The sequence below is a fragment of the Corylus avellana genome, chromosome 1 (genome assembly GCF_965113065.1).
Source record: "Corylus avellana chromosome 1, dhCorAvel1.hap1.2, whole genome shotgun sequence".
Taxonomy (NCBI): Eukaryota; Viridiplantae; Streptophyta; class Magnoliopsida; order Fagales; family Betulaceae; genus Corylus; species Corylus avellana.
Window position 1 is genome coordinate 35,524,839 of NC_142490.1, and position 144,179 is coordinate 35,669,017.

At 36.1% G+C, this 144,179-nt stretch overlaps 6 protein-coding genes and 3 pseudogenes across 12 annotated transcripts in view; 3 read left to right on the forward strand and 6 right to left on the reverse strand.

The window, feature by feature from the left end:
• Positions 1–16,762: 16,762 nt before the first annotated feature.
• On the forward strand, positions 16,763–21,528 carry LOC132168456 (uncharacterized). The gene is made up of 3 exons (XM_059579442.2): positions 16,763–17,026; positions 18,026–18,293; positions 21,100–21,528. Exons 1-3 carry the CDS (start codon positions 16,943–16,945, stop codon positions 21,246–21,248), a joined length of 501 nt encoding a protein of 166 aa, XP_059435425.2. The 5' UTR covers positions 16,763–16,942; the 3' UTR covers positions 21,249–21,528.
• A 10,020-nt stretch (positions 21,529–31,548) lies between these two features.
• LOC132170328 (protein NARROW LEAF 1) lies at positions 31,549–41,613 on the reverse strand. Of its 3 annotated transcripts, none has more exons than XM_059581266.2 (7): positions 41,360–41,613; positions 40,834–40,901; positions 40,015–40,521; positions 39,105–39,248; positions 34,085–34,325; positions 32,883–33,383; positions 31,549–32,378 (listed from the first exon to the last, which is right to left on the reverse strand). In XM_059581266.2, exons 3-7 carry the CDS (start codon positions 40,507–40,509, stop codon positions 31,942–31,944), a joined length of 1,818 nt encoding a protein of 605 aa, XP_059437249.2. In that variant the 5' UTR covers positions 40,510–40,521; positions 40,834–40,901; positions 41,360–41,613; the 3' UTR covers positions 31,549–31,941. The 3 variants fall into 3 exon arrangements, with proteins under 3 accessions (XP_059437249.2, XP_059437247.2, XP_059437248.2); XM_059581264.2 differs by having other exon boundaries at positions 40,834–40,937; XM_059581265.2 differs by lacking the exon at positions 40,834–40,901.
• Positions 41,614–49,255: 7,642 nt separating this feature from the next.
• On the reverse strand, positions 49,256–53,800 carry LOC132170606 (Glutathione S-transferase family protein). Its single transcript, XM_059581636.1, has 6 exons — positions 53,693–53,800; positions 52,729–52,953; positions 52,466–52,642; positions 52,125–52,349; positions 51,893–52,021; positions 49,256–49,786 (listed from the first exon to the last, which is right to left on the reverse strand). Exons 1-6 carry the CDS (start codon positions 53,765–53,767, stop codon positions 49,553–49,555), a joined length of 1,065 nt encoding a protein of 354 aa, XP_059437619.1. The 5' UTR covers positions 53,768–53,800; the 3' UTR covers positions 49,256–49,552.
• Positions 53,801–55,081: 1,281 nt separating this feature from the next.
• LOC132169655 (uncharacterized) lies at positions 55,082–73,751 on the forward strand (annotated as a pseudogene).
• Positions 73,752–82,090: 8,339 nt separating this feature from the next.
• LOC132171531 (uncharacterized) lies at positions 82,091–87,705 on the reverse strand (annotated as a pseudogene). Its single transcript, XR_015909069.1, has 3 exons — positions 87,608–87,705; positions 86,300–86,801; positions 82,091–84,192 (listed from the first exon to the last, which is right to left on the reverse strand). The product of XR_015909069.1 is annotated as an uncharacterized LOC132171531 (transcript).
• Positions 87,706–104,813: 17,108 nt separating this feature from the next.
• Positions 104,814–112,210, reverse strand: LOC132171341 (uncharacterized). The gene is made up of 5 exons (XM_088510327.1): positions 112,118–112,210; positions 110,981–111,484; positions 107,300–109,726; positions 106,536–106,607; positions 104,814–105,013 (listed from the first exon to the last, which is right to left on the reverse strand). Exons 2-3 carry the CDS (start codon positions 111,269–111,271, stop codon positions 107,627–107,629), a joined length of 2,391 nt encoding a protein of 796 aa, XP_088366453.1. The 5' UTR covers positions 111,272–111,484; positions 112,118–112,210; the 3' UTR covers positions 104,814–105,013; positions 106,536–106,607; positions 107,300–107,626.
• A 484-nt stretch (positions 112,211–112,694) lies between these two features.
• LOC132169656 (uncharacterized) lies at positions 112,695–118,317 on the forward strand. The gene is made up of 15 exons (XM_088514940.1): positions 112,695–112,795; positions 113,080–113,146; positions 113,791–113,912; positions 114,013–114,069; positions 114,332–114,454; positions 114,552–114,671; positions 114,768–115,074; positions 115,379–115,534; positions 115,612–115,718; positions 115,956–116,046; positions 116,144–116,285; positions 116,809–116,962; positions 117,049–117,165; positions 117,292–117,418; positions 117,680–118,317. Exons 1-15 carry the CDS (start codon positions 112,695–112,697, stop codon positions 117,917–117,919), a joined length of 2,031 nt encoding a protein of 676 aa, XP_088371066.1. The 3' UTR covers positions 117,920–118,317.
• Positions 118,318–122,831: 4,514 nt separating this feature from the next.
• LOC132170594 (exonuclease 1) lies at positions 122,832–126,884 on the reverse strand. Of its 3 annotated transcripts, none has more exons than XR_015909068.1 (7): positions 126,629–126,884; positions 125,849–125,968; positions 124,668–124,791; positions 124,364–124,501; positions 124,004–124,213; positions 123,411–123,757; positions 122,832–122,892 (listed from the first exon to the last, which is right to left on the reverse strand). XR_015909068.1 is itself a non-coding variant. In XM_088510330.1 (7 exons), exons 1-7 carry the CDS (start codon positions 126,787–126,789, stop codon positions 123,348–123,350), a joined length of 1,065 nt encoding a protein of 354 aa, XP_088366456.1. In that variant the 5' UTR covers positions 126,790–126,884; the 3' UTR covers positions 122,940–123,347. The 3 variants fall into 3 exon arrangements, 1 of the variants encoding a protein (XP_088366456.1); XR_015909067.1 differs by lacking the exon at positions 122,832–122,892 and adding an exon at positions 122,940–123,313; XM_088510330.1 differs by lacking the exon at positions 122,832–122,892 and having other exon boundaries at positions 122,940–123,481; positions 123,580–123,757.
• A 13,007-nt stretch (positions 126,885–139,891) lies between these two features.
• Positions 139,892–144,179, reverse strand: part of LOC132171691 (uncharacterized) — a 4,794-nt pseudogene continuing 506 nt past the window's right edge. The window contains exons 2-4 of the transcript XR_015911781.1: positions 143,262–143,783; positions 140,962–142,018; positions 139,892–140,914 (exon numbers count right to left, since the gene is read on the reverse strand). The product of XR_015911781.1 is annotated as an uncharacterized LOC132171691 (transcript). The remainder of the gene's footprint in view (positions 140,915–140,961; positions 142,019–143,261; positions 143,784–144,179) is intronic.

Sequence of the window (144,179 nt, forward strand, 5' to 3'; positions counted from 1 at the left end):
CTTTGGTAGGTAAAGTGTACTTTTCCCAAGACTTTAAATTCAACATACATATAACTAACGTTTTCTCTCTAGGTCTCTAAAACCCTAGAGGAGAAAGGATTCTTCAAGTCTATAGTAGGCTATGAAGGTATTTGGATTACTTGGCGAGTTGGCGGTGGGATCTGGTGGTAACTCTTGGAATGATGGCCGAAGACATTACAAAACTTTGGATGAACTTCTCTTTGTCAGAAGAAGAGGGCGCAAAGGTAGAGATCCAAAACCATGACCTTGAAGAGACGAAGACCAGGGGACAATCCTGCCTAGCGGGTAAACTAATAGCAGATAGATATGTCAGTAAGGAGACCATAAAATCCACTTTGATAAGAGGTTGGAAGCCGTCAGGGACAATCTTGTTCAAAGTACTGGGGGCCAATTTATTTCTGATCGAGTTTGAACATTTTTGGGACAAATCAAGAGTAATGGAGGGACGTCCTTGGATTTTTTTAAGGTAATCTTTCCTCGGTGGAGGAGTTTGATGGACTAACACTACAATCAAAAATTGAGTTCGTGAAGGCATCTTTTTGGATTCGAATGTTCAACCTACCTTTCGCTTGTGTTGTGCCAAATACTCACCTAAATTAATAGGCAAATACTTGGTACATTTTACTCGCAAGTGCACAAGATCAAATGATAGTATAGTAGGCAAATACGAGATCATTCCCACGAGGATTGGTAAATTATGTTTAAAAGTAATTTCCTATTTAATTAACAGATAAAATTCAATTGTCATGATTGACTTAAAATAAAGAAATAAAATAAAAGATAAATTAAAACTAAAAAGGATTAGGTTTTTGATATCCATCACTAATCAGACTAATTAAGATAACAATATGTCAATGCGCCAATTATACCGGTATATTTAATGTTTGCCAACCTAAGGGTATGAGTGTCTACTCCTTAAGCTATTGATTTCCTTAAGCAACGAATTAAGTATGAGTGTCTACTCTAATTCTTTTCTTTCTTAAAGGATTTAACATGGGTGTATACTAAGTCGTTATTTAAGAAAGCATAAATCTGTGAAAATCAACAAACACATGAGGCCTAGGGCATGGGTGTCTACTCCTGGTTTCCCATGCTGATTAACCCAAGAACCCTGTGTGGATTTCTTTTGTTACTCTTATTAAATCTAGGACTCTGTCATTCAAATTGATTTAATTAACTAGTCCATACCACATGCATATGTTGATCAGACAAACACATATAAGGAATTTAAGATAACAGGAATTAATCAAGTTAAATATACCAAAATATAATTGTAGCAAAGACGCCAATATTGCAATCCTAAAAAGACATAATTAGGGCTTCAATCTAGCCCCAATTAAAATATAAACTTCATAACAATATAAAAGGTGGAAGAGAAGAAAAACCAAAACTCCTCTTGATCTAACCTTCAGTTCATTTATAGAGCTTGTGCCTCTTTCTCCACACTTTTTCCTAGAAGCTAAGAGGTCTATTTATAGGCCTTTAGAAGTCCTTGTTACATTATAAACCTAGAAAATTCATAGGGTTTAGTCATATTACAAATGGGACTTGGAATATCCTAATATGGAAGGAAAGGTCATTCTGGCCACAGCTCATTATTCTCCAACGCACGGGTGTGATTGATCGCAACTCGTGTGCACTCGATCGTACGTCTTCAATCGAGTCTCCTTGTGTGCGCACGAGCGCACGCCTTGCGCTCGTCTGGTCCTTTTGCTTGTAGTGCGCTCGATTGCAGGTCTCATGCGATCGATCGCACTACCAGAGCCTCCAACTTTTCCCGAATTTGTTCTTTAAGCTCAATACTTCCAGGTTTTATTCATTTTCTTCCAAAGGCCTACAAAGACACAGAAAATGAATAAAATGGCATAAACTAACAACATTAAAGAATTAACACATATAAGTTTAAGGGCTAAAATATGAATATTTTGACACTTAACACACCCCCCAAGCTTACATATTGCTAGTCCCTTAGCAATACGATATTAAAAGCTAAATGGAAAAACAGAAAATAAAAAGATAAATCCAGCTTTCGTGGGATATACGATTGCATTTAGCATATGTAACAAGCGTTTTAAACCCCTAGGAATTTCCTAGAGGACTAGTGAAGTCTCGTGAGGGTTTTCCAGAAATGTTACCCACAAACATCATGCAAGAGTTCATGTTATTCAAAAATTAAGGTATCACTCAAAACCATGATTCTCATTCATTGGTAAGCTTAAAATGATAAACCCCATCTTCACAATGAATTAGAATTTTAAAATTTAATCACTTACAAAAGACATGCTAAGGTATCACAAGTTCGAAACAGTGTAAAGTAAACTAGCACATAAATATGAAGGTTCCAATTATTTCCAACGTGCAATGTCTCAATATCTCAAAGTTCACTGAAATCCCTATTAGAATGAACAACAATGGCATTTTTTTTTTTTTCCAGTCTTCATCAGGTTGCGCAATGTTTGGTTCCTTAAGCTTTCTAATTGACCTATGTAACGAGTGTTAAGTCAATGACTTCCAAACCAGATGGTTTTAGGGCATTAGGTGCAGAGACACCCCTAGGACTTACTAACTCAAGTCAAAAAGGCTACGAAACCAAACTAACCATGACACTAACCAAATCAAAATTCTTCACCTTTTGACATCGACACTCAATGCTTTGAGGCAAGGGTTCTAGTTACTTAGTAAAAAGCTTATCAACGATATATATATATATATATTTTATTTTATTTTTTTTTCTTTTTATCACATATATATATGCCAAAATATCCATCTAATAGATCATCCAATTTTACCCAAGACAAAGAAACACACACATCAGAATTTATGTCATACCCCATAAATTATGAGCTAATATGCTTGTGTAAGATCAGATCAAACATATGAATTCTCAACTGCCTAAAGCAAGTAACCAAACTGAAAAATTTTTATCATCGGATCATGTGCTCAAAATTTTAAGCTCACCAATGAAATCAAATCACAATTCTTAAGATCAACCAAAATTTTAAGACAAACATGAACATGCATATAAAGTGTCTCTCATACTTCAAAACATAAATTACACATTGTCCCCAATGTGTCTATAACATGGAAAGAATTTACCCAGAAAATGTACGAAATTGTTTGGAATAACATGGCTCATAGCACACCCCCAAACTTGAACTGCAGCACACTTGTCCAGGCAAAATAAAACACTAAAACAAATAAAAGGAAACAAAAACAAAACTAAAGATAAAAATTGAAAAACAAATAGAAAAAATGATAGGATAAACTATGGGGTACCTCCCATGAGCGCTAAGTTTAACGTCTTCAGCCAGACTGTACAGCAGCTTCAGTACTGCTAGATGGAGGTGCGCTCGATCGCACTACCGCATAGTAGCTCAAAGTTATGGACAGAAAACAGAGAAAAATTAAAACCACAAAAAAATAATAATAATAATAATAAAAACTAACAGACTTTAAAAACATAAACATAAAACAAAAGGCAAAATAAAAGAAAATAGAAAACAAAAACAAATAAAAATGAAAAATAAAAGCAAAATTGAAATTAGCAGCTTCAGTACTGCTGTCTTGCTGTGCGCTCGATCGCAGTGCACTTGCGCTCCTTCACACAGCTGCGCTCGATCTCCCTGAAATGGGCGCTCGAGCGTACTGTTGCAAAACTTAAGCATATAGGGTTCACAGGCAGCAGTGCGTTCGATCGCAGTGAGACTACGCTCGATCGCACTGCCGCAAATTAAAACAGATTTGCGGACAAAAACATAAACAAAAAACAAAACATAAAAATTAAACAAAAATAAATAGAAACATAAAACAAACAAAATAAAACAAAAATAAACAAAACAGATAAAACAAAGCAAAATAAAAAATAAATAAAAGAAACTAAATTAAACTAAAGGAAAAAAATTTCTAGACATAATTTAACACAATCCCCGGCAACGGTGCCAAAAAACTTGTGCCAAATACCCACCTAAATTAATAGGCAAATACTTGATACGTTTTACTCGCAAGTGCACAAATCAAATGATACTATAGCAGGCAAATACGAGATCATTCCCATGAGGATTGGTAAATTATGTTTAGAATTAATTTCCTATTTAATTAACAGATAAAATTCAATTGTCATGATTGAATTAAAATAAAGAAATAAAATAAAAGATAAACTAAAACTAAAAAGGATTAGGGTTTTGATATCCACCAATGCGCCAATTATACCGGTATATTTAATATTTGCCAACATAAGGGTATGGGTGTTTACTCCTTAAGCTATTGATCTCCCTAAGCAACAAATTAGGCATGGGTGCCTACTCTAATTCTTTTCTTTCTTAAAGGATTTAGCATGGGTGTATACTAAGTCGTTCTTTAAGAAAGCATAAATCTGTGGAAATTGACAAACACATGAGGCCTAGGGCATGGGTGTCTGCTCCCAGTTCCCCATGTTGATTAATCCAAGAACCCGGTGTGGATTTCTTTTGTTACTCTTATTAAACCCAGGATTCGGTCATCCAAATTGATTTAATTAACTAGTCTATACCACATGCATATGTTGATCAGGCAAACACATATGAGGAATCCAAGATAACAGGAATTAATCAAGTTAAATACACCAAAATATAATTGTAGCAAATGTGCCAATATTGCAATCCTAAAAAGACATGATTAGGGCTTCAATCTAGCTTCAATTAAAATATAAACTACATAACAAAATAAAAGGTGGAAGAGAAGAAAAACCCAAACTCCTCTTGATCTAACCTTCAGTTCTTTTCCAGAGCTTGTGCCTCTTTCTCCACACTTTTTCCTAGAAGCTAAAGGTCTATTTATAGGCCTTTAGAAGTCCTTGTTACATTAGTAAACCTAGAAAATTCGTAGGGTTTAGTGCTATTACAAGTGGGACTTGGAATACCCTAATATGGAAGGAAAGGTCATTCTGGCCGCAGCTCATTGTTCTCCAGCGCACGGGTGTGATCGATCACAGCCCGTGTGCACTCGATCGCACATCTGCGATCGAGTCTCCTTGTGTGCGCACGAGCGTACACCTTGCGCTCATCTGGTCCTTTTGCTTGTAATGTGCTCGATCGCAGGACCTCTGTGATCGATCGTACTACCAGAGCCTCCAGCTTTTCCCGAATTTGCTCTTTAAGCTCAATACTTCCAAGTTTTTTTCATTTTCTTCCAAAGGCCTACAAAGACACAAAAAATACAGAAAATGAATAAAATTGCATAAATTAACAATAGTAAGAAATTAACACGTATAAGTTTAAAGGCTAAAATATTAATATTTTGGCACTTAACAGCTTGCATGAGCCAAACAGTTTGGCACTAAAATATGAATATGTTTTCTTTACTATATATATGTATACAGCTTCACATCACATATTATGGAGTAGTAAAACAGTTCGTAACATGATAATGGAAACAACAATTTAAATCATAACCAATAGGGATCATGTCTCATGCATACCTAGTTAGTATGAAAATAGCTCTAAAGCTCTATTATATAACAATCTCAAAATAATAATACTATCACTTGCATGGTTATCACAATGTCGCCAATGTACCTATAGTATAACTGTACATACATAATATATAACATTCTATGAGCATCATAATGACGCTATAATGATTGTAACATATCACTTACAAAAACAAATTATTGTAACATATTCACGTATGAATTCATATGGGGCATTACTATGACATTATAACGACATTTAAATGTCATGTATATTTCTATCTAGGTATTACAACTGGCCATCAAATAACTTTAACCAAATGAAATACTAGAGTTTAGTTATTATACCTTAAAAACCCTGCTCATCTAAAAACTTCCAACTTCTGCACCGAGAATCTACTTTCGCCTAGCTTTGTTACTCAAGAACCCTTCCCTCACATCACATTCAAACGTGATATTACATATCACTAAAAAAATCCAAATTTTCACTATCGACACACTTCCATTTGAATAGGAACCTTTTCTTAGCCGTCAGGCAAGCCTAACACGTATTTCATTCGAATGCAATCAACTCATTTGAATGAAAAGGTCAATTCTACATATAAATCAATAAATCAGTCATAACTTTTGCTATAATTGTCATAATTGCACATATGATCCCAAGTTGTCTCCGTCAGCATCAATAGAACATGGAGTAAATTGCTTCAAGTTGAACACATCGGAGGTCTTTAAATGACTTGGAAGACTTAGCCTGTGTGCATTACGATTTATCTTCTACATAATCTCATAAGGCCAAATCTTCCCCTCTTGTAGCTCGTTATACTCACCGATAGGGGAACAATCATGTGTGAGTACAACCTAAACCAAATCACCAACCTCAAATGTTACCATGCATCTATGGTTGTTGGATCGTGCTTTATACATGACATTGCTATCTTCTATCATTTTCTTGACCTGGTTATGAAATCCTTGGAGGTAATCTCCCATCTCATCGGCCTTAATACTCAATTGACCAATACAGGGAATGGGTGCCAAAACAACCACTCCCGATGGCTTTTGTCCATACACGATCTCTAAATGGCTGAACTAAGTCATTCTATTCTTTGACAAGTTGTAAGCAAAATCTGCCTGTGATAAAGCTAGGTCCCACTGCTTCAGCTTATTTCTACTATCTAAACTCCTCAAAAGATTTTCCAAGCTTCAATTCACCACCTTAGTCTAATCATTGGGGGTGGTAGGCACTGCTAAAATTAAGCTTGGTCTCAATCTTTTCCCATAAACTCGTCCAAAAATGACTCATTAATTTTGTATCTCAATTTGATGTAATAGATGTTGAAAACTCATGCCTCGTGCATGCAGCTAATTTCCCAAAAATATAGGTGAGCAATTCGGGTGGCATTCATCTTCTTCCGACAAGCTACAAAATGGGCCATCTTCGAAAATCAATCCACCAACACGAGATTAGAATCCATGCTCCTCAAAGTGCGAGGTAACTCCAATACAGAATCCATGCTAACGTTGAGCCATGGGCCATCGAGCACTATAATGAGGTCTATAAACTAGCATTTGTGAGGGCTCATTTGGACCTCTGACAAATAAAACATTGTTCCATGTAACGTGCCACATCACTAGTTAGCTAAGGCCAATAATAGTCTAATGAGACCAAAGCCAAAGTTTTGTCTTTCCCAAAGTGACTTCCATACAACTCTCATATTATCTACTCCCTCAGCGAACTATTTGGAATGCATATATGTAAACCACAAAACATATAACCTTTAAGAATAATATAATCATTTTTTTTTTACCTATAGAGAGCTTAACAAATATCTTCTTGAAGGAAGGATCTTCCGTATACAACTCTCGAAAGGTGTCAAAACTCTGGCATGCAGAGTAGTAAAAAGCCTACCTACTTGAAGCATCATCAACTTGATTCAAGCTCCTTGATTGGTGCCCTAAGGAAAAAGTGAACTCTTGAAGGTAGGCAACCCACTTAGCATGTCTACGGCTAAGGTTCTGTTGGCCATTGATGTACTTAAGGGCCTTGTGATTAGTGATAAGGATGAATTCCTTCTACACTAGGTAATGATGCCAATACTTCAAAGATTGTACAATGGCGTAGAACTCCAAGTCATAGGTGGAATAATTCTTCTTAGACCCCGACAGCTTCTCATTGAAAAAGGCGATAGAATGTACTTATAGCTTAGAACACCACCAATGCCAACGTCAAATGCATTATAGTTGACTTCAAAAATATTCTCAAAGTCTAGAAGAGCAAGAATGGGTGCTTCAGTCATTTGCTACTTTACCAAGTGAATACTTTCGTCAGCTTCTTCAGTCTACTAGAAACTTTGACCCTTTAAGCACTTTGTGCTTGGTGTAATCAATGTACTGAAATTTCGGATGAATTGTCGGTAGAATAACGCCAATATGTAAAAATTCTGGACATCACATAGACTCTTGGGTGTTTACCACTCTATAATTGCTGCCACCTTAGACTGGTCTACTTAAACACCATCAGTAAATAGAAAAAAAAAAAAAAAAAAAAAAAAAAAAAAAGAAAAAAGAAAAAAGAAAAAAAGTAACAATCATAGTAAGAAATGAGAACTTCTTCTGATTGACATATAAACACTCATCTCTTAGTGTTTCAAAAACTTCCTTGAGGTGCTCTAGTTGTGTCTGTTGCAAGAGCTATAGATGAAGATATCGTTAAAGTAAACAACAACGAACTTCTCCATATAAGACTGCAACACCAAATGCATGAACCACAAGATGTGTTTGGGTGGGTTGGATAGTCCAAAAGGCATGACCATCCACTTGTACAACCCATGATGCATCTTGAACGTCGTTTTCCACTCATCTCTAGGCCTAATTTTGATTTGGTGATACCCACTCCTAAGGTCAATTTTGGAAAGACCTTAGAACTTGATAAATGTGGACATGTCGTCCAAGCAAGGAATCAAGAGTCTACACTTCACCATGATTCGATTGATGGCTTTGATATCAATACACATGCACCACAATCCATCCTTCGGAACTAAGAGAGACAAAACTGCACATGGACTCATGCTCTATTGGATGTAACCTCTTTCCAATAACTCTATCACTTGGCATTGTAACTCTTCAGATTCCTTCGGGTTTAGGCGATAAGCTGGGCGATTTGGCAAGCTTGACCCCAGCACGAAGTCAATGGGGTGTTGAATATCTCTCATGGGTTGCAAACCAAGGGGTAGATTCTCAGGCATCAAATTAGCAAACTCGGTTAACACCTCTTGTAACTCTAGTGGCACATCATCATCTACACTGACACCCTCTTCACATGGCATCAAGGTGTACATTACACTATCCTCTTTTGCTTCCTCCAAGATTGTTCTGATAGCGTATGATAACATCAGAAGTTAAAAATTGAAGACTATAAAGGGAACTCAAAAAGAGAGGATATAATGAATAGGAAAGAGAAGACCATACTCGCCCCAAAGAAGCAAACAAAGAATAACTTTGAAAAACTGAAATTTTATTGATAATTCAAAACTGAATTGTTTCATTGAGTGTGTATCCCTTATATAGACTAAGATACACTTCTAATTTAACAAGGAAAAGGAAAAAAAAAAAAAAAGTAAACAAATCCTAGTTGGAAAAGAAAAAACCTAAACCTTAATGAAAAAGGAAAAACCCAATCCTTATTGAAAAGGAAAACTAAAACACACATGCATAATTGGAAAAAAAGGAAACCCAATCCTAATGGAAAATGAAAACTAAAACACATATGCATAAATAAAATAAATCAACACTAATATCGGTCTTCACTTGCATCACAATCTTAAACATGTATATATAAGCTCTTAGACACCATCCACTTGCAAGCTGGTTTTCAAAGTGTGAGTTCTACCAAAGGTACAAACCTCAGGTAGAACTTACACTTGAAAACCGGTTTGCAAGGGACAGGTGTCCAAAACTTTATATACACATGCTTAAGATTGTACTTATGCCATGTGGAACACTTAATATAGTAACATACACACAATGAAAATGTGAGCTCAAATGTTTAATGGAACGAAGTGTGGCCATACACTTGAGGATTGATCAACTCTTTTTCAAAGGTCAAGGCTTAGTTTTCTCAGAAGCATAAATTCATGATGAAAGAGAATGTTTATGCTCGGGAAAATGATTTATTTCAACCAAACCATTAATCCACCACACCTCCAAAAAAATCTCAACCAGTGTTAATGAAAACTCTTATTAACTAATGTCTAGGTAAAATTAAAGGTGTAGTGTTTAGCATTGCTCCCACTCGAGGTGAGAATGTTCTTTGTCCAGTGTCCAGGTAAAATTTTCTATTATCTAATGCCTAAGTAAAATTTTCCTGTCTAGTATCTAGTGTCCAAATAACATCCTTTATCCAAGTTCATGTAATAAAATATCATTTGTACAAATTTCCAATTTAATTACATGATCCAACTTTATATGCTTTATTGTCTTGCCATTTAATAAAGAATGAGTTTAACCCATATATAGCTTAAATTATATTGTACAATTATTTATATAAAATTATAGTACCAATAATCCTTTTCCTCCTTTTCTCAAGAGGCCAACAAAAGAAAAAAAAAAAAATAAAAAAATAAAAATCTAAAAACCCCACCAAAGTCACCCTTCATCCAAACATCTAACACCCATTGATTTTTCTTCCATTCAACCGAACATCAACCAAAACTTCACAACCTAAACCAAATTCGATCAACCACAAAAAAAAAAAAAAAAAAAAAAAAAAAAAAAGTTCAAAATCGGCTACCACATAGAATAAATCAAAATACCTAAAATTTAAAATCCAATCATCCCAATTCCAAAACTCTTCCGAATTTGGCCAAAGGGAATAACAAATCAAAATTTGCTAAAAATTTCTATTATGCCAAACCACAATTTATTCTAGAAATCTACTTCAATTTGACTACATTCTCGATAGTAATCAGCATGGAACCTAGTAAATCAATATCAACCAAAAGAAAACACCCAATCAGTCAAGAAATATAAGAGCTGTGAATATGTTGAGGTCTTACCAAATCATGGTTAAGGCCTTTTTATTTATAAACTAATCAGTTAACAAGACATAGATGAATACAGTTTCTATGTTATACAAACACCATACATGAACAAAATGTTATCTACTGTTTTAACTTGATTGAATGATATCCTTATCTGATGGTGTATCTTGAATGTTTGAACTTGACTTGATCTTATCATGAGTGAGATGAGTTGTTGTGGAGATTGATGTGATATTTTTGTGACCAAAAATATCAATTATAAAAGTACCACTCGCAATAGGATGAATCTTTGTAGGGTACGGCTATATTGAGGGTGTCGAACCTCAAGGACTGCAAGGGTTTTATTAACAAAATTTGAAAGATTAAAATTAACTTGATTCAAAAGAGAATGATTTGGTTGTGTCAATTTAAAGTGCATGAAATAAACGGAAATAAAGAGAGTAAATATATGAGAGAGAGAGTAGGGTATTGACTTCACCACTATCCGCACATCAATGGTTAACCATATTTAATTCTAGCAATTCATTCTATGCATGTTATAAATTAAACAAGAAAACACATTATTGAAGATTAAAAATAATTCATCTTCGGTTAGCACGGATCGTCCACCTAACCACTAAGATGTGGTACGACACGTCTTCCCTAAGTATGAATTATTTAATTCTTTAATAAGTTTCATACAATCAATGGAATAGCATAACCCATCTTCGATTGGCACAGATCGTCTACCTAAATTACACTAAACTAGGGTGTAGTACTATCCATCTTTCCTAGGTATGGTCTATCTAACCCTATTGATTGCATGTCAATTAAAAACCATTGTATAACCATCATTCTTATAATCACAGAAAATAAGAAGGATTTGAGTTCAATAATAGTAAAGTACTTTCTAAGACAAGATAAGAATTTTACTAATATTGAGTTGGAAATTAAGAACAATTGCATTTAATATGAAGATCAGAAATCAATTGTGGCAATCCTCAGAGTTATACAATCAAAATGCATAAATTGAAAAACTAAAAATTAAATACAATCAAACCATTGTGCTTGAAAAGGGTTACATCAATACCCCACAATTGGTTTAGATGCTCTAATCTTCTAAGCTCCAAAGACAATTTACTAATATTTAACTCTAGAAAGCTGTGCGTCTGTTTACAATGTTTAGAGCCCTATTTATAGGGATTAGGAGAACCCTAAAAACCCTAGAAACCATGGGAAAACTGGGGGTCAGTCTCCCAGTCCAATTGGGAGACTGAAAACCAAGTCCAAGTTGGAAAAGGATTCCTGCTGTGCACTACACGCCCATGTGCGCTCAATCCGAAGGTTGTGCGCTCGAGCACAGTACGCTCGAGCTTAGCTGATGTGCGCAGGCGTGCGCTCGATCCTGGGCCGCAAACGCTCGAGTGCAGGTGCGCTCGAGCTCAAGAACAGTTGCGCTCGATCCCTAGTCCCTTAGCAATACAAAACAGAAAATAAACAAAAAGATAAATCCATCTTTCATGGAATGTACGGTTGCATTTAGCATATGCAACAAGCCTTTTAAACCCCTAGGAGTTCCCTAGAGGACGAGTGAAGTCTCGTGAGGGTTTTCTAAGAATGATACCCATAAACTTTTTTCAACCATGTTATCCCCAAGAATGCAATATTATGATAATCATGGTTCTCAGTCATTAGCAGGCTTAATAGAACAAACACCAATTTCAAGAAATTACAAATCAGCTCCAAACATGGCATTTATGAGATATTACAAGATTCAACTAGTGTACGTGAACTCAACACATAGTCATGGGATTTCAAAACTGACCTCAATCATGCATGGATCAATACTCAAAATTCATTAGGCTCCCTATAAGATAAACAACCAAGGCAATTTTTTTTATTTTTTTTTATTTATTTATTTTTTTTTTTTTTATAGCACTTAGCTCTCTTAAGCTTTCTGATTGACCCATATATCGTGTGTTAGGCCAATGACTCCCAAACCAGATAGTTTTAGGGCATTAGGTGTAAAGACACCCCTAAAGACTTACTAACTCGGATCAAAAAGGCTACGAAGCTAAGCTAGTTTTTATCAATCAAACCAAACTTCTCATTGTTTGACGCGAACACTCACTGCTTAATGAGACAAGATGTTCGGTTACTTGGTGGAAAGCTCAAAATGATCAATTTTTTTTTTTTTTTTAAAGTTGAATTTATGCCAAGGTTATTTTGCCAATAAGTTATCCAACTACATTCCAAATATTAAAGCCAGACATCACTGATTTTAGATTTTATGCTCCATTGACTACATGCTAGTGTGCTTGTGAAAATAAAATTGAAAACAAGTAATATCTCATGCTACCAATGAAAGTAACACAATTTAAATTCCTTAATCAAGTGATCACGTGTCTATTATATTAAGCCCATCAATGAATTTCAAACCATAACAGGAAAATGAATTGCATGCTCAGAACTAACATGTATGCCCACAACCCCCAATTTAAAATACACAATGTCCTCAGTGTGTGGATAGAGACAATAAAGCAATGCAAGGGAGAGGAGTACCTGACCTGTCACTGTGGCGCGAAAGAAGATGCCCTCGAATCAGGTGGCAACCGTGATAAAATGGAGCGCAACAGTGCTTGTTGTGCTTCAAATCTTTCATCTGCTAGGCGCTTGTCCTCCACCCTTTGGGTAGCAAGCTCAGATCAGAGCTCTATCAGCTCTTTATGGAGGGACTGGTATTGTGGCATGCTCATGGTGACGGTCTCTACCGCTCCCTCTTGCCTTGCTGGCTCAGCTGCAGCCTGCAGGTGGATCATTGTGCATAGGTCCATCAGCATCCCCGACTACCTTAGCTGTTGCGGGCACCCAACGTCGTCTCGACATGTGGGAACAACTCTGGTTCCACTGGATCAGGCCAAACTGAGGGGAAGTAGAAATAGGCCCATGCTCGGGTGTACCCTCAATGCCTTGCGTCTGAAGGAGATGGGTGATGAGAAAAGGGAAGGGAAGTCCCCATGATGATGACCCCTGAGTGCAGCGCACAATGGCCCCGTCCCAAAACTTGTGCATCTGATCCCAAATGAGCTGAGGAATGGAAATCCAAAAACCTCTCTGAAAAGCATACAGGGCCCCAAGAAAGGGACCACGCTACTGAGTTTTGTGTCCAAATTCGCTGCAAAATGAAGTCCACGAACCAAAGTCGGGAAGGCAGCAGAACCTTGCTCGTGCAGTTGCAGAGATCATCAGTGTAACGGCCATGGCAGATGTCATCCACAATGTGCTGAAGTGTAAGCTCGGAAGGTAGGTTGGAGTACCGAAGGGTGCCATCCCGAGCCAAAATATCCGACGGGCACTCATGGGAACATTGCAGAGCAGCAGCAATGTCGGCGGTGGTCAGCTCAATGTCTATGCCAGCCATAGATGAGGATAGGATGCCCGGCCGAGTATAGTCGAATGTGAGATTGTGATAAAATTCTCAAACCAAGCCTTCATAAGCAGTGGGGCTGACTGGCTGGAATAACGCTGTGAGGCCACAGCGTTTGCATTCTTTGACCCCCCACTTGGTCGCTTAGAGGTTTTTGAAAACTGTGTCGATGGCAAAAGAGGTCTCCAAGATGAGCTTTCTTTGCTTTCCACAGCATGGTGAAGGCGGGGCGAGGGCCTCGGAGGTGGTATCCCGAGCTGGGGAAGACCGAGAGGTGGAAGCTCGGACCTTAAGCATGCTGCCGCTTGGTTGGGGCCTTTCGTCGAACATGTGGTGGTGTTGTTCACAATTACCTACCTAAATTAATAGGCAAATAATTGGATATTTTACCCGCAAGTGTACGAGGTCAACATAGTAGAATAATGTGCAAGTACAGGGTCATTCCCATGAGGATTGCTAAATTTTGTCTAAAATTAAATTCCAAAAGTAAAACAAAACAAAATTTGATTTTTGATTTGATGATAATAAAAAGGTAGGGCTTTGATATCTACCATTAATTATATTTAGCTAGTATATCAATATGCCAATGTTTTGATCATGTTATATCTATCTAATGTTTATCACCTTAAGGGCATGGGTATATTCTACTTAAGCTATAAATTTCCATAAGCAAAGAGTTAGGCATGAGTGTATACTCTAACTCTTTTCTTTCCTAAAGGATTTAGCATGGTGTATACTAAGTTGTTCTTTAAGAAAGCATATGTTCTATGGAAATCGACAAACAAATGAGGCCTAGGGCATGGGTGTATACTCCTGGTTCCCCATGTTGATTAACCCAAGAACCCGGTGTGGATTACTTTTGTTACTTATGTTAAACCTAGGACTCGATCATCCAAATTGATTTAACTAACTAGTCTATACCACATGCATATGTTAATCAGGCATACACATATGAGGAATTTATGAAAGCAGGCATTAATCAAGTTAGATATCACAACAAGATCATCACAAGGGCGCCAATATTGAATATCAACTAAATATAACTAGGGCTTTAATCTAGCCCTACCAAATAAATTAGTTACACATAATAAAAATAAAACTAAAAAGAAAAGGGAAAGAAAGAACCGAAAGGTAGCCTACAATTCCTCCTCCCAAAGTTGTGCCTCTTTCCATGATGATTATTCTTTGAGGTTTAAAGGTCTATTTATAGGCTTTTAGAAGTCCTTGACAAACTAGTAAACCTAAGAATTTCATAGGGTTTTAATTCTATTGCAATTGGGAGTTGGAAAACCATAATATGAAAATACTAGCATTCTGGCCACAGCTCTAATGTGTCTCCTGCGCACGGGTGCGATTAATCGCAACCCGTGTGCGCTCAATTGCACGTCTGCGATTGAGCCTCTTCTGTTGTGCGCTCGATCGCTCATGGCTGCTTCATGCTTTGTCTTCTTTGGTAGTACGCTCGATCGCAGGGAACCTGCGATCGATCGCAATGGCAGGATCTCTAATTTTTCTCATTTTCTCTCTTTGAGTCCAAATCTTCCAGATTTACTTACTTTCTTCCAAAAGCCTAGAAAAGCATGGAAAACACAAAAAGGAACTAAAATGGCATGAATTAACTAAAACTAAATGATTAAAACATGTAAGTTAAGGGCTAAAAATATGAATATTTTAATACTTAACACACCCTCAAACTTACATATTGCTAGTCCCTTAGCAATACAAAACTAAAAACAAAAATGAAAAACAGAGAACAGAAAGATAAATTCATCTTTCGTGGGATGTACAATTGCATTTAGCATATGCAATAAACCTTTTAAACCCTTAGGAATTCCCTAAAGGACGAGTGAAGTCTCGTGAGGGTTTTCCAGAAATGTTACCCACAAACATCATGCACAGTTCATGTTATTTTAAAAATTAAAGCATCACTTCAAGATCATGATTTTCATTCATTAACAAGCTTAAAAAGATGAACTCCATCTTCATAATGAATTGGAATCTCAAAGTTTAATTACTTACAGAAGACATGCTAAAACATCACAAGTTTGAAAACAGTGTAAGGTGAATTAGCACAAAATTATGAGACTTCTAAATCTTTCCAATATGTACTGTCCCCATATCTCAAAATTCACTGAAATTCCTATTAGAAGGAATAACCATGGCATATTTCATTTTTTTTCTCTCTCTCTCTCTCTCTTTTTTTTTTCTTTTCCCGTCAGATTGTGCAATGTTTGATTCTCTTAAGCTTTCTAATTGACCAATGTAACGAATGTTAAGTCAATGACTCTTAAACCAGATGGTTTTAGGGCATTAGGTGTAGAGACACCCCTAAGGACCTACTAACTCGAGTCAAAAAGGCTACAAAACCAAACTAACCTTGACATTAATCAAATCAAAATTTTTCACATTTTTACGTGAACACTCAAAGCTTTGAGGCAAGAGGTCCAGTTACTCAGTGAAATGCTCATCAATGATCATGTATTTTAAGTCCCAAAACTTTTGAAATTTCTTCTTTTTCTTCCAATGACCTACAAAATAAAGAGCTGAAATGACTTAATTAACTAAAACTAAATGATTAAAATATGTAAGGTAAGGGCTAAAAATATGAATATTTTAGCACTTAACAATGAGCCAAGCTTGAGCAGCATTTTTAGGCCCGTGCCGAGCTCGAGCTTGAGTCTAAATTAAACGAGTTGAACTTGGACAAGAGAAGCTCGCCCAATTTCGGCTCATTTACACCCCTATGTATTAACATTTTTTTTCTTTGGGTTTTAAACTATCATCATGAAAATACATATTAGAAGATTCTGGATCCCAAGCCCACAAGCCCAATTATTCGAATCCACTCTAGGATTTTCTGATTCCTTGGAGCCTGGAGGTCTCGTTGGAGCTAAAAGACCCGGCTGAAGAGCAGAACGTCTGGCCTCTCACGTCGACCTAACTCAAGGCTCGCTCTCGACTCCTTGCCGTTTTATACTTGTTTGGCTAATCGCATAAAAAAGCATTAATTCTTTTTTGCTCTGTTCATCGGAGATGGATGAGGGTATGATGCGATTCCAGGAGCGCCTCATCGAGCTTGAAACTGACGCTGAGCATCTTCTTTTAGACCGGCAGCAGGTAGATTTATTGATACCCACAAATTTCTACTTTGAGGTTTTTGTTTTGGATTCTAAGAAAGAGCGGGAAAATATAAACAAAAATTGAAATTTGGGTTCTTTAATGCATGTATGAGGAGTGAATGCTGAAGAAATGTGCCACCCAAACAGGAAGTAGATAATACAGTAGGAAAGAAGGAAACAGAAAGTAAATTACGATAACAAACAGACCCAAAGATCTTTTGTTATGTGGTAATTGAGAAACGAAAAATTTTCTGATTCAAATATTTGGCTTGGTTGACTTATTAAGTGAACAATGTCTATTTACATGTTCGTAAATTGTATATATGAAAGTATATATACGGTTAAGTTTTAAGTTACGGTATCTCTTTTTGTAATGTTAATCACTTGATAATTTTTCATATGATCAATATAATGCTGAACCCACCGTTGGGTTTTCAGTATGCTAACCAAATATCAAGACAATCGGAGATGGAGAACTGCCTCATTTAGAACACTGACATTAACTTTTTTTTGTCATACCAGGCATCATGATATACATTCTACAGTTGCACTTCACAAGGACCAAAGCATGGCACAATCAGTGTTGTTGATGTGAATGATTGGGAGCATTGAGTTGTTAGCTGTCACTATGACTCTGCCTCCTTTAAATTCGGACATACTGAATAATTTCTCTTTATCACTGGTCATGTGGTTGGAGCTTCTTAAAAATTCTGTGAAACAAATGAGTTTTAGTTTAGGTAGTAAATGACATCGATTTGGTGTGAAATTTAGCATGTAACGTAAGCATATGGAGACATGTAATATAATGGTAGAGTAGCAAAATATTAATCTGGATTGAAATTTATTGAGTGGTGTAACACAGGAAAGAGTTAAATTAGGTGTACGCTTGAACTCAACCTATATGTGTGTGTACACATATAATAGAGAGAAACACACACATCACAAGGTTTCTTTATGAACATTTGGAGGGTTACTGATTTCTGTGATGAAATTGTAGCTGGTTGAAAACGATAGAGTGAGAAATGGGACCAGGGAAGCACTTACTGCACTCAGGAAGAGGGCTCGAACAACAAAGACTAGTGTGCCGTCTCCATTTGAATCAATTATGAAGGAAATTGGGGGGCCTGGACATCGGCCCTTGGTGAAGGATGTATGTGCCACATGTGGCAACCATGACTTCAATGAGCGTACATGGATGATGTTCCCGGGGACTGATATGTTTTCTAGGATTCCATTTCATGCTGCTCACACCATCTTGGAAACAGGTTTTTCTCTGGTTTTTCTTATTTAATGCAGCTAGGTGGTTAAATTAGTTTTTAATATGATAAATATGAGCAACATAATCTTTTTAACCCATCAAATGAGATGACTTAGTAAGGAATACTTGGGAGTGTCTTGATTTGTTGAGGAAATACAAATTTGTCATGCATTGGAAATGGAGCTTTTGATCTTTCCAATATTTATGTCCTTTTGTGATGAATGTAATTATCAGTGTATGGTTATTTATTCATATATGTAGATGAGTATGCAAATATGTTTTCTGTACGTCTACATATGAAAACTTAAAAAAAAAAAAAAAAAACTCAGAAAAAATTAGGAAAAGGCAGACTAACATGCGCTGTTATCCATGTGTAACAGGATTTGAACATAATATTTTTCAGCTCTACCACCAATATCTCTCAATCTTTAAAACTTTTTGCTTTCCGCTCTTTCCAAATAAACCACATTAAACACAAAGGAGCCAACCTCCAAACTTCTAAAACATTACAACTTTCCCACCTAACCACTCAAACTCGCTAACAACTCTCTCACCCTTCTAGGCATAACCAAACAGATGGGTAGTCATGTTCTTACATACTACTCTATGTAAGCTAAGCTTCTTTCTATGTTATTCAACTCAAGGCAAACAATAGCCTATTACAACTCTTCTAGGTCATATACATAAATTAAATTTTGGATTGAGAAGATTGAAAAATAGCCCTAGATCTTTTGTTGGGTGCTTCTTTTAAAGCCAAATCTATCTGGGACGACATTATTAAGAAGATTGAACATCGTTTAACTAGTTGGAAGTGGTTGTACTTGTCCAAATGGGGTAGGATTACCCTAATCAAGAGCACTCTATCTAACTTGCCTGCCTACCTACCTACTTCATGTCTCTATTTCCCATCTCGGCTTGCCAACCAAATTGAGAAGTGACAACGGGATTTCTTGTGGGAAGGTATGGGTGATGAGGTTAAATTTCATTTGGTAAGCTAGTGCAAGATGTGTTCTCCGATTTCTAAGGGGGGGTTTGGGGATTTGAAAGTTGCTTTTGTTCAACCGAGCTCTTATGGGTAAGTGGTTATGGCATTACCCTTATGAGAGGGAGGCCTTGTGGAAAGTCGTAGTGGAAAATATGGGAGTTAGTGGGGTGGGTAGTGTTCTAGTGGAGTCAATAGTTCTTATGGGGTGGGTCTCTAGAAATTCGTTAGGAGCGTTTGGAAGGATTTTTCTAGATTTAGTAGGTTTGAGGTGGGTGATGGCTCTAAGATTAATTTTTGGAATGATGTGTGATGTTGGTAGTCTTTAAAGCAAAGATGTTAGGAGGATGATTCTGCTTTGCTTGATGTAGTATATTTGGAGAGAAATAAATGATCAAAGCTTCAAAGATAGCAAGAGGATGATGGCGGAGTTGAAGACTGTTTTCTATAATACCCTTTTCCTTTAGAGGGTTGCTAATGATTGCTATAATATTTCTAGTTTTCATGACTTTTTTGTTCGTTTTCCTTTTTCTGGTTAGGTGTTCTTTTATACATCATGTGTACGTGGGTGAGCCCTTTGATTTTAATGAATTTTGATTACTTACAAAAAAATAAATAAATAAATAAAAAATTGTTCTCCTGTAAATGATCACGTCTTAAATTTGATTGTAAAATGCAATAGAAAAAGGGTTGATAATTTGATGTGGTAGAGATTTGTAAATATAGAATAAAACCTATTTTGATGCAGTGATAGACCTGATTGATTGATTGATTGTTTGATTGTTTTAAATTCCTCAACAGCTATGCCTTGGAAGTTGGAAGACCCTTTCAAGAAATAAACTTGTCTGATGATCACCATAACTAATTACAAGTAAAGGAACTAATAGATGATTTATCTATTCAAGTGTTGAACGTCCCTGATAATTTTATTTTATTATTGGCTAGATATGTTGGACTTCATGCCCTCATTTCAATCATTGTAATTGTTGTCAAGGCTACGTATCCCTGGCCTTTGTAGCAGTTTTAATTACCTTAGGATGGTTAGCAATTTGTGCTAGCAAAAGCATTGCGGGTCTTCCTACATGCATGCCACATGATCCTGGTATTGATTGATAATAGTTGGATGAAAGAATGATGTACTTGATCTTTCTTATTTAAAAAGCTGATATCCGAATAAAATTTTATGTCATTCTAATATTTAAAAGGACAGAAATTTTCTCAAAACCAGTATGAAAGAAATATCCTCCAACCCATTTAAAATAGTGCCAAGTGTCTAAACATTTAAAAGACACATTAAATTTAGTCTAAGTTAGTAAACTATTATTAATGACGTTAAGAATTTAATGTGCTACATTTATTTGTTCGTGACAATTTTTTTAGGAAAGTAGATTTTGTTACTACAAAAGCCCTTTGTCATGGATGTGCTACATTTATTTGTTCCAGGTTGGGATTATTTTATAATCTCTAACTCTAGGGGGATTGTTAGAGGATTCTATCCTTACCATTTATCTAGTTGAGTTTTGTAGGTTAGTGGTATACTCGTATTTATACTTATCTTGGTTTGGTAGTAGTTCAGTTTGTATAGATTCATTATATTCATCTCTATCTTGACTTGTATTCCTCTTATAAATAATAAAAATAATGATAAAAACTACATTTTTATCCTACGTGCTACCAACCCTTGTATCAGTCCTTGTTAACACTTTAGCATTGTGAGATAGTTGTGGGATAAAAATGTGATATGTAACATTACTCAAATATCAATAATGTGGGAGAAAATAATATATACCCACTATTTATTTTCTTTAACAGGTTTATCCTTGTAATGCAGATCAAGCACGACTCGACTTTGATGCGAAACAACTACAGAGCCAGATGAAGGAGAAGGCCCTTTTGATTTCAGAAAAGGGTGCCCTTGCTGACAAGATCAGCCCAGGTGTACTCAAATCCCTCTTAAGCCTATCAGACAAACCACAGTAAGCTTTGATGGAGGAAGTTGTATTCCATCTCATGGCTGTAACTTCACCTCAACTTTCATCTCCTCTTTCTAGCTGACGATTTTAGCATTCACATTTTACTGGTGTAAAATAATGTATAGACTAGTGTTGCTACATTTCCTCCTAATATTTTCTGCTCATGGGGTTTCCCATTGCAGCATTTGACTCCATATGAGGGAGGACTAGTTATCATGACAAAGTTATGATGACAAAGCCAGAAGTTGTTCTATGTTTGATCCATCTTAATCTCTGTGGTTATACTTCTTTTTTGAGTCCTACTTTGCAGTTACTCTTTTATTGAGGACACATGGTTCTTAGAGATTGTCACAGACACAAATTGAGATCTACATAAATTATCTGCTCAAATTGCTAGTAATTTGGGCAAATAATATAAGAGTTCATATGAGACTTATTTGTCTAGCCGCCTACCCAGTCACCTTAGGGGTGGGCTTAGTATGTGAATTGGCCCAAATTGTTCATCCACTACTTGCAAGTCTGAGGGACAAGCATATCCCGAGATAGGCAGACGGAGGCGTCTTGGACAAGGAAGGTATATAGGATCTTTATCTTGAAATCCTAAGAAATGTGTTGCTAGGTCTCAATCCTTGATTTTCTGGGACTAGTTCGTATCTCGAAGAATCCGGATTAGATTCCTACTCCCGGTAAGAATCATAATTCAGGTCTAATTAAAACTCTTTGTTATCCGGTCTAACAGTTCTACTCTAAATTTAATTGGAGTAGGAGCCTGGGTCCAATTAAACTCCTTTACACTCTAGATCGAATGGAAGTATGAGACCTAATCCAGGTCTGATTCAAATTCTCTACCTATAAGTAGTCTCATGCATCAGGTATAAACATCAGACTTAAATATCGTGCTTTGTGCATCACATAGCTCTTCTCCAAGAAACTGACTTAGGCATTAGAGTGCAACTCCGCTGGCACACTTGACAAACTCCTTTGTTTAATCTTTATTGTTTTTGCAGGATGAGGGGAGTATCAAGAAATGCGCAAATCACCTCGTTTGGAAACTCTTCTAACACTTCGGAATGAATAAAAAAAATCTTAAGAACAACATATATATCATCAATAACAAAACTTATGGCATATAGGGTACTAAGAAAGATTAAAAGTGATGAATTCCAAAAAAAAAATAACAAAAACAACAACAATAATATATTAACAAGGAAAAATATTTGCCCATTTTGGACTGCTTGAGCCATATAATATACTTATTCAATTAAGTTAGATCACGTGTTGCACATTGAAAAACATGATTATCATGTGAAATCTCTTATGGGTTTGGCGGTTCTACTCCTATTATAGAAGTTTCTTGTCCTCCAACCACTCAAATATAAGCCGAAATCTAAGATGTACCAAAGCATTTGAAGTGATTTTCATGGATGGGTATTGGGTAAGCTGTGCATCATTGTTTTGTGTTTATTACGGAACAAGATTTTCTTCGGTTCATCCAGTTTGTTATATTTGAGGGGTATTTTTGCCCCTTTATTATGAAACAGGATCCTATTCAATTCATCTAATCAATTCATCTAATTAGTTATATTTGAGGAGTATTTTTGCATTTTCACTTTTTTATGAGACAAAAATACCCCTCTAATATAACTAAGTGGAGAGTAATCTGTTTATTACGAGATGAGGTTTTCACCTTTTTGGTCATTAAGGGTCTGTTTGGGATTGTGTTTGAGGGACCTCAAAGTACTTTTAACACTCAAAAAGTCCGATGAAAAAAAAAAGTATTCGTTTGATAAAAAAAAATTAAAAGTGCTTTTAAGGGTTCAAAAAACCTAAAAACTGTCAAAATGCACTTTTGGCAAAAGCTAAAAATGAAGCTTTTGCCTAAAAGCTCTTTTTGACTTAAAATAATCTATTTTTTAAACACAATTTCAAACAAGCTCTAACAACACCGGGAGGCAGCAGTTTTTTGGACACTGATAAGTGCAAAGCTCTTGGACATTGATAACTAGTTGAGCTGAGGTTTAATGGGTGAGAAGGCCTGCTTGCTGATCCATAGGCCCAACACCTAGATTCATCGATATGAGCAAAATTACAAAGAAAACATGTGACCTTATCCACTAAACAAACATTCATAAAAGTTGTGGTCCTTCGGCTTCCATTAGGGTTTTGTCATTTGTTTGTCAACCAAAAAGACAAGAGGAGGCACCCAAAGCTGAAGACAAAAGGAGAAGGAGGCTATTTCATCGCCTTCCCCTTTATATAAAAATTGGAAGCGTATCACCTACCCTTAAAATAATAATGGAACTGTATCGTTGGACTTGTATAGCTGTAGGGACCGAGCCCTCACTCTATGCACATGGTGGCCGCCACCTTTCGCTGCCTGCTTTTTGTAAATGAAGTTAATATCTGTACGTTGGAACCCTAGCTAGCTTTACTTGATTCTTGGCCAAAAATCTGACCTAGATATCAAACAAATATATACTTTCATGAAATTTAGTGATCCCCAGATGAATTTGGTAATTTGTAGGTATATATAGCAGCATCTTTTATTGGTTATAAAAAATAAAATAAATAAAAAATAAATAAAAAATAAAAATAAAATGTTATGTGCTCTTCTGGTGTTCTATTAATCCTACATGTATATTATTTTCTAAAAAGCAAGTGACAGAAATAAGATCAAACAACTTTTTTTGTTTTTTTTTTTTTTTTTTTCAAATAATATATATCCACCTGGGACTAAGAGAACACCAGAAGAGTATTCTATAAAAAGAAAAATGTTATGTGCTCTCCTGGTGTTTTGCTGATCCTATATGGATATTATTTTCTAAAAATCAAGTGAGAGAAATAAGAGCAACTTTTTTTTTTTTTTTAAATAATATATATCCACCTAAGATCATGACACAAGGAGACGTTTTCTGACGTGCTTCTGACGTGCTACTTGACACGTCAGAAAACGTTCGTTAGAAAAAATTTAATTTTTTGGAGAATATTCTTCAAAAAGGAAAATGCTCTCTGCTCTTCTGATATTCTCATGATCCTAGAGCAACTTTATTTTTTTTTAAAAAAAAAAATAAATAATATTCATCTAAAACCAAGAGAACATGGGAAAAGCACCTACGGCTTTTTAATTATTTTTACTATATTTTATGCTTTTGAGATCGATTTAAAAGTATTACCCAATATTCCACTCAATCATCTAAGGAAAAACAAAAAAGACAGCTAATTTCAGTTGTGCAGAGGTTGTCAATTTGCACTGGTCCCCTGTTCATATCATTTATAGTGTTAACAAATTACGTAGAGAGAGAGAGAGAGAAAGAGAGAGAATAGGTCATTGTCAGTAGCTGTAAGGTCCAAAACCCACCATTAAATACTCCATCAATGGCACACTACATGATCAAGAGGGAGATGGAGAGCTGTGCATAAAACATTTATATATATAGATGGATTCACGAGGCTTCCCACCCCACCCCCACAAAGCATGCATATCTCGTGAGCTTCCTTTTGTCAAGACTTCTTGTGATAGTGAAGCTTCTTCTTCTGCTGCTGCTCCGATCCTTAAAAATTGCTTTTTCATCGCTTAGGTTGTTCCATGTCTTATGTCTCAGATGTGTTGTATATATGTTGGTTTGAGAGATTAAAGCTGCCAGCATGATCTGGTAAGAACCTGTGATTCTTCAGCCAAGGGATTATAAAGAATTAGAAATTAAATCTCCACTTCTTCCACTTCAGTCTTCAGCTTCAAAGAATTTCAGGGTTCCATCAGGTCATCTTGCAGCTTCAATCACTCACTTCCAACAAATATTTTAAAGAGACTTTTTTTCATCTTCTTCTAAATCTCCTTCCAGGTATATATTTTCTTCCATACCATATATATATATTTTCTTCTTTTTTCTTTTCTTTTTAATGAAATTTTTCTATGATTTACAAGTACTAATATTAATTCATTCTGTTGTACATGTGGTTTATTTATGCCTTGTTTTCCCTTCAGAAGATATTGATTTGATTGATACATAATTTTTTGTCTTGAAGTTGGTGCAGTAGTACTATCTAGAACCATATATATATATATAGAGCAGTGATCTGCAGTACACTAGCGTGCTGAACAAACAAATTCCAAAATCATGGCAACAGAGAGTTAATATTGTTAATGCATTCAAATCCTATACTTGTACTTTTGGCTAACACTTAACAAATTTCTCTCTGGCCTCTTAATATCTACTAGCAGATCATTCATCTACTTGTGTACAAATTTCTCTCTGATACTTTATGGCCTCTTAATATCTACTACTGATCATTCATCTACTTGTGTACAAATTTTCAGAAAAGGGGGCAGAAGGGTAGGATTAATATGGTTGTATATATTACGTGTGTAGTTTTGTTTTCATTTTATGTACTATTTAATGTGGTTGTGTCTACGTACAGATATCAGGTTAAACCGCTACAATTACCATAACATCAGGCTGATTGAGCATGAATGGAGTTTTACAATGCAGTGCAGTCAAAATAGTCAATAATATTGTGCCCAACCCTTAAATGAATTTCTACTTTTTGTACGGATCTTCTAATTGCACTACTTTTTTAGTGTTCAATCATAAATATTTTGTTAATGAATTTATATACAACACGTGCGCTATTATACGTAGATGAGTATACACATATAAGTGTAGAAACGTTTGAATTACCTGTTGGAAAGATATTATAGAAGTGTGAATGATTAATATATATAATATAGTTGGCCTGAAACTTATAGGTTTAAGCTTTTAGGTTGAGTAATGTCTCAATATGTTCAATTGTGGGCTTATTAAAGAACTTTCAAATTTATCAATCTTCCTAGCAAGTGAGATCAGAGTATGAAGTAGCAACAAATGTGCTTGGTGCTGGGAAACCCACATAACCCATAACCATAAGTCAGATTTTGGAGAGGGCCAATAAGATTGATTGATGATAAAAATCTTCCGTTTGAGAGGGAGTGTAGGAATATATGAGTATGAATATGTTTGAGAGAGAGGGTAGCAGTGTGGTGATGGATTCACACGTGAGCATAAGATTGTTGAGTGTACATGTGTAACAGCGTAAGTGTTAAGGTTTGAGTCCAGCATTGAAAAAAAATTACCATGAGTCGCTATCACTAGTATTGTTGGCAACTTTCCCACTTTCTCCTCTTCCATCTTGAGGATCATCTTTGGAGCTATATATGGAACGGATTGATGTAATAGATAGCTAGTTTATATATATTTGGTTATCGGTAAAAAAAAATTTCCTTTGTCTTGGGTTGCCGTTGTAATCGTTTTTTTTTCTGTACTCGTCTATAAAAAATTAAATAAAAAGTTAATATAGCATATATAGTTGAGCCCAAATCCATAAGCATTTGAAAGATAGCACCCTGATGTGACATATTTTCCAAGTATAATGATCATAATTGCATAAAATTTAGCTTCCTTCGTTTGGTGATTTGGATGTCTGGTCAAATGAGTGTAATTAAGAATGGCGCGCGTCTTTCCTTCACAAGGATCACATGCATGCATGCCTCTAGGAAGAAGAACATTCAACCTTTTTTTCTCAATACGAAAAACAATCTAATTAATTATGTATTGCATGTATTCGCTTTATATGTACCAAAGATTTGCTTTATTTCTTTTTTATGATGCAATATATTCATAATATCAGAGTTCTTTCTGTTAAGTTTTTAGTGTCGGCTTACTTCCGTGATCAAAATATGGGTTGTAATTTAAACACTTAAGGTTTCATTTGGTACACAGAATGATTATTTCTTTAAGAAAATGAACGGCTATTAATTGGAATGCATGAGAGAAAGTAGAATGGACTATCTATTCATATTCCTTAATTCAGTGATAACACATCGGCTCACATTGGAATAAAATTACTAAAATACCTAAGATATATAATAATAATAATAATAATAATATTATTATTATTATTATTTAAAGGAGTGGTCGACCACCATGGCAGAACCACAGGGGTAGTCACATCTCCCCTTGGTGGAACCCTAAGGAGCTCTGAGGGTGGTGCAATGACCACCCCCAACGATGATTAGCTTGTAGCTCTGCGTCGTGTATTAAGTTTGTTATCCATTTTCTGTATGAATAAATTGCTTTGAACACGTACATATATGGTTTATATATGTTATTTTTTGTGTTCTTTCTTTCGGTTAATTAGTGGAGCCTTTGCAAATGGACGTGAGGGACAGCATTCTTCTACTTTGAAAAGAAAAATGTTTTAATGTCAATGTTCTTCTAGTTCCAGTTTTTGCCTAAAAATTAAAATGATTGTTGTTTGAATGTATTAGCTCAACTCATTCTGAAAGGTTTGTTTTGTTTACTATGTATTAGAAATTAAAAAAAGTAAATTTTTTCCAGGGTATTTTTTAGGCTTGCATAAAAACAAATAATAATAATAATAATAATAGGTTTTTTGGATTTTTTTTTTAGTTTATTATGTAATAGAATTTTTTTTTTTAAAAAAAAAAAAACAAATTTCCAGGCGTTTTGTTTTTAGTTTTGCAGAAAAAAATAATAATAATATATTTTTTTGGAAAACTCATTCAATTCCTCAAAGAATAGCTATTCCTCTATTCCTCTCATTGAAGGAGCCCTAAATGAGTTATGATGGGACACTTATGCGTCCTGACGCCATACAATTACATGCACTGTTTTGAGTTGGTTTCACATACAGAAGCTAGGGGTTTTCATCATTTCTCTATATAAGGATGCCTATAGTTGTTTGGAGACTAAGACTAAGCCTTTAGAAAGTGATCTAAGTACTTTGTTTAGCTTCATTCTTGATGTGTGCCAATAGAGTTTTGTACTAGGGTTTATCGTGCAAATCAACTTGAAAGTCTAAAGGTGAGTCGGTAAGGATTCCATATAAAGAAGATTGGCTAGTAAGACGCTGGAGCTGCCGTAGGCATGCATGAGGCAAGCAATGAGTTTGTTTGCATACAGATTGTCTTAGTCGTTACAAGGAATTTTATATAATCATCTTAATTTAGTGGCCAAGGCCCCAAGGATTGGAGCATGATGTCCCTGTTCTTTATGATTTCGGTACTATATATGCCAATGGGTTGATATTTTATTTGCCTTGGCATTAGAGAAGTGTTTGGAATAGACTCACTTGTGTGTCCTCTTGCTTTATTTGGGGTGGCCCGAACTCCCCCACAACGAGGGTTGGCCCTAATATATATATATATATTTTTTTTTAACAATAATAATTTGAATTTGTTTATTTAAAAAAAAAAATTAATTAATTAGATTTTTTTGTTTTATTATTATTTTTTTTTGTTTTATAAATATTTTTTTGGGAAATTGTTTTTATTTATTATTTTTTTTTTAAAAGAAAAAAAAAGTAGTGATGCTTGAATAGTGTAAGCATTACCTTCCAAAAAGGTGACGGTCGCACTGTTAACACATGCATCACCTTCCAAAATGTGACACGTTGTCCTAAATGTCACATTGTAATGATGTTTTCACTATACAAACATCACTATAATAGTACTATTGAATAGTCACTAGGATTACAGTTTTTTGCCAAAAGTCACTGTGCAAAGGTTACTAAATCAATAATAACATTTTTTGAGCTTAAAACGTCATCTTCCAAGAGTTACTATTTGATGGGTTTTTTTTATAGTAACATGGTCATACGTCAAACATTCAGGTGTTCTTGCACATCTGTTGAACCATGCAAAGTACATGATAATAAAACAGGAATTTGTGCAATGTCCATTGCCACATTCTGGTGCTCGAACATCTTTTTGTTTTTATTTTAAGATTGAGGATCCTTATTCAATTAGGTGTGTGGTTAGCATTAGATCATATGGTTTCTGTATCCATAGAAGGGACAGCACTTGCTGTAAGTACTAGGACAAACAATCTAAATGGCCAACATTATCTTTTATCTTTGTTAAGGCCTTTATTATTGTTAAGCTGCATTTGTTGCAAGCTTCTTGTCACACTGACCCACCAAAATCTTTAGAACAACCTTTTTGTTTTTTTGTTCTTTTTTTATTTAAAGTATTTCTTTTTTTTTTTTCCATGACTAATGTTGGTGCCCTCTTAATCTTGATCTTATTTTTCTTGAACAACACATCTATAATGATTTTTCAAATGGTCCATTTAATAGGATCTGGTTTAGATTATGTGATCAATCTAAGGCTATTTAGATGCTTGAAGTGCCTACTTGACCTACTGATCTTTTACTTGACCAATTAGCTTCTAACAAAGGCCGATGTTATGATTTTAAGTATCCCGCATGATTTAAGTACAATTTTAACTATGTGCATGTAAGTTTTTGTATGCTTTCCCCTTGCAAGTCGGTTTTTGAAGAGTGAGTTATACCCAAAGTTTATATTATTAGGTATCAGAAACAGCCACCATGTTGAGTATGTAATCTGACGCAATTTGTTGAGTATGAGATTGAATGGGTTGCAACTTTATGATCATGTCACATAGGGGGCAACATATACAATGGGTTAAAATGTCTTGGTACAATGTATGAGCATAATACGTATTATATAAGTAATTGAATACTGATAGATGAATGAAGCCACTCAAAGAGAAATGGGTTCCATCAAGTCAATGTCAATAGAGTGAGTCACCGTTGCTGTCAGCTACAAAGCATGATGATATATTATGATCCTAAGTATCCCACATAATTATAACTTAAGTGCAATTTTAACAATATATGTCTACATATAGAAGGGCACCCTCCCCTTATAAGTCGGTTTTCAATAGTGAGCTCGACCTAAAGTTTGTATCAGTTGACTCAATAATCAAAAACTCTATTTAATCTTCAACCAAAGTTAGATAGGAAGTTGAAATATATAGGATGGTCAAAATTTCGAGCAGCACGACCGATCCTTATATCCGAAATTTGTCTAATGGCCACTACTTTGGTTGCCAAATCTATATATAGCTGCCATTGTGGCAACAAAATTCTAGCAATTTTTGCCCTTCTTTGACTTAAAATATATATATATGGCTATGCTCACATATTAGTTTAAATAAATGAAAAATTAATTTCACAATTCCAATCCAATCAACAATTTACCTCTACCATCGGTATCTATAGATTAATATCACACTTCTTGTATAAAAATTTTCAGTAATTTTGTTGTTTGAATTACTAACAATTCGAGTTGCTAAGATCAAAGAGCTAACATAGGGCACACCTGTTCGAGAAAATTTTGGCCTACCCACCTACTTGTTTGGATAAGTAAGCCTTATAGAGACTTTTTCTCACAGTTACTATTCAAATTGTTAGCAATCAAGATAGCAAATTAATCCTCATCATTGATATAAGAGCACTAGCAGCAGTTTCCCTTTGATTTTTCCTAAGTTTAGAGCACAAAACTACTTTTTACTTCCCTATGAAAATATATTTCATAATAGCTTCCTTTACCTTTCCCTATACAATTAAAATATTATTTCTTTACAAAATCCCAACGCAATTCCCAATTAAAGACAAAAAAAAAAAATGAAAGAGGAGAGAGGAAAGAGAAATGTTTATATTAAAATAATATGTAGGAAACCAAAAATGGTTCCCTACACATTGAGAAACACTGTAGTTACCCTTGAGGGTTGGTTAAATGTAAGGAATCTGATGTGAGTAAGTTTTTGTAATTTTTTTGAAATTTTTCCTAAACATAAGGAAGATAATGATATATAAGACATCTGTTGCTACTGCTCTCACACAAAAAGTTAACATGTTGAAACAAACAAAAGAGCAATCTTTTAGGGTTTTTTTTTTTTTTTTTTTTTGTTTAACTAATTGAATAAGGAGAAAAGGGTTACAGGGAATAGCAATCTTTTAGTTGATGGAATGAATAGAAGATACACACCAAGGAAAAACTAGTCCATTTCCATCCTTCAACCCTCAACATAGAGGTCATCGTGCACCGGCTTAATGATTAAGCAACATATGCTCAGAAAAACAATAATGAAAATCATTAGGCAACATGTGGTGCTGAAGCAATTGGCAATCTTTTCACTTGTATCCATTCCATCACCACCACTCACCATGTAGTGTGTTTGTGTGTGTGAGAAGAGAGAAGAATGCATAAGTGGAAGAAAGTAGGTATGTCCAATTTTGTCCTCACTATACTTCATAAATTTGTAAAAAAAAATAAAAAAATAAAAAAATTATGGGCCTTCTAGAGAAATCCAGTAAGAACATTCCTCAAGGATAACTATGAGTTTGCTTTATTAAAAACTTAACAGTAGAGATACTGTCTTACAATTGAAAGGAAAAAGAAAAAAGAAAAAACATAAATTTGGAAGTAAATAAACAAAAGCCACTAGCCAAAAATAACATTTTACATTATTATAACTTGCAGTAGCTGTTCATACTCCTCCTTGGGGAGTGCTTATGGTACAATGACTTTACCAAATGATACAGATCCAAGAAAAACTAAACACAAGTACCACCTACACATTTCTCTATGAAAGTATGAACATATATAACCTATTGTTGTAACCTTGACCAAAACATGCTAAAAAGAATGGTAATTGATCCAAAGGATGCATGAACCTCATATTTTTGTAGCAGTTTTGACACTAAACAAAGATAATAGTGAAATTCATAATTTAAAGCCGGCAATTTGATGCCAGAATGGAGGAATAATTATGACTCATTCATTCATCATAAGACTCTTCCTCCAAGGAAAACGAGTCAATTTTCTTGCCCCCGATTCATTTTGGTTCATTGATGTTAAACGGGGAATTAGAATGCTTTCTTCTCTTTGATTCGGGCTCACCTAACTGCAAAGAAACAAAAATCTCTTCACCAGAGCCATTCCTCAATGCTGAGAGACTATTGGATTCTGGTTGATGATTCTCTTGGTTGTTCTGATGAACCGGAGATCTGCCCACAAAACTTGAAATGAACTGGTGCTCCACATTTGGAGCTGTTTCAATCCCATTTTCTATGTGAAACTCCGTACGCAGGAACGGTATATTCTGTTCCTGATAGGACTCGCTTTCGACTGGAACTTGCTCGAGATTCAAACCAAGTGGTTCAAAGATCTCTTCAAGTTTATCTTTTGATTGCACCCGGTCAGCAGGAGATGACTCCCCAACTGTAGAACCCATCCCTGCTGCTGAAGCATTCATATGCTCTTGCAACGCACCTATATTACCATAAAACAATAAAGAAAGTATCACAAGTCAGTAATAAATATGCAGAAGATATTTTGGGCATGCAGAAAATATTTTGCCATCACATACTTCCACCCCTTCTCTCAATCTCTCAGCTGATAAATACCAACCAATCAGGCTTAGCAGTATCTTATCTCGAAATTTTCATCATTAAGCCCATAATGAGTACACTTATGGAAGGAGTAGCATTAGGCAATAAAGGCTATTAATTTCTACCTTTTCAATTGATGGATTTTCATAGTAAGATAACATTGCTAGAATTCAATCTACTTGTAAGAAATAACAATTAGGGCCAAGTCAGAGGGTCAACTGTAATTAAGTAATTAACCAAAACAATGTTTGTGCTTGCTTTGGGTGATATGAGAAGTATTCCCCTTCATTCCGCACAAAAGTGGTCACAGAAGCAACCAGGAAGCTACATACCAAAAAAGATAAAAATAAAAAACAAAGAAGTATGTTGGCTCAGAAGCACAAACCTTGAAGCCCTTCACTGGTTGTGATGAGATCAAGTTCAAGGAGGTCAAGAAGGCGCCCAAGATCAACTCCACTAGTCCAGTTTTCTGGGGGTTGTCCAACTTTTAGTTTTAGTCGACCCCGGTTAGCCGTCCCACCCCAAATGATCCCAACCGGTCGAGGCTTCTCCCTATTCTGACCAGTTAAGAGAATGAGGCTTCCACTATCACCTTCAAGATCAAAGGTCTGCCGATTCTCTCCAACAACAAGAAAATCAGTAAAGAAACAAATCCCTTTTTCATCATTGTATTCTAGGGCATAGGCCAGTATGGTCCCAGTAGTCAACCCAGAACTTCTTCCAACTTTGACCACTTGCCTTCCAATGAGACTGTTAATGGGAGATTGCAAATCTATAATGTTGACATCACCAATCTCACCCACACCTTTAACAGATGTAGTTACGTTGTTCATGTTAAAATCTTCTGTAAAAGGTATGAAGGCCCCATCAGCTCGTACGAATGTTTCTGCAGGGGAACCAAATTGTAATAGGCATGTGTGGGGGTCAAAACGCAATAAGAAACCCATAAGCACATATGTGAAATTATAGAAAATCTTGCTTAGTAAGATATTCAATAGAAAAGGGACAGGTCCAACTAGGAAGGTATCCAAAGTAATCAACAGTTCTCCCAAATTTCAAAGTAAGCTTCACAGGTTAAACCAGCACAAAACCAATAGATCCAAAAGAAAGACAATGATAGAGAGTTCTGCAGGCAAAGCTAAAAGGAGCCCTTTCCCTCATATTGCAGTACATTACAAAAAAATTCAATATATTTATGCCAAAAGTATTTCCTGCCTTGATGATGTTACACCCCAATCTCAGCTTTTACAAGCAATATCATTAAGTATCTACCATCTCTCTGAGAAATCAGCAAGTCATGAAAATCAAAACAAGCATTAGAACACTTGCTAGCCCCAGTCTTCTAATCTAATTTCTTATTCTTTTTTTGTTTTTTCAAAGTCTTCTTCAAGAAGCATTTTCGAATCAATGATCTCAGCTAATTATTTTACAGAGCAAGATAGCACCTTCCTAGACTTTACTGAACCAGGGTTCCACAATGTGAGTCCTAAATTTATAACAAGCCCATAAATGAGAAGATCTCGGTCTTTGCTAATGACCCCATGGGTCCATGTAATTAATGACAACTGCAAATTAGAACTACATTACCTGGGTTTGTTCCAGCAAAGATGCCATACCAAAGATCATCCGTAATAAATGATGTTGCCCTCTCCACAGCACCAAGATACACTCCAGGTCCAAGGCTGGGTGGCAACGGATGAAACATTTTCTGGTTTGGGTAGTCCAAATCAACTGCCACATGGCGATTTGTGAGGAAACCAACCTGCCTATTTCCTGTTCGGCTTTGCACAATAGCACCCAAGGTTCCATATGTCTCTTGGCTTGCAACCTATACAAGTAAAAAGAAATTAGGTAGTTTCTGGAGCAAAACAAGACACACGTCACTACTGAGCAACAGATCTCATTAGCAAAATTGAGATTCAGGGCATCGAAGAGAGTAAAGAACCTGGAAAAAAGATTGTAAACCAGTTTCATTTAAAAAGGGCAATTGAAAAGAATTAGACCAAACATACTACTAAATTAACATTGAATAGAAAAAATAAAACTAAATAATGCCTCCACACATAATTAAAACAAAACATACTACACAATTTGAAGTTAAAAGATATAGCTAAGATAGAGATAGTTGGAAAGATAAACCCCATATTCTAGAGCATAATGACCACATTCACTTATAAGAAGAAACAACCACCAGCGTTTGGTGCAGCACCAGCATTTTGGTGCATTCTTCTTTCTTTCCTTGGTCTTTCATTCCGTCGTATTTCTAATAACTTATTCAATTACATCGAATTAACCTCTAATGCACTTTTCTTTTATCAAATCTCAGGGACATGGCCTAATCATGGAGGTGGTATTTTATCACGGTGTCGGATCCCAAGTTTTTATGGATTCCTTCTTTGTTACTGGGGTCGACCCCAAAGACATAATGTCTCAAAACGAGGAGGCCTAGCTAAGCTAGAGATAGTTGAAAAGATTAACTATATTTAGAACATTATGTAATTCAGAAGTCACAATAATATATGGATGAATCACCAAACAAGGATAAGAAGCTTTACAAATACCAAGCACTAGAGTTTGCCAGCTAAAGGAAGCAGGTAGCAGAATATAAGCAGCCACAAATCCTATTTCATAACCTTCGAAAGACAACCAAGATCATCAATGACTACCAAGTATCTTGGTTTTCTTTTTCTTTTCTCGTTCCAAGATTACTTGTTCACTAAGCTTCTGTCCTACCAATAAGTGATGTCAGCATATTATGGAAAATGAAGTATGGAAGAAAGCATTTGAAATTAATTGCTATATCAGAAAACTCATTTAATTGTTACAATTATGAGATTGCACACAATGGTTGATTTGTATCACATTTTTAAAAATAAATAAATAAAAATAAAAAAAGGAATATAAATATTCCACAAAATATGTTAAATTACCAGTTATCCCAAAAATAAATAGTGAATTTATTCATTTAATTATACCTTAACACACTCCCCCTCATGTGCGCCCCCCCCCCCCCCCCCCCCCCCCCCCCAAAAAAAAAAAAAAAAACTAAAACTAAAACTAAAACAAATGAGGCCCTATACATGAAATATTTAATTGAAATTAGAGGTAAATAAGAGAAAAAGAAAGCTAAAAATGGAATGAAGCTAATGATTCTGTGTAGGTTATTCCTCCTCCATTCATTAAATAGAAAAGCCAAAGTACAAGAATATCCTATATAATAGCTATAGGAGGACACCTCGCTAGGACACCCGGCCTTCTTCTACAAGGTTTATATATCACTCCTTATGCTCTTAGGAAATTACATATTATTCCACGGACATTTATATCTTTGCTCCAACCTAACATTTATCATGTTAAATCACCACTTATTCTAAAAAGCTTAAGCAGATAGAAAATTTTGAATTTAATCATTTAATTAATACTTAATCAAAATCCACCAGTCAATAATAAAAGAATACACGTCAAACTAGGTTGTCACAACTCAATTAGAAAAATTATAGGTTTTCATTTTAATAATATCCCTTGCCACCATCAAATTATTTCCTGATAAGTTGTACCATTTATTAAATGTGCAAGAGATAACTGAGAAATGTTTTGCCTCACTGAATCAACAAGACCATAAAATGATGACAAATCACTACTTGAGATATAATTGCAAAAGGAAATTTAAGAGAGATTCATTATCAAGACTACGTGGAATAAAGAATCTAGAATGAAATCAATTTGATTTGTTCATCTTCCTACCCTTAATTGTCTTGTTCTATGCTACCAAACTGCAAGCTGTGCAAGTTCATATTTTACATCATAAAACAATTTATTTACAACAATGAAGCTAGAATGGAATAGATTTGCATTCAATACTCATAGCCATATCAAAGGGCAAGAGGCAAACACATCTGTTTTCTTCCCACATGGAAAGAGTGCAAGTCTCAATGATGACACTAGAGTTATCCAGTGCAACATTACCATTTGCTAATACAAGCTTCCATACTATACAATCCCTCTCAAAGCATATATTGAGTAAACAATCAGGTCAATTAGAAAATGAAATTTATTCACTCAACTAAATCTCTTTAAAATAGGGCACCTATAAATAACAAACTTGTAACCCATTATGATGAAACAGAAAGAAAGGAAGAAAGATTCATGTCAATTGTTATGTTCATTACACACAAAATTATGATGTGTCGTTAATCACACAAACAGGAAAAAAAAAAAAAAAAAAGATTCATGCCTACCCTAAAGCATAAAATTGTGGTGTTAATCACACAGATATCTGGAATCTAACTGTTGGCCATGCAATTATTCACCATGTAAGATAGCCAGGAGCCAGATTGTATTCAATCAAATGCTGTTGGCATCAACAGCAATGGCAACAGGACCAAGGAAATTCTGGAAGAACCTTTTTTTGTGCTAACTTATTGAAGCAAACATAATATACTGATAAGAGAAAGGAAAAAAAAATGTGAAATTGTTAGAAGTTGAGATCTTCTCATTGCTTCAGGTGAGTAGTTGTTACCTTCCCACTCTAAGGTGGTCCAGATCTGCCATTTAAACCGTGCTGATTTACAAATGGATATATACTGACTAAAAACTAAAAACTTCACTTTTTTCAGCCCAGAAATGAAGGCCACAATATTCCAATTCAGCCAATCACAGATAAAAAAAAAAAAAAAAAAGCAAAAAACTTGAAAAGGAGCTTAGGTTCAATATCATTTCGATTCAGCCAGAAATGAAGGCCACAATATTTCGATTCAGCCAATCACAGATAAAAAAAACAAAAGACTTGAAAAGGAGCTTAGGTTCAATATCATTTCACATTTCACTGGATGGATGAGGATGTATTTGTCAAAGGGTGGGAGGGTGACCTTGATCAAAAGTACTTTATTTAATCAGCCTACGTACTTTATGTCTCTTTCTTCCTTCTCAGTTGGTGTTGCCAACTGCATAGAGAAGTTGCAGCAGGACTTTCTGTAGGGTGGTATTGGTGAAGAGTTCAAATTCCATTTGGATAGCTAGTCTACGGTGTGTTCTCCGATCTCAGAATGAGAGTTAGGGGTCCATAATTTACTTTTGTTCAATTGAACTCTCTTAGGGAAGTGGCTTTGGCGTAATTTTCATGAGAGAGACGTCTTATGGAGAATGGTTGTGGATTCCAAATATGGCAGAGCGTGAGGTGAGTGGTGTTCTAATGATGCACACCTCTAACTTCTATTTAAGCATATAAGGATGGTGTGGCTCCCCAGTGTGTTGTTTTCATAAATTTTAACAATAGGAAACACTCTTGAGAGAGCTTTTCTCCTATTCCCTAAAATTCTTAGAGTTTTCTAGAATTTATAGAAGAGTTGTAAGTTTTTGTGTTTTTAAATTATGCTTCTCACTACGTCACACAGCATCATTACCAGATCCTTGCATCCAGCTGTTCAAAACCAATTCTCACATATACTAGAAGAGAGTATATATAACTTATTTTGGTAGTTACAGGCCCGCTTTTCATAAAAAGAGATACAAAAATTTGATGCACTATCAAAGTGTTCCAAATTTTCACTTAATCTATAAAAAATAAAAATAAAAATTAATAGTAGACAAAACCATCAGTGTTCAAAATTTTCACTTTAATCTATATAAAGAAAAAAGAAAAACAAATCATAGTTGAATAAGCTAAATTTGTAACAGACGCTTAATTAAAAGGTTCTAGAACCTACCATCAATTAGCACAACAAAGGTTGAAATATAAACTTAGTAGTATTGTTTCAAGTTTAACAAATATCTTCATGATTCCTGTTAAAAATAGCACAACACTAGGGATAAAGAATAGTAATGAAAAGATAGTTTGATCAACAAAATGTAGATTTAAGGAAAATTTCCAGAAACTCCTTGTATGCAGCAAAGATTGATCAGTGCTTTGTCATGGTATATTCCAGAATTCTCCAAAACTTGGTAGAGTTGCATACACTATCTTTTGCGGGATGCTGTATTGTGAATAGGGCAGATAATAAAGCACTCAAATCACCCGAACACAAATAAAATTGATAAACAAGTATACCTGCATACAACTTTTGCGCACTCTATTCCAGGATTTCATTTTCAATTGAAAACACTGAAATTACAATCAGATCTGACATTCTCATATTAAGTTCACAAAGAGAACTTTCAAGCAGCGACATAGTTACAAGATTTTATACACACTCATGGGTTGTTAAAGTATGAATATTGCTAATGACCAGAGTTGGCAATGTATAGATTGATTTTTTGAATGGCTATTTAATGACTCCAAAATCCAAATATTCCAAACTTGAATTGCTTCTCTCCACAATTTTACCAGAGTGAGGGGAAAAAATTAAGAACTACCGATAGTCTTTAGACATATACTCATAGTTCAAAGTATCCAAAATTTGTCCATTTTGTTTACTCTCGACTCGTGCATTAACACAAAAAAATTAAAAATACTGAAGCACTGTCTAAAGCACTGATCCAACACCAAATTACCTTGCTTCTCTCAACAAAAACGACCTGTGCTCTACTCACCATCAAGTTGCATTCAAATGTCTTCTCTATAATTTAACAAGCACATAAAACAGGATTTTTGTTAAGAGAAACAAACTACCTGTGAGCCAGAACCAACACATGGATCACTTCCCCTCAAGCCATCTACAAGCTCTGTATATAATTGTTCTTTAGGAGTTGGAGCAGGCGCACCAAAATAGGAGAATTCCACAACATCCACATCACACCATACACCTCCTGGCCCCTGCCACAAATATCAAAAAGACACTTCAACTTTCAAAGTAAAAATATGAGCTCACTCCATATCGTAGCAAGCTTGAAATCTCAACAAAAATTTGATATTCAATCCAGTTTCATTTATAACGCTGGAGATGTGTAACAGGTCATACTTTTTATATTTTTCAACCCCTCTAGATATTTAATGTCTTTCCAAGAGGTTGTTAGCAAAGGAAAAGGTGCCACTTGATTTCCTTGAAAGAGTATATGTGGGTCTAAGTTGGGGGGCTGCATGGGAAGAATTTTGATATCGGACAGTTTTCATAAGAGAGGAAAAATGAATAGCGGATTGATGTTGTATGTGTTGTGGCAACTAGATGAGTTAGTATATCGAGTTTTGATCTATAGTTTGGTAGCTAGAGAGTTGGGTATAATTTCTGATACAATTTGAAAAAGGAAGTATTTCCTTGTTTGCTATTAGTCGGTGTACATGATTTTATAGAGGAGTGATACAGCAGTTAGGGAGAGACTTAGACGATTTATAAAAACGAAGAGAGAATCAAGGCATTTAAATCTATCAGGGAAGTTGACCATAATTCCAACTATCAAGGCCAGCTAATAATTCAGAATGCAATTCCACTATGCCTTGTGCAGATAAAGAAAGGGAGATTTAGACTTCCAAAGGAGTTGAGCTTAATCTGGTTCATTTAAATCTTTATTCAAAAAACATATAACGAGATCATTTAAAGACACCTGAAAACCCAAAGCAAAGCCATAAGTACCAAATTTCCCACCTCAAGGGCGGCAGGTAGACACTGGATGTGGTTGAGCCATTGCCTGTGAACTTTATGGGCAACAAAGACAAGAATAGCAGGGATATTTGTCAGGACACCCTTTCGGATTCGAAACCCAATTGCAGTGCCAAGACTAACTCGACGCAGGATCTTGCTATGAAATGCCCTAATGGTCATCAGCTCAAGCAAGGTGGTAGCTTGCTGCCCTGTTGGCAACCGCCCCAGAATTTCAGGCAGCACCTCCTTTTGAAGGTTTCCAAAGTAGTTTGCCCTATCTTCTGCCGCATCATTTAATCGACTTGAAGTAGGCCATGAGAAGTAGGCAGCACTGCTCTCAGAATGCTGAGGACCTGATGCAAAGGGTTGATGTGGCGATGAACATGAGAAAGGTAGATTAGGATAGTTGCAGTAGTTCCTTTCCAAATCTAGAGCTGATTCCTCGGATTGTGTTGATCCCGAGTGATGAAATCTTAAATCCAGTCTGTTCCTTTCCATCTTTCAGCTCTCCTACATAATATTCAATGCCTTAGAAACTTATAGTCATGAAACACTATGAAATTACGAGGTTCAAATTTTAAATTTAGCAATCAAGTCTATCCGAGGATACTTTTGAATTATGCCAACAAATTATACAGCAAAGAAGCATGATGATTGTTACACACTAAATTAACAAATATAAAACAAATCCATTTAATCCACAAAAAAAACTAATAAAATCGGCAAAAACAAATGCGAACTAATAAAAACTTAATCCAAATGTAAAATCTTAGAAGTTAAAGAAAATAAGGACCCAAATCAAGAGTACATGAGAGAACCTACAAGCTCGTCCTAAACAGTGAAGCTTCATGCTCTCCAACTTCCTCTCTCAGAGACGATACTAATACGAGCTGTGAAGGTCCATAAGTATGTCAATTTTCCACGCACTTAAAAGGAAGCGGGAGACCAACAATATTTGAGGACGCACCCAAGAAAGAAAAAAATAAAATAATCAGCATCTCCACCGTCTCCAAAGCTCAAATAGAAAATAAAATTTGTAAAAAGGTATATGAGAAGTGAGCCCGCAAGAAAAATGGAAATTTAATAACACAAATGCAGACCCAGATAGGAAAACATAAACATTTCATCCAGAAATATAATAGTGAAGCAAAAAGGACAAGTGAGGTAGCCACAAAGCTGGCAAGAGAGAAACACCAAAGGGTCCAATACTGTATATAAAGAGAGAAGAAATATAAAAAAAAAAAAAAACCCAGAAGGCAAAACATACCAAATGCACAGCTATGGCAAAAGCCCAGACAGAATATGCGAAAAAAATTGGAACTTGAAGGCTTGTCCAGACAGAACTCACCGGTCAGCAATGGTGGAGCTGTGACGGAGGACTCAAAGCAAAGCCTCTTGAAGATTCTCATGCCCTAGTACAGATTTCTCGCCACACCCATCATCTATCAGGTAATCATCAAAGAAAGAAATTGACACCCTGCATAGAGATTGGTATTCTATGCCTGCAGGCTGCAGAAATGATAGTGTGAGAGGGAGAAAGAAATACACTTGGAAAGAGAGAGGCTTGAATCTAGAGAGAGAGAGAAATAGCACTATTTTTAGACAGAGAAGCAAAAGAACTATTTTTGTAGTATCTGCTAATTTTGTAGTATAATAATACAAAAAACTATTGAAGCAAACATAAATATTTAATTCACACTTTTCTCCTTTCTTCCTTTTTTGTGGACTTTTATCTTTTCTTTTTGCCTTTTGTATGGATCACAGCAATTCTTGGTGGGAGGATTTTAATGGAGGGGAGAGATGGGCCCATGGATTATATAGAGGAAAAATAATTTTCTTGAATCTCATTGATATTTAGATTGTTGGGGGTATAGGGGCCCATCCACGTTTGCTCCCCAAAAGTAGCACACCCTTCACCCCCAAATAATTCAATAATTCCCACTCCTATGAATGGTGTAGGGTAAGGGAAAAGATTGTACTCTTTTGTTCTTTTCACAATTTTTATTTTTATTTGTTTGTATTAATTTTCTAAATATTTTTTTTACTTTTTATTTGTTTCCACTAATTTTCAAAGATAATATATATATATATATATATATATATATATTATCTTTGAAAATTAGTGGAAACAAATAAAAAGTAAAAAAATATTTAGAAAATTAATACAAACAAATAAAAATAAAATTATATATATATATGATTCAAAGGGTTATATGTTTTGGATTCTATGATGCTTTTTTTTCTAGGTGATGTTTTGAGGGTATAATTAAAAGATTTTTCAAAGATTATGGTGGGAAGAATTTTAGTTGGTGGGGCATAAAGGAAAGACTTGAACAAGTGCCCTTCCTCCTATCCCTTAAATATCATTACCACTTTTACTTATTTCCTCTAATGGGTTTTATCTCAATAGTCAAATTATACACCCTCTTTCTCTCTCTCTCATATAATGGTGGTATGCTCTTTATTTTCCGTGGCGAAGGCTATCTTAATAGTAAACTTGTTAGGAAAAAATTGCCCAATTGTCTTTCTAGAAGAATCTCTCTCTCTCTCCAAGTGTCCCACATTTGTCCCTTACATTATCTTAAACTTTTATCAGTGACATTATCTTCATCCGATCTTTCAATTATTAAATTATGATCATTCTACTCGTATTGAAAATGGGTGTACCTTGTTATATATATAATGCTTATAGTTTATGTGTGTGTGTGTGAATATGATACTTTAATGCAATATGTGATTAGTGATGCAATTTGACGTTTGAATCACTAAGTTGAATTCTTAGGAAATCAATTCTAGCAAGCAAACAATATTTACTGCAAAATATATGAATCTTTTATAGAAATTAAAGATATTCTTTTTTCTCACAAATGGAATTCCTTGTTCCTCTTTCTAAAAATAGGAGATTGAGATTTGATTCATCTCAATTGTCAAGGTTGCTTCATTTGGTGCATAAGATGTTTGTTTAGGATAAGGCCGGCAATTTTTGACACGATCCGCGAACATGAAACGAAATTAAATTGTTGGGAAAAGAAACACCAAGGCGAGTCAAACAAAAATACATTAATATACATATTAGGACACCACTTCTAGCTAAAAAGCTTAAGCTAATGGGCTTGGGTTTACTTAGATATATTAACCATTATTTTTCTTTAAATTTTCTCAATGTGGAATACAAATCTCACAAGTATCATGCGTATTTCAAGAGAAACCAATATTTTTAGTGGAGTCAAACTAAAAGCGTCAAACCGAGACACTCGTATCAGCAGCAACAAAAGCTGACCATGGGCTCTAATACCAATTGTTGGGAAATAAACATCAAAATGAGTCAAACAATAGTAATTTAATATACATATTAGGACACTACTTCTAACCCAAAAGCTTAAACTAATGAACTTGGTCAACTTAGACATATTAACCACTTTTTTCTTTATATTTTCTCGATGTGTGATATAAATCTCACAAGTGCATGCACACTATAAATGATTATGGCTATGAGTCTAACCCATTTAATTAAATATGTAGAGTTAGAGTTGATTTATATACTCTTATATCCATGTTTTGACACGACCTAAACCTGACACGCAACATAATGGCAAACAATTTCTGAAGTAACTTACGAACTCGACACGAACCCAATACAAAATTATTTAGTATGAGATTTGACCCGTTTAATTAAATTTGTCGGATTATGATTGACCTATATATTGCTATACATATACCTCGACATAACAGGAACCCAACATGCGAACATGAATTATCACCCATAAAATAAGATCTTCTAACAAATGATATATTATCATGTGGCTAAAGAATTGATTGTTTTCATAAGGTCCTTCTGTCGAGGTGCAGGTAATCTGTGTATTCATAAACATATTTGTTTCAACAAATCCTTTTCTCAAGTAGTGTGTAAATCGTTACACTTTTTATGAAGATTAGAAATTACCCGACAAGAAATTTTGCTACCTTAGGACCGTTGTTGTCACAATTGTAGAAAGAAAAGAGAGAGGGGTCCAAATTTGATTATATATATACATAAGAATTAATTACTTTACAGAGAATGAATTTTCTTTCTTTATAAAGAATAAAGAGATGAGATCCCATTCTGCATTTCAAAAAGGGAAAATATGATGGAATCCATGTGCTTTACTTGATTTTGACTTTGGACCGTACGTAGTTTTCAATTTTACAAATTTAAAACCGAAATTTTTCGATATTTTAAATCTGAAACTTTTATTTATTTATTTATTTTTGTTAAATAATCAACAAACAAAAAATGAAAATTATTTTTATATTGGGTCATTATATAGCAACAATGGTCGGCACCGGTGGCGGCGGAGGTACTTGAGGCTTTGGGGTGTCACGGCACCCCAAGCTTTTAAATTTTTTTTTTTTTTTTTTACTGTTTTTCTATACAAGTTTCATATGGCATTCCAAAAAAATGATTTTTTTTTTTTTTCTCCTACTTACACAAGTTACCATTCGGTATCCTAAAATTTTTTTAGCGATACCTCCAATATCAATTATTGGCTCTGCCACTTGTTGGCACGACAATCAGCATTGACGTCATCACCTCTACAGCAGCTCCTGGTCGCTGATTTTGCTCCTAAGCATGCTGGGCCTCTTGGTCGACAAGATTGTGCAACCCTTTACCATCACCAACCGTCGTGGTTGGGTCACCCAACCACCATTCCCAGGCATGACCACCTAGCCACCGTGGTTAGCTCATGACCACACATCTTTTTTTTTCTTTTTTCTTTTTCCTTTTTATAGGAAAAAGGTAATTATATTTTTTCATATCATTTTTTGTTATTTATTTGGTTTTTTTTTTAAAAAAAAATGAATGAACATCTCGAATTTTAAATAATTGTAATTTAAAAAAAATAAAAAATAAAAAACTGAATTGTAAATATCAAAATCGGATAAAAGTAAAAGGGTCCCATTATATTTTCCCGGATGATTTCTACATAAAATATATTGATTTTTATTTTTATTTTTTGACATGTCCGCACAATTAAAGGGAAAGATGAAGGGAAATTCAATCTAGTAATTTCTGCTTCATGAGGCGTGGTTTCTGGCCGATTGAACTATTCCTTAAAAACAAATATTCAATATTTAAGATAATAAAATAACTTACATTTCGTTTTACCAAATAACATATACTTGTCCCAAAATAGTAACTCGATCGACTAGAAATCACGCCTCATGAAATTGAGGTTATTAGTTCGAATTATCTTCCCATTTTTCACCCCTTCTAAGGACGAGTACTCTCAAATGTGATATAGTTTTTCAAATCACCAATAGATCGAAATTCAATACTGATCATTCCAAATTCAACAATGATTTTAAGAGTCATATCATATTTGTAGGGACTTTAAAAACACTCTAGTCTTCCTTATATTATTATTCTCTACAAACATATTAAAAAAAAAAGTTCATAAGCATTGTTTATTTTTCATCATATTTATTCTTCAATTTCTACTGAAAAGTGATTAATTACAACTCAATCTTGGTCGATCCACAGAGAGAGAGAGAGAGAGAGAGAGAGAGAGAGAATGAAAAAGGCCACCTCCAACACAAAAGTTATCCTTGGGACAAATTCAAGAATGCAATAATTGGAGGGGTGTGTGCCCATAAATGGGTTCCACCACAGCCTGACCCTTGAAAAAGATGGGTGATTTTGCAAGGGCACTCACCCTGGGTCTTGTCGGGGCCTGAAACTCAATCAATTATACTATGCAAATTAAGCCTTCTCTCTCTCTCTCTCTCTCTCTCTCTACATTTACACCCAAAATACAAAGTGATTCACCTCACCCTTTTCTCTTTGTCTTTCCTACTTTGGTCTTCTTCCTTTCTTCCTCCTCTTCTTCGTAAAGGACTAGGCCTCCCAATTATTCTGTGTCCAAAGAGGAGGAGGCAAAGAGTACTAATAAGGGAGTGAGGGAGGAGCTCTTTGCTCGGGCAGAGTTCCCTTATCCAGAAAGAAGAGCAGTACGGATAAGATGAGGAATACCCAATTATAGAAATTGTTCTATTCATCACACCATCTCTCCTATTCCTCAAAACTGATATCCCAACTAAAAATCGATTTTCATGTACTAAATGTTACGTCACTTTCCATGTCAGCAGCCACTTAAAACACGTTAAATTAACCTATGTGAAACTAGTATGATAAATGAGTGTGAAAAATAAAATTACCCTTTGAAAAATGTTAAGGCCTACACAATTCATTTGCAACTTTTTTTTTTTTTTAATAAGTTGTTGGATACATATCAACATGTGATTGGAGTTGTTAAAAAAAATTAAAGTAGTTGATGTTGTTCCAATTACATTATGGCACGTATCAATAAATTATAAAAGAATTATTAAGATGTAAGTCTAGGTTGTCTAGCATTTCTTTTCTATTTTTAGGTTTAACTAATTTCATAAAAAAATATTTACCAAGAGTTGTGGGGTTCATGTATGCAAAATTAGCGTTTTTTTTAGTAATGTTATAAATCACATTTTTATTCTACAAATATTTCATAACACTTATGTGACAAACTCAATAAACTCTTGATTTTTTATTTATTTGTTTATTTTAAAACAATGGCTAATCTAATAATTGGTTAGCACTATCATATTAACATTGCGAGATAATTATAGAATAAAAATATAATTTTTAGTATTATTATTATTATTGCTATTAAGTTGAGAAAGGTAAGTCTGTCAAAATCACTTTCCACAATCTTTCTTTTGGTCAAAATAATTTTCCATCATCAATGTTTGTAGAGATTAATGAGAAAATAAAAAAATTATAAGAAAAAAAAACCTTGTTAGCTTCCTATTGTTTAAGGGCACAACTCTAACGAAAATTACCTTTGGGTGTAATATATGTACAAAATGGGATTCTAGACTAATTATTTAGGATATGTTTGGCATTGTGATTTCATAAATAAAAAGTACAATTTTAAATCAAAAATAGATTGTTTAGATTGCGTTTTTAAAAAAATTATAATTTAAAAACATAAAAAATTTATGCTTTCAATCACAGGTAAAATGATACTTTAAAGTTTCGTTTCTCAATTGCATGTTGTGAATGTAAAAGGGACAGTGCAATAGTAGGGGTGAAATTTAAAACCGCCTAACCGCAACCGCTAACCGCCTAACCGCTTTGAAAGCGGTTAGTAAAAACCGCTAACCGCCTAGGCGGTTGCGGTTAGCAGTTAGTGGGTTTTGGAAGACCGCTAACCTCTAGCCGCTACCCGCTAACCGCTATATATATATATATATATATATATATATATATTCATATTTCATATAATAAATAACAATATATATTTGGAAATGGGCCTCAAGCTTCAAGTTCAACCATGTTGGTTTCTTTGGTTGCTTGTGAGTTTATGAACTTGTTTGTGTTTTATTTTATTTCTATGTTGTGTATAAGACTACAAGTGAAGTAATAATTTTGTTGTAATTTTATTTGTATATTGTATGATGTGTAGATTTGTAGAAGGTGGCCAACAAGATTTTGGTATATAGCAATTTTTAATGCTAAAACTGGCAATGAAAAGGACAAAAAAAAAAAAAACGTTTAAAATGAGCAAAAAAATGTTTAAAGTGAGCCCAAAATCGGTTTTTTTTTTAAAAAAAAGCCTAAAAAAAGGCCCAAAAAAAGCGGTTATCTCAAAGCAGTTAACCACTACCTGGTTAGCGGAGGCGGTTAGTAAAAATTACTAACCGCCTAGGCGGTTACAGTTAGCGATTTTAGTGACTAACCACTAACCGCAATCGCTATTTCACCCATATGCAATAGGGCTTGAGCACATTGTCTATTTGTTTCATATAATTTGGTATGTAAGATTATATGTTCATAAATAAAGGTGAAAGTAGTTACTGGCATAGGGCTCCACCCCCTTGGGGTGGTCCAACAACTAAGAAGAAGGAAATCAACTCTAAATTAGGTGCTAGGAGAAGCACAAGAAGAACATAAGAGCTAAAGAGCTTATTATTTGCCAACGTGAAAGGAATCCCTCAAAGATAACTAATTTTATCTCTAATCCAAAAAGTAGAATTCCTCAAAGATAACTAATTTTATCTCTAATGCAAAAAATAGAAGAAAATTTTACTTGAGGCTTGTTTGGGTGTACGTTTGAGGAACCTAAAAGTGCGTTTAACACTAAAAAAAATTCGTTTGAAGGAAAAAAGTAGCTATTTGGTAAAAAAAATTAAAAAACACTTTTAAGGGTCTAAAAAGCCTACAAATGACCAAAACGTACTTTCGATAAAAGCTTAAAAATGAAACTTTTACCAAAAAGCGTTTTCTGACTTAAAAACTCTATTCCTCAAACGCAATCTCAAACATGCTCTTACTCTCTCTATAACTTTAAAATGTAACACTATATCCCCTGAAACTACTATTGTGTTGCAAGTTATACCGTATGTTATATTTTGGCATTAAAGGGCTTACATTCTCTCGCTCTAAATGGTTATATGAATATCTTATCAAAAGTAAACCTGAATTACTTGAAATTTATAATGAATTTTTCTGAAATGGTCCAAACTCAAACTTTCTAGGACAACAAAAAATATTTTGTTCAAAAAACCTCACAAAATATAAACAATAGGAATTTCTTAACATGTTGAAACAAAATGGCTCTTGTCCAGCTACCTCTCAGAAAAAGCAATAGAAGTGCAAAAGTCAACACATTAAATACAATATGCACCCTGCCCACCTCTGCATTTGTTTCTGAACAATTCTGGGAGGAAGAAACTTCCACATTTATGTGGCTTATTCAAAACTTTTTTGGCAGACAAAAATGATAGAAGAATTCAATGCTCTTAGAAAAACTGGAATAAATATATGCAAGAAGAAACTAAAAAACCAATCTTGAACCAGTTCATTTTCTATTAGTAGCAAAGAGGGACTTATTACTAGTAAGAGCCTCTCTCTCTCTCTCTCTCTCTATCTCTCTCTTGGGAGGCCTACGCTCATAAAAACTACCTGAGACTATCCTTTGGCGAGTGGGTTTGAATAAAGGAGCACTTATGGGAAGAGAATGAAATATGGGCCCTGAATATATATATATATATATATATACACCATTCCATCCTAAATGGCATTATATAAGAGCATATATCCATACCTGGAGGACGCCTAAACACGTGCGTACATGTGCGTTTAACCCGTAATGGCTGTAAAGATGGTTAAACAAGTCTAAGCCTGCAATGAAGAAACCAAATAGTATCTGCAAAATAACAATGATACTACACAAAGTCAACTACTATTAACTGTTTTTCTGTTTTTCTCCTCTTTTCGAATTAAACTTCAGGGGAGAACATGGTGGCTATCTCCATCTTTATCATACAGGTAACTTTGAAGAATAGTACAGTCACACCACCATCAATTATAACACACATTTGTCTAGGATTATTCATACGCACCTTTTTCGAAGAATCCATTTTTCCTCAAGATGTATGAAGGATTCAGTTGTTTATCCCAAGTAAAAATCTTATAACTTCAAGATACAAACAATTTATCTAATAGTCTGCATTTATGTACAATTTATGCAGAAAACCTCTCTCTGTCATGAGGAGAAGAGTAGTCAATGTCAGGGCCAAGAGGAATGATGCCAAATGGATTAATAGAAGGATGGCTTCCATAGTAATGCCGCCTGATGTGTTCCATGTTGACTGTACTACTGATGCCAGGCATTTGAAAAACGTCTTTGGTGTAATTGAAGAGATTCGAGTACTCCCTTAGCAGTTTCTTGTTACACTTGAAGTGGACAGCATAAACCTGTCATTATATAAACTCAAATTTCTAAGATACTTGAAGAATCGGTTATAGACAAACACCAGAGTTTCAAATAAGACCAAGAAATCAAGAGAAAGCCAATACCTGAATTATCAGATCTAGATTAAAAAGATGCTGTATCTATATGTTTTTGCTAGACCAAGTATAACTAAAAAGGAACATTAACAGGGTTTTATTTTTTTATTTTTTTATTTTCCACTGACCATGTTTGACTCACTTTATCTCAAAATGACCTCAAGTTCCTGATATCATATATGTTCCCAATATGCACAAACAGAATTGTTAAAAGTTTTATCTAAAAGAACAAACAGAGTTGCTCAAACATACTTAATGTTTCTATTCAGTGGACGTGGTTATTGGCAAGAACTTATTGAATTTATCGTTTGGGCTCCCAACAAGCAACAATTGACATTCGACTCACTTTATCTCAAAATGACCTCAAATTCCTTATATCATATATGTTCCCAATATGCAGAAACAGAATTGTTTAAAAATTTTCTCTAAAAGAACAAACAGAGTTGGTCAAACATATCCAATGTTTCTATTCAGCAGACGTAGTTATTGGTAAGAACTTATTGAATCCATCGTTTGGGCTCCCAACAAGCAACAAATTGATGTTCGACTCACTTTATCTCAAAATGACCTCCAATTCCTCATATCATATATGTTCCCAATATGCACAAACAGAATTGTTTAAAATTTGTCTCTAAAAGAACAAACAGAGTTGGTCAAACATATTTAATTGTTTAAAATTTTTCTCTAAAAGAACAAACAGAGTTGGTCAAACATATTTAATGTTTCTATTCAGCAGACGTGGTTATTGGCAAGAACTTACTGAATCCATCATTTGGGCTCCCAACAAGTAACTGATTGATGTTTGACTCACTTTATCTCAAAATGACCTAAAATTCCTCATATCATATATGTTCCCAATATGCACAAATAGAATTGTTTAAAATTTTTCTCTAAAAGAACAAACAGAGTCGGTCAAACATATTTAACGTTTCTATTTAGTGGACATAGATTTTGGCAAGAACTTATTGAATCCATCGTTTGGGCTCACAACAAGCAACAGATTGAGAAAGCTGTTGTGCGTTAGACTAATTAATGGCAGAGCTTCCAGATTGAAGGTTCGGGCTATAGGGTTGATGTCCCGAAGCATGTTCAGCTGCAAGAACCTGATCTGAAGCATTAAAGCACTTATTTTTGGTCTGAAAAAACGTGATAGTTGCTAAGCCATTTTCAGCAAACCATTGCAATGAAAAAGGCTATGTAATTACACTCGAGTAATTTGGTAATTGCATACAGCTCTTTTTGTGAGGTGCCTATGGTAAACTTTAGGCTAAAGTGAACGTCTCCTTAAAATATAAAGTTCCTTAGATTTTAAAAGAGTTCCTATTTCATTCCTAAAAGCTTTAATTATGAGCAATGCAGTCCCTCCATCCAGTACAATGCCATCACATAAATTATTGATGACATGAAAAACATTGTGATGAACCATGTCATCAATTTTTGTGACAGCATTGTCAACCTGATAGTTGGAAGGAACGAACAAAATTGAAACTTTTTAAAAAAAACCTGGGGACTGAATTGGAATTTAACCTATGTTTAAGGGACAAAAGGTAAAATTTAGGCTAAATTTTTTTATTTATGCGCCTTTTAGCTGTCCAGTAGAAAAGACAAAGATTAAGCCAAAAAATAAGTTTGTTATATAAGTTCAAAGGGAGGTAAAAGCCTACAATGTCCTACAATGTCCTATGTAAAAATCTTATAATATTTGAAGTTACTTGGAGACAAACTCTTGGAACAATATAGTGGTTCCTTTGATACAAGAATGCATATTAAAGAAGGAAAAATGAAAGGCACAACTAAGGGACCCCTCTAAAATTACAAACTAAATTATTAAAGTATAAATAATTCAGAAAATCCAAGAAAAAAATGAAATGCTGTCATCAGCAGACTTCCAATGAAATAGAAATATGATGGTTCTCAATAGAAACTACTTTTTGTTCAAATTATTCAGACAACCAGAAGATTAGCTAAAATTTCTGATAGGCTTCATTTTGTTGCTTGAGAGACATAGATTACCTCATCAAATCTTATGAGGGTGACAAACAATCGAATATCTGCTTCAGACAGTGTGTTCCCACATATGTACCGTTGCTTGCCAAGTATCTCCTCACATTTGTCCAAAGCTTCATACAATTGTTTCGCAGCCTGCCGAAAGAAGGATCAATTAAGATACTTAAAAACTAGCATAGTCATTCAGAGAATTCCTTTCGAGAATGTAGATTGACAATGGCATGAAAAAATTGCACACCTCTTCATAAGGCTCTTGCTTCCTTGCAAACCCACATTTATAGACACCATTGTTTATCCCAACGTATACCCATTCATTAGTCTCATTAATTTGGGCTTGCAAGTGAGAAGGATAAAGGTCCAAGGCTGCATTCTCTGCTATATCATTGAACTCAGTATTAAACATGCGGATTATCTCTGAACTCTCATTATTAACAATTGTCTGGAGTTTCTTATCCCATAGTACCTATCATAGAGCAAAAACCTATAGTCTTAGAGATTCAAACATCTATTACCAGCAAAAACAAGAAAAGATAGCAGAGGAGAGAAGAAAAGAGGAACACTTCATGTGGGGTAACATACAGGAACAGTGTACTTTCCAGTGTAATTTGTACTAGCAAGCTCATAAAGTTCTCTAATACTTTTTGCTCCATTGAAAACGTCAGGTTCAGCTCCTGGTTCCTCTGTCTCCGAAGCAGGGAAAACCCACCCCATATGCTCATCAGTTTCCTTTGTTCTTTCCCACATGGGTTTTACTGACTGAGCATAATAAACAAATAGAAAAGATTGATTTGGTGTTAAAACTTGGGTTCAACCTCAGGAAACTTATGATGAAATTCACTGACCGTGAAAGAAATGGCTTTGTCAAGTCCTTTGATCTTCAAGTATGCAAGGCACCTGGAAGCCCATGGGCATGCATATGATATGTACAGATGATACCTTCCAACTTCTGCTGGAAACTGGGATTTTGGATCTCGTGAAATAATATTACGGAATGTTGAAGCAGTTCTCATGAAAGCACCAGAATCTGACATCTCCTCTACTGCAGATCGAGCCATTTGAACAGAGTGCTGAAAAATGCATAATTCAAGAAACTATCATTAATTCCAACATTTTACAAATTAAAAAACTATAGAAGCATATAGCTTGTCACCTTATCGTTGAAGTAGCATAACAAATCAGCAACTTTTATATGATGTGATGGGATATAAGTGCCGTATGAAAAAATAAGCTCAATACATACAAAATTACAAGCTCATGCAATAGTATCCTAATTTTAATCCATTTGCCATCTCTGTCACTATTTTATTAATTTCAAGAGTAAAATCTCATATAAAAGTGAAAAAGACATCCTTTACACATCAAGAGTACTAAGTAGCCAACTGATGGGGATATATTAAGTAAAATCTAACCCACAAACAAACAAAAAAAACCCCTCTTTTCCATGAAAAACAATAAATAGAAATAATTGTACTTGCCAGATTGCCAGAGATCCTGGGGGCAAAAGTCAATAAATATAAAACGATTGAGATACATGGGCCTTAAATCATATTCATGTCAAAGTTACCCACAAGTAATTTTCCACTGGAACAAACGGATCAGACCAAAATCTACCCTTTATCAACTTCCTTCCATGACTACGAGATTTTGAATCCAGCAGACAGAAAACAACCCATAAAATAAAAAGTCAACAGAATCATTCGGAGATACATAATTAATAAAAACTGTCATCACAGTTCTGAAAAAGGGAACCCAATTTAAAGAACTTCATGAAAACAATTCCTTTTTCTTATGAGCAGTTAGTGTTACCTTGGAAGAGAATTGCTGGATGAGCTGCTTGTGTAGAGCAAATGCTGAGAGGGGTTTGTGGAAAGGAGAGATCATGTGATCAAGGAAAGTGGGCTTCTTTTAGCCTTTTCCTTTCTTGTCAGCTAGTGACGCGCGGGAGGCAAATATAAAAATGTAAGGGAAAGGCCACGTAACCCCTCAAACTACTATTCAATTGACAATGTCCCTTTAAATTTTTAATTGTGATAATGTCTTATCCAAACTATCAAAAATTATCAAAATTTTCCCTAATGACAAAATTACCCTTAGTAAAATATAAACAAAAATACTAAAACTTCTAGAAAAAACCTAAAACTAACAAAAAAAAAAAAAAAAAATCCAAACTTGGCCAATTTTTTCTTTTTTAAAATCAATTTTATAAGATAAAAATTAAAAAAATAAAATAAAATTGAAAATTTTCGTTATTTTATTTTTTTTTTATAATTTTATTTAAATAAAAATTTACGTTTAAAAAAATAAAATTTTCGCTTAATAAAATGAAATTTTTTGTTTTTTAAAACTAAATAAAAAAAAATAGTTTTTTTTTTTTAAAAAAATTCCGTTTTAAAAAAATAAAATAAAATTTTTGTTTAAAAAATAGTTTTTTTTTTAAATTAAAATTTTTTGTTTTTTAATTTTTTTTTTTTTAATTTATAGGGATATTTTTGTCTTATTGAGAAATTTATAGGGGCATTTTTGTCTTATTGCTGGCCTTGGGGGGGACATTGACAATGTTTTGGTAGTTTGGAGGACGATGGTCCTTTTACTGGTTTTGATGGTTGATAGACCATCTGTTGCAGAATTTATGCTTACTCTATGGAGCAAGTCTCATTTATATTAATCGCTTTTATTATATATGGTGATGTGTGTAAACTTAATAGATATTACTATGTTAATTTAGGTGCCGTCTGTGGCATATATTTGGTACACCTAGTGTGTACATATGTTGTAATGAAAACCATGTTTCTATTTTATTTAATAATATATCACCTCGAGGTATTTCAGTCACCTCAACTGTGTTGTGTAAGTTATTCCTAGGTCATAGAAAAAGAAAAAAATATACATACTCCGCTGTAAGATTGTATTTTCTAAAGTTGCAGCATCACGACTTCGATATTTGCTAGTTCAAATATCGGGGCGTTACATTATGGTATCAGAGCGGTTTGCTCTATGGGAAAGTTAGTATCACACTAGAACTAGGGTATACAACACAAGAGCTTCATTAAATAAAATACTCATAACCTTTTATAAAAAACTTTTGTTTGAGAATAAAGTATTAGCGATAGAAGCACAACTATGTTATTTACATGTTTGAGTGATTTTGTTGTTTGCTTTAATATAGATAAGTCGTAAATTAATTTGTACAGAATTATGGTACGAAGACGTGATCTCCCTGTCGTTGAGGAAGGCGAAGCACCTCATAATGAAAACAATGAAATACCACCTCCACCTTCGCCTCCAGCATTCCATGATGGTGTACACCCAACATTAGTCCAATTTATAGGAGATATTACTAGGCAATGCACGGAAGCAATTTCACGGATGTCTCAACCTGCTACACCAGTCGAACGTATCGGTTGCTCGATGCGTGACTTTACTGATTAGCAGTTTCGTACTTTCAATGGAACTCAAGGACATACAGTAGCTGAAGCTTGGATTTCAGATATCCAACTGCTGCACGACACACTCAAGTGTACAAATGAGGAAAAGTTGACATACACCGTATTAAGGCTAACTGGTGAAGCCCTTAAGTGGTGGAAGTCCCAGGTAGAGCTGATAGGACCTGGTGTTGTTATCACGTGGGAAAGGTTTGTTGAGGAATTCAACATGCAATATTTCCCAAGGTCACAAAAGCAGTTAAGAGCTATTGAATTTCAGAACTTGGTGCAAGGTACTATGTCAGTGGAACAATATTCAATTAAATTTACTGAGTTAGCCAGGTTTGGTATTAATCTTATTCCTAACGAAGTATCAAAGACAGAACGTTTTGAAAATGGTCTTAACTCACGTATCAAGGAAAGAGTGGTCTGCCATGAGATTAAGAACTATGCTCGATTAGTAAACGTAGCATCCCTTGCTGAGAGGGCAATTCGTGAGACATCTGCAGCTTACGAACATAGGAAACGGTCAATGCCTCAGGCATCCTATCCGTCTAAACGATTTATCGTAGGGACTGGCTCCAAACCAGTGGATCACCATAATTTTTCTCCTCCAGTAGGAAGTCAGAAGGTTGCTTGTCCCAAATGTGGAAGAATGCATTTTGGAGATTGCAGGAGCGAAAGTACCGGCTGTTTTCGATGTGGTCAAAAGGGGCATTTTAAGAAGGATTGTCCGAGGAATACTACGGGGGAAGCTGGAGCACAAAGGAATGACTTCCAACAAAGAAGGCCTGCTCAAGCGAGAGTATATATGTTGATCCCCGTAGATGACGATGAGAATGATGAAGCGAACAATGATATAGTGACAGGTACCATTTCTCTATTTGGTACTCTTGCGTGTACTCTCTTTGATTCTAGAGCTACACATTCATTCATTTCTGCATTATACACTAAGATTTGTCATATAAGTACACGACCATTTGGGCAAGATTGGTCGGTACAAACACCAGGACGAGAAAGGATAAATCAATTACTATCATCATTGAGGGATGAGCATAAGCATAGTCATGTAGAATTAAAATAAGTATATGATTGTTTTTATCTTTGAAGAATTATAGCAGTTGTACCTAAGTAAAGAATTAATCATGGTACCATATAAGGATTGATATCTAGCAATATTTTAAGGAAAATGATAATCATATTAGTGGTACATGATCATGAATACTAAGAGATAGAGATGCTGAAAAAATATTGTTGTCTTATAGCCACTTTGACAAGGCTAAAAATAAAATAAAATAAAATAAAATCGAGGGAACATGGTGAGCTCGAGAAGAAGACTACGACATTTTAAGGTATGAACTAGCAATCGAATAGATGTTTGAAATTGATGTTGTTAGGACTTGATAAGAAAAAAAATAGTGAATGCGATCTAAAAAGGGAAATAATAATGCTATGAAGTATTAGGTGATTGAGAAAATGCTATGAAGTATTAGGTGGATGATTATAGAATTACCTACAATTAATGATATGATAAAATTGCACATAGCACAAATTGCGAGATTGATGAATACTCAAGTATAGGATTAGAATTGGTCTGTCCAAAATAAAGTGCAGGGTAAGTGGATTCATCAAGGAAAGTACTAAGTGGATCCAATATTTACCTGTTGTCGAGTTTGCTTATAACAAAAGTTTCAAGGGTACTATTGGTATGGCACCATACGAAGTACTCTATGGATGCAAATGCACGTCGCCACTTTATTGGGCTGAAGTTGGTGAAAGGCAATTGGTGGGACCGAAGATAAATCCAAGACACCAAGGACAAGGTCGTACTAAATCGAAAAAGGATGCTAACAACTCAAAGCCATCAAAAGAGTTATGCTGACAAGGGACGTCACCTAGTGAATTTTGAAGTTGGCGATCAAGTATTCCTTAAAGTATCACCAATGAAAGGCGTGATGCGTTTTGGTAAAAAGGGAAAGTTAAGTCCAAGGTATGTTGGCCCCTTCTTAATAACCGAAATTGTAGGTCCGGTAGCATACAAAGTTGAGTTACCACCTGAGCTAGCAGAGGTACATGACGTGTTCCATGTATCGACATTAAGAAGATATGTACATGATCCCTTGCACGCTATTGAATTCGAACCACTTCAGATTCAAGCAAATTTAAGGTATGAGGAACTACCGGTACAAATTCTGGATTCAAAGGAACAGAAACTCAGAACGAAAACCATTGCTCTAGTTAAGGTTCTTTGGCGTAATCACGACGTATAAGAAGTTTCTTGGGAACTAGAACGAGAAATGCAAGACAAATATCCACATTTATTCTAACCGGATATATCACTTGGTAAGTGCATATATATATATATATATATATATATATATATTATTACGTGGTAAATGGTATTTTATGATTGCTTATATGGGTATTGTTCAAAACTACAAAAGTTGAGGGATACCTTTGGGATAAGAAGTGATATTATTAAAATGCTTTGGTCGATGTTTTGAGATGGTAGATAAATCATGGTACTGTATAAAAGTGTAGTATCTAAGTGAAAACATTGAAACTTAAGACGTAGTACGTCGGAGCTATAGAGTATATGAATAGAAAATTTGAGGAACATTATTTTCTTACACCCTTTTTCTTAGAATATTACTGTACGATAAAAGCTTAGGGATTAAGTGTAAAATAAGACTAAGGATTAGACGTTAAGATAAAAATCTGAGTCACTCATATTGAGGTTATGTGATAATTTGAATGCCTTAATTTCGGGGATGAAATTCCAATAAGGTGGGTAGAATGTAACGACCTAGATTTTAAAACTCTTATTTAAATAATATTAAATAGATTAGAAATATAATCGATAAATTAGAACAATGATATGTGGATTAATGATATTAAATAACTAGGGAAAAATATAAAAAAGCCCCACAAACTACCAGCCGTTTTCGATTTAGCCCCCTAATGTTTCAAAAGTGATAAAGTAGCCCCCCAAACTACCAAATTATTGCATTTTGGCCACTCCGTTAGTCAAAACCGTCAATTTGGACGGAAATTGCAAAACGACGTCGTTTGTTACGGGTAAGTTACTACAATGCCCTTTTGAGAAAAATATAAAAAAGCCCCCCAAACTACCAGCCGTTTTCATTTTAGCCCCCTAATGTTCAGAAAGTGATAAAGTAGCCCCTAGCTACCAAACAGTTGCAATTTGGCTACTCCGTTAGTCATTACTGTCAAATATGATGGAAAATTCAAAACTACGTCGTTTTGACAATGGTAAGTTACTAAAATGCCCTTTTAGAAAAAAAAAATCATATTAAAACAAGCACGCTAAATGGCGCCGTTTTGCTTGAAATTAGGGTTTCCTTACACTTACCAAAACGGCGCCGTTTTGATAAGTGTTAGGAATAAAAAGAAAAAACCTTAGATACCACGCAGAAAAAACCCCCAACCCCAGTTTATCTCTCTCCCCCAAACCGCCGACCACCACATCGTTCTATCTCCGGCAACCTTCTCCCTCAAGTGAAAAAAACGCAACGCCCCTCTCTCTCTTTCTCTCAAAACGACTTCCCCTGCCACCACCATCCATCACCGCCGGCCACACCATCCACTAGCTACGAAGCGCCACCGAAAAATTCTTACCCATTGTAGAAATCAAACAAAAAAATCACGTTCGTTGATAAACAACACCGATCCGACAGTTATACCATGAAATACAATAAAAAGATTGAGTTATGGGTAAGATTTACAGGCTGTCGGAGATAGACGACGTGGTGGCCGGCGGTTTTGGGGAGAAAGATAAACTGGGGTTGGGGGTTTTTTCGTGGGTCACCTGCGTGGGGTCTAGGGTTTTTTCTTTTAATTCCTAACACTTACCAAAGTGGCATCATTTTGGTAAGTGTAAGGAAACCCTAATTTCAAGCAAAATGGCGCCGTTTTGCTTGCTTGTTTTAATATGATATTTTTTTTTCCAAAAATGGCATTTTGGTAACTTACCATTGCCAAAACGATGTAGTTTTAAATTTTTCATCATATTTGACGGTAATGAATAACGGAGTGGCCAAATTGCAATTGTTTGGTAGTTTGGGGGCTACTTTATCACTTTATGAATATTAGGGGGCTAAAATGAAAACGGCTGGTAGTTTGGGGGGCTTTTTTATATTTTTCCCAAAAGGGCATTGTAGTAACTTACCTGTAACAAACGACGTCGTTTTGCAGTTTCCGTCCAAACTGACGGTTTTGACTAACAGAGTGGCCAAAATGCAATAGTTTGGTAGTTTAGGGGGCTACTTTATCACTTTTGGAACATTAGGGGGCTAAATCGAAAACGGCTGGTAGTTTGGGGGGCTTTTTTATATTTTTCCCAAATAACTATTTAATGTTAAAGGTATATTACATTGAGTTTTGACCTCTTATGTATATTACTTCAATTCTAAAAATTTAGCTTCACTAATATGTTTATGGGCATAATCAAACCCAATCTAGTGAATAAATTATTTATATTGGTGTTTAGCGACGTCATAAATTAATTTGAAGCTTTTCAGTTTTTTAGCCTAAAAAGCAGTGTCTTAATTTTCATACTGTCTAAATGAGATTAAAACTGCTAAAGAAAGATACCAAGGCTAGCCACCTTTGTTGAAAGCTTAAAGTCTTCTAGTAATGATGATTATAGTAAATATCATGATTATAATGATTTAATAAGGCAAGTGGCCAAGTGGGAATGCAAATAGTTAAAGCCTAAGTTAAATTGGAAACTTTGTATAGGCCAAAAATAGACTCAAACGAACTCGGATGAAGTCGAACCAAAAATATAAAATGTTTGTCTCGGAGTCCTCTATCTACTCTCAAAATTTCATGTCAATCGGAGTACGTTTGGACATTGAAAAATGGATCGGGATACACTGCCCTCATTTTGGACGAAAATACTATTTGGTATAAAGCATGAAATATGGACTAGGTTCATTCTTTTGGTTAAATCCATCTCAACCCTTAGATCAAAGGTTTAAAAATAAATCATAACCATTCATTCTCTTATAAATAGAGCCTAAGCTATAGTCACTTTCACTTTCACTTAAGTTTTTACAATCTTAAAACAAGTAAAATTGTTTGCTCCTCCTTTCATTTTATTTCTTAGTTCTAGTCAAATACCATATAGCCTAGATCTTTCTTGTAGTGTTCAAGCGTTTTTCTAAACTAGCTACCTAGAGAAGATTTGGTGGAGTTTTACTTCTAAAGGATTATTGGGTAAGTGTTTCTTGTATAAATATCATGATTTATTGCTTTTATTACTTGTCCTCATTTAATTGTTTAAAGACCCAATAAGCGTATAATGTAAAATAAAGTAATGGATACAAGTGAATTAATAATAAAGAGTTAGTGGACAAAATCAATTAAGGACTTATAATATTATCTATATATTATTTACTTTACAGTATTTACATTCAGTCATTTCTTTTATGTCATTTAAATTTTTGTTCATATTTCTGGCGGTAAGGACCATTTGATCTCATCCCTGAAATATGCATTATTTACATTCAGTTATTTCTTTTATGTCATTTAAATTTCTGTTCATATTTCTGGCGGTAAGGACTATTTGATCTCATCCCCGAAATATGCATTATTTACATTCAGTTATTTCTTTTATGTCATTTAAATTTTAATTCATATTTTTGGCGGTCATCCCCAAAATATGAATTCAGTATTTACATTCAGTCATTTCTTTTATTGTCATTTAAATTTTGATTCATACTTTGGTAGGTACGGACCATTGGTCTCATCTCCAAAATATGAGTCACGTTTTATATATATTATTTATAATACTTGTTTGTATTTAGTGATACTGGCCATAGATTAATATAATAAAATGAGTAAGTAAAGATGAAGTGACGGATAATAAATAAATATAAAAAGATGAGGGTCTTTAAACAATGATATTATTGGATAATGAACTAAGTATTGTTTGTATGTATGTATTATATGCAGAAGTGGAGCAGAATACTACACTAAGGAGAGTAAGTATGGGTATACTTACTGAGTACTAGCTTTGTTTTATTGTTATAGGAATTCTTATTTTGTCTTATTGATATAATTTTGCAATACAACTACTGCATAATGTGTCTAATAAAATGGGCTAATAAGATAGCCACCTTAAGAACAAGCTGGGTGGATTGCCGCGAGGAACTGTCGGTATCTCAGTGGATGGGGGTATATAACTGTCCAACATGCCTAATATATAACTAAGCTGGGGTGGTGTAGTTGCCAGCACCAAACAGGTAAACCTCTAAAGTGTGAGGGACATAACGGATATAAGCGGGCTGAGAGCTCATGAGAAGAAGTCTGAAGAAAGATTATCATAAAACACAAACTAATCTGTCATTACGCTGCATTCACAACTCATTCATTATTATATATTTTAGTCTTTAATCTTATTTGTTCAAACTAGTCTTTTTAGTATTTATATCTAGGAAAATAGATTACTCACTTGTTTGCCTATGTAAATATGATAACGTCATCTTTACATAGATCTTGATGCAGGGATAGAAAGTGAGGACGATGGTCATTTTACTGGTTTTGATGGTTGATAGACCATCTGCTGCAGGATTTATGCTTACTCTATGGAGCAAGTCTCATTTATGTTAATCGTTTTTATTATGTATGGTGATGTGTGTAAACTTAATAGATATTACTATGTTAATTTAGGTGCCGTCTGTGGCATATATTTGGTACACCTAGTGTGTACATATGTTGTAATGAAAACCATGTTTCTATTTTATTTAATAATATATCACCTCGAGGTATTTCAGTCAGCTCAACTGTATTGTGTAAGTTATTCCTAAGTCATAGAAAAAGAAAAAAATATACATACTCCGCTGTAAGATTGTATTTTCTAAAGTTGCAGCGTCACGACTTCGATATTTGCTAGTTCAAATATCGGGGCGTTACAGCTAGTCTCTTACAAACTATGCATTTCGAGGATGCTTAAACCTCCAAGGTTCACGATGAACATTCTACAAATTCTTTAATACCTTTACAATTCTCTCAGGAGTCTTATATAGACTCAACTATAACTACTTGGGCCAACTTCTAGGCCTAACTAACAACTAACCTAATAATAGAAATGGTCTATAATATCTAACTACTTTAACCCATTAGAGATTAAAAGTCAAATTTCTATTCAACAACTCAATCATTATCGAGTATTCAACGGATGTTACACTGAATTCACCAATAGGGTCGTCAAATGCTGCAAAAACTATTGAATAGAAATAAGAGACATTCGAAATATTTGGAAACATTTATTTAGTTGAGTATGGTCTTTAGCATAAATGGGTAGATGGTTAAGGTCAAAAAAAAAAAAAAATTTGTGACAATAATTTTATGAACTCAAAGAAGAAAATAATAGAATAAAAATAACACAATCACATATGACACTAAGATTTAATGTCACAGAAGAGACAAAATGATAAATGTTCCTTGACTGATAAGCCTCTTTGGAATCAATGTATGATTGTCTGTCATCGATGGTATCAAAAAAAGGGTACAACTCATCATAGTCTTGAACTACTTCTTATTGGATAGTTTGTTGTTGGGAGAAGACCAACTGAGACTGAATTGCCATTGAATTGTTATTGTTATTGGCATAATTAGGCTGTTGAACCCAAAAAGAGTTTGCAACGTTAATGTCCATGGCATCCATGTAACTAGAGGTGTAGACACCTATGCTACCATTCGAGTAGGATTGCTGTTGGGGCACAGGCAAAGCTACTGCAGGCACAACATTGGAATGCCGTAGAGTAGTATGATTGAAAAGTGAAAGCCCATTGCTAGATGCCTAATTCCAACTACGACATCACATCATCCAGCATAGACGAAATCTGATGGTGCAGGCGGTACATCTCAAGCTGCGCCTGAAGATGAGGTAATCTAACAAGCATTCAAAATAGAGGTAAGTATTCACCTAAATCGAACCCGACTAATATCAATATGATATTTGGTTTGAACTTCTCATCAATGGAGAGCAACAACTTCTCCCAGACAACCAAAAATTCAGCATCTCCATATTGCATACCCTTAAAAGGAACCTCAAAATGAACATTTACGTTATATCCCTCACCATCTCTCTCACTGATCCAGTTTCTGGACAGATATTTTTTTCATACCTGAAAAAATGAAGTCAACTAACATCATTTCCATACCTCCAAAAATAATAATAATAATAATAATGAAAAGTCTATTTAAAACAAAATTTTTAAAAACTGCTGAAAGAGATATAGTAGAACAAAGGTTGATGTTGGTTCCTGATTAAACTCAAATGAGGCTAGTTGTGGGTTCAAGTCCTACCAGAGGTGTTGTAAGTATTAGAGCTTAAAATTTAGGGAAGAGAAATGAGAACAAGAAAGAGAGACTAAGGGAATTAAGGTGGTTCAGCTTATGGACTATGTCCACACATCAAAGCATTTTTTCATGACTACATTTTTCCTTGATATCTTTAATTGTATACAATACTCTATTTATAGAGAAATAATATGAATGTTACATGTCTCTTTTGCTTATACATTAACAACCATAATTGTAACTCTTGTCATTTGAGATCTTATAACTCTTGTCTCTTGAGCTCTTGTAACTCTGTCTCTTGAGATCTTGTAACTATTGTCTTTTGAGCTCTTGTAACTTTTGTCTTAATAGTTTGGATATGATTTGACTTGAAGAAGTCCCTCAATGTATTGTTAACACTGTCAATTTAGAGCGTTTAGCTCTTGTTTTGTAGAGTTTCGGCTCTGTTTATTCTTTAATGAATGAAAGTAGAATGTTTTTTCAAAAAAAAATTCTTGTCTTAATAGTAAGTTACAAAAAAATAAAAATAAAAAATTACATTTTTATTATAACTCACACCTGTCTTAGTTGCACATATCATATTATAACCTTGTTAATTTTATATAAACATGTAGTTTTGTTTTAATAGAGATTAGAAACTAACAAGAACCAGTAAATAACCCTCTATGTTTCCCTTATCTATATCAGAAAGAAAGAAAAAGAAAAAAAAAAAAAAAAAAAAAAAAAAAAAGGTAAATACATTAGCTAGTGAAATCTAGTAAGATATAGAAGAAAAAAAAAAAAAAAAAAAAAAACAAAAAACAAACTGTGTAAGCTAGCTAAACAATAAGATTATGATTATAGAAAAAAAAAAAAAAAATTGTATTCACATACCCATGAACCAAGAAATATAAAACCCTCCTATCATTCAAAAATATTTTCTGAGTTCCACATGATGGTAGTCCCAGTCAACGATCCTTGTTTATTTCCTACAATGAAATAGATAGTTTAAGAGCAGGTTTTCACCAAAATAAATGACATCTACATATAAAAGATTTTCATATATATATATACACCTTAAACTTCTTAAGGATAAATTTCATAGCAATGACAACATTGTTATATAAGCAAAACCCTATTGCGTTGTTAGATTCAGCATGATGTCCAGGGGATCTCACAATTACAAATATTGAATCTAACTCCCCTGGGCAACCCTCCAGCAAACCTATATGACAATAAATGCAATTAGACTTTATTATTATTCTTTACTTATTAAAAAAAAGTACACATACTCTCCCTTAAACTATTACCACATTGTCAATATCTCTCCCAAACTACCATTTGTGTCAATTTTCTCATAAACTATTAACAAAATGTCAAGAGTCCTCCTAAAGACAAAATAACCCTCCATAAAATTAAAAAACACTTTAAATTACTTACCTCCACCAATGATCCAGCGGCGCATGCAGCAACATCGGAGGAACCTTCATTCATCTAAGCATGAGTGTCCTTCCAAACAGAATTGTTGTCTTCATTTATGAGCTTCGATTCCCTTATCTGGGTTGCATACTCCTTTAAGTGTACATATTCAACTAAATGATCTTTTATCATAACGAACGGACATCGCTTACATCTGAGCCCAAAAATTAATATACTTATTCACAAAATAGTAATATAAACAATTAGAAGATTTTTTTTTTTTTTGAAAGAACCTGTCCAACAAGCCTTCTTTTTCCAATCTTTCCTAGATCCCTTTGATCCTCTTTGGAGTCTTGCGACAATGCGGATTATGTTTCAACATGCACTCATCATATACTACACCTACCTTTTTTTTTTTTTTTTTTTTTTTTTTTTTTATAATTTTTATAATTTTTTAATTTTTAGTTTTTAATCCAATTTCAACCCCCCAAAAAAAAAACCCAACAATTGTCAGTAACAAACATTAATAACTTTAAACAACAATTTTATGGTACTATAAATAGGAACCAAAAAATTTAGATCAGCAGGTATGAATACGGAAATCATTCGCAGAAATCAAAGATATTTACTAACAATAAAAGCAGCTAATAAGCTACCCACTTCCTTTTCAATTGTATAATTACAATTGAAGATCACACACAAAAACAACATAATACAATAGAAACGTACCGCCACCGCTGTGAGTGCGACTATCTTCACCGCCTCGACTCATGCTTGCAATTAATTTTTCCTTTCCCTAACATTCCCAAGAAAACAAGTTCCAATAAATATTTCATCAAAAGAGGAAGCACAAGATGAATGTGTCATTTTTTTTATTGGAGGCTATAAAACATGTATTTTGCATCACATCCTGACTTAAGTTATATTATTACATGGAAAATTTTATGCTAGAATATATTATGATGTATGATTTTATTTTTATTAATTTGATATTTATATTGTTTTGTATTCTATCAAACGCTCTATAAATAGGGACTCTCTGTGTTGTAAATTTATTCATTGAATAAAAGCAAATGTAGCCCTTAGCGTTTTATCATGTTGATGGAGGTCATAGACCGAACTACGTAAAATCTTTTGTCTATTTTATTTTATTTCCCCTATTATCTTATTTTTCCATTTGATTATTCATTTCTTCATGGTATCAGAGCCAAAAGTCCTGGGATCGAATCTTAACTCCATCAATTACCCCAATTTTGTTGTGAGTGCACTTATGAGTGTTGTGTCCCACATTGGAAAAATATAAAAGAAAAGAGTAGTTAATATACTTAAGTGGACCTTAGCCCATTAGCTTAAGCTTTTGGGCTAAAGTTGTTTTCAATTATGTATATTAATGTACTAACTCTATAACTGTTTTATCTCCCAACAAATGGTATCAGAGCCATGCTTACCTTTCTGGGACGGGTGTCTGGATGCGTTGGGTTTAGAGTTGCGTCCGCCTTCTGCAACTCTTTAAGTGAGGGAGAGTTGGGTCAATGAGAGAACTTGTGAGTGTTGTGTCCCACGTTGAGAAAATATAAAAGAAAAGAGTAATTAATATACTTAAGTGGACCTTAGCCCATTAGCTTAGGCTTTTGGGCTAGAGTTGTATTCAATTATGTATATTAATGTACTCTGGGTAAAAACTCCATAACCGCTTTATCTCCCAACAAATTTTAATTAAATATTCCACGTGTTGCGCCTCACTTATTAAAATGCACTTTGAGCCTACGTGACGTGAGGGGCAGTTTTAAAGGGTTGATTAAATAATTAGATTTACCTCTTCCTATCAGCTTAAGATTTTAGGATAACTGAATTTTGAAAATGCTCACATGTCCTTCACATTAGATTCACATAGATTCAAAATTTGAGAGTAGTTTGAGGTGAAAAATGTAAAAGTGTCTAATTTGACATGAGGTGGTAGTATAAGAGACCTTAATGTTACTTTTTAAAGTTTTGAGGTATAAATGTGAAAAAAAAAAAAAAAAATTAATAATTTAGAGGGATAAAATTTATTTTTCCCTTAAAACTTTGTTCTTTAATGTTATGTTACATCGTACTACATGTATCAGTGTAACAATAAATAACCAAAATGCTGTACTAAATGTCGGATTTGGAAAATGCTTGCTTTCCTAGGGGACGACTATATATATATATATATATATATATATATATATATATATATGGTCATCAATAACACTTTGATATGGGAATGTAACAAAAGAAAGTGATAACTCATGATGCTTCTCACGACATCTCGTGTTCTTCTCAAGACAACATGGCCGATCGAAGTCCATGATTTCTGGTTCGTTGTTTTATGCTGCCACATGCATGAAAGGGGCTTGCCTTCCAATTTGAATGAAATTTACATCTACAATTGCGACAAACTCTTTGCAAGCCGGATGGGGTGGGGTTTACAAAAACTCATGTTTCTTAGAAGATTCAAAATATGTGGCAAATCTAAAGATGTGGAGTCCTTTCCAGAGGTGGGTGTGCTGCCTACCAGTCTTACGTATCTTTGCATCGAAGGCTTTCCAAATTTGAATTATTTGGACAAGAAGGGGCTTCAACACCTCACTGTTCTTGAAGAATTGAATATCTGGGACTGTCATCAAGCTCGAGTGCATGCCAGAAGATGAGATACCTACTTCCCTTTCTACTTTAAGGATCTGCGAATGTCCTTTGTTAAAGGAAGAGTGGCAAACGAAAAAAGGAATAGAATGGCGCAAGATTGCTCACATCCTCAACAAATATATTGATTACAAACGGATTGAATGAACCAAGAGTCCAGCAAATGTCTCCGGCAAGAGTCAAGTAATTTCCTTTTTAGCAAGCTAATATTTATCAATATACTTTATCATTTTTTTTTTCTTAGCTAGCTACTACTACCTCTGATGAAACACAATCCTTTGTCCTCTTGTTTATTCTTCCTTTAATTTCGTTTAATAATTTCGTTTTTTTATTTAAAGTCATTTGTCCATTAAAAAAAAAAGAAAAGAAAGTAAAAGCCCAAAAGAGTTCAAATCAATTGGGTTCTAAGGAGGGTAAAAATGCGGTTACAGTTATTGGTTATTGGTTAAAACCATTAAAACCGCTAACTGCTTATGCAGTTAGTAAAATTCGCTAACCGCTAACTGCCTATACAGTTAATAACCCTAATAACGGCTAATAGCTTTTTAAAGAAAAAAATGATTAATTATTTATTATTTATTAAAAAGGCCAACTACAGTGACTAATTATTTATTATTTATTCAATTTTTTTTTATTCGCCAATTGTTTTTCTTGTATTTAAATTTTTTTTTTTACAATTATTTTATTATTTTATTTGTTAAAAGAACGGGGGTATTATAGGAATTTAAAAAAATAAGTGGCCTTTTAAATACAATTCGGTAGTTTGGAGGGCTACTTTAGTACCTTTTGAACATTAGGGGGCTATATTGCAAACGGCTGGTAGTTTGGGGGCTTTTTTAATATTTTTCCCAATTTAAAATCTTAAAAATAAATAGAGGTTTCAGGGGTAGCCGAGCCACCCCTTTTGCCATTTCGGGGTGGTCAAACCACCACCAACAAGCCCGTCAAAGGGGTTGGCCGAACCACCCCCTACAATCTCCTCACTTTTTTTGGTTTTTTGTAGTTTTTTTTTCTTTCTTCTTTTTATCAAATTTTTAAGGGTAATTTTGTCGTATTGAAATATATTAAGGTTATTTTTGTCTTTTTTGTAGGCATTGGAAAGATATTGACAATTTGTGATAATTTGGGAGGAGGGGACTCAATCAATAGTTTGTTGGGAACATTAATAATAAAGAGGTAGTTTGAGAAGGATATGTGTATTTTTGCCTATCGTTAATGTAGTGATCGAACCTTAGTGGTTGATGTATCAAATTCTTTGGTGTTTCTCTTGGGTTATATTTTTGGCATGTGTTATTTTTCATTTTCTTTTTCACTTGATAATTAGAACAATTCAGTTTCCATCTAGTCTGTCAAAGATGGGTGACGTTTCTAGTTATTTTAAGAATATTGCAAAATCATGTGGTAAATTCTCTCTTGAGTATGCTATTTCTACGTGGAAAATGATATAATTTTTTTTTTTTTTTTTTTTTACCTCAATATTTGGTTTTTGTTAATGAATTTTCTGTGTTTGTTGCAGAGAAATAAGCCAAACCTATGGCTATTAAAAATTCTCAAACACAAAGTGGAGCAGCATATGGTGCTGAATAATCCAATTTTTGCTTGGTTTATACCCCTTGGTCACATTATCAGGTGTTTTATTAATTTGTGCATCTATTTTCTATGTAATTATATGTATTGGTTTCAACTACTGATTAAATTGCCAACTTTCTAGCATTTCTCTGAGGATTAATTCTTCAGTGTGTGTTTTCTTCAATTGATGTTCACTTCTGAGGAAACAGAACCATCACACATGCAGCCAACTTTTTATCAGCCATCAAATACATTCCTTTCATGCTAGATGTCTTGTTAGGTCCTTTGTCTAGAAGGGTTCATCTTGCACTACTGACGGTGCATTTGACATTACGATTTTATAAACAAAAATTACGATTTTAAACTAAATCGTAGAAAATGAATTATTTAAAATTGTATTTTTTTTAAATTGCAATTGAGCTTGGGAGGCGATATTCTCACACGGGCTTGTTGGTAGAAAGAGTCACAGACCAATGAATAGACCATTCTGACAAGAGAATTGGATTGTGCTGATAATGATGGCCGTAGTGCAAATTTCTCGCCAAACCAGGTACCAAAGAAAGTAATTGACACGCTACAGAAATGATAGACCGAGAGAGTCGGGGTCCGTTTAGGATTGCGATTTCAATAAGTACGATTTTAAAAATTATGTTTTTTAAATCACTACTTTTTAAAATCGTAAAGGCGTTTAGTAAAACATGTTAAAAAATATTTTTTTTATCAAATATTTGTCATGAGAAATCATGATTTTAGTTTAAATTCGCATTTTTTCAAATAAGCATCCCCTAGCCTACTTAAAGAAATCTCATATTTTTTTCCTATTTTGAATTAAGTGCTTTTTAAATTGTAATGCCAAATACCTTACATTTTGCGATATCTTTTAAAAACGCAGATTATTCTTGCGAAATCGGAATCTCAAACACCCTGAGAGGGAGAAATACAGTTAGGAGAGAGAGGCTAATTAATAAATCTTGGGCTTTCATTTGGACCCCAGACCCGAAAGCCCACTAATATTGAATGTTGGCCTTCAGTGGGTCGGGCCAGTTGGCCCATGGACATTTGTTTGAATAGTCCTAATCAAATGTGTTTATACGATTGAACAGACATCAACTGGCGGCATTAATTGCATTATATATATATATATATATTAACCTTTCTTTTTCTTTCTTTCTTTCTTTTTTTTTTTTAAAAAGAAACCTTTCTTTTACTAATAAGTAATTAAATTGGGGTATATTTTTGTTTGAGAATTTATTATTTATATATAATGCAGGAAATTTCTATTGAACGTCAAAGACCAAGAATTTGGTGGTGTCAAGCTGCATGCCCGCCACGTAAATGCATTAATAACATATTCCTTAAATTAAGGAATTTGGTAATTCAAATCATCTAAATTCCTTAATTTAGAAAAATACAAGATTTTCTATTATACATTTATTTTTATAAAAGCAATAGAATTTACATTTTTTTCTTTCTCAATCCTAAAAGGTTATTATAAATATCTCTAAATTAACATTAATCAATTTTTCAGGGGGTGGGTAATGTGTTGCAAATAGAGTATGATGGTATCACTAATTTACTTGAGGATCATGATAAAAGAGAAAATAGGGGGTATATATATAAATTTGATCACTTAATTAAATATTCTTGCTTTTAGATTTTCCCATCTTATATATTATTCTTTCTTCTATCTAGTTATTGGGATGTAGCTTGGAATCAGCCAGATCAAGGTCCTAAGGGTTCCATTGAGAGGTAAATCAATTATCTAATACTAATATTTTACATTGATCATTTATTACACCTACTTCACATTATAAGCTGATATATTGCATTTTAAGTAGTTGACATATAAAGCTACTTAGAACACGTTACATTAATTACTCGCATGAATTTGTAGGAGCTACATTAAAAATATGCATTTTTCCTAAGCTATATGAATTATTTGCAGAATCACAGGAACAAAATTTAGGATTATAACCAAGAACAAGGACCAAGTAGAACTTTCATTTACTCGGACATGGAATGGTTCATCCAGTAGAAAAGGCAGTGCTCCCTTAAACGTAGACAAAAGGTACGTGTACAATTAAGTGTTTTCATTTCACCAATTTTGGAACTAATTAACAAGTGGTTATTCTAATATGTAATTATAATATGGAATTATATATATATATATATGAGCGCCTTAAAGGATGGCCCAATGTGGATTTGGGTTATATTAGGATTGCTTACAAGCTCAAAAAAGGACAAGTGAGTAAATAAAATATGTTCATTTCATTTTATGCAAAATAAATTGAATATTAAAAAGCGAATAAGTATAATCATTGTATTTGAAAATGAATGGTCAGGTTTCACTACATGGCACTATCAGACGATAAGTAGAGGACCATGCTAACGCAAAAGGACCGAGAAAAGAGTCACGCCCTCTCCTACCCAGAGGCAGTTCTTTTGACGAATGCAACCAATCCTAGAGATAGAGGAGAGGTGGACGGCAAGTACCAGTACTCGTCAGATGTGAAAGACACCAAAGTTCATGGGTGGATATCCCTTGACCCACCCGTTGGATTCTAGATCATAACACCCTCTAAAGAGTTTCGTTCAGGTGGGCCCACCAAGCAAGAACTCACCTCTCATGTTGGCCCCACTGCCCTTTGTGTAAGTTCACCTATCCATACGCCTAATAAGTGCTAATTCAATGACTTATTTTCACTACCACATCGTCAACTTATATGATAGTCATGTAATAATCTACTACATATGATTACTCTTTAAACAAATACTCTTTGAGATGATAAATGGAGATGACGAATGGTGAGATAATGTTTAAAAGGAAAACGCTTGATTACAAATTTTAGTATAATTTCTAAACAAATTCTCATAGTATTTTATATGAGTGTCATGTGACGTACCATAATATGAATAAAAAAAAAAATTAAGTACTAAAATTTAATATATACATTTAATTGTTGAATAGCTGATATGGTAAATAACTAAATATTACGTAGATTGTCACATCAATTTATAAGAGACTTAATGTTAAATATTGTAATACTTCTAACAACATTCAAAATTAAGCATAAACTCGATTCGTAGTCAAAACAGTTTGGTTATTCATATTTAGGTGTTTATGAGCGCATACTATTCGGGAATTGATCTTGAGATGAAATTCAAAGATGGAGAGCCGTGGAAAAAGGTCTTTGGACCTATATTCGTCTATATGAACTTAGTTTCTCATCAAAATGATTACCAAAAGCTTTGGGTAGACGCTAAGGAGAAGGTATGTTTAAATTGAGGAATTATGTTCTATGAATCTCAACTAAATTTTGAAATAACTCACAATTGGATTTTATTTAAATGTTGCTTGAGGTTGACAGCTGGCCATATAATTTCACTAAGTCAAGAGATTTCCCTTCTGTTGATCAACGTGGAACTGTTGCGGGTCAACTGCTAGTTAGTGACCAGTATGTCCCTTCTCTACTTGTACATAAATTTTTTTTTAGAAGGGTTAAGTTTGGATTCAATTCTAACAAATTAGCTATAAATTCAATTAAATCTAGATTCTTTGGGATTGAAACACTTCTTCAAAATAAAGGGGCCACGTGTCTTGTAACAAAACACATGAAACATGTGTTCCAATACCAATAATTTCAATTCCAGCTAGAATTAAACATGAGCTGAATCCTTTTTATACATAAGATAATTTTAATTATCTTGCTTTATTAGGTATATCAGTAAGAGCTTAATTTTGGGGCAATCTACTTATGTTGGTTTGGTAGCTCCTAGAGAGGTAGGGTCATGGCAAAAAGAAAGCAAGGTATTTTTCTCCTGTATAAACCTTGGATACATGACACCACTCACAAGAACCTGTGTATCGATTGAGTGAGGACTTGAACAATCGATCTTGTGATATTAACCAAAACGAGTTGACCATTAAGCTAACCCTAGTGGGCATGCCCTTCTTTATTTTCTTTATCATAATTCTTGGTTCTAATAATGCATTATAGGAATATAAATAATGGGACATGTGAATCAATAACATGGCAGATTAGATTTGAACTTGTTAATGTGATCAAGAACGGAAATTATACATTCCAAGTGGCCTTAGCATCAGCCCATTATGCGATAGTACATGTACAAAACACATGTCAGAGCAAGTTATCTCATTTACTGAGTCCATCAAATGAGATAACTTTTTTTTTTTTTTGGCTAATATTTTGCTTATGATTTGATGATTGGATTGTAGGGCTCGATTCAACGATGCACATGCCAGACCTACTCACTTTTCAACAAGATATATTGGAAGGGACGACGTCATTGCGAGGCATGGAATCCATGGGTTGTATTGGCTTTACAGCATTGATGTAAAAGGCAATCCACTCCATGAAGGAAACAACACAATCTATCTTAGACATACAAAAAGCGAAAACTATTTTCAAGGAGTCATGAACGACTATCTTCGTCTAGAATGGCCTTCAGAAACCTGATCATTAATTTACAAGATTCTAGATCTTGTTTCCCTACTTGGGAACATATAGTCACATATGGTTATTACGTACAATTGTATGTAACTATAAGAACAAATTTATTTGCTGTGTTTTAAGGTTAATTAAGCATCTACCTTGATCTCTTAGTTCAAAAATGAAATGAAATTTTTGTGGTTATACTAGTATTCCACCTTACTTCATATGTCCCCCTCCATCTTTTACACCTTTTAAATACTTAATTTTTTTTACCATTTGTAACGAAATCATAAGAAACCGTGTGATGCGATACAAGACAATTTTACTGGGTCATGTAATTTTATTTGAGTTCTATTAGATAGCAGTATTTAATTTTTAGGGTAAATATATTATACGTCTCTGAGTCAACGCGCCAAAATAAGTTTTTTTTATTTTTTATTTTTTTTGAAAATTTACTCACTGGGTCAATCGAAATACCAAGAAAATCTCTACGGTCAAAATTTTTTAACTGCTATTAGATTGGTTGAAATGCACCGTTTTGTTACGTCAACATATTAATTTTTTATTAATTTAATTTAAAAATTAAATCTAAAATAAAAATAAAAATAAATTTTCTAGAGAGAGGCCATATCTGGATTTGGGGTCTCTGGAGAAAATTTTCACAGAGAGAGCGTCAACGGTGGGTGACAGTGGCCCGTGGGTGGGGGGAGAGGAAAAATGGAGATGGAGAGAGAGATTTTGGGATTTCAATTTTGGGAATTTCTCTCTCCCTTAATAGCTCTCTACTATTACTTCTTTGATTCACATATAGTTGAGTGGGAGGATTTTGTGTAGGAGAAACAAAAAGCAATCTCCTTGTTTTGGTCATGTACGATTTGGGTTTCTTTGAAAGTTATCGAAAACTAAAAAAAAAAACAGAGAGAGAATTATGATCTTGAGTTCTTAGGGAGATCATTGAAGAGAAAGTTCTTGTTTGGGTTCTTGATGGCCCCTGTTTAGATTATCTGGAATCCAACCAAACTTCCCATTCTTAGTGGACCACTGAGAGAGACTTGTTATTCCATCTGTATGATCATGGCCGAAGCAAGTCCTAGAACTTCTGAATTGCCCAGTTGGTCCAATTTAAACTTTTCTGGGTCTGATCCAATTCAACAAAATGGACCAAATTTAACGACTTTCAGCTATGAAGTACCAAGACTCAATTCAACAACTTGGAGCTTCTAATTGAATTTCATCAAATGGATTAAATTCCAAAACTTTTCATCTACAAAGAACCAACTGAACAAAATTTGAGGTACAAAAGAATTTCATATCAGAAAGCAAAGAAAAAGAAGCAACCAATTGGAGAAGAAGAGAAGAGAAGGGAACGGAAAAATTGTTCATCAACAGAATAAGTAGTTTTTCTTAAATTACCATGCCTTCTTCATGATTCTGCTCAAAGAACCTGGAAATTGACACTGTCCATTAGAAGAATTCAATCAAACATTTGAGACCAAATCCAAAGACCCCAAATAGAAAACCCACTTGAGAAGATGGAAAAAATATTAATTTGTTCTCTAGACACCCCAAATCCAGATTTGGCCTCTCTCTGAAAATTTTTCACACCTTACCCACCGTTGACGTTCTCTCTTTGGATTTTTTTTTTTTTTTTAAGATTTAATTTTTAAATTAAATTAATAAAAAATTAATATGCGCAAAACGGTGCGTTTTGATTTGGACTACCGGTGGTTAGAAAATTTTGACGGTAAGAATTTTATAGGCACTTCGATTGATCCAAAGGGTAAATTTTCGAAAAAAAAAAAAAAAAACTTAGGAAGATTTTAATTTTGGCGTGTTGACTCAGAGACTTCTAATATATTTACCAATTTTCTTAAAATATATATATACCCTAATTTTTAAGATTTTTTTTTTTTTGTGTGTAATTCAATAATGGGCTTGGCCCAAAGACAATTAAATTAGAGTTAGATTTAGTCATTGAGTTTATTTAAGTGAACTATCATACTCCAATGGACACATATTAGAATTGATGAAACATTAGATGGAACAACAAAAGATGAGGAACACGGAGGAATGAACACATCCAAACCCACAACTCAAATTTCACACATTTCACAATACATACCGCCACAGTACAAATATTGGCTTTGATGTAGACAGAAACAACATAAACAAGCTCAACAATGGAAACAAATAGAGAGGAAAGCAACCCACCTTCAACCGAGCAATCGAGAGAGAGGAATCGTGGCTTCGGTGGAGACCCCAACTCCACCTTCAATCAAACGCGCCTGAGAGAAGAAGAGAGTTTTATGAGAGACACAGAGGAATGAGCTTGCAAGAGAGAGAGAGAGTGGAAGAGAGTTTCAGACAACAAAAGAGAGATAGTGAGAAGCTATTAAACAAAGGAGAACAGAAGCAACAATGGTAATTCAGATTTGATGAATCACTGTAACTTGTGGATTATTCCAAGCCCAAAAGCTATATGATGAAGTAATAAGTGCACATGCTAGTATGTGGAGAGTTAGGATTCTCCATCTTGACTGAGAAGTTTATAGAGGGCACAAGACAACGAAACATAAATACTTCAGATGGCACATATTGCTAACATTGAAATAACTTGGCCTTCATTCTGATAAGGCACCAATTCTCTCCATCATGGACAGCTCACGTTGGTCTGATAAGGAAGGTCAACAACCTCCTTGATTGGGTCCTTGATTTTATAAAATGATTTGATATTTTATGCCTTACGTAGATTACAATATCCTCCTCTGTTTGTGATTATTTCCATGTAAATATCTCAGAGAGATATTGATCGCATTATCCCTGGTTTGGAAAGATTGTAGCCAAGGGATGTTTACCATGTATAGTCTATTGTACACCTTCTATAAATCGTAATGAAAATACTCTCTATCATCACCTTGAGATAGAGTTTCTCAAACCTTGTTATGGTATCAGAGCTTATGGTATCAGAGCTTTTGGTGAGATAGAGAGTATACACTTCCCTTCTTCCCCTGCAACAATATCAACTCCATATACAGTTTTTTTTTTTCTTTCCAAAATGTCGCCCACCACCAAATCTTCCACCACGACTGAACCATACCCTTACCCAGTGACACAAAATGTCGCTAATTTTGTGTCACTCCGCCTCAATGCCACCAATTTTTTGAGATGGAAAACCCAAATGCTCAATATTCTTGAAAGCTATGACTTACAAGGATTTATCACAGGTGAGACAAAGGCACCTTCCAAGTACCTAACATCAGATACCCAAGATCCAAAAACGTCAGAGGCGTCGGATACCCAAGATCCAAATCCGATGTTTCTTCAATGGCGTCGGACTGATCGCTTGGTTAAAGGATGGCTGATTGCTACGCTATCCGAAGATGTTCTTGGCATTGTAGTGGGACTCGACACCTCGGTAGAAGTTTGGAATGCATTGGTGCATGCTTTTGCCCGAGTCTCAAATGATCGTCGCCTTGAACTTAAGAAGCGGCTCACCACAATTCAACGTGGGTCCGCTCCACTGCAAGACTATCTACAACGGTTTAAAACCGTGTGTGATGATCTTGCTGCAATTGGGAAATCAGTCCCAGATCACAAGAAGACCTTTTGGCTACTTAGTGGCCTTGGCAAGGGGTATGAGATGTTCACTACCACCATGCTCAGGCCACCAATTCCTCCTTATGAAGAAGTTCTTATTCTTTTGGAAGCACATACTGAAAGGTTCAAGCTAGATGATGCCAATGTTTCTACCCATCAGATGGCTTTTGTGGGTCAACGTACTCACACCAACAATTATAAAGGTAAGAAAAGAATGGGTCCCACCCACTTTAATTCAAAAGGAAAAGGCTTTACACAAGGCCAATTTTTTGGGTCAAAATCTCAAAATTCCAACTCTCCGTATGTGGCCAAGAATCCCACATCTGTTGCGCACCCAGGCAACAATAAAGAAGAACAACCCACTTGTCAGATCTGCAACAAGCGAAACCACACAGCCCTCACCTGCTTCAACCGCTTCAATCATGCCTTCACCCCAAATGATATTCCTCAAGCACTTGCAGCCATGAAGCTGGCCGATACTCAAGACTCCACCTGGTTTCCTGACACTGGTGCTACAGACCACATTACGGGTGATCCAGGTAACTTACACTCTCTTACCCCCTATCATGGCATAGATGGAGTAATGGTTGGAAATGGAGATAGTCTTCCTATTACCCATATTGGGCAAGCTACCATCGGTTCTGGTTCCTCATCTCTTAAATTAAAGAATGTCTTACTTGTTCCAGATATTAAGAAAGATTTATTATCTGTTAGTAAGCTTACATCTGATTATCCTCTTCTCTTTGAATTTGATGGGGATGGATTTGTGATTAAGGACAGGACAACCAACAAAATAGTAGCTACGGGCAGTAGACGCGGTGGTCTGTATGCTCTTGATGGAGGCTCAACAGTTTTCTTTTCACATCGGTTTAGGAGAATAAATGGCGAAGGTTGGCATCAGCGACTTGGACATCCCCAACAGCGGATCGTTGATCATTTGCGACAGAGGAAACTTATCTCTTTTGATTCCAAAAATAAAACATCCGAGATCTGTACTAGTTGTCAAATGGGAAAGTCCTGTCGACTACCCTTTCTATCTGTTGATGAATCAATAACATCACCATTTGATAAAGTGCATTGTGATTTGTGGGGTCCTGCTCCCGTGAGATCAAAAGAACAATTTCGGTTCTATGCTGTGTTTATTGATGACTACACTAGATTTTCATGGTTTTATCCTATGCGCCGCAAATCTGATTTCTTTGAATGCTTTGTTCATTTTCAGAAATTTGTTACATGTCAGTTTGATGCTAAAATTCGAATCTTTCAAAGTGATGAAGGTGGGGAATTTAATGACGGTAGCCTTGCAAGTTACTTGGTCAACCTTGGCATCCGCCATCAGTTTGCTTGCCCAAAAACTCCCGAACAAAATGGAACTGCAGAGCGCAAGCATCGACATATTACTGAACTTGGGCTTACTATGATGTTCCATGCACGCTTGCCATCACGTTTTTGGGTAGAATGCTTCTCTACTGCTGCATTCCTAATTAACAGATTGCCCTCACCTCATCTTGGCATGGATTCTCCTTTCTTCCGGCTCTTTGGGAAACATCCAGACTACTCCACATTTCGGGTATTCAGCTGTAAATGCTTCCCGTACCTTGGTGATTATCGGCATGACAAACTTTCTCCAAAATCATTGCCTTGTGTTTTTATTGGCTATAGCACCAGACACAAAGGCTACAAGTGTCTCTATCCTCCTACTGGCCGGATCTATATCTCACGCCACGTTGTTTTTGATGAGAAGGTACTACCCTTTACGAAGCCCAGTTGTCTCTATGATGATGCTCCCATTCAGGGGGAGCTTTGCACCTTTAATGATTGGGTGACTTCACCAACTCCAGCTAGTGAAATTCCCTCCGCAGACACTATTTCTCCAGACACAGCCCCTCAATCCTCTTTTGATATGGATAGTTTGCAATCTGATGTGGGTATCTCAGCCCTTCACAGTGGGCCCAACACTAGCCATGTACCAGCCCATACACCCATTTGTGGGCCCAACACCAGCCATGGTTCATATGATGACTTGAACAATGCTCTAAATGTGGCCAGCCCCAATTTTGACGTTTCTGATAGCCCCAGTCATGCCTCTTGTGATGCTGTGGACCAGTCTTTAGATGTGGCCAGCTCACAACCTACTTTAGGTGAGCCAGCCCACACAAACACGTGTGAACCCCCCCTCAGTCCTAGCCCTTCTGATGATATGGCTCCCTCTACATCTCTCATCGACAAGACCCAACCAGTTGCAGAGGATTCCTCTTCCTCAGAAGTTTCTACATCTGCTACTGATCATACAGTTCCAGGTATCTTTCCTGCGCCTTTGTCCCCACCTACTAATGATCTTCCCAACCTTCATTCTATGCAAACTAGATCCAAACATGGGATTACTCGGCCTAACCCCAAGTACCTTGACTTTCATGCCGCTCGCATCTCCCCTGCTCTACCCACTGAACCACGCACTATCAAATCTGCCTTGCGCCATCCTGGTTGGAAGGCTGCCATGCATGATGAGCTTGAAGCTCTTTCTGCCAATCACACCTGGGATCTCGTACCTCAACAACCCAGTATGAACATTGTGGGTAGCAAATGGGTCTATAAGGTAAAGCTTCGGTCTGATGGGTCTCTTGAACGCTTGAAAGCTCGGCTTGTCGCAAAGGGATTCAATCAAGTTGATGGCATCGACTTTTTCGAAACTTTTTCACCGGTTATCAAACCTGGAAGTATTCGGTTAATCCTCACTGTTGCTATGGTTCAAGGATGGGATATTCGCCAGTTGGATGTGAAGAACGCCTTTCTTCATGGATTTTTGTCTGAACCTGTGTATATGCAGCAACCTCCGGGCTTTGAAGATCCTCATCATCCCCTGCACGTTTGCAAGCTCAATCGAGCTCTTTACAGCCTCAAACAAGCACCGCGTGCGTGGTTTGATAGGCTCAGTACGTTTCTTTTAAGTCTCGGGTTCTTCTCCAGTACTGCTGGCCCAAGTCTGTTCATCCATCACTCCTCTTTTGGCATCTTAATATTGCTCCTCTATGTTGATGATATGGTTGTCACAGGCAACAACCCCGCTCGTATCCAATGGCTGATCACTCACCTTGGTCATGAATTTGCTATTAAGGATTTGGGTTTCTTACATCATTTTTTAGGTATTGAAGTTCGACATTTTGATCATGGTCTGTTTCTCTGTCAAACTCGCTATGCCAAGGATTTGTTGTCCCGTGCCCATTTGGAGGGCTGCAAAGCCCTTGCTACACCTATGGCCCTCCACAGTCGCAAGCTTCCTGCTGGTGGTGAGTTATTCCCTGATCCGACTCACTATCGTAGTCTTGTTGGTGCACTTCAATACCTCACGTTCACCCGTCCTGATATTTCATATAGTGTGAACTTTGTTTGTCAATTCATGCACTCTCCCACAATGGCTCACTTCAAGTTGGTCAAACGTATTTTGCGCTATATTAGTGGCACCACTCACTTCGGTATGCAAATTCTCTCTTCAAGTTCCCTTGATCTCTATGCTTTTTCAGATGCTGATTGGGCTGGTTGTCCCGCTACTCGACGTTCCACGACTGGGTTTTGCACCTTCCTTGGGAGTAATTGCATCTCGTGGAGTGCTAAGAAGCAATCTACCGTGGCCCGCTCTAGTGCAGAGGCTGAGTATCGTTCCATGGCATCTGCTACCGCTGAGTTAACTTGGCTATCATTCCTTCTTCGTGATATTGGACTCTCGCTTCCCAAGCCTCCGGTCCTTCTCTGTGATAATCTTAGTGCCCTTTATATGACAGTTAATCCGGTCTTCCATGGACGGACTAAGCACATTGAGATAGACTATCACTTTGTTCGTGAACGTGTAGCTCTTGGTGCACTTGAAACACGGTTTGTTCCCTCCAACCGTCAACTTGCCGATATTTTTACCAAGCCACTGCCCAAGCTATCTTTTGCCGATTTGCGAATCAAATTGGGCTTATGGCCTGACCCCCAGCCCAATTTGAGGGGGAGTGATAAGGCACCAATTCTCTCCATCATGGACAGCTCACGTTGGTCTGATAAGGAAGGTCAACAACCTCCTTGATTGGGTCCTTGATTTTATAAAATGATTTGATATTTTATGCCTTATGTAGATTACAATATCCTCCTCTGTTTGTGATTATTTCCATGTAAATATCTCAGAGAGATATTGATCGCATTATCCCTGGTTTGGAAAGATTGTAGCCAAGGGATGTTTACCATGTATAGTCTATTGTACACCTTCTATAAATCGTAATGAAAATACTCTCTATCATCACCTTGAGATAGAGTTTCTCAAACCTTGTTACATTCAACATATCATATTCAACCCAAGTAAGATGTAATCCAATTTCTATAAGAGTCAAAAGAACCAGCATATGTACAATTACCAATTAAAAAATCAATAAATACTGGACACTGATTCTGACACTTTCCCAGTTCAGAGCCTTGAACTTTTTTTCTTTTTTTTTTTTTTTTTTTTTTTTGGCTCTGACCTTAATGAAGATCTCCCAGTCATACGTAGAGAAAAGTTGGAGTTCAAACGTGAACTCGTCAAGAGAAGAAAACATGTGTGGCCAATCCCTTCAATTATTCAGAAGTGACTGAAGACGTTATATGGAATGGAACTCTACAAAATACATAATGAGAATCACTGGCTTATCATGCTGCTAGGCACCTTACTCCCTGAGTCTTCAAGTTATCAACAGTAGGAAGAGGAATCAAACTACAAAATTTGCTTCAGCAGCTCTACTTTTCAACACAAATGAATTCACCCACCATGATTAAACAACAACCACTACACAATTCCTTTAGAGATCCCCTCGGACAAGTTAGAAACAAGAGCATAGTTGTTGCTCTCGTAGCATGCAGTCGTGAATGCTGCCAAAGTCACACGATCCGCATTACGGTCCTTATCTAATAATCTATAAAAGAACAATGCCGCTATGCCCACTTTCCCCTCACTACAAAGCTTCCAGACCAAGGTCTTAACTGTCTGGATCCAGAGCCTTTTGTCTAGCCTTTCTAATATGATCATGGCCGTAGCAGATCATCTATTTTACAATACTCATAAGCCAAGGTCTGCCGAGTAACTTCACATGGGGATAGCCCCTTGTCTATCATGGTGTCATATAACCGGTGGGCGTCATCCAACTTAGACCCTTTGCAAAGCCCACTTATAAGAGCACCATATGTAATACTGTCCGGTGTACAGCCATGATCGTTCATCCTATGAAAATACTTTACAGCCGAGTTAACACTTCCAACCCTACAGTACCCACATATCATGGATGTATACGTCCGCTTAGTTGGAACTAGGCCTGGCATTACAACTTCTTCAAAAAGCTTCTCACTATCTTTCAATCTCTTTTGCCTACAAAAGGCAGCAATCAGTGTGGTATATCTATGAATATCAGGTTGAATGCCACCTTTGACCATCTTATTGAAGAACACCAAGGCGTGCACAGTATCTGCCCGTTTACAGTGCTCAGATATGAGGATAGTATACGTGACACTATCCGCTCGCAATCCACAACAAAAACCCTTCTTAAGCAATTTATAAGCCTCATGAACCCTTCCCCTTTTGCAAAGGCCATCAATAATTGCATTATATGTACAGATATTAGGTGTGAAACCTTCATTATTCATTACTTTCATCAACTCATATGCTCTTCCGAAATTACCTGCTTTACAATGCCCATCAATGAGAGTAGTATATGTGTTGGTGTTGGGGACCAATCCCTGTTCTTTCATTCTGGGTAATAACATCTCTGCACGGTTCAACTTGTCCTCTTTGCAATACCCACCAATCATGGCTGTCTATGTATAAACATTTGGCTTGTTATTGTCACTCCGGACAAGTTTCAGAAATAGTCTAAAAGCCTTCTCAGTCCATCCCTTCTTGCAGAGCCCATCAATCAATGCTGTATGAGTATACACATTTGGTTTCCAACCTTTCCTAACCATTTCCTCCAACATTTCAAATGCTTGCTTAATGTTGCCCCTCTTGCACAACCCATGAATCAAAGACGTGAAATTAATCACATTTGGTATCAAACCCATCTCAATCATTTTATCAAAATACCAAGAAGCTCTATTCACAAAACCTTTTTCAGAAAATGCACTGATAACTAAAGTAAAAGTCGCATTATCTAGAACAAAGCCTCTCTTAAGCATTTCACTCAACCACCTATCTGTCTCCAAAATTCTGCCCACCCTACAATAACCATCAACTTATAACTGCAATGATCAGGAGACACCCCTCTCACACACATTTCCTTGAACATGTTCTCGACATATTCAACCAGACCCATTTCACACCCAATGTGAATCACACAATTTAAAGTGCAAGTACTTGGTGCCAAACCTTGATTTTGCATCTAAATAACCATATCAACAGCCTCCCTTAACCTCCCAATCTCAACAAAACTCCTTACCATACACTGCATCACTTCTTGAGCCCTCTCCATATTCCCATTACCAATCAATGATGTGGCACATACTATATAAAGTCGCATAAAATCGCGAAACTTGGCAAATCCAATTGCCCAGTAAAAGAAACTCAATGCCACCATTGACCCTGCCTCAGCGGCTAGTGAAGCAACGACTGTAATGGCCTCTCCTACTGAAGATTGAGCTTGGGAGGCGATATTCTCACATGGAGTTCTTGGTAGAAAGAGTCACAGACCAATGAACAGACTACTTTGACAAGAGAATTGGATTGTGCTGATAATGATGGCGATGAAGAAGTGGGGAGTGCTGGAGTGGTGCCAGGGTCATAATCATGGTGGTAGGAACATAGTGCCCTGAAAGGGGTGTAGAAGAGAGAAATGGGAATTGGTATGGCACACCATACACCTCCAGGCCTCTGCCACAAATATCAAAAAGGTACTTCAACTTCCAAAGTAAAAATAAGAGATCAGTCCACATCATAGCAAGCTCGAAATCTCACAAAAAATTGAATATTTGAGCATCCAGTTTCATTTTTATAAATCTGGTAATGTGAACAAGCAATACTTTTTTAGTAAAGCTACACACACTCCCACTTTCCCATACGCATTTCTACACTTCTTCAGGAGGCTTTTAAAATTACTATTAGATTTGGAATAAATCTTTATTGGATTTAAATCCAATGCTGGTTGTAAAAGCCACCTAAGAGAGTATATAAGTGAAAGTGCGTGTAGCATAACTCATACTTTTTATATTTTTCAACCACTCTAGATATTTAATGTCTTTCAACGATGTCTGTAGAATTTTCAAAAGGTTGTTATTTGGACCTGAATAGTAGGTGACAACCAATCAAGTTTCAAAACATTATAAATAATTCTAAACAAACCTACGAGAAAGATTATAAGCAAAGGAAAAGGTGCCACTGGATTTCCTTGGTAGAGTATACGTTGATCTATGTTGAAGGGCTACATGCGGAAGAATTTTGACTGTGGACAGTTTACGTAAGAGAGGAATATGCATAGTGTATTGCAGTTGTATGTGTTGCAGCTACTAGTTTAGTTCGTAGATGACCTTTTACTCTGTAGGTTGGTAGCTAGAGAGTTGGGTATAATTTGTGAAAGGCCTTTTTTTTTTTTTTTTTTTTTTTTTTTTTTTTTTCAGGGATAAATGTAAAATTGGTTCATGTAGTTGGCCTAATTTACAAATCACTCAATGAGATTTAAAAAATAATTTATAAGTCCTTAGGGTAGGCCAAAATAACATTTTACTCCCCAAACTCATTTTCCTTTAAATGACTTAACGAAAACCGTTACATTGCCATATCACACCCAATAAAAGTAAGACATGTTTTATTTTTTATTTATTTTTTTTAAAAATGATGACAAATAAGCTTTTCCACGTCATTTTGAGGCTCCAGTACACACTCCACATCAAATTAAATAAACCTAATCCCTCTATCCCCACCGTGCGTCTTCATCCTTATATCCCACAGTGTGTCGATAATCTTCCTCACCGATTCACTTTCCCGAGTTGAAATTGCCGCCAGAGAACTGCCGGAAACATCACGACGGTAAGCCGCCTCACTTTCGAGCTAAAGTAAAAAAGCTCCAAAGCAAGGTGGCTTACCGTCGTGACGTTTCCGGCGAATCTCTGGCGGCGATTTCAGTCGTACTATGAAACCCAACAGCTCACCTGGAGATGGACGCAAGAATCGGTGGGGAAGATGAAGACGACGGCAAGAATCGTTGAGGAAGATGAAGTGTGTGTTAGAGCCTCAAAATGACGTGAAAAAGCTTATTTGTCATTTTTTAAAAGCATAAATAAAAAAGAACACGTATCTTAGTTTTATTGAGTGTAATGTGGCAATGTAACGGTTTCCGTTAAGTCATTTAACGGAAAATGAGTTCAGGGAGTAAAATGTTATTTTGGCCTACTCTAGGGACCTATAAATTATTTTTTAAACCATAGGGAGTGATTTGTATATTAGGTCAACCACAGTGACCAATTTCGCATTTATCCCTTTTTTTAATAAAGACTTCAAGGTAGTGACCTTCGCTTCATGAGGCGTAATCCCCAGCCAATTGAGCTACCCCTAATTCTCTCCCTAATAGCTATATCACTCCTCTATAAAATCATGTACACTAATTAATGGCAAACAAGGAAAATACTTCCTCTTCCAAAGTATTTTCCTTGTTTCCTATTAATCGGAGCACTTGATTTTATAGAGGAGTGATATAGCTGTTAGGGAGAGAATTGGGGGATTTTACATAAATAAGGGGGAATCAAAGGGATTTAAATCTATCAAGAAAGTGAACCATAAAATTCAAACTATCAAGGTCAACTCATAATTCGGAATGCAATTCCATTGTCTCTTATACGGATAATGTGCAGAGAAAGGAAGATTTGGGCTTCTGAAGGGGTTGAGCATAATGTAGTTCTATTTAAATCTTTATTTAAAAAATATACAACAAGAATAAAGACATTTAAAAACCCAAAGCAAAGCCAAAAGTACCAAACTTCCCCACCTCAAGGACAGTGGGTAGACATTGGACGTGGTTGAGCCATTGCCTGTGAACTTTGGCGGCAACAAAGACAAGAATAGCAGGAATATATGTTGGTCCACCCTTTCGAATTCGAAACCCAGTGGCAATGCCAAGACTGACTCGGCGCAAGATCTTGCTGTGAAATGCTCTAATGCTCATCAGCTCAAGCAAAGTGGTAGCTTGCTTGCCCTGTTGGCACCCGCCCCAGAGTTTCAGGCAGCACCACCTTCCGAAGGTTTCCAAAGTAGTTTGCCCTATCTTCTGCCGCATCATTTAATTGACTTGAAGTACGCCAGGAGTAGGCAGCACTGCTCTTGGAATGCTGAGCACCTGACACAAAGGGTTGAAATCGGTAATGGACATGATAAAGGTAGATTAGGATAGTTGCAGTAGTTCCTTTCCAAATCTCTGATTCCTCAGATTTTGTTGATCCCGAGTGATGAAATCTTAAATCCAGTCTGGCTCTTTCCATCTTTCAACTCTCCTACATAATATTCAATGACGTCTTAGAAAAAATAACCTTATAGTTATGGAACTCCATCAAATTACGAGGTTCAAATTTAAATTGAGCAATCAAGTCTATAAGAGGATACTTTTGAATTATGCCAACAAATTCAGTAAAGAAACATGATGACTGTTACACACTAAATTAACAAATATAAAACAAATGGACAACAACAATATAGAACTAAAACAAATCCATTTAATCCACAAAAAAACCTAATAAAATCGGCAAAAACAAATACGGACTCATAAAAACTTAATCCAAATGTAAAATCTAAGAAGTTAAAGAAAATAAGAAACCAAATGAAGAGCACATGGGAGAAACTACAAGCTCTTCCTACACAGAAAAGCTTCATGCTCTCAGAGACGACACTAATACGAGCTGTGAAAATGGAAATCATTAAGTAGACACTTAAAAGGAAGCGGGAAGCCAACAACATTTGAGCACGTATGACGTACCCAAGAAAGTAAAACATACAATAATCACCATCTCTACCGTCTTCAAAGCTCAAATAGGAAATAAAATTTGTTAAAAGGTAAATGAGAAGTGAGCCCGCTAGAAAAATGGAAATTTAATAACACAAATGCAAACCCAGATAGGAAAACATATAAATTTCATCCAGAAATGTAATGAAAGACCGAAGGGTCCAATACTGTGTATAAAGAGAGAAGAAATATTAAACCCAGAAAGCAAAACATACCAAATGCGCAGCTATGGCAAAATAACAGATAGAATACGCGAAAAAAAAAAAATGGAAGTTGAAGGCTTATTCAGACAGAACTCACCGGTCAGCAATGGAGGACTCAAAGCAAAGCCTCTTGAAGATTCACGTGCCCATCATCTACCAGGAATCAAAGAAAGCAATTGACACGCTGCAGAAATGATAGACCGAGAGTGAGAGGGAGAAAAACACCTGACAGTTAGGAGAGAAAAAGGCTTAACTATTGGGCTTTGATTTGTACCCATGACCCGAAAGCCGACTAAAATCGTATGTCGGCCTTCCGTTTGGGTCGGGCCCATCGACTTTTTTTGGAATAGTCCTAATCTAATGTGTTTATACGAATGAACAGACATCAACTGGCGGCATTATATATATATATATATATATATATATATATATATAGAGAGAGAGAGAGAGAGAGAGGGGTAATGTGACGTCGTTTCAGTATATATGTACAAAAGGTTAATTTTTTTTTTTTTTTTTTTGACAAACAAAAGGTTAATTATAATGCAAATAAATAAAATTGTAGATTTTTTTTTTTAAATTGTAGATTAGATAATAGAGTTTATGTGTAGTTTGAATTCTTAAACTCTACCATCATGATTAGGAAATAAAGTTCAAGTATAGCTAGTTTAACTACTTCAACTATAGCGATTCTTGAATTCCTCCACTATATATATATATATATATATATATATATATATATATATATATATATATATTCTAAGATCATAAAACAATATCCCTCGTAATGTTTTGTGAAATTAATTGATTTTTAGGAAAAAAAAAGATGGAGTTGGATTGAGTTTGGTGGTTTGCTTCTTCTTCTTCGTTGTAAAGATCCCAATTGATACTTCTATCAAGATCCCACGGTTAATTGAATTCTTCCTCATCGATTCTTAATTTGTTGTCTTCTTTTCATATATATATATATATATATATATTTAATAATATCTTTCTTGATGATACTAATCTCATGCTGCAAATCTAAGATAGTAACTACCTTGGATTTTTGTTTTGAAAATCGTTTCAAGGTATCTTCAAGAGAGATTTTAGTGGCAACAGGTTTTTCAACATCTTTGGTCATGAGTTTCTTAAGTTTTTTAAGATACTCTTCTTTTAAATCAGGATTATCAAATTTTGAAATCAGGGTAAGAAGTAAATCTTCTTGTTCTTCTGATTTGGTCAGAACAGAACAAGTTTTTGGATTGCAGCAAGATTCAGTGCAACCAAAATTGACACAATTTGCAGAAATATTAAAGGTAGAGTGATAATCAGAATCAGAGGAAGATAGAAAATCATTATCAGAAGAATAATCAGAAAAGACATTGTTTTGAAAAATTCTAAAGATTTTTTGCTTATCATCGTCATTGATGTTTAAAGCATTAATGTCTTTTTTAATCTTTTTGTGAGGTTTTGGGCACTTGTCAGCATAGTGTCCTGTTTCTCCACAATTGAAACATTTGTTTTTAGAAAAATATTTTTCAAATTTGGATTCTTTACTCTTTTTAGGACTTCCACATCTTTATCACGACGTCGGAGTCCTTTTGAGGTTGTGGAGCCAGCAAAAGAATTTCTTCGTTCGTTAACCAACAGAGGTCTTTCGATTCTGCTTGAAAGTCCTAAATCAGAAAAATTGATTTTGATAGATCCATCCATGTATTGCTGGATGTAATCAAGATTAGAGGCATCGTTTACTACTCGAGAAGGTTTTGTAACAAGAACCAGCAAAAGAATTCCTTCGTTCGTTAACCAACAGAGGTCTGTCGAACAGAGGTCTTTCGATTCTGCTTGAAAGTCCTAAATCAGAAAAATTGATTTTGACAGATCCATCCATGTATTGCTGGATGTAATCAAGATTAGAGGCATCGTTTATTACTTGAGAAGGTTTTGTAACACCTTCCAAAAGCCACTCGTTGGGGAGGTCAATCTCATCCCAGCGAATCATTTTTGGAGTTTTAATATTAGCATTCTGAGTAGAACTTTGAATTAACAAAGTAGATTCACCTGGATTCTTGATCACAGCTTGTGGATCTAGATTTGTCTTCATCAATTTATAATAAATACAGTAGATAATAGCAAAAGGTCTGCTACCTTCTTCCATATTATAACCAGAAGTCAAAATATTAAGCGTCAAAGCTTTCAAAATATGAATATCATTTAAAGCAAGAGAAATATTGGGAAAAACATCAAAATGGACAGGGCCATTAAATAGAGAAGACTGAATCATGCCAAAAATACTGGTACGAAAATCAACAAATCTTGCATCACGCAAGCATAACAAAATAGAGCATTAATACCAAGTCGAGTCAATTGCTTGACAGCAACTTGAACAGAACCAATATGCAAAAACTTATAACCTTTAGCAAGAGAATCGTTAATGAATTTCTTGTTAAAAAGATTAATGGTTTGATCTTTGCTGGTAATAGCAAAGGTTTGTTCAACAGTTTTGACAGAATATTCAGATTTAAAAGAAGATTTAAACCAAGAAGTAGTATAAACATCCTTAGCGTCAAGCTTAGGGATGTTCCATTTATCAAAACAGAAATTATTATCACTTTTAACAGAATATTGTTCAAAATTAACCACGTCAGGTGGTATATATATATATATATATTAAAACTTATAATTTAAAGAAAATAAATGAGATGATTCGGGTTATAGCTTACGTTTACCTATCAAAGCATTTTCTTAGGTACATATTTGCTTGATAGGTGTACAATACTTTATTTATAGAGAAAAAGTATGAACGTTACAAGCATTTCTACTTCTACATTAATATCAATAAACTTAATGTATCATTTGTAATTTTTGTCAAGATCTTGTAACTTTCTTGACTCTTGAGTTTATTGTTACTTTTGAGACTTTTGACTCTTGAGTTTTTTTTTATCTTTTAAGTTATTGTAACTTGTGTCTCAATAATATATATATATATATATATATATATATATATATACCGGTTGTGATGCCTTCTTTTCATATAATCGTAAGATAAGAGTTTTTAAAATTCTAATAAGTCTATGACAAGAAAACCACTCTCTCTCATGCATACATACTACAGTACTACAACGTACAGCTACATATTATTGAGTTTGTATATATTAACTTTTCTTTTTCTTTTACTACTTACAAAAAAAAAAAAAAAAAAAAACCTTTCTTTTGCTAATTAATTAAATTAGGGTATATATATATATATATATAATGCAGGAAAATTCTATCAGACGTCAAAGACCAAGAATTTAGTGATGTTAAGCTGCATGGGTAAAGATATAGAGCACGCCCGGCGTGCTTCAACAGTGAAGCACGCCGGCCGTGATTTTTTTTTTTATAATTATTATTTTATTATTTTAATTTTTTTGAAAAAAAAAAAAAAAAAAATTTAGCCTGGCGTGCTTCACTGTTGAAGTACGCCGGACGTGCTTTGAATCATGACCCATAACACCCGCCACCATAAGAAAAATGCATTAATGGCTACCACATTCTCTCTCTCTCTCTCTCTCTCTCTCTATATATATATATATATATATATATATAGGAAAAAGTCCACATAACCCCCTCAAATTACCATTCAATTGATAATGTCCCTCCAAACTTTCAATTGTGACAATGTTCCCCCCAACCTACCAAAAATTGTCAATTTTCCCCCTAATGACGAAATTACCCTTAGTAAAATATAAACAAAAATACTAAAACTTCTAGAAAAAACCTAAAACTAACAAAAAAAAAAAAAAATCCAAACTTGGCCAATTTTTTCTTTTTCAAAATCAATTTTATAAGAAAAAAATTTAAAAAATTTCGATTTTTTATTATTTTTTTCATAAAAATTGAAAATTTTCGTTTTTTTTTTTTTTTTAATTTTATTTTTGTTTTATAATTTTATTTAAATAAAAATTTACGTTTAAAAAAATAAAATTTTCGCTTAATAAAATGAAATTTTTTGTTTCTTAAAACTAAATAAAAAAATAAAATAGTTTTTTAAAAAAATAAAAATTTCCGTTTTTAAAAATAAATAAATAAAAATTTTTGTTTAAAAAAATTGTTTTTTTTTTAAATTAAAATTTTTCATTTTTTAAAAAAATCGTTTTTTTTTTTAATTTATTGGAATATTTTTGTCTTATTGAGAAATCTATAGGGGTATTTTTGTCTTATTGCTAGCCTTGGGGGGGACATTGACAATGTTTTGGTAGTTTGGAGGTGACATTGTCACAATTGAAAGTTTGGGGGAACATTGTCAATTGGGTGATAGTTTGTGGGGGGTATATAGATTTTACCTATATATATAGATATATATATGCATGGATGGAACGAGGAAATTTTATGGGAGGGGTCAACCAATTTTTTTTTTTTTTTTTGGTTCTTTAGAATTTTTTTTTATTAAAAAAAATATTTTTGTTGGTTTTTATGAACTAAAGGCTACCGCAAGGCCAAAAAAGTGGGCATTTGAAAGTAAGGGCAAAATAATAATAATAATAATTAATGGGTATGGCCCAACAAAATTAAGAATAGGGCCCAAACTTTTTTATTGGATAAGGCCAAAAAAATTAAAAATAGGACAATTTTTTTTTTTTTTTTTTTTTGTGAGCAAATGACTAAAATTAAAACTTTTTTTTTTTTTTCTACTTATAAATTTTTTTTTTCCTTATTTTTTTGGGGGGCATGGCCTACCCTAGTCCCCCCTCTTAGATCTAAGCTTAAACAGGACTAACGAGATTAAAATTTCGATCATATCATCACGGGCAGTTCCTCCATCCTTCCACATCAACTTCAACCAAACTGGGTCCAAGTCTTCAAAAATGACCCGAATCAAGTCCTGTGTTATTACCCAAGTCGACTCCGACGGCATCTTCTTCTAGGATAACTAAACAACGTAGATATTTGTAATGATAGGGAAAAACATGAACAAAAAGGGGGGTAAGTCTAAGACTTAGTGAATGTTAACGCAAATAATGCCCATGCCAGTTTAGTAATAAACTCTATTTTCATAAAGCAAGAAACAGTTCCATATAATAGTTTTTATCACGAATGTGGTATAGATATATGACACATGCATATGATATAGAGTGACAGTCATAGTTCAATAGTATGGTCTACCCAAGATATTACCCTTTTCCAGAAGAGTTGGTGCTATCCCGAGGGACCTGTAATACACTGCCGGTGCCTCAGCCATTGTACGCTACCGTACATAACACTAGTGGCATGACCGAGTTCGACCTCAGGTGGCCCACACAGTTAATGATGCTCGTCCTGTAGTAACCTAGCTATTTGGGAATGACTGCACCAGGTCACAAAACCATTGGATCCAAAGCCCACATAACACTCATACATTTAACCATAAAGCTAACATGTATAGTAAGCTCATGGCTATTATAGCGCACGTACCGGTGTACTATGTCATACGATACAAATTATCTTGTCTGTATTTTACATGCATACTTTTACAAGTTTCACTTTCTTAATATATTCAGCACAACGTTTTTCTCAAAATGTTAGAGTTCATATACAACAAGTATAAATGGTGAGAGTTACAAATATACATGTTTTTGGTACACAAAATAGTCGTGCAGTGCATGGAAAATAACAATGAGCATTATGTGAGTTAAAACTCACATGGGTCATATAACGTCTCTGAGTATTCCAAATGATCTGCGTTCTCTAAATCTATAGAAATCCTTCTATTAGTCCTATTTCTATCAAAACAACTTTAAAACAAGAAAATAGGAGCTATCGGACGGCTAGTTAAAATAAAGTCCCTTGTCACACTCCGGGCCATACGTCCGAGATCGAGACCGTACGTCCGGTTGCGAGACCGTACATCCGCTTCGAGGTTTTCAGGGAGAACCTCATTTTGTGTACTCATCCTCCTATTCTCCAGAACCAAACTCTAAGGCTATCAAAGGGCTTCATAAGGTCTCCTAACTCAAAATAATGTCTTCAAGCAAACGAAATCATGATAAGTCAAGACAATGCTATTCTAAACAAGATTTAAAGCATAATCTAGGTAAAGCTAGACTATCAACTCAAACAACAACAAAGATAACATTTAAGTAGCATAACGACGTAAAAACGAGCTAGGCTTAAGAGAGTTACCTCCTTGAAGTGAAACTTCAAGAACTTCCCTTCTGTTAGCACCAAACGCTCACAATCTCACAAAAAACTCACAAAAGGGTTTCTAGTAGCTTGGGGTGAGAGAGAGGTGTGAAAAACTGAATGGGGTAGGGGTATTTATAGCTGAGGGGCTCTACCAACTCTCCAGAAAAGCAGTGGACATTCGCCAACCCTACCATATGTGTCACAACAGTGGCATGGCTGTCATGGTGGCTACATGGGTTTGCCAAACACCCTTACTGACCACCATGCCCTGGCATGAGGGAGGCATGCTTTGGGCTAAGATGAAGGGTGGACTTGTTCCAGCTTGCTGGTTGTTTGGTTGGACATTGGCCCATACACTATCAAAGTACTTGGTCTTGGTAGCATGGTTGCTAATTGGGCTGTGCATGGCCCAGCACTTGAAGATCCTGTTGAAAGCTTGTTGCTGGATGGACATGCTGTGGCTTGCTGCACTAGCCACGTGGTGCCTTTGCCTTGCTGAAGAGGACATGTTGTGCCAGAGTTCCATGATTACCTTGCAGGCCTTTGCATGGAGTTGGGATGCTAGAATGACCTTGAGTGTGGTAATGGTTTTGTGTGGGGCGCTGGCCAAGGCCCCTAGATAATGATTGCCTGCTACAGTGGGTAGAGTGGTGTTTTGACATGCCTGCAGGACTTGGACAAGTGGCAGGAAGCTTATTCGGCCTCAATGGAGCAGTTGGACGCTTTCAAGAGAGCCTGTAAGGGATGCCTTGTGGCAACAAGCTAAGCAAGGGCATTGGCTGAATTCAAATGGACATTGGAGCATGGTCCAGGTGGCAGGTTGCTTGCTGAAAGTTACCATGTTGCACCAGGGAGTGGGCTGGAGCCAAGTGGCAGCCCACTACAGCAAAGCTCTCCTCCTGATGGCTATAAAAGGGCTGCTGGTACTCTCATTGAAGCAGGTTGGAAGCTGCATTGAGAGTGAATCTTGTGAGGGAGCTGCTATGAGGAAAACACTGAGTGCATGTGATTTGTATTCTGGTTATCTGTTGTAAGCCTTGGTCGCTGAGTTTATATTGTGGCTAAGGGTTCCATTGTGTTGTAAGGACCTTGGTCAGTATCTTTGTACATTCGGTTTGGTTGAGTGTAAAAGTTGGGAGGTGTTGCTCCTGTAAAATCCTTGTTGTGTTGTGATTATCCTTTCCTAACCTCTATTGGTGTGTTGGCTGCCTTGGCACTGCTTGGTGCTTCGCTAAGGGCCATCACGTGGCTTGTTTGGTGTGAAAAATTTGCCCCGTGACAACTAGTATCAGAGCTCTATTGGGATCATGGCAGGTGGCTCTACACAAGACTTACGAGAAAGAGTAGCCAGGCTTGAAGCTTTGCTTGGTGTTCCTGCGGAGGAGTCTTCCTCCACTACTATTGTTGAGCAGTTGGCTACTGCTTAGAAGGCCATTTCAAACTTGCAGTCGTCCCTTGATGCCCATACTGCAGAGACCTTGCAACGGTTGGAAGATAGAGCTGAAGAGCAGGCCGCCCTTGCAGCTCACCGTTTGGAAGGTATGGGAGAAGAGATCGAATCCATGGAAGAGGATATCAAAGGGTTTTCAGCCCACATTGATGCTGAGCTGGGCATTATTAAAAGGGCTATCCATGGACTACCTACTAGTGTGGAGGTCATGACCAAGCTGAAAGTGCTGAAACCTAAGCCATTTGGGAGTGCTAGAAGTGCTAAGAAGTTGGAAAACTTCCTATGGGATATGGAGCAGTATTTTCAAGCTGCTCGTGTTCTAGAAACATAACGAGTCACCATCACCACCATGTATTTGGATGGCGATGCAAAGTTATGGTGGCGTACCAGGGAGGATGATGATTTTGTTAGGCTAAAGATCACAACTTGGGAAGCACTTCAAAAGGAGTTGAAAGATCAATTCCTTCCCTATAATACCGCATGGGTTGCAAGGGACTCACTCAAGAAATTGAAGTATACCACCTTAGTAAGGGAGTACGTGAAGCAATTTAGTTCTTTGATGTTGGATATCAAAAACATGTCGGAAGCCGACAAATTGTACAATTTCACATGAGGATTACAAGTGTGGGCTCAACTTGAGCTACGAAGGCAGGAGGTGCGTGATCTCCCTTCTGCCATGGCTGTTGCTGATGGGTCAGTTGATTTTTGACAGAGCAAAGAAGATGAGGAGAAACCTAAACCCAAGTTGAAAGACAAGGGTAAGAAGAAGGTAGGCAACGAGAAGCCTAAGTTAAGAGGAAAAGTTAATATGGGCAAGGGCAAGGTTGTTGACAAATAGCAGCCCAACAAAAACAATCTCGGTTGCTTTATATATAATGGTCCCCATAGGGCAAGGGAGTGCCCAAAGAAGGAGAAACTGAATGCTCTGGCCACAGAGGAAGATCGAGAAGCCGGGGGTGGGGAAGCTCAAGCTCGAGTGAACCCTCTCCAGATGCGGTTGAATGCTTTAAAGGCAGAGCCATCTACTGTGCTGATGTATGTTCCTGTGGAGGCCAACTCCTCAAAGTCCATGGCCATGCTGGACACAGGGCTACACACAACTTTGTGGTAGCACGCATGATAACAGGGTTGGGGTTGAAGCTAAGCAAGTGCCCAAGTTGAAGACAGTGAACTCAGAAGCCCAGCTTGTGGTGGGTATTGCTCATGCAGTCTCCTTGAAGGTTGGAGAATGGACAGGGAAGGTAAACTTTCTTGTGGTTCCCCTGGATAATTTTGATATTATTCTTGGAAACGATTCTTTGTGTTAGCGGAGGCAGTACCCACGCCCTTTTTGTGGGGAATGTTGATCATGGATAAGGCACATTCCTGCTTCATGAAGGCCATCAAGGAAGCACCACCTCCCCATGGCAATAGTAAGGATGGTGCACTTTCAGCCATGCAACTCAAACATGGCCTAAGAAGAGGAGATGTTACTTACTTGGCTGCTTTGAGAGAAGTCAATGAGAAGTCAATGAGAAGTCATGTATGGATGCTCCAGAACAGGTGCTGAATTTATTGGAAGAGTTTGAGGATGTCATGTCCCCCTAAGTTGCCCAAAACTCTTCCTCCTAAATGGAATGTTGATCACATAAGTGAGTTGCTGCCTGGTTCGACACCACCTGCTAGTGCACCATACAGAATGTCGCTAAAAGAGTTGACAGAATTGCAGAGGCAACTTACTGAGTTGCTGGAAATAGGTTTCATCCAACCTTCCAAAGCTCCTTATAGTGCTCCAATGTTCTTCCAGAAGAAGAATGATGGATCGCTTCGAATGTGTGTGGATTATAGGGCTTTGTACAAGGTTACGGTGAAGAATAAGTACCCTGTACCCTTGATCTAAGACCTCTTCGATCGATTGAGCAGAGCATCCTACTACACCAAGCTGGACTTATGCGCTAGTTATTGGCAAGTGCGAATTGTAGAGGGGGATGAACCCAAGACAACCTGTGTAACTCGGTATGGTTCTTTCAAATTTTTGATGATGCCCTTTGGCCTCACCAATGCCCCTGCTACCTTTTGCAACCTTATGAATGATGTGTCTTATGATTACATAGATAAATTTGTTATTGTTTATCTAGATGACATTGTAGTGTACAGTGAGTCTTTTGTTGATCATTCAAGCCATCTAAGGTTGGTTCTAACTCGGTTGAGGGAGAACTCTCTTTATGTAAAGAAAGAGAAGTGCGAGTTTGCTTGCAAGGAGATTCTGTTTTTAGGCCACAAAATCAGTGCGGGGAAGATATTGATGGATGAAGGCAAGGTGAAGGCCATCCAAGATTGGTCACCACCCAAGATAGTGTCAGGATTGTGCTCGTTTCTTGGGCTAGCCAACTGTTACATAAAGTTTATTGCTGCCCTCTCTAAGAAGGTAGCTCCCCTCACTAACCTACTGAAGAAAGATGGGAAGTGGCTTTGGACAAATCAGTGTCAAGTTGTCTTTGACAAGTTGAAAGCTGCTGTTGCAAGTAAACCTGTCATGCACCTGCCTAACTTCAAACTACCATTTGAAGTACACACTGATGCCTCAAACAAAGCCATTGGGGGTGTGTTGGTGCAAGAAGGGCATCCAGTTGCCTACGATAGTAGAAAGTTGAACGAGGCAGAGCAGAGATATTCTGCTCATGAGAAAGAAATGCTGGTTGTTGTTCATTGTTTGCTAGTATGGAGAGTATACTTGCTGGGGACTAAGTTTGTGGTTCGCATTGACAATGCTGCCAACACTTTCTTTCAAACTTAGAATAAATTGTCACCAAAACAGGCTTGATGGCAGGAGTTTTTACAAGAGTATGACTTTGTGTGGGTACACAAACCTGGCAAACATAACCAAGTTGCTGATGCATTGAGCCGCAAGCATGCTGATGAGGTAGTTGCTGCTCTATCCAGAATTGAGTCCAACTTCTTGGACAGAATCAGAAATGGGACAAAAATTGATGCTGCTTATGTGAAACTAGTAGAATCAGTTAAGCAAGGTATTGTTCATTGGTATTGGCTGGAAGATGGCTTGTTGTATGCTAAAGGCCATCGATTATATGTTCCTGCTGGTGTAATTCGACGTAAGCTGTTGAAGGAGTCTCATGACTCCAAGTGGGCAGGACATCCTGGGAGGGAAATGACATTTGCCTTTCTGTCCAGATCTTATTACTGGCCTCGCCTGAGGGATGAAGTGGAGTTGTATGTGAGGACTTGTTTGGTGTGCCAACAAGACAAGGGGGAGCAAAGGAAGGAAGCTGGTTTGATGCAACCACTTCCTATTCCAGACAGACCTTGGGCCTCAGTTTCCATGGAAGGGATGAATGCTGTAATGATGGTTGTTGATAGATTTTCAAAATATGCAGTCTTTATTGCAGTGCCAGGAAGTTGCTCTGCTGAATTGGCTGCCCAACTATTCTTTGCCCATGTAGTCAAGATCTTTGGACTACTTGAAGACATTGTGAGTGATAGAGATCCTAGGTTCACTGGGCAATTTTGGATTGCATTGTTCAACATGATGGGGTCAGAATTGAAGTTCTCCACTGGCTATCACCTTCAAACAGATGGGCAGACAGAAAGGGTTAATGCTTTGCTTGAAGACTACTTGAGGCATTATGTTTCAACAAACCAGAAGAATTGGCTGGAGTTGTTAGAAGTTGCCCAGTTTGCATACAACTTGCACAAATCCTCTGCAATTGGGATGAGTCCATCTAAGCTTGTTTTTGGCCATCAACCCTTGGCCCCTCATGAAGTTGCAGCACAGAAAACTGGAGGAAGATGCCCTGCTGCCTTCAGATTTGTTAAAGAAAGGCAGGAGTTGCTGCAACAGGCCAATGACAGTTTGGCCAAAGCTCAGAAACGTATGAAGAAGTTTGCCGATGAGAAGTGGCGACCCTTGGAGTTTTTTGTTGGAGATAAGGTAATGCTGAAGTTACCCCACAAAATTCTGAGGAAATTTCGAAGGGGAGTGATCCACAAGGGGTTGATGCCCAAGTATGATGGTGTGACGTCCCATATCGCTTGGGTATGGAGATGAGGATGTGCTTAAATATATATTACACCCTTAATGACAACAACGCGTTCTCCTAGCCTAGTGGTGGCTAGGGAGGAACAAAGCCTTGAGGGATGCCAGGAGGTGCCAAAGAGGACAATATTGTTGTGGGAAGGGCTTTGCTATGCTGCTGTTGTGTATCTCTGATCCCAAACAACGCGTTTTAAAGCCGTGATGGTCATGATCCCATCAGAACTCTGCAGTTAAGCGTGCTTCTGCTGGAGTAGTACCAGGATGGGTGACCTCCTGGGAAGTCTGGTTCATGGGGAGCCAAAAGCGGACAATATTGTGTGTCATTGGGGTGAGATGTTACAATTGGTATCAGAGCCATTGCTCAGTCTGAGATGGGGGGAGCGTGCACAAGCCCATGAAGGTCGCTAACGGGCGCTCGCTGGGGCGGACGCCAAGAATGGGCTAATCCTATGAGGGTCGCCAGCGAGGACGCTGGGTCCTAAGAGGGGGTGATTATGACGTCCCACATCGCTTGGGTATGGAGATGAGGATGTGCTTAAATGTATACTACACCCTTAATGACAACAACGCATTCTCCTAACCTAGTGGTGGCTAGGGAGGAACAAAGTCCTTGAGGGATGCCAGGAGGTCGTGGGATCGACTCCTAGTAGGCGCCAAAGAGGACAATATTGTTGTGGGAAGGGCTCTGCTATGTTGCTACTGTGTATCTCTGATCCCAAACAACGTGTTTTAAAGCCGTGATGGTCATGATCCCATCAGAACTCCGTAGTTAAGCGTGCTTCTGCTGGAGTAGTACCAAGATGGGTGACCTCCTGGGAAGTCTGGTTCAAGGGGAGCCAAAAGCGGACAATATTGTGTGTCATTGGGGTGGGATGTTACAGATGGCCCCTTTGAAGTAGTAAAGCGGGTAGGCAATGTAGCCTATCGTGTGAAGCTGCCAGGAAGACTGAAGGTACACCCTACCTTCCTTGTGAGTCTCCTCAAGCCATACCATGAAGATGTTGAGGAGTCAAGCCGTGGCAAACCAAAGAGGGCACCACCTAATGTTCAGAAGGAATTTGAGCAGAAAGTGGAGAAAATTTTGGACTACAAGAGGAAAGACCAACACAAGAAAAATTTGAGAATCTATTATCTGGTTCAGTGGAGAGGCTCACCCATCTCAAAAGCAACATGTGAGAGGGAAACTACCCTATGGCAGTTTGAGGACAAGGTCCGAGAGTATTTGGCCACCCAGTCGATGAGGGCGTTGATTTCATCTGGTGGGGGTGGTTTGTCACAGCCGTGACATGGCTATCATGGTGGTTGCATAGGTTTGCCAAACACCCTTACTGACCGCCATGCCCTGGCATGAGGGAGGCATGCTTTGGGCTAAGATGAAGGGTGGACTTGTTCCAGCCTTGCTGGTTGTTTGGGTGGACATTGGCCCATGCACTGTCAAAGTGCTTAGCCTTGGTAGCACGATTGCTGATTGTGCTGTGCATGGCCCAGCCCTTGAAGATCCTATTGAAAGCTTGTTGCTGGATGGACATGTTGTGGCTTGTTGCACTAGCCACATGGTGCCTTTGCCTTGCTGAAGAGGACCTGTTGTGTTAGAGTTCCATGATTGCCTTGCAGGCTCTTGCATGGAGTTGGGAAGCTAGAAGGACCTTGAATGTGGCAGTGGTTTTGTGTGGGGCACTGGCCAAGCCCCCTGGCTAATGATTGCCTGCTACAATGGGCAGAATGGTGCTCTACCATGCCTGCAGGACTTGGACAAATGGCAAGAAGCTTGTTGGGCCTCAATGGAGCAGTTGGATGCTTACAGGACAGCCCACAAGGGCTGCTTTGTGGCACCATGCTAAGCAAGGGCGTTGGCTAAATTCAAATGGACCATGGAGTATGGTCCAGGTGGTAGGTTGCTTGCTGGAAGTTACCATGTTGCACCAGGCAGTGGGCTGGAGCCAGGTGGCAGCCCACTGCAGCAAAGCTCTCCCTCCTGATGGCTATAAAAAGGCTGCTGGTACTCTCATTGAAGCAGGCTGGAAGTTGCATTGAGAGTGAGTCTTGTGAGGGAGCTGTTGTGAGGGAAACACTGAGTGCATGTGATTTGTATTCTGGTTTTCTGTTGTAAGCCTTGGTGGCTGTGTTTATATTGTGGCTTAGGGTTCCATTGTGTTGTAAGGGCCCTGGTCAGTATCTTTGTATATTTGGTTTGGTTGAGTGTAAAAGTTAGGAGGTGTTGCTCCTGTAAAATCTTTGTTGTGCTGTGATTACCCTTCCCTAACCTCTATTGGTATGTTGGCTGCCTTGGCACTGCTTGGTGCTTTGCTATGGGCCATCACGTGGCTTGTTTGGTGTGAAAAATTTGCCTCATGATAGTACGTCCAGTACTATTTCCACAGCGGTCTAAAGGCTGCCTCGTATGTCCAGGTATTATCCAAAGGGTATTCCAAAAAGTAGCGTACGTCCATGTGGTCCCATGTACGTCAGTGTACTATTTGTAGAGCGTATGTATGGTGGTCTCCCCGCGTACGTCCGAACTACAAACAGAAGTGTACGTCCGCTAACCCTAGCGTACGTCTGGTCCGAAAGTCCAAATTATCCTTCTAGTGTCCTTAGTGACTCAAAGCCTAATTTAACCCCCTAACTAAGCGATCTAAGCTTAGTTAATTATTTGGGTCACTATACCTTCGGCTGTCTAGCAAACACAGTGAGCATTTCTCTCCCACCCTTCTCATAAAATTTTGGCAGTAGACAAAGGACTACTTATCACTTTGTACCTATACTCTCAAAACATTTAACTCGAAAACTTAAGTAAAAAATAGCAGATTTTAAAATTATGTAGGGTTAATAACTTTTTTGGTACCTGGGTTTTGAGGTTTTTAAATTTGTAGAATTTTTTAAGTTGGAGGTGGTGATTCGGTCTTTTCCAAAATTTGAGGTACTAGATTTGTCTTTTTTAAAATTTCGCTTGCTTTTTAATAGCAATAACTAAAAAAAAAAAAAAATTACATATTCTTCTCATCTGCTCAAAAAATACATGACATTTTTAGATACTGGTTCGAGAAATTCTTACAATCAAGTTTGTAAGAAATTTATATCCTTTGTAAAATGACCTATGAATTATAGAGGATGGTAATGTCCAATTCAACATTCCAAAATAAAATTTCATAAGTGTCATAATCACACAAAATAATTTAACAAGAAATCAGGAGCTTTGTGCATGTGAACTTTGACATTCCAAAATACATTGCATCTTAAGGTACTAAATGACACATTCTATGTCATCACCTAATTTAACCAAGTTTTAGGATTAGTTAAAAAATGACGATATTCCAACACCTTCTTTATTGCCTACCAAGGTTTAATTTATGAAATTGAATGTGTTACGGTTTTGTGGCTGAGTCATGGGGAGCAACCTATAAGATGGATTAAAATGTCTTGGTACTATGGATGAATATAATATTAACTCATTGAATACTGGTAGATGAAGAGAACCGTCAAAATAGAAAGGCCTACCATCGGATCAGTCTAGATAGAGTGAGTTGTCGTAGACGTTGGTTGCGGAGCGTAATGATATGTTATGATCCTTAAATGTCGTATACAGCTTAAGAATGAATTCTACCTAAGATTTATATCAATCCTCTGTCAAAAAATCTCTAGATTGAATTTATTTTATCTTAATGAGTTGCTATAGACCCCTTTTCATCCATGGGAGGATCTCCTTTGACTGTTAGGCATGTGGGTAGAGTAGGCTTCCTTTTAAGCTTTGTTTAGAATTCATTCATCCTTGTATTTAAGGGAGGGGAATTGACGATGCTTCAGCATTCACATGCACCTCCTTTCCTTTACATAATTGCAAGATATTTTACTCCCTAATATATTAGAAAAAATACTACTATCACCGGTGGGGGCATGCATTTTTTGTGAGTTTTGAGGACATGCAACCTCACATATTAAATAAGTATGAACAAGCTTTATTTCTCTAGCATCTGCATATAATCTAAAAATCTTTTTTTAGCTTTTCTTTTGAGAATTTTCTGGCGTTTAACATGTTATTGTTGTTTGCCCATCCTACTGTAACCAAAATTTTGCACAAATACTTGCCACTAAATGTAGATAATCTAGCGAGTTTTCCTTTTTTTTTTTTTTTTTTTTTTTGATATCCCAAGTTTCCCACATCTCCTGTTACCACTCAACCGCAAGGCTCTTTATTCATGAAAATCGTCTTGTGTTAAAAAATACAGAGCTAATTATATGTTAATGTTGTGATAAAATAAATTTTAAGATCCCATAGAAATAGAAAAGTGAATAGTAAAATAATTCAACCAGACACGATACAAGATTTAACGTAGGAAGTCGTCTTGTGTTGAAAAATACAGAGCTAATTATATGTTAATGTTGTGATAAAATAAATTTTAAGATCCCATAGAAATAGAAAAGTGAATGGTGAAATAATTCAACTAGACACGAAACAAGATTTAACATAGTTTGTGTTAGGTTTTTAGTGTCGGCAAATTTAGTGCCAAAACATGTTTGGGTGTAAGTTTTAAGTTTAGGGTTAAGTTGGTGAAAAAGTTAATCAAAGACATTATTTCTCAAATTTGTGTATGTTGTCAACATTGACCTTACCCGACTAAAATGATCATAACTTTTGATTCCAAGCTCCTTTTGAAGCAAATTTGGTGTCATTGGAAATCTAACTAAAAATTATACAATTTTATATTTCATGAAAAGTTTTCAATTCCAACTTTTTCGGTGTTAAAACGGGACATGGAAAGAATACGAAAAATCTAGTTTGAATTAACGAAAATTGGAAACCGACTTTGTGATTTTAGTGCTACTTTTTCAAGAATATTTTAGGGCCTTTGGAGCATGAATTTTGTAATGATTGGAGGCAATATTTCCAAAGAAAATAGAATTTTTTTCCTCCTTGTGCTAAGAGAGAAAGTTTAGGTTTTTATGCTGTGCATCTCTCTTAGGGAATTTATTGTAAACCATAGTCTTTCATCAACAACAATTGAAGCCTATCGGAATTCTGGTAAAGGAGATCAAGAAGAATTATTTCAAACGTTTTGAGAAGAGCTATTGCGGTAGAAGTCAAGTGGGTCGCTTGTCTTATGTATGAGAATATCAACTTCAAAGGTTTTATAAGTGTGAACTTCTTGTAATCCTTATTTTTTTATAGTTGATTATTTTTTGGATTTGGTTACACCGGAGTGATTTTACTTTTGAAGAGTTCTTTAAAAGGTTTTCACAAAGTCACCAAAATATCTAGGTTGATTGATTTATCGCTTTTCATATATTTTGTGATTGTTTGTGTTGTTAATAATTTTAAATTTCGCATTAATTGGTAAACATCTATTCAACCCCCATTCTAAGTGTGTTTGGAGTCTTGTTTTATATTTTCAATTGGTATTAGAACATGTTCACTCTATGAAGGATTAAGTTCCTAAGTGTGATCTTAGACTCCTCATAAGACGTCTCAAGCTCTTAATTATGTTCCATCTTTTGACGGATCTAATTATGGCTATTGAAAATCTCGTATGAGATTTTTTCTAAAATCCATAGACGCTTGGTCTATCATTGAGTCTAGATGGACACCACCACCAGACAAGCCGATAGCTAAAATGGACAACTCTTGAAAAACAAACTCGAGCTACTTCAAACCCATTGGCGGCATTCTTCCATATTGCCCCATCAAGAAAAGCAGACTAATTCAGCAAAAAGTATAAGGAGTGGGCATTCTTCCATATTGCTATCAATATAAAGTTATTTTGTGTCCTCAATATGTTTCTACAATATACTCTCTCAAACAACCAAAATTGCTTGAAACAGCCAGGAATGATACCATTTCTTTAGTTCATCAGCATTATCCGGTGCAGCTTTGTCTCCATCAAGAAAAGCAGCAGAATTACCTACATGACAATGGAATAATCATCATAAGTCAGAAACTTCTTTATCACTCGGAGAAATTTGTAAAACATTAGATTTCATTGATTCAAGCAACAAGTATTTTTAAACTCTCCTGTATAGCACATTTGAAACCTGCAAAATTAAATATCACTTCAGGAATCCATGTATAAATTCAAACTGGTGAAAAGCAAAATCTGATAAAAAAGAATGATGAAAATGAAATAAAGGCATAAAACCAGATCATTCCTTTTATTAACCTGTAAAGCTGGGCAAAATAAGGCAATATAATCAAGTTTGTTTTATGTCAAACAATAAATAAATAAATTATCATATGAAAGCATTAATCCAAACAAAGCTCTGTTAATTGTGGAGACAACAACAAAAAGATAGGACGCACACCCAGACACAGGAAATGCGGCATTGCATTACTAAACCCCACAAATCGTAGACACTCCAAAGCAGAACAAACACAAACTACAACCAGAGTAAATTCATTACAATCCTACAATCAGCAAATTATGACCAAAACTGATATAGAATAGTTATATTTACATGACAAAATCATATGCAGATGATGAATCCAACTGTTCTAGTAACCCAAAAAATCCCAACTCTTGGGCACTTAAGCCCTTTGCAAGGTCAAAGCAGGTAATGCATGTCCATTGGGAGTCAAACCCACAATATGGACATACTATAAACAAAAATGATCACATTTCTGAAAGTTCATCTTGTTCCATGCAACCTTTCTGCTAAAGAAAAAAAAAATCAGATTTTTAATGCACATCAACATGTCACATTAAATACAAGAACCAAATTCTCTCACTTCAGTATAGCTAAAGAAACTTATGTTAATATAGCCAGGAGCATCTTCTTTGCCAACCACATACGCATCAAATGCCTGATTAATGATGGAAAAAGAAATAAATAACTAAGAAAGGAGTTTATCTAGAAGCCAACAATGCCTAAAACTACCATAGTGCACAATGAAATAAAAGTATGACTATTCAGCTCTATAGCGGACTTTGGGATGGCAAGGAAGCTCCTTAACTTGGGATAATACATCGAGTTGTCACACCTGCTCGATACAGCTATTAGTGTATTATCATTTCTCCAAGCATTTATACATTATAAACATATCCCACAACCCACCAGACCGATAAATATCACACACTCACACCCCACATCAGATAAATCTCCAACAAAGGCGAAGCACTAATCCTAAGTTTTATAAATCTGATTATGGATGAAAGGAAAGGACGATGCTTAAAATTAGCTCCATCCATCTAAGTACTTCTAATCAATCCCCAACCCTTTTATGTCATTCTTTTTGATACCCACACCACACAGAGACTGAAAGACCAAATACTTTATCCACAACCACCATTAGATGGAATAACACGGGTCCTGAAGAGTTCGGAGAGGGAGATCGCTGCGCAGCTGCTGAACAGAGGGGACCCTCCAAAATTTGCTGATCAAAACAAACAAGCTCAACAACGGAAACAAATAGAGAGGAAAGCAACCCACCTTCAACTGAGCAAGCGAGAGAGGAATCCTGGCTTCGATGGAGACCCCAACTCCACCATCAATCAATCGAGCCTGAGAGAGAAGAGAGTTTTATGAGAGACACAGAGGAATGAGCTTGCAAGAGAGAGACAGAGAGTAAGTGAGTTTCAGACAAAAAAAGATGAGGGTCAGAGAGATAGTGAGAAGCTATTAAACAAAGGAGAACAGAAGCAACAATGATAATTCAGATTTGTTGAATCACTGTAGCGAAATGTTGCATTTGGCGAACAGGAAGAGAAGCTGCAGGTAGCAGCCTTATCACAACAATTTTTCACTGTAGCTTGTGGATTATTCCAAGCCCAAAAGCTATATGATGAAGTAATAAGTGCACGCCCTAGTATGTGGAGAGTTTGGATTCCCCATCTTGACTGAGAAGTTTGTAAAAGGGCATAAGACAAAGAAACATAGATACTTCAGATGGCACATATTGCTAACATTGAAATAACTTGGCCTACATTCAACATATTTCATTCAACCCAAGTAAGACGTAATCTAATTTCTATAAGAGATACATCCGATGGCACATATTGCTAACACTGAAATAACTTGGCCTTTATTCAACATATCACATTCAACCCAAGTAAGATGTAATCCAATTTCTATAAGAGACAAAAGAACTAACATATGCACAATTACCAAATAAAAAATCAATAAATATTGAACACTGATTCTGACACTTCCCCAGTTCAGAGCCTTGAATTTTTTTTTTTTCCTTTTGCTCTGACCTTAATGAAGATCTCCCAGTCAAAAGCAGAAAAAAGTTGGGAGTTCAAACGTGAACTTGTCAAGAGAAGAAAACACCTGTGGCCAATCCCTTCAATTATTCAAAGCAGTTGCAACACGTTTTGGTTGTTATCCAGAAATGACTGAAGACGTTATATGGAATGGAACTCTACAAAATACATAATGAGAATCACTGGCTTATCATGCTGCTAGGCAGCTGAGTCTTCAAGTTATCAACAGTAGGAAGAGGAATCAAACTACAATACTTGCTTCAGCAGCTCAGCTTTTCAACACAAATGAATTCACCCACCACAATTAAGCAACAACAACTATGCAATTCCTTTAGTGATCCCCTCGGACAAGTTAGAAACAAGAGCATAGTTGTTGCTCTCGTAGCATGCAGTCGTGAATGCTGCCAAAGTCACACGATCCACATTTCGGTCCTTATCTAATAATCTATAAAAGAACAATGCTGCTATGCCCACTTTCCCCTCACTACAAAGCTTCCTGACCAAGGTCTTAACTGTCTGGATCCAGAGCCTTTTGTCTAGCCTTTCTAATATGATCATGGCAGTAGCAGAATCATCTATTTTACAATACTCATAAGCCAAGGTCAGCCGAGTAACTTCACATGGGGATAGCCCCTTGTCTATCATGGTGTCATATAACCGGTGGGCGTCATCCAACTTAGACCCTTTGCAAAGCCCACTTATAAGAGCACCATATGTAATACTGTCCGGTGTACAGCCATGATCATTCATCCTATGAAAATACTTTACAGCCGAGTTAACATTTCCAACCCTACAGTACCCACATATCATGGATGTATACGTCCGCTTAGTTGGAACTAGGCCTAGCATTACAACTTCATCAAAAAGCTTCTCACTCTCCTTCAATCTCTTTTGCCTACAAAAGGCAGCAATCAGTGTGGTATATGTATGAATATCAGGTTGAATGCCACCTTTGACCATCTTGTTGAAAAACACCAAGGCGTGCATAGTATCCGCCCGTTTACAGTGCTCAGATATGAGGATAGTATATGTGACTCTATCTGCTCGCAATCCACAACGAAAACCCTTCTTAAGCAATTTATAAGCCTCATGAACCCTTCCCCTTTTGCAAAGGCCATCAATAATTGCATTATATGTACAGATATTAGGTGTGAAACCTTCATTATTCATTACTTTCATCAACTCATATGCTCTTCCGAAAGTACCTGCTTTACAGTGCCCATCAATGAGAGTAGTATATGTGTTGGTGTTGGGGACCAATCCCTGTTCTTTCATTCGGGCTAACAACATCTCAGCACGGTTCAACTTGTGCTCTTTGCAATACCCACTAATCATGGCTGTATATGTATGAACATTTGGCTTGTAATTGTCACTCCGGACAAGTTTCAGAAATAGTCTAAAAGCCTTCTCAGTCCATCCCTTCTTGCAGAGCCCATCAATCAATGCTGTATGAGTATACACATTAGGTTTCCAACCTTTCCTAACCATTTCCTCCAACATTTCAAATGCTTGCTTAATGCTGCCCCTCTTGCACAACCCATGAATCAAAGACGTGAAATTAATCACATTTGGTATCAAACCCATCTCAATCATCTTATCAAAATACCAACAAGCTCTATTCACAAAACCCTTCTCAGAAAATGCACTGATAACTAAAGTAAAAGTCGCATTATCTAGAACAAAGCCTCTCTTAAGCATTTCATTCAACCACCTATCTGCCTCCAACATTCTGCCCATCCTACAATAACCAATAACCATCAACTTGTAACTGCAATGATCAGGAGACACCCCTCTCCCACACATTTCCTTGAACATGTTCTCGACATATTCAACCAGACCCATTTCACACCCAATGTGAATCACACAATTTAAAGTGCAGGTACTTGGTGCCAAACCTTGATTTTGCATCTCAATAACCATATCAACAGCCTCACTTAGCCTCCCAATCTCAGCAAAACTCCTTACCATACACTGCATCACTTCATGAGCCCTCTCCATATTCCCATTACCAATCAATGATGCGGCGCATACTATATAAAGCCGCATAAAATGGCGAAACTTGGCAAACCCAATTGCCCAGTAAAAGAAACTCAACGCCACCATTGACCCTACCTCAGCAGCTAGTGAAGCAACGACAGTAATGGCTTGTTCTTGGGTCAACAAATTAGCATCCTGTTGAAGATTGAGCTTGGGAGGCGATATTCTCACATGGGGTTGTTGGTAGAAAGAGTCACAGACCAATGAACAGACTACTCTGACAAGAGAATTGGATTGTGCTGATAATGATGGCGATGAAGAAGTGGGGAGTGCTGGAGTGGTGCCAGGGTCATGAACATGGTGGTAGGAACATAGTGCCCTAAGAGGGGTGTAGAAGAGAGAAATGGGGATTGGTATGGCACACCGTACACCTCTAGGCCCCTGCCACAAATATCAAAAAGGTACTTCAACTTCCAAAGTAAAAATAAGAGATCAGTCCATATCGTAGCAAGCTTGAAATCTCACAAAAAACTGAATATTTGAGCATCCTGTTTCATTTTTATAAATTTCGAAATGCGGACAAGCAATACTTTTTTAGTAATGCCACACACACTCCCACTTTCCCACACTAATTTCCACACTTCCTTAGGTGGCTTTTAAAATCGCTATTCGATTTAGAATAGGTCTTTATTGGATTTAAATCCAATGCTGGTTGTAAAAGCTACCTAAGATAGTGTATAAGTGAAAGTGTGTGTAGCATTACTCATACTTTTTATATTTTTCAACCCCTCTAGATATTTAATGTTTTTCAACGAAGTCTGTAGAATTTCCAAAAGGTTGTTATTTGGACCTAAATAGTAGGTGACAACCAATAAAATTAACCTAGGATCCAAGACATTATAAATAATTCAAAACAAGCCTATGAGAAAGATTATAAGCAAAGGAAAAGGTGCCACTGGATTTCCTTGGTAGAGTATACGTGGATCTATGTTGAAGGGCTGCATGGGGAAGAATTTCAACTGTGGACAGTTTACGTAAGAGAGGAATATGCATAGCGTATTGCAGTTGTATGTGTTGCAGCTACTAGTTTAGTTAGGAGATCACCTTTTACTGTGTAGGTTGGTAGGGTATAATTTGCGAAAGGGTTTTTTTTTTTTTAATCAGAAATTCAAGCTCGTGACCTCCGCTTCATGAAGCGCGGTCCCTAGCCAATTGAGGTACCCCTAATTCTCTCCCTAATAGCTATATCACTCCTCTATAAAATCATGTACACTAATTAATAGCAAACAAGGAAAATACTTCCTCTTCCAAAGTTTTTCCAAAGTGAACAACTTTGAGAGGAAGTATTTCCTTGCTTCCTATTAATTAGTGCACTTGATTTTATAGTGGAGTGATATAGCTGTTAGGGAGAGAATTGGGGGATTTTACATAAATAAGGAGAGAATCAAAGGGATTTAAATCTATCAGGAAAGTGAACCATAAAATTCAAACTATCAAGGTCAACTCATAATTCGGAATGCAATTCCATTGTGTCTTATGCAGATAATGTGCAGAGAAACTTGATTCCATTTGGACTTCTGAAGGGGTTGGGCATAATGTAGTTCTGTTTAAATCTTTATTCAAAAAACATACAACGAGATCATATAAAGACATGTAAAAACCCAAAGCAAAGCCAAAGGTACCAAAGTTTCCCACCTCAAGGACAGCAGGTAGACATTGGACGTGGTTGAGCCATTGCCTGTGAACTTTACCGGCAACAAAGACAAGAATAGCAGGAATATATGTCAGTCCACCCTTTCGAATTCGAAACCCAGTTGCAGTGCCAAGACTGACTCGGCGCAAGATCTTGCTGTGAAATGCTCTAATGGTCATTAGCTCAAGCAAAGTGGTAGCTTGCTTGCCCTGTTGGCAACCGCCCCAGAGTTTCAGGCAGCACCCCCTTTTGAAGGTTTCCAAAGTAGTTTGCCCTATCTTCTGCCGCATCATTTAATCTACTTGAAGTACACCAGGGGTAGGCAGCACTGCTCTCGGAATGCTGAGCACCTGACAAAGGGTTGAAGGCGGTAATGGACATGATAAAGGTAGATTAGGGTGAATGCAGTAGTTCCTTTCCAAATCTAGAGCTGATTCCTCCGATTGTGTTGATCCTGAGTGATGAAATCTTAAATCCAGTCTGGCCCTTTCCATCTTTCAACTCTCCTACATAATATTCAATGACGTCTTAGAAAAAAACAACCTTATAGTTATGGAACTCCATCAAATTACGAGGTTCAAATTTTAAATTGAGCAATCAAGTCTATCAGAGGATACTTTTGAATTATTGCAACAAATTATACAGTAAAGAAACATGATGACTATTACACACTAAATTAACAAATATAAAACAAATGGACAACAACAATATAGAACTAAAACAAATGGACACTAATACGAGCTGTGAAAATGAAAATCATTAAGTAGACACTTAAAAGGAAGCGGGAAGCCAACAACATTTGAACACGTATGACGTACACAAGAAAGTAAAACATACAATAATCAGCATCTCTACCGTCTTCAAACCTCAAATAGGAAATAAAATTTGTTAAAAGGTACATGAGAAGTGAGTCCGCTAGAAAAATGGAAATATAATAACACAAATGCAAACCCAGATAGGAAAACATATAAATTTCATCCAGAAATGTAATGAAAGACCGAAGGGTCCAATACTGTGTATAAAGAGAGAAGAAATATTAAACCCAGAAAGCAAAACATACCAAATGCGCAGCTATGGCAAAAGAACAGATAGAATATGCGAAAACAAATGGAAGTTAAAGGCTTATTGACAGAACTCACCGGTCAGCAATGGTAGAGCTGTGACGGAGGACTCAAAGCACATTTCTCGCCAAACCCATCATCTACCAGGAATCAAAGAAAGAAATCGACACGCTGCAGAAATGATAGACCGAGAGTGAGAGGGAGAAATACACTTTCGTGGGCTTAATGAATATTGAGCTTTAATTTGGACCCCCTGACCCGAAAGCCTACTAAAATGGAACGTGGGCCTCCAGTTTGGGTCGGGCAGGTTGGCCCATGGACATTTGTTTGAATAGTCCTAATCAAATGTGTTTGTACGATTGTACAAAAAAACATGTAAAAAAAACAAAACAAAACATCAACTGGCGGCATTAATTGCATCATTTAATGTGACGTTCAAAAGATTAGATGATAGAGTTTATGTGTTGTTTGAATTCTTAAACTCTTTTACTATTATGATTGGGAAATAAAGTTCTAGTATAGCTAGTTTAACTACTTCAACTATAGCTTGGATTCTTGAATTCCTCCTCTATATATATATATATATTCTAAGATCATAAAACAATATCCCTTGTACGTGTTTTGTGAAATTGATTGATTTTAAGGTAAAGAAAGAATGGAGAATTGGAGACGGATTTCTTCGCTTGTTGGATTGAGTTTGGTCCTTTGCTTCTTCCTTACAAAGATTTCAATTGATGGTTCTATCAAGATCCCACGGTTAATTCTCCCTCATCAATCTTTAATTTGTAGTCTTCTTTTCATATATATATATATATATATCGGTTTTGTTGCCTGCCTAAAGAATTTGTAAAATTCTATGACAAGAAAACCACACATACACTCTCTCATGCATGCATACTACACGTACATATTATTGAGTTATATATTAACCTTTCTCTCTTTTTTTTTTTCTAAAAAAAAAAAAGACCTTTCTTTTACTAATAATTAATTAAATTGAGGGATATTTTTGTTTGAAAATTTATTGTTTATATATAATGCAGGAAAATTCTATTGGATGTCAAAGATCAAGAATTTACGGATGTCAAGTTGCATACCCGCCACCGTCAGGTAAATGTATTAATGGCTCCCACATTTTATATATATATATATATATATATATATATATATATATATATATACACACACGTGTGTGATTTGAATAATTTCACATACAAACAGATTCTTTAAATTAAGAGATTTAAATTTTAATAATTCAAATGGTCAAATGCCTTATTTACACATGTGGTTGATGAAACTAGGGTTTTATTTCGATGGGGGTGGCTCCTTGGGGTGGCCGAGCCACCCCCATCCGGCCGTGGGGTGACAGTAGCACCCCTTGATATATAATTAAATGTTTTTAATTTTTAATTTTTTTAAAAATTAATTACAAGGACACGCGTCAATTTGTGATTGATGCTGACTGGGCGTTCCGTCAAATTTTGGACGGAATTTAGACAGGTACCATCTTCATCTTTATGCAAACCAAACAGTATGATAAAAAAAGTCATACAGGACAAAAAATAAAGAAATTAAACCACATGTGTGAATAAAGTATTTAACCCTAATTCAAATCATCTAAATCTCTTAATTTAGAAAAATACAAGATTTTCTATTGTACATTTATTTTTATAAAAGCAATAGAATTTACATTTTTTTTTTCTCAATCCTAAAATGTTATTATAAATATCTCTAAATATTAATTACTTTCTCAGGTAGTGGTGGATAATGGCATCGTGCGTGTCATATTGTCGAGACCGGACGGTGATGTGTTGCAAATAGAGTATAATGGTATCACTAATTTACTTGAGGATCATAATAAAAAAGAAAATAGGGGGTATGTGTATATATCACTTGCTTTTAAATTTGATTACTTGATTAAATATTCTTGCTTTTAGATTTTCCCATCTTATATATTATTCTTTCTTCTATCCTAGTTATTGGGATGTAGCTTGGAATCAGCCGGATCAAGGTCCTAAGGGTGCCGTTGAGAGGTAAAAATCAATTATCTAATACTGCTATTTATACTCAATCATTTATTACACCTACTTCACATTATAATTAAGTTGATATAATGTATTTTAAGTAGCTGATATGTAAAGTTAATTAAAACACGTCACGTTATATCACACATCAACAGATGTGAGATAAGTGAGATAAAATGGTGCATTAATTACTCGCATGAATTTGTAGGATCTACATAAAAAAAAATATACATTTTTCCCAAGCTAATATATGTATATGAATTATTTGCAGAATAGCAGGAACAAAATTTAGGATTATAACCAACAACAAGGACCAAGTAGAACTTTCATTTACTCGGACATGGAAGGTTTCGTCCCATGAAAGTGGAAGTGTTCCCTTAAACGTAGACAAAAGGTACATATGCAATTAAGTCTTTTCCTTTCATCAATTTTGGAACTAATTAACTAGTGGTAATGCTAATAGGAAATTACATATATATTTAATTTTGTAGGTACATATTTCGCCGCGGCACTTCGGGATATTATACATACGCAATATTTGAGCGCCTTAAAGGATGGCCCAAGGTGGATTTGGGTTATATTAGGGCTGCTTATAAGCTCAAAAAGGACAAGTGAGTAAATAAAAGATGTTCATTTAATTTTATACAAAATAAATTGAATATCAAAGCGAATAATTATAATCATTATATTTGAAAATTAATGATCAGGTTTCACTACATGGCACTATCAGATGATAAGCAGAGGATCATGCCAACGCAAAAGGACCGGGAAAAGAGTCACGTCCTTGCCTATCCAGAGGCAGTTCTTTTGACAAATGCAACCAATCCTACAGTTAGAGGAGAGGTGGATGACAAGTACCAGTACTCGTCGGATGTAAAAGACACCAAAGTTCATGGGTGGATATCCCTTGACCCACCTGTTGGATTCTGGATCATAACACCCTCTGAAGAGTTTCGTTCAGGTGGGCCCACCAAGCAAGAACTCACCTCTCATGTCGGCCCCACTGCCCTCTATGTAAGTCCACCTATCCATACGCCTAATAAGTGATAATTCGATGATTTATTTTCACTAACACATCGTCAAGTTATATGATAGTCATAATAATCTACTAAATATGATTACTCTTTAAAGTTTAAACAAATACTTTCACATCGATTTTTTAACAGACTTATGTTAAATATTGTAATACTCCTAACAACATTCAAAATTAAGCACAAACTCTATTTGCAGTAAAAACAGTTAGGCGTTCACAATTTTTTTTTTTTTTCTTTTATAATTAATAGAATAGTCAACTTTCTAATTTGTTATTCATATTTAGGTGTTTATGAGTGCACACTATTCGGGAATGGACCTTGAGATGAAATTCAAAGATGGAGAGCCGTGGAAAAAGGTCTTTGGACCTATATTCGTCTATATGAATTCTGTTTCTCATCAAAATGATTACCAAAAACTTTGGGTAGACGCCAAGGAGAAGGTATGTTTAAATTAAGGCACTCTTTTCTCTGAATCTTAACTAAATTTTGAAATAATTCACAATTGATTTTTATTTAGATGTTGCTTGAGGTTGATAGCTGGCCATATAATTTCACTGAGTCAAGAGATTTCCCTTCTGTTGATCAACGTGGAACTGTTGCGGGTCAATTGCTAGTTAGTGACCAGTATGTCCCGTCTCTACTTGTACATAATTTTTTATTTTAGACAGCTTAAGCTTGTATTAAGTTCTAGTTGAATCTAGATTCTTTGGTATTGAAACACTTGTTCAAAATAAAAGGACCACGTGTCTTGTAACAAAACACAAGAAACATGTGTTCCAATACCAATAATTTCAATTCCAGCTAAAATTAAACATGAGCTAAATCATTCTTATACATAAGATGATTTTAATTATCTTGCAGGTATATCAACAAGAGCTTAATTCAGGGGCGATCTGCTTATGTTGGTTTGGCAGCTCCTGGAGAGGTAGGGTCGTGGCAAAGAGAAAGCAAGGTATTTTTCTCCTACATAATTACACTTTCATTTAATTATGAATGTTGATCATGCACTAATTAGCTATAAATTTTGTTTCTTTGTTTATTTCTTTTAGGGGTATCAATTCTGGACCCAAGCTGACGATGAGGGACATTTCGTGATTAAAAACATCAGACCCGGGGGCTATAATTTGTATGCATGGGTCCCTGGTGTTATTGGGGATTACAAATATGACACCAAGATTACTATTAAACCAGGTAAGCATATAAATGAGCATGTGTTATATATTGTTTACTTAAAAGACCAAATCATAACCCAATAGACATGTCAACTTTTTTTTACTAAAAGAAAATGAGTCCATAATATTATAGTAAAATTTTAAAGATAATATAGCTTTTACTACAAATTCTTTTCAAGCTAAATTAATAGTCCATACATCATTAAATGGTTAAGCAAAACATGTGTTGTCACATTAGTTTGAAAAGAGATTGTCGTAAAATACATAGAATCCCAAACATTTTACAAGTGCTCAACTAATGACTAATTTTCATTGTCAAATCATCAAGTTGTATGATAGTAATATAATAGTTTATTAAATAAAGTTGCTTTATTTGGGTGGGCCACATCATTAAATCACATGTGGTATATAGTTCATTCTTTAAATATTGTCATAGAATATATTACACCAAATACTAACTAATTTGACTTAATCAAGAGAGAAGTGTACTAGCTTTCCATGCAACTTAGTGATTGATATGGAATTATTGACATCCAATGCAGGTTTGGAAGTCAAATTGGGAGCCATTGTGTATGCGCCTCCAAGACATGGTCCAACCCTATGGGAAATTGGCATCCCTGATCGCACTGCTGCAGAGTTCTATGTACCAGACCCATATCCAACGCTCACTAACCGATTGTACAACCACTCAGAAAAGTTAGTCACATGCATTAATATCACAAATTGTTGCTGCAATCTTAATTAAATTTTATTGCTTAGTTTTGAATAATTTATATTTGCAGGTTCAGGCAGTATGGTTTGTGGGATCGATATACAGATTTATATCATGACCAAGATCTTGTCTACACCATTAATGTTAGCGATTATCGTAAAGATTGGTTCTTTGCTCATCTTAACAGGTATATACATTTGTCAATCGATCTTGTGATATTAACCAAAACGAGTCGACCATTAAGCTAACCCTAGTGGGCATGCCCTTCTTTATTTCCTTTATAATAATTTTTGGTTCTAATAATGCATTACAGGAATATAAATAATGGGACATGTGAATCAACAACATGGCAGATCAAATTTGAACTTGTTAATGTGAACAAGAACGTCAATTATACATTCCAATTAGCCTTGGCATCAGCCCATTATGCAGTAGTACAGGTACAAAACTTCGATCTCGATCTAGTACAATAAGTTTTCCTGTTGCACTATAATATATAAGGCAATCCATGTGAAAGTAGGGAATAGGCTCTACTTGCTTTGACAGGTGATTGAACAACTGTCAGAACGGATTGGGTTTGTTCCTACTTTCATGTGGGGCTATCTTTGTTTTGGATCCGATGGCTTTATTGAGTTCATCAAATGAGATAACTTTTTTTTTTGGTTAATATTTTGCTTATGATTTGATGATTGGATTGTAAGGTTCGATTCAACGACGCACGCGCCAAACCTGCTCACTTTTCAACAGGATTTATTGGAAGGGACAACGCCATCGCAAGGCATGGAATCCATGGGTTGTATTGGCTTTACAGCATTGATGTAAAAGGCAATCTACTCCATGAAGGAAACAACACAATCTATCTTAGACAGGCCAAGAGTGAAAACTATTTTCAAGGAGTCATGTACGACTACCTTCGTCTAGAAGGGCCTTCAGAAGCCTGATCATTAATTTACAAGATTCTAGATCTTTCTTCCCCATTTGAGAACATAGTCACATATGGTTATCACGTACAATTGCATGTAGCTATAAGAACAAATTTATTTGCTGTGTTTTACGGCTAATTAAGCATCAAACTTGATTTCTTAGTTCAAAAATGAAATGAAATTTTTGTGGTTATACTAGTATTCCATGAATTTAGATATGTCCCCATCCTTCTTTTACATTTTTAAATACCTAATTTCCGTATCATTTGTAATGAATTCATAAGAAGCCTTGTGATTTAATATGGGTCTGGTATAAGAAAATTTTATTGGGTCGTGTAATTTCATTTGAATTCTATTAGTTAGTGGTAATTAACTTTTAAGATTTTTTTTTACCTTTTTTTTTTTGTAATTCAATAATGGGCTTGGCCGAAAGACAATTAAATTAGAGTTAGCTTTAGTCATTAAGCTTATTTAAGTGAACTTTTATACTCCAATGGAGACATATTAGAATGAGAAATGCTAGGTGTTCTTTTAGTGTTCTCCTGGTGTCCTCCCAACTGTGATGTGACTTTTAAAATTATCGTTAAATTTGAGATTTTCATTATTTACTTTTAATCTATTGGTGATTTTAAAAGCCACATCACAGTTAGGAGGACACCTAGCATTTCCCTATTATAATTGATGAATACTTAAATAAATTACAGGGGTAATTACCTTTTGCCCCTCATGAACTATAGCGTTTTGGCACTTTCCCTCTATGAACTACCAATTATGACATTTGACCCCATCAAACTACCATCTTATGACAAAAAGTCTCATTTCGTCAGTCAAAAAGGTTAAAATTGACGATCAACGGTCATATGCAAGTCATGCGATATTTTAAATTTTTTTCTTCCACTTTTGCCCTCACTTCAGACCAAGAAAATGACGCTTATACCCTCCTAAACCCTAATCCAACACATGAAATGAATTTAAAATTCAGCCAAAAGTGAAAGAAAAAAAATTTAAAATGGCACATGACTTGCATATGACCGTTGACTGTCAATTTTAACCCATTTGACTGACGGAAGGGAGCTTTTTGTCATAAAATAGTAGTTTGATAGGGTCAAGTGTCATGTTTGGTAGTTCATTGGGGGAAAATGCCAAGGCGCTGTAGTTCTTGGGGGCAAAAGGTAATTACCCCTAGATCTTATTTGAAGTGTGCCTCATCTTTTTCCTCTTCTTTTCTGGGAACAAAATCCTCTCCAATCCAAAATGTACTGGAGAATATCTAGTTAATGGTCACGATCTCTTTAGAAAAATCATGAGGCTATTAATAAGACACAAGTTTATTAACAATATATATATATATATATATAATTTTAAAAAAACTAAGGGGTGACCGATCCACCCCCAAGGGCCATGGGGTGGCTCTGGCCACCCCAGACCAGCCCGTAGAGCCTTTGGGGGTGGCCAAGAGCAAAATAAATTTATTTTTTTTAATTTTTTTTATTTGGCCCTTGGGGTGGCCGATCCACAACCAAGGGCCATGGGGGTGGCTTCGGCCACCCCAGCCCCAACTGGGGTGGCCAGCCACCCCTTAGTTTTTTAATTTTTTTTTTATTTTCTTTTTTAATTATTTTTAAAATATATATTATGTTATTATTATTTTTTTTTATAAATTGGACATGTGTCCCATTTATGACCTTAGGATCTCTCTAAAGAAATCATAACCATTAACTGGATATTCTCCGATCCAAAATAGATTGGAGAGGATTCTATTCCTCTTTTTAGTGGGTGTGACTCCACATTGGTAGTGAGATTCTTCCTCTTCTTTTTCTAGTTTTAACTACATATGTTTTTCGAAAAGGTGAAATAGATTCTTCGTTAAAATTTGAAATGTCTGGTAGTTTCACCTCAACTCTTTTGATACATCAAATTAAAATAATAATTTTTTAAAAAATATATCTTTTTATTTTTGTAAAAAAAAAAAAAAGAAAAAGAAAAAGTGAAACCCTTGGAGGCACCACCGGCCAGCTCTTGGCTAAAGGGGGAGGCACCATCAAAAATATGCGGAGGCAACATGATTGAATTTGAGGACAAATAGGACTACTTTGTTTTAAGATGTGAGAACAGGGGCAAACAAAAGACATGGCCTATGATTTTGATAATCCTGATAAATTTCCTCTTTATGACAACTTTTATCATTGTGTGATAGCCATGGTAAATCACCCATCTTTTGTTAACCTCTATCATACCACACCCAACAAACTTAGCAACGCCTAAATCGTTCCTCTCATCTCTTTGCTAAACCTCCAAGATTTAGTAAACTGATGTGTAGCTCATTCATTCGTGCCATTCCATTCATTTTAAGTAGGAAAAATTACACTTTATCCCCCAAGGTTTTAAACCATTTTCAATTTAACCTCCAATGTTTTAAAAATTGCAATGTACCCTATCAAAGTTCCAAAATTTTCAACTGTAGCCCATCCATTAACCATTTAACCTCCTATGTTTTATCCGCGGCCATGAAATCACAAAACAAACCCATTAAAATAACAAGACATCCAACCCATAGTGAAATCATAAAACAAACCTAGAGCATCCATAATCCCCTTCTCTTACACGATCACATCACATCCATTTAAAGCATATGTTGGAGATGCTCTTATCAATTAGACATCAACATAGGCAGAGAGTGCTTCACTGATGACCACTAAAGTTAACCTATTCGCTTTTCAGTTTTCAATATTTTTTATTCCATGTTTAAGAGTTTGATAAGATTCCATTCCATGCTTTGTACGTAGATTTTCTTCTCTTTTCCTTTTTTTTTTTTTTAAAAAAAAAATTTTAATTTTAAATTTTAAATTTTTATTATATCTTTTTATTAGTAACTTATTTATAAATCACTAATTCATCACCGTACACAATCCTAACTACATACACAACTTTCATACTATCTCTATTTAATCTATCTCTTTTTGATTCAAATTAATAGAATCTTAAATGTTAAATCATTTAGCCTAAACCAATCACTTCTTAATTCAAACTAAGGATGTATGATTTAGACATCAAATATATTTTCTAGACATATTTGATTAAATTTAAAACTAATATTTATACCAAAGTATTTTTAGTTATTTAATAAATTCCTTGGGTGTCACATCCTCGATCCCGTCCTTATTAGAATTTCATCCTCAAAATTTAAATGTAACATATATCTATGCATGATTATAACTTGAGAACACTTAAACTACTAAGTCTCGTGTCAAATCAATCTCTTGACTAATATACTGCATATCACAATATCATAAATTTTTTTCCTGCCGACTTTTGTCATCTTGTCATCCTATTTGAGATCACCCTATTGTATCGCAACTTCTATTCTATGGTCTCCAATTCTTATGCGACATGTATTGTGACAACTAAACTTCCTTGAGCACTGTCTCAATCATGTACCTTCATGTTGTGTATCAAGTCATTCGCCATACACCTATTACACATTTTTTCTTTTTTTCTTTTTTTGTACACATTAAGAGGCTTATCTCCAAGGTGCTTGATGGATCATAGTATCACCCTCATCCGAGGATTAAATGATAGTCGTGCTACTTTATTTCATATACCTATTATCAATAATATTTTCTAATCTCTCTTGCTAAATTGACTACCACAAAGTCAATTTTTAGCCAATAAATCTAATATTTGCCTAACCTCAATGGCATTTGATTGTACTTTATACATATGAAAGGCGACTTCCATGCTTTCATATACATTTGTCTATCTCTTACAAGTCCTACTATCATTTCTTTTGCAGTTCTTAGCAGCATAACTTGAAATATTTAACTATACCTTTAAATTAAAACTTCACACCTGATCTTACTAAGTGTCCTCAATACTATTTTAATCAACCTTATCAACAAGGTGTAAACTAATATTTCCATATATTTCTTTCTATCTTTTAATATTCGAGATCATGCACTGCTGACATAATTATCCAAACTTCTATTTCCTCAATTTATATCTAGGTACCAATCCTTATATGATTTGTTTCTTGTTTAAGCATAAATACTATAATCCTCAAGATATAAAATAATGAAATACCTATTTTTAATCCTACATGTCTATGTTTTACTCGTACCTCAACCATGATAGGCAAAATGTTTATCCTTATAATAGAGATTCTTTCTGAGAAACTCACTCCAAGTATATCATATTTCTAAACTCTTAATATTATTTATCTTAAGCTCTTGGTGCACTAGGAAACCTTTGATTTAAATCCCATTCACCAAGCTAGTTTCCAATCATTAATCCTCAATAACATATTTTTCTCTAATTCTCCAAAGTTTATCAAACATATATTAAAATCTCGATATTCAATCTCTTGATTCTAAAGTTGCTCCCACAATGGAAAATCAAAGAAGTAGGGAAAATTTCTTCTATATACTCATGGAGCAGCAATAAAGTGCCTATCTAATTTATCAATCTTATCATTCCATAAATCTGTAAAAGTAATAAGCATCAAAATTCAGCAATTTATGTCTCCAAAAATATTATTTCATGACTATACCTTAAAAGTGACACTAAGTATCAAGCCCTTCTACTCAGGCAGCCATTTTTATTTCCATGCCTCAAGTTGGCCTATGACTAGCATAATCCAAACCTTTTGCTAGACCCTTCAGGAATGGCTACTCAACTTAACTCTTAGAACTATCGAAATTATCTTTCCTTTAGACTGATCATAGCCTATGCTCTGGCATCGATTCCAACATAGATCCTTCAGATTTAAGTTCTCACTATTCTGCTTAGCCATATTAATATCATTTATAAACTACACATCCACACTTAATAGTTCATTTTCGTAACTTGTTCAACAAACATTTCTTAATTGTAATTAAGATAAAACTAACTAATGTGCTGAGAGATGAGAATTAAATGGATATATAACAGCATTCTAATACCCACGGAGAATAAAAAAGAGTCTGGTGACACCTCAGTGCTTGAGAAACATCAACCTAAACTATTGAAGTATGAAAAAATGAAAAAGAAAAGAAGTCATGAAGTCATGCAGATGGATAAAACAGAGATTATAGGCAAACAAAGGATATCGACAGACTGAAAAGAAGATTAACTATCATACACAAGATACAAGACTTGCACTTTCTAATTGATTCACTTATATTGGATTATATAGACCAGGATATAAGATTAAGCCCGGTCATAAAGTTTGAAGTACCAGTATGGATTTAGATTAATTAAAGATATAATGTGTTTGAGTTTATGAATGCACATGTATAAGTACTTAGTTAAATATGATTTTTAACAAACTCTCCCTTAGTGAATACGGTTCATAAGAAACTGTCCCTTAAAATCTTCCTTTTTCTATTCTGAGTAATTTTCCCTTTATGCTTTTCTCTTCTCTCTTTCCAACATAGGCTAATTGGAGCACAAGCGAAAGCAGGTCACCTAATTAATTGTACAAAGAATCCCAAAGCAATTGCCCTTGAAAATGAGAGTGAGAGAAAGGATGTACCTGAAACTGCATTTTGGTAAATGGATCAAGATCACCTTCTGCTATGCCTTTCGCTGTATGTTGTGATATCAATGTATCCCATGTCAAGAAATGACTTCTAGCATTTCAACTATTAGAGAAAAAAATGTTCTGAGAATTAGACTAAAAAGCTGAGTTGTAAATAAAGGATATGGGCCGAGGAAGTCCAAATCATCTCCAACATTATCAGATATGTTGGATAGATGTACAAGTTCTTCATTGATAGGATCATAAACCCGTTGATGCTGGAAAGTGAATGTTGCTTTCTTGAATGATTCTTCATATAATGGAGGGACAGAAACAGTGCTGTACCTCAAGTGCTTAATCACCTATATCGAGCCAATCAACATCAAAAAGATCAATAATTCACCAACTGAATTTAATGACTTCTGACGAAAAAAAATCTGTGAGCCAGTTGAAACCAAAAAACTTATTTCTGCTCACAACCAAAAGCATTTCTTGGTATCTCTCCTTTTTTTCTGTTCTCTTTTGTTTATGCGTGCTTCCATGCATACACTCCGAGCCTATCTAGTTAAACATATGCAGTTACCAAGTGCAATGACAATGAAACTCACCTTGTCGTAACTTTTGAACTTTTTAATTAATGCATGAGCCCTTTTCAGGCCTATTCCTGGCAATGACTGCAAGTAGTCACATCCACTCAAAATACACATCTCAAGAAGCATCTGCTTAGTGAAACCTGCAAAACTGAGATCCTTGTTTTGTTGGAGCGTGGAATATTGAAACTGAACTCCTTGCCCAAACCTGTCCATTTTATAGATGATCTGGTTTCAAGAAAGAAGTTTAAGCGTCCCAAACAAATAGTTAAAATAATGAGCTAAAAACAGTAGGAAGAGAATAAGATTTTTCTATGGATCATAGCAGAAATTGTAATGAGATAGGAAATTAAACTAATCGACTTCTATTTAACTCACTCTGGGACAACCAAATGGTATAAGATCTGAATCCTCAGTGATAACTGCTTCAACTTGTTTGCTGATTGCCAAGAAGGTCATTTGGGCATCTGCCTCATAAGGAGCCACAACATAAGACACATTCTCCTGTTTTAACACCTTCCATATGAAACAATGTCAATAGGAAAGGAGATAACAAGAAACCATTTCAATAGAAAAGGAGATAACGTTATGAAGAAGCATCTAGAAATATAAATCTATTTCATGATGTGAACCTTTTGAAGAATTAGTCTACTCTTGTGCCTCAAAAAAGCCTTTATCCTACCTGGATTAGTTCACGTGCAATCATAGGTGAAATATCAACAGCTTTCTGGTAGCACTCATATGCAGCAGAAGAATTTCCTCCTGACTCGTGCTCAATAGCGCGTGCAAGATTTTCCTTCCTCGTCCTGCATGTGTAGGTAGACAAAAATTCTTTAGCTGAAGGCTTTAATGACTACTCAAATTTCAGTGTTCAAAAGGTAAATACAAACCTTTTCGCAGTCAAATAATCCATGTCTTTTTTAAGATCAAACGCCCAAACCCATTGGGTCTCAGTACAGAGAGCAGTAAAGAAACAACACAAGAGGTGTCAAACAGCAGAGAAGCTATATTGTATATTTTGGAGGCAGATCAAGGAGACATCTAAAACAATGGGAACTTTTTCATTAGAGGAGGTGGAAGGTATTACAGGTACAGCAAGCTTTTTCATAATGAAATGGCTTAATTAAGTGTTTCAACTCCATACAAGAAAGTGATAATGAGGCAGAACAGCTATAGCTCAAGTTTGTGACTACATATTGTCCAACTCATCAACCATTGCTAGTACTTAAACACATACCTAAACAACAAAATGTTAAAACTGTTAAAGTAATGGTTAAATGATTAAATTTACATTTTTCTATTAGCTTAAGTTTTTAAGATAACTGATAATTTAACATGGTATCAAAGCCAAAGGTCATGGGATTGAACCTTGACCCCGTCAAATCACCCCCCATGTAAACTAAATATTCCACGTGTTAGGCCTCATCTATTAAAAGAGAATTTGAGCTCACATGTGAGAGGGAATGTTAAAGTAATGGTTAAGTGATTAAATTTACCTCTTCCTGTTATCTTAACCTGTTGGAATAATTAGTAATTTAACAAAAACAACAAATACCAATCTGAACTCTGTCTGTCTTATTTAGGTTAGGAAGAATATCATATATCAGTCACGTTCAACTATACAAACAAATTTTAATTCGAGTGGAGAACTTGATACAACAGTAAAAATAATATGTCAACAACAGTTGGATACTTAGCAATCTAAAAAGAGCTGCAGAAATAATGAAGCCAATTCCAACCAGTTAGGATAAGGCTTTGTTGCATTGTCCACTACTAAAGTCAGCCATCTAGTTAGGCGAAGACCAAAAAGCTGCACACTACCAGTGCAGGTGGGGGTGAAACTTCAAAAGATATCTAACATACCTGGCACGCTTGTTCTCTTGTTCGCCCTTCATTGGCAGAAGACCTCCATCGAATACAAGGATAGGTTTAACACCACAATGTCGTAGCAGGTTCACTCTATGCATGCAATATTCAATGTGCCTGAAAGATCAGATACAACATGCATAAGAATTACACACATTGGATATCGAAAATATGAGTGAAACACTGACTTGTATCAATTGTTGATTTATAAAATTACTTGCCAGACACATTATAGATCATTTCTCTTGGTTGATGATAACACTGATATTTTATCTCCTTTAAATGAAACTATCGAAAATAAGTTTTCCGAAGTTCATATGTAACCTATTGCAAGTGGTTGGCTTAACTGAGTTAAGTGCAAAACTGGTTGTAGTGAAAATCACCAGAGAGTGCGTTTCAGGGCAATAAAGAATGAACCCTCTCAGCAACTCAACCAAAGAAACACATAAAAAATTTAACAAAATTGTCTTTTTCAACAGAACCCATTTTCCATTTCTTCCCCCCAAGCCCTCTTGGCAGATAATCCAAACCCATAAAGAGCAGAGAGATTTGTGCGAGAGTTGATTTAGGTTTGGGGCATTTGAAAATGCATCAAATGCCCAAGACAAGAAGACAATCACCCCAATTCAATAAAATCATCGAATCTTCGACTACATTACTCAAAGAGACGTTTCTCATTACTTGAGCACTTACCAAGAAAACCCATATCCGAAAATTTGACAAAACCATTGACACGTTCATCTAAATTTCGAAATCTAGCTATATATATAAATACACCTGGTGGTGGGTAGGCCTTTGCAGAGCTCTCTGTTGCAAGACAATGCACCCTTGTGGAGCCAAGAATAGGTGTCGACCGCAACACAACAGCCGTCCAAGTCCTTGATGTGGATTGGCACCATGATCGATTTCAGCAGCGGCAACAGCCCCTGAATCCCCATGTTGCTTCTCAGCCTGTACAAGGTTTGAGCTGCCAAACTGCCCCTAATTTTGGATTATAGACCAGAGCATTTAAGGAGAGAGAGAGAGAAAGAGAGGGTTTTATGAAGCGAAACAATGTGAGTGATTGTGCCCCCCAAGAGAGTTAACATGGCGGGAAATTTTTGTCTGTACAACTGTTGTGGGGTCCCAGGTAGGGCATGTTTGGCACCAAGTATAGCATATGCAAAAACAATTGAGGATCCCTCTTTGTCCGGATAGAAATATTGCTTTTAGAGAAAATGGGTAATAGAAATATTGTGTTTTACGCTGGATATTGCTTCTGCGTGGCAAAATTGCTTGTGGTTAGGTGTTTATTTTTTGAGGACAAAAAAAAAAAAAAAAAAAAAACAGATAATAGATCTCTTTGTTAAAAGTTATAAAATAAAAATAAAAAATAATGTAAATATAGATGTTGATCTTTCATTAGTAAGAGGTGACTAACTTGCCCTTGGGCAATCTTTAGACTAGGTATGGATGGAGGACTATCTCACGTGTATACAATGTTGATTGTCCCACGTGTATACAAAATATTGTACTTGCTGAGCAAATTTTTTCAGATTGATTTTTATAAGAAGAACCCATTAAAAAAAAAAAAAAAAAAAAAGAGGTGACTTTTATTATAAAGAAAACAAAAAAGAATTCATATACATAATGTACTTTATGTAAATATATACGTATGTCTACTAACAAAGCACAAAGAGTACTAATGGATCATATTCGTCGCTTCCCATTAATTTTACTAAAAAAAAAACGAAAAAAAAAAAAAGAAGAAGAGAGACACGTTATATGTACATCTTTTGAACATTTTTCACATATGGGTCATACAGATTTAATGGTTTATTAGAAAAATGGATGTACCGAAGATGTACAAAAAATGTAAAAATATCATTTCTCAATAATAATAAAAGGTGGTATTTTTTTTTCTTCATATTGTATTTAGGGGGAGAAGTAGACAATTTTAGTGAATTAGAAAAAAAACAAAAAACAAAGGAAAAGTATACTCCATATTTTGATCTAACTTACATCAATATTTAACCTATAATCTTTAAAATTGTTGACCTATTTATGAGTTTTAATTAAAAGTAACAAAAACATAGTTAAGTTGTATTAAGGATCTATTTAGACACTAATTTTTTTTTAATGAGAATTATAGATACTATTTGAAATAAAAAAAAAAAAAAATGCTAAACGACTATTTTTCTATTGTTAATAAAGATTCACTGAAGAGTAGATTGCAAATTTGCAATGCTCTTAAAACTACATGTCGTTCCACAGGCCCTTTGGGTTCCCACTTCCCACGTTCCCAGCTCTTTCTCGTGTAGTCATTTAACTGGGTGTTTCGGACCAAAGCTACGGAGCTCCAATAACTCGTTACCCAATCACTGCCTGACACGTGGATAAAAGCCTTCCTCTACGACTACTAGGGTCTCAAGTCTTAACAACATAACACTGACAATTTGAATGCCATGTGTTTGTATTGCGGGATTTGAATGAGGAAACATTTTCTCTCTTTATCCTGCATATCTAGGCAACAATATGTAAATGATTATATATGTGTTTGTCTATATCTTTTTCCCTGATCAATTAGAAATTGAGGAAGACTTTTTTTTTTTTTTTTTTTAATCTCTCGAGTTTTAGAACTTCAGAAAATTATGTGAGGAATGCCTTATAGTCATTAAGAAAATGATGTGATCAGATATATCCTATGGTCAGCAAAAGACAAGGAAAGATCAGACAGAGTTTAAGGCTGGTCTAGTAGACCTTAATTAAATTAAAACTTTTGTTTAGGCACATCAGTTAGATTAGTGGAGCCATTGGTATGTTCTATATATTGTGTGTGTATATCTTGTTCCCTAAATCATTTAGATTAGTGAAGCCATTGCTTATCATCATTAATGGTATCATAGATTGAACACTATTATCTCATACTTTCTGCTTGTATTAATTATGCTATCACATTTCATTATTTATCTCTTTCTTTATTATTATTATTATTATTATTTTCTTCTAAACAAGAGTATTAATTGCATACTCATTCCACAAATAATTTATTGTGTTGCTTATTTGCTGAAAAATCTTTTGCAGGGGTTGTTGCCTCGCCCAACACCTGAAAATTGGTCTTGTATTATTGCAGTTTGTCATTATGAGTACAAGTGAAGCCTTAGAATTAAAGAAGGTCTTGGTCAAATTCTCCTCTAAACGACTAGAAGCCACTCATGGTATGCGATCATGTGGGCTGCGGCACAATTCTATGCCTAATGAGTCTGATGGTGGAAAGAAGTTGGATGTAAAGTATATCAAAGAAAAATCCTTTATGCCGAGGTCTCACAAGCGTGGGGCTTCAAACTTGATGAAGTATCAAATAGTGAAGAAGCAAAGGATTGATCGTAGTTTGGCTTCAGAGTGTTCCACCAATTTGAAACAACAGAGGACTCATCCAGCTGGTTGGGTTTTCAATCAACTTGTGTCCAGACAAACATGTTTGACACAACACTTGTCAGTATCCCAAATGAGTAATTCGAACCTAGATTCTGATGGAGAGTAACTGTCTCTATTTTAGCATAAATATGTCATATTTTCTTGTATTTCTCCATGATTTAATTATTGGCTTGCTGTTGGTGATGATGTGTAGGGGCTACAAGTGTAACACCTCAACCCCATATTAGGAAGATAGGAAGAATCCCACATAGAGTGAGTAGTTTATAAAGATAGTCATACGTGCTAAGTCCCACATTGCCTAGTTACTAGGTGAAACTGGGCTTTATAATTAATTCTAAGAAAGCTCCAAATTGACTAGTTCTTTTGGATTAATAGCGCGGATGCGGTTAGCGCTTTTCCTTGGGTCATTACAAGTGGTATCAGAGCCACCTAGTAATGCCAGGTCATGTGGTATTGAAGCATTGCATGACGTGGCCATGACAAGGACGTCAGGAATTTAAAAGGGATAGTTTGTAACACTATGGCCCCATATTGGGAAGATGAGAAGAAGCCCACATAGAGCAAGTAGTTTATAAAGATAGTCATACGTGCTAAGTCCCACATTGTCTACTTACTAGGTGAAACTAGGCTTTATAATGAATTCTAAGGAAACTCCAAATTGACTAATCATTTTGGAATAATAGCGCAGATGTAGCTAGTGCTTTTTCCTAGATCATTACAAGCTATGTAACACCCCTGTTCCAAGTGGTATGATATTGTCCACTTTGGGCCAAGCCCATACGGTTTTATTATTGGGTTTACTCTCAAAAGGCCTCATACCATTTAGAGAGAGTACATTCCATATAAACACATCATCTTTTCTATGCCCAGATAATGTGGGACGTCACAATCACCCACTCTTAGGACCCAGCGTCCTCACTGGCGACCCTCATGGGCTTGTGCACGCTCCCCCCATCTCAGGCTGGGCTATGGCTCTGATATCATATGTAACACCCCTGCTCCAAGTGGTATAATATTATTCACTTTGGGCCAAGCTCGCACAGTTTCATTATTGGATTTACCCTAAAAAAGCCTCAAACTATTTAGAGAGAGTATATTCCATATAAACACATCATCTCTTCCATGCCAAGGCAATGTGGGACGTCACAACAAGTGGTTTGGATGATGAAAACTCATGCCTCAGTTCTTAGTACACACTTGTTGCCACAGATGTTGTTGCTCTCCAAGGATGTCTGGTTTCTGATGTACAGCAGTCACCAAAGAAGGCTTTCCGTGCAGCAATGATGAAGACCTGGTTTGCATAAACTATTTTGAAAGCACAAAATAAGACACTTTTTAACCATGTAAGATAAGATTTTTATTATGACATTGTCATGACATAGCATTTGGATATCTTTGGTTCGTAGTTGCTCATATATGTTATCTTCTTAATGACTCAAGTCAAAAAGAGCTACAAAATCCAACTAGCCATACAATCAATCAACTCGAATTTCTCATCTTTTTACGCGAACACTCATTACTTTATGAGGTAAGAGGTCCGGTTACTCAATAAGAAACTCAAACTAATGATGATTTTTTTTTTTTTTAGCCAAGGTTTTCATCAACCAATCCTCCTACAAATTTCAAGACATACACTCCTTAAATCAAATCTTATACCTCACAGACCCTATGCTAATGTGCATGTGATAAACAACTCAAACACGTGAAGTCTCTCTAAGCCAACAGATGAGTCAAAAATCTCAGATTTTTAATGGTGTGCAATGTTCAAGATGTTAAACAAACAAATAACATAAACCACAGTTGAAGTGTAATCATGCTTAATCAATAACATAGCAAATTTTATTTATTTTTTATTTTTTTTAACAACAAATATAATCAAGAAAGAAAAAGACAAAAATGTCTACCCCACCCCCAAACTGAAATGGCACATTATCCCCAATGTGTCCAGCAATACAATACCTGATGGGTGGTGTAAGTCGGGTGTAACATAGAAGAACGCTCCCCCCAAACTTGAATGGCACACACTTGACCTGAAAAACACAACAAAAACAAAACCAAATAGACAAACAAGATCAAATGACAAGGGAAATAGTGAGGGTTGCCTCCCACAAGCGCTAAGTTTTAAGTCTTCAGCCAAACTCTCCACAAGACACAACAATCACTCTGAATAACTCGGATCCTCCAACAATGTCGTCTCAATCTCTGTACTCCTCAACTCCAAGAATGGTTTTAATCTTTGTTCATTCACCTTGAAGGTGTTACCATTCTTTGGATCCTCAATCTCGATGGCCCCATGAGGAAAAACTGGCCAAATAATAAATGGGCATGTCCAGCGAGATTTCAGCTTACCTGGGAAGAGATGCAATCATGAATTGTAAAGAAAGACTTTCTGACCAGGCTCAAAAGATCGTCTCAAAATGCTTTGGTCATGAGCCTTCTTCATCTGTTCCTTGTACAACTTTGAACAATCATAAGCATCATTTCTTAGCTCCTCTAATTCATTGAGTTGGAGCTTCCTTTGTGAGCCAGACTTTGAAAAATTGTAGTTCAGCTTCTTGATTGCCCAATATGCTCGATGCTCCAACTCCACCAGAAGGTGACATGCCTTTTTGTACACAAGCCGATAGGGTGACATCCTAATCGGGGTTTTGAATGCTGTCTGGTAAGCCCACAGTGCATCACTTAATCATAGAGACCAATCTTTCCTAGTAGGGCTAACTGTCTTCTCCAAAATGTGCTTGATCTTTCAATTTGATACTTCAACTAGTCCACTCATTTATGGGTGATATGGGGTGGTAACCTTGTGTGTGATGAAATATTTCTTCATCAACTGCTCAAAGATCCGGTTGCAAAAAATGCTTACCTCCATCACTTATGATCGCTCGAGGGGTACCAAAACGAGCAAAAATAGTGTCCTTCAAAAACTGGACCACAACTTTGTGGTAATTGGTCTTGCATGCAACTGCCCCCACCCATTTGGACACATAGTCCACAGCAACCAAGATGTACAGATAGCCAAAGGAGTTTGAGAATGGTCCCATGAAATCAATGCCCCACACGTCAAAGATCTCAACAATCAGAATGGGGTTAAGGGGCATCATATTCCTCTTAGAAATACTCCCTAACTTCTGGCAATGCTCACAAGATGTGCAATATGCATGTGCGTCTCAGAAAAGGGTAGGCGAATAGAATTCACACTGCAAAATCTTTGCAGTGGTCTGTTTAGCACTAAAATGGCCTCCACAAGCATGATCATGACAAAAGGAGATGATATTAGATTGGTCATGCTTAGGTTTACACCTCATAATGATCTGATCGAGACAATACTTGAACAGGTAAGCATCGTCCCAGAAAAAGTGCTTCACCATGGACAAAAATTTGGACTTATCTTGTCGCCCTCACTGCGAAGGCAGTTGGCCAGTGACAAGATAGTTCACTATGTTAGCAAACCATGGTGTGGGATTATGAGCAATGTGTATCAATTGATCATCATGGAAGGTCTCCGAAATGGGTTTGGCGTCCTCGGTGTAACCTACAGTCATCCTAGACAAATGATCCGCTACCACATTTTCGGAACCCTTCTTATCCCGAATTTCTATGTCGAACTCTTGAAGTAGCAAAATCCATCGGATGAGACGAGATTTAGCATCCTTTTTGGAAAAAAGATACTTCAATGCTGCGTGATCCGAATAGATGATGACTTTAGATCCTAACAAGTAGGATCTAAACTTATCCAGTACAAAAACGACTACCAACAACTCTTTCTTAGTGGTAGAGTAATTGAGTTGTGCATCATTCAGAGTCCTACTCGCATAGTAAATGACATGGGGAAGTTTATCAACACGCATCCCCAAAATAGCTCCAGCTGCATAATTGGATGCACATGATCTCAAATGGTACATCCCAGTTGGGTGGCTGAATAATGGGTGTGGACGTTAGAATTCTCTTCGGATCCCCAAATGCTATCTTGCAATCATCATCAAATACAAATGGGGCATCCTTTATCAACAACTTGCACAAGGGTCTGGCGATTTTGCTGAAGTCCTGGATAAATCGCCTGTAAAATCCTGCATGGCCCAGAAAAGAGCGAACGTCCTTTACCGTACGTGGGGGTGGAAAGTTAAAAATCAGATCCACCTTCGTTTTATCAACATCAATCCCCAAATGAGATATGACATGCCCCAAAACAATGCCTTGCTTCACCATGAAATGGCATTTTTTCCAATTAAGTACCAAGTTCTTCTCCTTGCACCGCATTAAGACCAAAGTGAGGCGGTGCAGACACTCTTCAAATGATGAACCGAAGACGGAGAAGTCGTCCATGAAAATCTCCAAGAAACGCTCTACCATATCAGAGAAAATATTGGTCATGTATCGCTGAAAAGTAGCGGATGCATTGCATAACCCAAAGGGCATGCGACGGTAGGTGAACGTCCCAAAAGGACAGGTAAACATCATCTTCTCCTGATCTTCGGGGTCCACCAGGACTTAGTTATATCTAGAATAACCATCCAAGAAACAGTAATACTCATGCCCAACCAAGCCCTCCACCATCTGATCAATAAATCGAAGTGGAAAATGATCCTTCCTTGTGGCAGCATTTAGCTTGCAGTAGTCTATGCAAACTCTCCATCTTGATTGAACATGAGTTGGGACCAACTCGTTATCCTTGTTCTTCACTACCGTTAATCCAGCTCGCTTTAGCATGACATGAATCGGGCTCACCCACTTGCTATCAGAGATTGGATAGATGATCCCTGCATCCAACAACTTAATCACTTTAGCCCTCACAACCTCTTGCATAGCTGGGTTGAGCCTCCTCTATGGTTCCCTCGATGGCTTGGCATCCCCCTCCAAATGTATCTTGTGCATCACCACCGAAGGGTTGATCCCCTTGATATCCTCAAGGGTCCAACTAATAGCTTCATTGTGCTCTCTTAAAACGTCCAATAATTTCTCCTCTTAAGCATCAACCAAATCCGAAGCTATAATCACAGGCAAAGAATCTACTGGACCTAGGAACTTATACTTAAGTTCCTTCTTGAGAGGCTCAGCCTCTAAAATAGCATCTACTTGCTTAAGCAACTTATCCAAATCCAAGTCCTTTCCAAGCTGAGCAAAGCATGCCTCTAGGGGGTCCTCCATGCTTGATTCTTCAATAGTCTTCTCCATGATCTCCTCTATCAAGCATACATGTTGCACTTCATCATATTCTAGTGGTTGCTTATTGATATGAAAAATATTCAGCTCCACTGTCATATTTCCGAAGGAAATCTTCATCACCCCCGTCCTATAATTGATCAGGGTGTTAGCCGTAGCTAGGAATGGTCGCCCTAAGATTATCGGTATTTGAATCCCCACATTCTAAACCAGCTCTGTGTCAAGCACAATAAAATCCATGGGGAAATAAAACTTATCCACCTTAATCAAAATATTCTTAATTATTCCCCACGGTACCTTCACTGACCTGTCAGCCAATTGCAGCGTCATAGATGTGGGCTTCAACTCTCCTAGCCCCAACTGCACATAGACTGAGTAGGGCAACAAATTCACACTCGCTCCAAGATCCAATAATGCCCTCTCAATTCGGCTGATTCCTATCATGCAAGCAATAGTAGGACACCCAGGATCCTTGTACTTGAGGGGCAACTTGCATTGCAGGATTGAGCTAACCTGCTCGGTCTGGAATGCCTTCTTCGAAACATTCGTCTTCCTCTTCACTGTAATCAAGTCCTTCAAGAACTTGGCATATGAAGGTACTTGTTGGATGGCGTCCAAAAACGGGATATTGATTTGGACCTACTTGAACACCTCCAGAATGTCCTCAAACTTCTCTCATTTCTTGGGTCCTTGCAACCTTGCAGGGTAAGGTGCTTTAGGCACAAATGACCTTGGATGGTCCTCAACAATGGGTGTGGCTGTAGATGGCTCAGCATCTCTCTTCTCCTTGTTGCCACTCTCTTGCCCTTGTGGCATAGCTAGGTTCTCTTTAGGAAGAACCACTTGATTGTCCACTTGTCTCCCTGACCTCAGTGTGACAATCGACTACACATGTTCTTGCCCATGTGCAATACTTGAGGAATTTCCAACCATATATTGTCCTTTTGGGTTGGGCACAGGCTAACTGGGGAACTTTTTCCTTTCTCTCTCACCCAAGTGATTGGCTATCTGTCCAATCTAACTCTCCATCTTCGCAATTGCTTGGGTGTTAACCATGGTGGCATTCTTCACTTCATCTATCGCTTGGGTGTTTGCCATAGCAGAGTTTTTGAGCTCTTGTATGGTCTAGCTATTCGATTGTATGAATGCCTTCATTGTTTCTTCCAGCGATGATTGTGATGAAGATGCAGGAGATTGCGCTGGTTGAGCTGAGCGACCATGATTCTGAGCATGTGGGAGAAATCCAGGAGGGTATTGATTTTGGGCATGATGAGGGGCCCCTCCTTGATTCATTGGTTGGCTCTGCTTCCATGAGAAATTAGGGTGGTTCCGCCACCCTGGATTGTAAGTCTTCGAATAGGGTCCACTCGCTTGCTTCCTAAAGTCGTTGAAAGCGTTCACTTGTTCCATGGAGCACTCGGCGAAAGCTAGTGAAGATGGACAATTATGTGCTAAGTGCATAGGACTAGCACAGATTGAACAGCCATCAACATTGATATGTTGGCAGCATTTATGGGTTGACCCACTACAAGAGCTTCAACCTTCTTGGTTAGGGCATTTATCTTTATCCTCAAATCATTGTCATCCTTAACCTCATAAATGCCTCCTTTCTTGGGGATACGGGCAGATTTATCCCAACAACTCAAAAATCCCACTACTATGAGTTGTCGGACAACTTGTCCAATGCCTTGTACGCTTCATCCCTCGTCAAACTTAAGAATGCCGCCCCATTCATTGACTCTGTCATACGACGGTTGGATTGGGTCAATCCTTGTTAGAAGAACTGAACGAGTCTCCACTTCTCATATCCATGTGGAGGGCATCTTATCAAAAACTCCTTGAACCTCTCCCAACTTTCTAAAAACTTCTCATCCTCATCCTGAGTGAAAGAGCTAATATCCTTTCTACATTCATTTACCTTTGACATTGGGAAAAAACTTGTTATAGAATTTACTCAACAAGCTTTCCCAAGATGTAATAGACCCGGGCGTGTTGGAATCCAACCATGCCCTGGCTTTAGCGTTCATAGAGAAAGGAAATAGTCTAAGGTTGACAAACTCTTCGGAAAAATTTTGAAATTTAAAAGTGGCACACATGTCCTCGAATTTCTTTGCATGACCCTAAAGATTTTCAAGTTCTAGGCCATGGAATGATGGTAGGAGTTGATGACGTAGTTTCAGATCAAAATGGGTGGCATTGGTTGGTGGTAACACTATACACGAACGAGAATTAGTCGCAATGGGTGCGAACAACTCCCTAAGGGATGTAGTGAAATCCACATTCCAAGCCCTAACTTGCTTAAAATTCTCAGCTCTCACTTCCTCATGCTCAACCCTAGGTTGCTCTACATTCTGGGGTATGTTATCTCATTGGTCTCCCATTTTACCTCTATTCTCACTCTCAATAGGTGCTCTCTATGTTCTCCTAAGAGTTCTATCAATGTTGGGATGTAAGGGTATCAACTCTAGGTTCAAGGATCTCCGACTAAGCATACGCCAAACAAAGATACGAAAATGAACTAACTAACAAGAGACAAAATATTCACAAAAAGAAAGATGCAAATACATAAAAGAAAAAAAAAAAAAAACTGAAAACAATGTTCACAAAATAAATCTAAAAGAATAAATAGTAAAAAAAAACTTCCTACTTAGCTGCTGCTAGTTTGTTGAAGCTGGCTGCAGAGGTGCGCTCGATAGCAAGTAAGTTGCGATCGATTGTAGACGTGCTGGTGCACTCGAGCGTCGCTCTGCCATGCACTCGTGCGCAAGTATGGAGGTGTCGAGCGCAGGTGCGCGACAGTGCTATGATAGGCCCGAGTGCGCTCAAGCGCAATTGAGGCGCGCTCGATCGCAATGGCAAGGACTTGATTTTCGCCAAATCTACAACAAAACTCAAAAACAATTTCTCTCTCTCTCTCTCTCTCTCTCTCTCTCTTATTTTATTTTTATTTTATTTTTATGTTAGATTAAACAAAACAGAACCAAATAAAAATAAACAAAAATTGCAAAAAGCAAATGAAACAAAAATCTACCTAAACTAGTAGAAAAATAAAATTAATTCAAACAAAAAATCAATTTTCACAAATCAATAATTTCCCGGCAACGACGCTAAAATTTGATGTATAAATTTAATTGTACTCACAAGCGTACGAGTCGTGTGCAGTAAAGTGTGTGCAAGTGCGAGGTCGATCCACAGGGAATTGTGTTTGCAAAAATCAACTTTCTAATTTAAACTAATCCTATTTCAACCTAGTTCCGCAATTTCGATTTGTGTCGTGCAAACTAAAATAAGCAAAATGATTTAACAACAATTAATAGAAAAGTACTAAGGTTTTCCGAATCCACTTCGCCAAATCAAACAACATATTCTTGCATTTTATGCATACAACCGACAAACAATAAGTTTTCTACATTGTTCAAAATTCCTAAACACACATATTAATTCGATGAATCCATCTGTAAAATGAATCACAACGAATGTCCAATTGAGATCAAATCATCCACTGTATCTAGGAATCACAATGGATATAAGTCTTAATCAAATCATTCAATGTATCCGAGGATGAAACGCAACGAATATAAAACTTGCATGAATAAAAGACACAACATTCAATCAAATGAAATTAATCAATGCAATTGAATTGATTTTGAACAACAATTTGATTAAACATTGAATTGTATACATAAAGTGACAAGAACATGAACGTTTATCAATGTTGAGGCTTCATCTTCAACCTTAGTTAAAGGTTTTAACCTCTCATGATCACAAAACTCATAGTTATATGAATTGAAATCATAAAAATCCTAAAACTTACAAAGAAAAACGAAGCAAGGGCTCAAGAACAACAACAGGTCGACTTTTTGCTCTAAACAGCGCCTCTCGATGTGTTTTACAAAACTAAATGTGATATTTAAACTAAAACATTAAAGTTTCAGCGTTTCCAGGTCAGCACGGGTGCGATCAATCGCACTTAACAACGCTGCCAGGTCAGCGCAGGTGCGCTCGAGTGCACCTAGTGCGCTCGAGCGCACTCGGGTCTTCAGGGCTTCTGCGGCGTAGCACTTAAGCGCTACGTGTAGGGCTGACATGGACGTGCGCTCGATCGTAGTCTTCTTGCGATTGATCACACTTCCAGAAATGCATTTCTTCAATTTCTTTGCAATCTCCACACCAAAGACTGCAGTTTTCTCTCAATGACCTGCAAAACACTAAAACAACAAAACTACCCAAAACATCAAAAAATAACAAAGCTAAGAGCTTAATAAATACAAGTTAAAGAACCCAAATATACAATATTTGGCATTCATCATCAACCTTAATTTTTTAGTTCAAAAATGAAATGAAATTTGTGTGGTTATACATGTATTCCATCTGACTTCAGATATGTCCCCCTCCATCTTTTACATCTTTTAAATACCTAATTTCTTTACCATTTATAACGAAATCATAAGAAACCGTGTGATGTGGTACAAGACAATTTTATTGGGTCATGTAATTTCATTTGAGTTTTTTTGTGAATGGGCTCGGCCCAATGACAATTAAAGAGATGCACATGTAGCAGGTTTCATATAAAATATCTTCTAGATATATGTATGGATAAGAATTTTAGAGAATCCTAATCCACCTAAAAGAATCAATGATAGGACATATTTTTTTTAAAAAAAATTAATAAAATTTTAGCAGTAGACAAAGGACTGCTTATCACTTTGTACAAATACTCTCAAAACATATAACTCAAAAACTTCAGTGCAAAAAAAAATAGTAGATTGTAAAATTATGTATTATTATCCTAACAATTATGAGCCCATTGATCACATTTTGTAAAATGGATTTCAGGAAAATTCTTTCAACCAATCTCTAAAAAAATTCTGCTTGCTTTTTAATAGAAATTAACTAAAAAAAAAAGAAAAATTACATATTCTTCTCGTATGCTCAAGGAAAACATGACATTTTTAGATACTGGTTCGAGAAATTCCTACGATTCAATTTATAAGAAATTTATATCCTTTGTAAAATAACCTATGAATTATAGAGGACGGTAATGTCCAATTCACATTCCAAAATAAAATTTCGTAAGTGTCATAATCACACAAAAATATTTAACAAGAAATCAGGAGCTTAATTGTGCATGTGAACTTTGACATTCCAAAATACATTGCATCTTAAGGTAAATGACACATTCTAAGTCATCACCTAATTATTATTATTATTATTTTTTAAATCATCACCTAATTTAACCAAGTCTTAGGATTAGTTAATAAATGACGATATTCCAACACCTTCTTTATTGCCTACCAAGGTTTAATTTATGAAATCGAATGTGTTACAGCTTTGTTGCCGAGTCATGGGGAGCAACCTATAAGATGGATTAAAATGTCTTGGTACTATGTATGAATATAATATCAACTCATCAAATACTAGTATATGAAGAAAACCGCCAAAATGGAAAGGCCTACCACCGGATCAGTACCCAATTCCTTTAGAGATTCCCTAGGACAAATTAGAAACAAGAGCATAGTTGTTGCTCTCGTAGCATTCAGTCGTGAATGCTGCCAAAGTCACACGATCCGCATTACGGTCCTTAATAATCTATAAAAGAACAATGCTGATATGCCCACTTTTCCCTCACTACAAAGTTTCCTGACCAAGGTCTTAACCATCTAGATCCAGAGCCTTTTGTCTAGCCTTTCTAATATGATCATGGCAGTAGCAGAATCGTCTATTTTACAATACTCAGAAGCCAAGGTCAGCCGAGTAACTTCACATGGGGATAGCCCCTTGTCTATCATGGTGTCATATAACCGGTGGGCGTCATCCAACTTAGACCGTTTGCAAAGCCCACTTATAAGAGCACCATATGTAATATTGTCCGGTGTACAGCCATGATCGTTCGTCCTATGAAAATACTTTACAGCCGAGTTAACATTTCCAACCCTACAGTACCCACATATCATGGATGTATACATCCGCTTAGTTGGAACTAGGCCTAGCTTTACAACTTCAAAAAGCTTCTCACTCTCTTTCAATCTCTTTTGGCTACAAAAGGCAGCAATCAGTGTGGTATATGTATGAATATCAGGTTGAATGCCACCATTGACCATCTTGTTGAAAAACACCAAGGCGTGCATAGTATCCACCCATTTACAGTGCTCAGATATGAGGATAGGATACACGACTCTATCCGCTCACAATCCAGAACGAAAACCCATCTAAAGCAATTTATAAGCCTCATGGACCCTTCCCCTTTTGCGAAGGCCATCAATAATTGCATTATATGTACAGATATTAGGTGTGAAACCTTCATTATTCATTACTTTAATCAACTCATACGCTCTTCCGAAAGTACCTGCTTTACAGTGCCCATCAATGAGAGTAGTATATGTGTTGGTGTTGGGGACCAATCCCTGTTCTTTCATTCTGGTTAATAACATCCCAGCACGGTTGAACTTGTGCTCTTTGCAATACCCACTAATCATGGCTGTATATGTATGAACATTTGGCTTGTAATTGTCACTCCAATCATGGCTGTATATGTATGAACATTTGGCTTGTAATTGTCACTCCGGACAACTTTCAGAAATAGTCTAAAAGCATCCCTTCTTGGAGAGCCCATCAATCAATGCTGTATGAGTATACACATTTGGTTTCCAACCTTTCCTAACCATTTCCTCCAACATATCAAATGCTTGCTTAATGCTGCCCCTCTTGCACAACCCATGAATCAAAGACGTGAAATTAATCACAATTGGTATCAAACCCATCTCAATCATCTTATCAAAAGACCAACAAGCTCTATTCACAAAACCCTTCTCAGAAAATGCACTGATAACTAAAGTAAAAGTCGCATTATCTAGAACAAAGTCTCTCTTAAGCATTTCACTCAACCACCTATCTGCTTCCAAAATTCTGCCCATCCAAAAATAACCAATAACCATCAACTTATAACTGCAATGATCAAGAGACACCCCTCTCACACACATTTCCTTGAACATGTTCTCGACATATTCAACCAGACCCATTACACACCCAATGTGAATCACACAATTTAAAGTGCAAGTACTTGGTGCCAAACCTTGATTTCGCATCGCAATAACCATGTCAACAGCCTCCCTTAACCTCCCAATCTCAGCAAAACACCTTACCATACACTGCATCACTTCATGAGCCCTCTCATATTCCCATTACCAATCAATGATGTGGCGCATACTATATAAAGCCGCATAAAATGGCAAAACTTGGCAAATCCAATTACCTAGTAAAAGAAACTCAATGCCACCATTGACCCTGCCTCAGCGGCTAGTGAAGCAACGGCTGTAATGGCCTGTTCTTGGGTCAACAAATCAGCATCCTGCAGAAGATTGAGCTTAGGACGCAATATTCTCACATGTTGGTGGTAGAAAGAGTCACAGACCAATGAACAGATTACTCTGACAAGAGAATTGGATTGTGCTGATAATGATGGCAATGAAGAAGTGGGGAGTGCTGGAGTGGTGCCAGGGTCATGATCATGGTGGTAGGAACATAGTGCCCTAAAAGGGTTTTAGAAGAGAGAAATGGGGATTGGTATGGTACATCATACACCTCCATGCCCTGCCACAAATATCAAAAAGGTACTTCAACTTCCAAGGTAAAAAAAAAAAGAGATCAGTCCACATCATAGCAAGCTTGAAATCTCACAAAAAATTGAATATCTGAGCATCCAGTTTCATTTTTATAAATCTGGAAATGTGAACAAGCAATACTTTTTTAGTAATGCTACACACACTCTCACTTTCCCACACTCATTTCCACACTTCCTCAGGAGGCTTTTAAAATCACTATTAGATTTGGAATAGATCTTTATTGGATTTAAATCCAATGCTGGTTGTAAAAGCCACCTAAGAGAGTGTATATGTGGAAGTGTGTGTAGCATTACTCATACTTTTTATATTTTTCAACCACTTTAGATATTTAATGTCTTTCAATGATGTCTGTAGAATTTCCAAAAGGTGGTCATTTGGACCAGAATAGTAGGTGACAACCAATCAAATTAATCTAGGATTCAAAAAATTATAAATAATTCTAAACAAACCTATGAGGAAGATTATAAGCAAAGGAAAAGGTGCCACTGGATTTCCTTGGTAGAGTATATATGGATCTATGTTGAAGGGCAGCATGGGGAAGAATTTCGACTGTGGACAGTTTACATAAGAGAGGACTATGCATAGTGTATTGCAGTTGTATGTGTTGCAGCAACTAGTTTAGTTAGTAGATCACCTTTTACTGTGTAGGTCGGTAGGGTATAATTTGTGAAAGGGTTTTTTTTTTTTTTTTTAATCAGAAATTCAAGCTCTTGACCTCCGCTTCATGAAGCGTGGTCTCCAGCCAATTGAGCTACCCCTAATTCTCTCCCTAATAGCTATATCACTCCTCTATAAAATCATGTACACTAATTAATAGCAAACAAGGAAAATACTTCCTCTTCCAAAGTTTTTCCAAAGTGAACAACTTTGAGAGGAAGTATTTCCTTGCTTCCTATTAATCAGTGCACTTGATTTTATAGTGGAGTAATATAGCTGTTAGGGAGAGAATTGGGGGATTTTACATAAATAGGAGAGAATCAAAGGGATTTAAATCTATCAGGAAAGCGAACCATAAAATTCAAACTATCAAGGTCAACTCATAATTCGGAATACAATTCCATTGTGTCTTATGCGGATAATGTGTAGAGAAAGGACGATATGGACTTCTGAAGGGGTTGAGCATAATGTAGTTCTGTTTAAATCCTTATTAAAAAAACATACAACGAGATCATATAAAGACAAGTAAAAACCCAAAGCAAAGCCAATGGTACCAAAGTTTCCCACCTCAAGGACAGCAGGTAGACATTGGACGTGGTTGAGCCATTGCCTGTGAACTTTACCGGCAACAAAGACAAGAATAGCAGGAATATATGTCAGTCCACCCTTTCGAATTTGAAACCCAGTTGCAGTGCCAAGACTGACTCGGCACAAGATCTTGCTGTGAAATGCTCTAACGGTCATTAACTCAAGCAAAGTGGTAGCTTGCTTGCCCTGTTGGCAACCGCCCCAGAGTTTCAGGCAGCACCCCCTTTTGAAGGTTTCCAAAGTAGTTTGCCTTATCTTCTTCTGCCGCATCATTTAATCAACTTGAAGTACGCCAGCCGTAGGCAGCACTGCTCTCGGAATGCTGAGCACCTGACACAAAGGGTTGAAGGCGGTAATGGACATGAAAAAGGTCGATTAGGATGAATTCGGTAGTTCCTTTCCAAATCTAGAGCTGATTCCTCCGATTGTGTTGATCCCGAGTGATGAAATCTTAAATCTAGTCTGGCCCTTTCCATCTTTCAACTCTCCTACATAATATTCAATGACGTCTTAGAAAAAAACAACCTTATAGTTATGGAACTCCATCAAATTACGAGGTTCAAATTTTAAATTGAGCAATCAAGTCTATCAGAGGATACTTTTGATTTATGCCAACAATTATACAGCAAAGAAACATGATGATTGCTACACACTAAATTAACAAATATAAAACAAATGGACAACAACAATATAGAACTAAAACAAATCCATTTAATCCACACAAAAAAAAAACCTAATAAAATCGGCAAAAGCAAATACGTACTCATAAAAACTTAATCCAAATGTAAAATGTAAGAAGTTAAAGAAAATAAGGACCCAAATGAAGAGCACTTGAGAGAAACTACAAGCTCTTCCTACACAGAAAAGCTTCATGCTCTCCGAGA

Coding starts and splice junctions, on each gene's coding strand:
- LOC132168456 (XM_059579442.2), top strand. CDS start 16,943: ATGGATGAGGGTATGATGCGATTCCAGGAGCGCCTCATCGAGCTTGAA. Junction 17,027..18,025: donor TTCTTTTAGACCGGCAGCAG/GTAGATTTATTG, acceptor ATGAAATTGTAG/CTGGTTGAAAACGATAGAGT. Junction 18,294..21,099: donor TCACACCATCTTGGAAACAG/GTTTTTCTCTGG, acceptor CTTGTAATGCAG/ATCAAGCACGACTCGACTTT.
- LOC132170328 (XM_059581265.2), bottom strand. CDS start 40,509: ATGGAAAGGAACAGACTGGATTTAAGATTTCATCACTCGGGATCAACA. Junction 39,249..40,014: donor GTCTACCTGCCGCCCTTGAG/GTGGGAAATTTG, acceptor TATTTGTGGCAG/GGGCCAGGAGGTGTATGGTG. Junction 34,326..39,104: donor GTGTTGGTTCTGGCTCACAG/GTAGTTTGTTTC, acceptor TTACTTGTATAG/GTTGCAAGCCAAGAGACATA.
- LOC132170606 (XM_059581636.1), bottom strand. CDS start 53,767: ATGATCTCTCCTTTCCACAAACCCCTCTCAGCATTTGCTCTACACAAG. Junction 52,643..52,728: donor ACAAAGCCATTTCTTTCACG/GTCAGTGAATTT, acceptor TATTATGCTCAG/TCAGTAAAACCCATGTGGGA. Junction 52,022..52,124: donor AGCAAGAGCCTTATGAAGAG/GTGTGCAATTTT, acceptor TTCTTTCGGCAG/GCTGCGAAACAATTGTATGA.
- LOC132171341 (XM_088510327.1), bottom strand. CDS start 111,271: ATGATGCGGCAGAAGATAGGGCAAACTACTTTGGAAACCTTCAAAAGG. Junction 109,727..110,980: donor GTCTACCTGCTGTCCTTGAG/GTGGGAAACTTT, acceptor TATTTGTGGCAG/GGGCCTAGAGGTGTACGGTG.
- LOC132169656 (XM_088514940.1), top strand. CDS start 112,695: ATGGAGAATTGGAGACGGATTTCTTCGCTTGTTGGATTGAGTTTGGTC. Junction 113,913..114,012: donor AATAAAAAAGAAAATAGGGG/GTATGTGTATAT, acceptor CTTCTATCCTAG/TTATTGGGATGTAGCTTGGA. Junction 116,047..116,143: donor CGTGGCAAAGAGAAAGCAAG/GTATTTTTCTCC, acceptor TATTTCTTTTAG/GGGTATCAATTCTGGACCCA.
- LOC132170594 (XM_088510330.1), bottom strand. CDS start 126,789: ATGGGGATTCAGGGGCTGTTGCCGCTGCTGAAATCGATCATGGTGCCA. Junction 125,969..126,628: donor AAAGGCCTACCCACCACCAG/GTGTATTTATAT, acceptor CTGATCTTTCAG/GCACATTGAATATTGCATGC. Junction 124,502..124,667: donor TTGCACGTGAACTAATCCAG/GTAGGATAAAGG, acceptor TTCATATGGAAG/GTGTTAAAACAGGAGAATGT.